At 52.8% G+C, this 118,371-nt stretch overlaps 1 protein-coding gene across 2 annotated transcripts; it reads left to right on the forward strand.

Annotated features, from left to right (window-relative positions):
* Positions 1-21,943: 21,943 nt before the first annotated feature.
* Positions 21,944-109,589, forward strand: LOC105466060 (unc-5 netrin receptor B). 2 transcript variants are annotated; one of them, XM_024788001.2, is made up of 17 exons: positions 21,944-22,099; positions 89,664-89,888; positions 94,280-94,423; positions 94,885-94,988; positions 96,241-96,421; positions 97,162-97,329; positions 98,140-98,304; positions 98,530-98,562; positions 100,498-100,692; positions 101,005-101,394; positions 102,022-102,109; positions 102,973-103,141; positions 103,268-103,501; positions 105,325-105,474; positions 106,086-106,250; positions 107,371-107,552; positions 108,546-109,589. In XM_024788001.2, the coding sequence occupies exons 1-17, from the start codon at positions 22,021-22,023 to the stop codon at positions 108,709-108,711; spliced, it is 2,838 nt and encodes a 945-aa protein (XP_024643769.1). In that variant the 5' UTR covers positions 21,944-22,020; the 3' UTR covers positions 108,712-109,589. The 2 variants fall into 2 exon arrangements, with proteins under 2 accessions (XP_024643769.1, XP_070925811.1); XM_071069710.1 differs by lacking the exon at positions 98,530-98,562.
* The last annotated feature ends 8,782 nt before the right edge of the window (positions 109,590-118,371 follow it).

Below are 118,371 nucleotides of genomic sequence, written 5' to 3' on the forward strand. Positions count from 1 at the left end.
TTCTTTTGTGGCGAATTGGCAGGAGAGGAGCAGGTGGTGATGTGGGGTCTTTATGAGGCTGGGACACCACAGAGCCCTGCTGGATGGAACTCAGCATCTAGAACACGTGCCAGGGCGTGGTCAGCAAGTGTTCCGGGGGTTAACAGAGGCAGCCCAGGGGTGTGTTAAATATGGCAAGCTCACCCTGCTGTCCTCTCAAAGGTCACCATCTTTAAAGAATGAGGAGATCTCATTGGGCAGATGGGAAAACTGAGACTCAGAGTGCTTGGGAGGCTCAGGGTTTGAGTCGAGGCGGGGTCTCTCCTGGAGCAGTTACCGTTCCTACTCTGGGCAAGCTCTGGTGGACTTGACCCATCCTCCTGTGACTCCCTGGCAGCTCCTTTTCTGCTCCTGAGTTCAGCTCTCTGAAGAGGAGGAACAAGGCTGTGGGCCCGTCCCCCTCCCATGGCAAAGCCTGAAAAGTCCCAGAGAAGGGAGTCAGGAAGGGCAATGGCGTCAGTGCTCAGAGCATCATGACTGTATCTGCCTCCCTGAATGCCTTGGCATAGCGCCAGGAGGGTGAGGGGCAGAGTGGCATGGGAAGAGATCTGGGAAAGGGAAGGGAGGGTCTTGCCCCTGCTCTGCTGCCAACTTCCCATGCGGCAACAGACTGTCCTCACAGGCTATAGGGTCAGGAAGTGACAGAGGCCCAGTGAGAGGCAGGGACTGTCAGGGTGGGGATGCCCAGCTACTCCAGCCCCCTCCTGTATGGATGAAAAGCTGGCTCAGAGATGGGAGTGGGGGTGTTAAGAGAAGGATTCCTGCAAGAGGTGGGATCTGAGAAGGGGCGGGGCCTAGAGGTGCAGATGAGGACAGGGCATCCTGGGGAATGGTCTGTTAAGAGACAGGAAGGTGGTGACCAGGGAGCTTCAGAGAGGCAGGAGGAAAGGGCACCAGTGAGCGTGCAGCTGGAGGCAAAGTTAAGATCCTGGTGATGTCTGCACTGTCCAGTGCAGTAGCTGGGGCCATAGTGGCTGTTGAGCCCTTGCCGTGCGGCTAGTCACTGAGGGCCTGAAATTTTACCTTTAATTAATTTTAATTAATTAAAGTTTTAAAACCGATAACTGAGTCAGTTACTAGAAAACTTTTGAATATGTTTAGAACGATGTGCATGCTATTTTTTGCTATAAATTTTATGAAATCTAAACACTCATCAAGCATTTCTCATGAAAACTTAGCATCCAGCCAGACATGGTGGCTCATGCCTGTGATTCTAGCACTTTGGGAGGCCAAAGCAGGAGGCTTATTTGAGTCTAGGAGTTTGAGACCAGCCTGGGCAGCATAGCGAGATCTGTCTCTACAAAAATTTTTTTTAAAATTAGCTGGGCGTGGTGGTGTGTGCCTGTGGTCCCAGCTACTCTAGGGGGCTGAGGTGGGAGGATCTCTTGAGCACAGGAGTTTGAGGCTGCAGTGAGCCATGATCACACCACTGCACTCCAGCCTCAGCAACAGAGAGAGATCTTAAAAAAAAAAAAAAGAAGTTAAGAAAATTTAGCCTCCAAATTGAGATGTGCCCTAAGTGTAAAAATATACATGCAATTTCGAAGACTTAGTATAAAAAGAACATTATAATGATGAATAATGTTTATATCGATTACATGTTGAAATATTAATATGTGGACCATATTGAGTTAAATATACCAAAATTATTTCCACCTTAACTCTTTTTGCTTTTTTGATGTAGCCACTAGAAAATTTAATGTTATATGTCTGATAATACCTCTTTAAATTCTAACTTTGGTGGTGTGTGTTCTCTTTTTTGCTGAGTATAGTTATGTGTTTATTCAATTGATATTTTCCTTTTGACTTTGGGAATTTTCTGTTTTGTTTGCCTGGTTCTGATTTTGTTTGGTTCTACCCTTTATTATTTTACACCTTCTTTTTAACTCAGGTTTACTTTGTTCATCTTTTCCTAAGGTTTCACATGTATGCTTATAATTAAGATTCATCCATGAATTTTCTTTCTCCTATTGTCCTTGACAGATTTTGTGGTCAATCTCCCGCTGGCCTGATAAAATGTGTGCCGAGCGCTCGTGTCTTCTTTATGCTTCAGAAGATTTGTCACGTACTGAAACTATTTCCTCATTAAAGTATGTATTAATACCTTCAGATTAAAAACATCACATATGTGACTTGCATTATGTTCCTACTGACAGTGAGGAAGGTCTTGAATGCTGGCCTGAATTTAGCATTAGAATCTGTACAAGCCCCTAAGTGACTCAGATGTAAGTGCCCTGGGAGGTCTTCCTGCTCCCCAAGAGTAAATAGGACTCCTTCTGTGTGCTCCCAGAGTACCCTAGGTTCACCTCAACGTTAGAAAAAAAGGTGCTATGATTCTAAGGCTTTAAGTCTATTTTATTCAAGATGCCTAGAGTCTGTGACTAAGATGTGTGAGCTGGAGTTCTGTTTCTAGGCTGCGGTATCCCCCACCCCTACCCTATGGTGCCCAGAGAAGTCCTGGTCCAGCCAGGCATGAAAAGCAGACATTGCCCACCCTTCCCACATCCCTTCCCCTGGCCTAATCTTAGCTCAGGCAGGCCCAGGGCAGGCGTCATGGGCCCAGGCCTCTATAAGCTTCCTGTGGCTGGTGCTGGCAGGGGGCGCCCAGGGGAGCACAAAGCTGGGGATAGCTCCTCAAAGGTGACACCCATCAGACCTGTCAGGTCTGATGCCACAGAAGGAAGACACAAGCCAGTAAAATACGACCCTAGTTCCTGTCTAAAAATGTCTGGACTTGGCTACCTGCACATAGAGCCCACCTCAGGCTCCCAGCTTTGCTCAAAACTCCCCAGCCCAACACAGATTTGCCCGAGGGAAGAGGAAGCTAGGGCCACATCCCCCTTCCCCAGGTCTAGGGAGGAACCAGATCAGCTTCCCTGGCCTGTTACATTTCTCTCTGTCCCCAGTTTCTGTGGATCCTTTCCATGGCACAGGATTTTAATCAGTCCTTGAAATCATCTTTGACCTGGTCCTTCCTTGTCACAAGGAGAGAATCTAAAGGGTGAAATTCTAAGCAAGGTAGTTTCTAGGGGCTGGAGAGCTGGACTGGAATTGCTGGGTGGCCTTGGGAGAGTCACTTGGCTTCTCCGTGCCTGCTTTACCAAGTAGGAAAACTCTCCTGGAATCTGCTCTTATGTCCCACACCTTTACAGAGGGAAAGCAAGCTGGGGGGGCGGCGGGGGGAAGTCCTGAGTGTGCAAGCATGCAGAGGTAGGAGCTCTCAGCACCTGGCAGCTGGATCCCAGACCCAGTAAGAAAATGGCTGTCCTGGCCAGGCAAGGTGGCTCATGCCTGTAATGCCAGCACTTTGGGAAGCCAAGGTGGGTAGATCACCTGAGGTCAGGAGTTTGAGACCAGCCTGTCCAACATGGTGAAACCCCATCTCCACTAAAAATACAAAAGTTAGCCAGGCATGGTGGTGCACATCTGTAGTCCCAGCTACTCAGGAGGCTGAGGCAGGAGAATTGCTTGAACCCGGGAGGTGGAGGTTGCAGTGAGCCAAGATCGTGCCACTGCACTCCAGCCTGGGAAACAGAGCAAAACTCTGTCTCAAAAAAAAAAAAAAAAGAAAAGAAAAGAAAAGAAAAGAAAATGGCTGTCCTGTGGCAAGCTGGGTTTGCAAATCAAGATGGTAAGGGAACGTTGCTAACAATCTGCTTCCCATTTCTCTTCAAAGACTCCATTCTCTTTGAACACTTGGGGCACCTTATCTGTCTCTCTATAGGAATAGACCTATCTTGCTAATATATTCAGTCAAAAACATCTATGATGAAAAATGCAATTTTTCAAAGTTTTACAATTCCTAAAGCACATTCTCATTTTTTCTCTACACCAGATTCTGAGCATACTCTTCCTCTATAGACCAAGGTCTTCCCTGAGATGTCACCCACTAAATATTCCCTCTCTGGACCAAACCATCTCAGGGATGCTACAGCCTCACAAAGAGACCAGCCTCCTGCAACTTTCCAAAGTCCCCACCCATGCACTCCCCTTACCCAGGCTCACTGTAGTTTCCAAACATTTAGTAATGGAACCCTTTCTTTAAACGGATCCCAATGTATAAACCAGCTCTCTGAAGGAGGAAGGTGGGGTGTCTAGAATCCTCCTACTCAATACCCCTCCCCCTAGCCCTCTCTGGGCAGCACAGATTGAAAAACAACTGAGGCGCAGAAATGACTGGGAGCCAGAAGGATTGGGCCAAATAGCATAGGCCATTGTCTTGCCATTGACTTCAGGCAAGTCACTCCCCTCTCTGGGATTTAGGACCATTTTGGTCAAATGAGAAGGTCGGGATGGGTGGGTCTGAACGTCAGGTAGCTGTCCCCGTCTGGAGTGAGTCACTGCACACCTGGAGGGCTTTGAGAACCTGCTTACACACTAATTGCCCCAAAATATGTTTCCCGTCGTGTTTCACAATGTCTGAAATCCCATTAGCACTTCCCTTTGGATCCTCAGTATTTTATGTTCCCTTTGGATCTTGTTAAACTACAGATGTGTATCTGTAAGAGGCAGAGAAAGTTAATCAGATAAGACCTTAGTGAGCAGGAGCTGCCATCTGGCAGATATGGTATTGGGATGCCACCCTAGAGAGTCAACAGCCTAAGAATCAAAGACCAACTTTACCAACTTCAAAACTTTCTGCAACTGACACGGACAAGATTCACCCAGTGCAGCCAAGCTTCCCCTATAAACTCATCTCCCACCCCTGCCCCATTCCTGCCTCCTAACCCAGCCAGCATGCTGTTCCAATTCAACTCTAACAACAATGACTGACCAAGCACCTACTGTGTGTGGGTGCTATTCTCTGGGCTGGGGATTCAACCATGAGAGGACAGACAAAGCCTCCACCCCCAGACAAAGACACACCATCAACAAGGAGACAACTGGGGGAGACAATTCAACCCCTTCTGGTGCTCCTCATCATACTTTTATATAAGCTTGAGAAAAAAATGCCAGTTGTCCATATCAAGCAGTATTATTTTGGGTGATGGCTTTGGTGAAGGGCAGGTAATTATGGGGGAATTAAAGCCCCATACAGGGCCCCCTTTTGGTGTTGCCACTGGCAAGAGATGGGCCTAAGGCAGCCCCTCCATAATAGAGGAGTACTCTGACCTCAGAGGACTGGATTACCCACCATTTAATGGGAGGCTACTGTGTGTCAGTGCTGTGGTGAACCCCTGTTAGCCTCAACAGGGAAGGTACAAGGTTTGAAAGTTGGAAGAAGAGACGTGGAGCCAGCAAAGGAGGCATGGGACTTTATTAGGGGCCTACATACAGAGAGGCCAGAGGTGGTGGACTGGACAGGGGAACCACCTTACATAAACAGTTCAGCAGCGGCAGGCTGGAAAAGAGATCCACCTTCCCACAGCCCAGTGGCAGCAGGCTGGGACAACGTAGCTGCACAGCCCAGCGGCAGCTGGATAGGAAAACTGCAACAGCTTGCACACAGCGTGCAATTTACATCACATTTTCACTTAACACCTTCCCCTTAACAGCCTCCACCTGGTAACCTTCATTTAACCCAAAACTCAGGGCCTCAATCTCCCGTGTGGCCACGGGACAGGCCAGGGGCTCAGATGTTCCTCATAGACAAGGAACCAATCTCCTGGTTGGCCACGTTGGGATACCCTAGCTCAGAACACACATTCAGGTGCATCTGCCATACAGGGTCATTCTAAGGGTATGCTTGTTATTGCTGTCAGGGGTGTTTACCCTACAGCCAGGTGCTGTGCTAGTCACATCACAGTGCTTGGCTCATTTCCTCCTCACAGCAACCCCACTAGGCAGGCATCACCCTCATTTCCCACATGGGAAACTGAGGCTGGGACAAACTGTGTCTTGTTGAAAGTCACACAGCTGTCAAAGAGAGGAGTTTGGATCCCAGTCCAAGCAGTCTGACTCCACAGCCTCTTAGTTTCACCACCCTGCTTTTGAGAGAGAGACAGAGAGAATGAATGAATAAATCACAGGGTGCTAGGCATGCTTCTAGGACTTGAATTCAAAGGGAAGCCAAAAGATCATCGGAAACTGCAGCCAAACCCTTCCCCAGTTGACATAACAAGATCAAAAAGCTGCTCATGGCCCTTGAGGTTGGTTAAGCATAGGTGAACTCAGTCTAATTAAAACTGAAGCCCAAAACAAATCAACTCAACCCAAGAAGAATCTGGTTGATCTGCCCCTCACCCTAACCACCTGATATAGTTAGGCTCTGTGTCTCCACCCAAATCTCATCTTGAATTATAATCCCCATAAATCCTCACATGTCAAGGGAGAGACCAGGTGGAGATCATTTAATCATGGGGGCGGTTCCCCCATGCTGCTCTCGTGATAGTGAGTTTGCACAAGAGCTGATGGTTTTACAAGGGGCTCTTCCTTCCCCCTTCACTTGGCATTTCTCCTTCCTGCCTGCCTTGTGAGGAAGGTGTCTGTCTTCCCCTTTGCCTTCTGCCATGATTGTAAGTTTTCTGAAGCCTCCCCAGCCATGCTGAACTGTGAGTCAGTTAAACCTCTTTCCTTTATAAATACCCAGTCTCAGGCAGTTCTTTATAGCAGTATGAAAACAGACTAAAATACCACCTAACAGAGAAAAATGCTTATGTGCTATGAAAGAAACAAGCAAATAAAGGAAAAATTACTTTTTTATAGACTACATTCAAATAAAGTTTTTAAAAGTATTCGTATATATGAGGAAGTAGGAAAATACGTAGTGGTGTGCTGGAGCCAGTTCTGTTCACAAAAGCCAATTGTGCATATCTTTCTTAATTGCCTGTTCTGTCATGCTATATTGTGCTGGCAGCCTGAATTCAGCTATACTGAGAATATTTATACAATGATAATTGGCAAATGCTACAAATCAGGGCTGCTGCATTGTTGCCTTGCTGCTGCTGCCTCTTCAGAGAGCCGACTGTTAAACATTTATAACATACCAATGACAATGTGACCTATAATCAAGAGAAAAAACAGCCACTAGAAGCAGATCAATAGATAGCCTAGTTATTTAAGCAGAAAGGGACTTTAAAGTAGCCATTATAAATATTTTAGGGAATATACAGAAAAAGATGGGCACAAAGGGTGAAGAGATGGAGTTTTTCAGAAGAGAAGTAGTAACTCTAAAGTGAACTAAGTGGATATAATAGAAAAAAAATTTTTATCTGAAATAAAGAATTCATTTATGGTCTTAGACACTACAGAAGAAAGGATGAGTGAAACTTGAAGCTAGATCAATGCCAATTATGCAAACAAAAGCAGATAAAGAAAAATAATTGAAAAATAATAGAGCATCAGTAACCTGTGGATTAATACTAAACTATCCAATGTGTACAGTATTTGGAGTCCCAGAAGGAAAGGATAATGTGGCAGAAAAAAACATATTTGAAGAAATAATGTTGCATGAAGAGAAATTAACTTATAGATCTAAGATGTTCAGTGAACCCTAAGCAGGATAAGTCAAAAACAGACAAAACATCCTAGGCATATCATAGTCAACTTGATAAAAAAAAAAAAAAATGAAGAGCATGGTGGTTTTATAACATATCTACAAATTATTTGATACCTGTCCTTTCAAGAGGTGATGCCTAATTCGTCCCCCATGAGTGTAGGTCTAACTTAGTGACTTCCTTCTGTTAAAGTGGGTAGCAAAAGAGACAGTGTGTAAGTTAAGACAAGGTCACAAAAGGTGCTGTGGCTGCCTCTGTGTTCACCCTTAGATTACTCACTCTAGGGGAAGTCAGATGTCATATAGTGAGGAGACTCAAGCAGACCCATGGAGAGGTCCACATAGTAAAAGAAAATGAGGGTTCTTGCCAACAATTAGCAAAGAACTAATGCCGCCTCCTGCCAATGGTGTTTTGAGTGAGCCATCTAGAGGTGGATCCTCCAATCTCAATTCAACCTTTAGATGATGGTAGTTCCAGCCAATATCTTGATTACAGTCTCATGAAAGATCCCAAGCAAGTACCATGAAACTAAGCTGCTCCTAAATTCCCTAACCCACAGATACTATAAAATAGTTGTTTAATTTGTAAATCACTAAGTTTGGGGGATAATTTGTTACATAGCAATAGATACCTAATGCAAAGAGAAAACCTGAAAGCAAATAGGGGAAAATGACACATTATATTCAGAGGAACAACAGTAAGAAATAACACTACTTCCAAAAAGAAACAATGCAAACTAGAAGATAATGAAATAAGATTTTTACCATGGTTTTAAAAAAACAAAAAACCTGTCAACTTACAATTCTATATGCAGCAAAGGTAGGCTTTAAAAATAACATCAAAATGAAGCATTTTTCTGATAAGTAGAATATGAAAGAATTTATTGCCATTATAGTCACATTAAAAGACATGATAGAGGATGCTCTTCAGACTAATGGGAAATTATGGCTGAAGGAAACTCACATCTATGGAAAGGAATGAAGATAGCTATAACTATAAAATACTCTTCTTTTTAAATAAATTGAGAAATTTGTAAATTCTGTACATTTGTAATTTTTTTTTTTTTTTTTTTTTTTTAGACAGAGTCTTGCACTATAGCCCAGGCTGGAGTGCAGTGGTGCGATCTCGCTCACTGCTACCTCTGCCTCCTGGGTCCCGGTTCAAGCAATTCTCCTGCCTCAGCCTCCGGAGTAGCTGGAATTACAGGCACGTGTCACTATGCCCAGCTAATTTTTGTATTTTTAGTAGAGATGGGGTTTCACCATGTTGGCCAGGCAGGTCTTGAACTCCTGACCTCGTGATCCACCCACCATGGCTTCCCAAAATGCTGGGATTACAGGCGTGAGCCACTGCGCCTGGCCTTGTAAATTTGTAAATTTCTAATAAGAGAAAACAAATTCTGCTTTTTAGACAAGATGCAGTAACAGGGGCTGCATATACCCTCCCACGTGAAACAGTAACAAAAAATGACAAAATATATGAAATATGCTTTTCAAGACACTGGGCATCAAAAAGTGAAGAACAGTGATTCCTGAGATATGGGAACAAATGAGGGAGACCTCTGATTGCCCCAGCATACTGTTTGAGTTTCCAGGGTACTGGGGTAAGGGGGGTTTCAGGTAGACCCTGGTAGACACCCTGAGTTGAGGAGATAGAGATGAGAGTCCAGGGAGACTGAGGCATCTGGAGTTTGCCAGACAGAGCACTAGAGAGGAGAAGATGGCACAGAGGAGAGACTCGAGAGATCTGCAGAGATCACCCATAGACTACCCAGGAGGGTACTGATCAGCAAGGAACAACTCAATATAATTCAAGGGAACAGTGTCTAAAGCCCACACAGGGCTGGGAACAGTGCCTGCTCCCACCAGCCAGACTGGAAAATCTCACAGTTATAGGACATTGGGTAAAGATCTGAGAAGGGTCTTACCCTAGTGACAGGAAATAACTAGCTCTCAACTAAACACTGCTGGTTCTGTCTAAAAACATCTTAAAAGCAAGACCTGAGTAACTTTCCAAGTAACTTAATTGTGTCCCAAAACAAAGTTCAAGAATATTTATAGAAATGCAAAAATTTTCAGCACCCTAAAAGGATAATTCATAATGTCTGCTAGACAATCAAATTACCATGCTGAAGAGAAGTGGGAAATATGATTTATGGAGTAATCAGTTAATAAAAAATTTACCATTTCTTTTATTGTTAAACAGTTCTTATAAATGTATTCTGTTTGTTAAAAAGTCAGAGACATTAAAGACATTAAAAAGACCCAAATTGAACTTGGAAAGATGAAGACGAAAAGTACACAGTAGCCCCCACTTCTTCACAGTTTTAATGTCCACAGTTTCAGTTACCTGGAGTCCAAAAATATTAAATGAAAAATTCCAGGCCGGGCACGATGGCTCACGCCTGTAATCCCAGCACTTTGGGAGGCCCAGACGGGTGGATCACGAGGTCAGGAGATAGACACCATGGTGAAAACCCGTCTCTACTGAAAATACAAAAAATTAGCTGGATGTGGTGGTGGGTGCCTGTAATCCCAGTAATCCCAGCCACTCAGGAGGCTGAGGCAGGAGAATGGCATGAACCCAGGAGGCAGAGTTTGCAGTGAGCTGAGATCGCGCCACTGCACTCCAGCCTAGGAGACAGAGCAAGACTCTGTCTCAAGAAAGAAAAAAAAATTCCAGAAATAAACAACCAGCAAGTTTTAAATTGCATGCATGCCTTTCCAAGTAGTGTAATGAAATCTCAGTCGTCCACTTGTCCAGCATACCCATCCTATATATGTGACAAACCCATTACTAACTTCATAGCCATATTGGTTATCAGATCCACTGTACTGCATTGAAGTGCCTAGGTTCAAGCAGCCCTTCTCTAACTTAATGGTCCCAAGACACAGGAGCAGTGATGCTGGCATGTTATCATTGTTCCGTCTTATTATTTGTTGTTGTTAATGTCTTACTGTCCCTAGTTTATAAATTAAACTATCGTAGATATGTATCTTTAGGAAAAAACATAGTACAGTCGTCTCTTGGTATTCTCAGAGGATTGGTTCCAGGACACCCCCCTCCCCAGCCCCCATGGATACCAAAATCTATGGTTGCTCAAGTCCCTTACATAAAATGGCATAGTATTTGCATACATAGACTAAAAATAAAATCCTGAATCCCCTACCAACTGAATGGACTCCCTCTTGCCCAAGGGGACCCCAGAAAAGCCTTAAAAACAGTTCCTGGAAATGACAGGAGGTCAGACACTCCTCACTATATCTCCTCCCTTTTAGAGTTTAGACACAACAACAGACCACCATTGATATTAAAACAGACTGTAAGACTGACAGAACAGACTCTTTGTGGCAATAAGATAACAAATTATAAACAGGACCTCAGGCCATGCCAAGCAGAGTTAAGTTGCATACCCCCTACACTTAAAGGAGAAGCTATGTTCTAACTGCCACAAGGCTTTTCTTTCTAGCAGCTAAACAAGCACTGGCCTGGAGATAAGCAGGATTAACACAACTTGTAGCTCCATCAGAGGCTGGGTAGCTGACCCCAGCCCCTGTTCCACCATAGCTTATAGCTTTGATTGGGCAAGAGGCGATTCCAATAACCTTCTCCTGATTATGGAGACCACTCACCGTGGACTGGTTCTGGCCGAGTTACAGAGGCCGTGTGTTGAGTGCCTTTGTGTCCCTGCCTCCCTTTTGATTTATAGGGCCTTATTGTAATACATTTAAATATGAAGGTGCCACCCTAAGGTGAACATGGGTTGTATGTTATATGCATGTTTGCATTCAGGACTACCTTCATGAATATTTATAATTTCCCCTGTAACCTGTTGAATATGTATATTTAGCCAATCCTTTCTGCACAAAGTTGCTACCCCAACCCCTCCTCCTTCGAAGGGCCTGGCTCTGGTCTTTGCCTGAGGCTATGCGGTCCAGCCTGCAGGATGGCCACCTTGCAGGCTGTAACTTTTACAGGAAAAAAAGTCGCCTTTTCTACATTTATAGATCTCATGATTTTTAAAGTTAACACATACAACCTATGCACATCCTCCCATATACTTTAAACATCTCTATATTATTTATAATACCTAATACAATGTACATGCTATGTAGTTAGACTGTAGTTTTAAAATTTGCAGTTTTTGATTGTAATTTTCTATTACTTTTTAAAAGAAAATGCTTTTGATCTGCAGATGGTTGAATCCATGGATTAGGAACCTGCAGATACAGGGGGTCAACTATACATAAAGGGCTTGATACTATCCAATTTCAGGTATCCACTGGGGGCCATGGAATACATCTCCAGTAGATAAGGTAGGACTACTGTACGTATTATCTGTTTCCATTTATGTGATGTTTTGGAATTAGCAAAACTCATCTATGATGTTAGAAATCAGAAAAGTGGCTGCCTCTGCAGGATGATGATTACCTGGGATGGAGCTCAAGGGAATTTTCTGAGATGATGGAAATGATCCTATCTTGGTTAGGATTGTGGTTACTAGATGTCTTTACTTGTCAAATTTCATAGAATTTTACACTTTAGGCCGGGCATGGTGGCTCACACCTGTAATCCCAGCACTTTGGGAGGCCGAGGCAGGTGGATCACAAGGTCAGGAGATCGAGACCATCCTGGCTAACATGGTGAAACCCCATCTCTACTAAAAATACAAAAAAATTAGCCGGGCGTGGTGGCAGGCACCTGTAGTCCCAGCTACTCAGGAGGCTAAGACAGGAGAATGGCATGAACCTGGGAGGCGGAGCTTGCAGTGAACCGAGATCGCGCCACTGCACTCCAGCCTGGGTGACAGAGCAGAAAAAAAAAAAAAAAAAAAAAATTTTACACTTTAGACCTGTGTATTTCATTGTATATAGATCACACCTCACTCAACTTTTTAAAAAGAGAAGAGGAAGCACAGAGCAGGAACATGGGTATGCTGGTTCTTTAACTTTCCTGTCCTTGACCTTCTCTACCACTGGGTTCCCCTCATTCCAACAGTCAACACTCCCCAGCCAGCATCAGCCTAGGTCCTGTTTCCTACATGTCCTTGGGTGACAATGTTCTGAGCAACAATCGTAGAATTTTTCACAGCTTTCTCAATTTGGAGCAGAAGTTGTCACTTGTTTAAAAATAACTCAACATACAACTTACAAAATTAATTTAAAGAAAATAAAAAATTCTTGAAAAGTTTTGCCATATTAAGAGAGAACTCATATCTCTGCAAACACACATGGTAGTCCTCCGACTTAACCTGGAGTCTACATTCCTAGGCCCTAGTGGATGCCTGAAACCTTGGATAGTCCCGAACCCTATTATATACTGTTGTTTCCTATACATACACACCTATGATGAAGTTTAGTTTATAAATTAGGCACAGTAAGAGATGAATAATAATGAATAATAGAGCAATTATACCAATTAGCCAGCATTGCTACTCTTGTATTTTGGGGCTATAATTATGTCAAATAACAGTTACTTGAACACAAGCATTAAGATACCACCACAGTGGATCTGATGACAGAGATGGCTACAAGTTACTAACAGGCAGGTAAGGTAGGCAGTGTCCATATACTAGGCAAATGGATGATTCATGTCCCAGGTGGGACAGAGTGGGATGGCGTGAAATTTCACTCTACTCAGAAAGTCGTAGTTTAAGACTTTGAAAGCCAGGTGCGGTGGCTCATGCCTGTAATCCCAGCACTGTGGGAGGTTGAGGCAGGAGCATTGCTTGAGTCTAGGAGCTCCAGACCAGCTTGGGCAACATGGTGAAACCATGTCACTACAAAAAAATGTGAAAATTGCCAGGTGTGGTGGCATATGCCTTGGTCTCAGCTACTCAGGAGGCTTGGCTGAGATGGGAGGATCACTTGAGCCCAGGAGGTCGAAGCTGCAGTAAGCCTTGTTCACGCAACTGCATTCCAGCCTGGGTGACAGAGCGAGACCCTATCTCAAAAACAAAATACACGAATTGTTTGTTTCTGGAATTTTCCATTTAATATTTTTGGACTTCAGCTGACTGTGGGTATGTGAAACCTTGGATAAGGGGGGACTTCTGTCCACAGTGACAGCTTTGAGTCCTGCTTACACGATGCCAGCAATGATGAAGAGTCATCAGGAACAGAAGATCTAGAAGAAACTAATAAAAAGCTAACCAGATCCAACTTTTAGTTCAGAAGAAATCGATTTGATAACAAAAGAGTTGAACAAAGAGAAATCTAAATATTCCAAACCAGAGGTTGGGTGCTGAAATTTCAAGAAGGATGGGATATCTGACAAGCGGCACTCCCCATACGGTCATTCATCAAGGAGTCAGAAGTCAACAGAAAAGAGTTTTTCACCTATCTCTCCTCCCACACAGGCACACACTCCACTTTGCTATAGGGTTTCTTTCCTCTGCCTCTTCCTTCAATAAAGATCTTTATAGCCAGTGTATTCAGGAGGGCAGTTCACAGCACAAGGACCTCCTCTTCCTCCTGGTCTTTCAGAAAGCATCTGTGAATCACCTTCAGGATACTTGCCACTGGAAGATCTCTTTGGCATTTATCCTGAAAATACTAGTGAATTATCTTCAGTGCTGACTCAGCTTTCAAAAGAGCCTGCTACCGAAAATCCAGAACCACAACAAGAAATGTCGGAATTTTGTCTGTCTTCCAAATTTATTTTTAATTATCTCTCATTTTTAGTTTAAGGAAGTGCTGTACCTTCAGTGATTACACTTCTGCCTAAATGAAAGCTTCACAGTATTATAATTCTTGAGCTAGTGTTTTGTAAATAAAGCTGATTTACATATTAATCCCATTGAGTGAATTATTTACTTTATCTTGTACTCTCTGGATAGTATAAATATTGTGTTTAATTTGATTAATGGTCCATGACACATGAACAATACTGGAAGCATCACATGCACAGTGCTGAAATTGAACATATTTGAAATGGCAAAGACATTTTTATACGTCAAAAGGTATATCACTGTAGTTTTAAGACAAATGTGAAGTGGCCTGATGTTTTTATTAGACAAAATAACTTGATGTTTACCTGAATACATTTAAATTGGAATGTTTAAAACAATAGAGAGTGAGAAAGTTTAATAGGACTATCTCATTATTTTAAGCCCTGTTAGACTATATGTAGCCTCTCCCCTTCTTTATCCCCCTACACAGATAACTCCCTATCCATAAGTCCAGGCAGAACCTAGAGAAGGTTGGTAATGTGGACTAATCATAAGAATGTGCGTTTAAAAGCTCAGGGCCAGTACTTAGCAGCTGACCTTAGACAAGTCATTTTCCCTTTTGGAGTTGTGGTTTCCTTTGTCATGGGCCATGATTAACACCAACCTCTAGGAACAATTGAGATAATCAGTGGGAAATCACATCATTAAAAGAACTACACACAGGATTTAGAGAGGCAGCGTCTTGTGTTTAACATACAGGCTTAGAAGCCACTGCCTAGGTTTGACTCTAGCCTCAGTTTCTAGCTAAGCAGGGAAACCAAGTCTATTTTCACATTTTTTAAAGGGATGGACAAAGGGATGATTTCATCACTCAAAGTCACAGAATTTAAGACTTATGAATTGTTTTGTTTTTGGAATTTTTCATTTAACATTTTTGGACTTCAGTTGACTGCGGATAACTGAAACCATGGAAAGCGAAACCACAGATAAGGGTGGGGAACTTCTGTACATACTGACGGCTTCAAGTCCTACCTAAAAGATACCAGCAATAATAACTTTTTTAAAGGAGACAATCATAACATCTCCTCATAGGTAATCATGGAGGACGAAGGAGCTAACTCAGATGGAGCTCTTGGCGGGTATCTGACTTGCTACAGTTGCCCAGTGTGATGGTTAATATTAGGTGCCAACTTGATTGGATTGAGGGATGCCTAGAAGACTGACATAGCATTGTTTCTGGGGGTGTCTGTGAGGGTGCTGCCAGAGGAGATTAACATTTAATACAGTGGACTGGGAGAGGAAGACCCACTCTCGATGTGGGTGAGCACCATCCAATCAGCTGCCAGTGCGGCCAAAACAAAGCAGGAGGAAGGGGAGGTGGGTTAACCTTGTTCGCTGGGTCTTCTAGCTTCCTTCTTTTTCCCCTGTGCCGGATGCTTACCTCTGCTCCTGGTGCCCTTGGACATCAGACTCCAGATTCTTCAGTCTTTGGACTGTGAGACTTGTACCAGTGGCTTGCCGGGGCCTCTCAGGCCTTTGACCACAGACTGAAGGCTGCACCATCTGCTTCCCTGGTTTTGAGGCTTTCGGACTCAGACTGAGCCACTACCAGCTTCTCCCTTCCCCAGCTTGCAGACAGCGTATCGTGGGACTTCGTCTTGTGAGCATGTGAGCCTATTCTCCCTATATACATACATATATCCTACAGGTTCCGTCCATCCGGAGAACCCTGACTAATATACCCAGCATAAATTAGCATGCTTATTTCTTGAGATACTGACCACTCCTGTAGCATCAGTCAGTCCTGTGTTCACTGCTATGTGCTGGGAAGTCCACAGGGAACTTTAACTCACCAAGTGCAAACCCAAATCCACCATCCTCTCCCCAGCCCAGCCATTCTCCTCCTTTCGTCACATCTCCCCTTGCAACCTCTGCCACTCTACCCAGCACCCCTCCCTTCCTCCATCCCTAAGTCCCCACCCTCCCTCAGACACCAAATCTGGGGAACTCTTTCTCCCTCTGCAGAGTCCACAGTTTCTGCCACCTGAATCCCTGGGCCAAGGCCCCATTGTTCCAGGACCATGCAGTGGCCACCTTGCTGACACCTGCTCAGTCTGCCCTGACACCCAGCCGCAAGGAGGCTCCCATGGCACAGCTCCAGTGTGGCCTCTCTCCAGCTCAGTCAGCACCCATGACTCCTGTTTCTTACAGAACAAATCTCATCTCTAGCACAGCAGGTCTTGCCCTTGTGGAGAGATTTTTTCCCTTCTTGGCCGTGTGGTGTGCTGTTTGAGGGGCAGGATGAGGATGTGGCCACCTCCTGACCATACCATCACATACCTGACTCTAGGCCTTTGCTCACGTGGTTTGCTCTCCCATGTTTAAGGTCTCCTCCTCACTCCTAGGTCTAGCTTCCAGCATCCCCCATTCAGGGCACTGAGCTCCCCCCAACCCCCATTGCCACCCTACCGCCCGGCAATGCCAGGGCATGCTAGCCACAGCCTGCTGCATGTGCCAGCTCTGGCTCAGCCTGCTTTTTCTCTGCCCCATAAAGCATAAGCAGGACTGGATACATAATCTCCAGGGCCCAGTGTAAAGTGGAAATCAGGGTCCCTTGTTCCAAATTATTAAGAATTATGAAATGCATAAATCCTAATTGAGGGACATTCTACAAAAGACCCAACGAATAATCCTCAAAAATGTCAAGGTCATCAAAAACAAGGAAAGACTGAGAAACTGTCACAGCCAAGAGGAGCCTGAGGAGTCACAATGACTGTATGCCATGTGGGATCCTGAATGGGATCCAGGAACAGAAAACAGAAGGACATTAGGTAAAAACTAAGGAGATCTGAATGAACTTTAGCACATAATAATGTATCAATGGTTCATTAATTGTAGTAAAGGTACCATGCTAATATAAGATGTTAATAATTAAGGAGACTGGTTGAGGGGCATATGGGAACTTTCTCTACTATATTTGCAATTTTTCTGTAAAACTAAAACTTCTAAAATGAAAAGATGGCCTTTTAAAAATTCACAATAAAAGAATTTTGAGACGGTGACAGCAGAGGCAATAAATATAACTTATTTATTCATTAATGTCCAAAACAGAATTGAGATTTGAATCCGGATCTACCTGAGCCCAGGGCTTTTGTGGCTAACTGCTTACACTGCCTGAAGAGTGGTGAGAAGACCTAGGAGGGGTTGGCGGAGAAGACTGGGGAAGCTGGATGGAAGAAGAAGGTTGTTACAGTACTTAGCAGAGGTTAAGAGTCCAAGTTTAAAGACCCAGGCCACGTACAGTATGATTCCATTTATATGAAATGTCCAGAAAAGGCAAATTCATACAGAAAGTAGATTAGTGGGTGCCAGGGGCTGGGGAGGGAAGAATAGGGTTAATGGTATGGGGTTTCTTTTGGAGGTGATAAAAATGTTCTCCAATTAGGTAGGGGTGATGGCTGCAAAGCATTGGGAATATACTAAAAACCACTGGATTGTGCACTTTAAAATGTTTAAAATGGTACTTTTTATTTATTTTTTTGAGACAGCATCACTCTGTCGCCCAGGCTGGAGTGCAGTGGCACAATCTCGGCTCACTGCAACCTCCGCCTTCTGGGTTCAAGTGATTCTCGTGCCTCAGCCTCCCGAGTAGCTGGGATTACAGAGTGCGACACCATGCCCGGTTAATTATTGTATTGCTAGTAGAGATGGGGTTTCCCCGTGTTGGCCAGGTTGGTCTTGAACTCCTGACCTCAAGTGAGCCGCCCGCCTCCGCCTCCCAAAATTCTGGGATTACAGGCGTGAGCCACCGCGCCCAGCCTAAGAGATTTAGAATCCTACCTGGCACATAGCAAGCACTCAACCTTAGCTCTGATAATATTATTACAAAGAGATGGTAAAGCATTAAGGACTTCAGGCTTAGGCGCTTCCCTTCTCCAGGGTCCAGGTTTTTGGGGTCCGTTCTGGACCGAACGACTCAAGGAAGACATCGTGAACTCATTCCCAAGCCTTCCCACTCAAGATCCTGCAAACGGAGTCGTCTGAGAGCCCTCTACCCTGACGACCCGGGGCAAGGACCCTGTCGGGGCGGCTCCAGGTGGGATGGGGCCAAGGCAATTCTCCCACTGCCGGAGGAGGAAGACTGGCGGCCACCGGGAAGCGTAAGCGGCAGCGCGCCGCCTGGTGGCACCTTCGCGCACACGGTCCCGGAGGAGCGGGAGGCGTCAACCCCAAGTCGCCAGCTACTCCTGCCAGGAGCCCCTACAGCTGCTTTTAAATCGTAATTGTTATCAAATAGTGAGTTTTTATACAGTCAGATTATTGGCCTTATTATTCTTAATCCTGTGAGGTAGTCATTATTCCTGTTTTACAATTGAGGAAACTGATGCTTGGAAAGTTTCAGTAACTGGCTTAAGATCCCCCAGCAGGTAAGAACAGCCCCCAGGTCTAGGGCCACAGCTGTCCAGATCCAGAACTCTTTCCTACACACTCCTGTGGTTTGAGAGAAGTGAGGGTAGCCGGTGGAAGCATCTGCAGTCCCCACTAAGGGTCAGAACTGGCTCGGGGACTGATTTCAAAGCAGATCTATGCCACAAAGCCTGCTCCACTTCCAGCCTCAGAACCCCCAGACCCGGGGAAAGTGGGTCTCACATAGCAACTCTGTAGGCCCTTTGACCATCAACCCCTTTCTCCCCAGCCTTATTAATGTACCCACTCAACCAACGTTGCTTGCCTCCCTGCTATGCCAGAAACTGTCTTCAGTGCTAGACATATCATGGGGAACAGGGAACACAGGGCCCCTGACTTCAAGCAACTCACTACCTCATCCTCATGCTTAACCCTAGCAGGACGCCTTTGCTGTGAGGCCCATGGCACTGGGTTTGGGAACACCCTAGCAAATCTTAATCCTGCTATCTTAATGTGTCATCCCATGGGCAGGGACCCTGCACATTCTTCACCCATCCCAGGGAAAGTTATGGCTCAGGGGGAGTCTGACTCCCTCTGAAGCCCCCACCCTGGCCTCAGCTGAGAGCCTGCATTCTCGAGATGCCAGGGCTGGAGAGGAACCACATCTGCAACCGCTCAGCTGCAGGTGGCTGGAGAAGGGTCAGAGACTTGGTACAGGAGCAGGGGCACAGAGCAGTTACAGAGAGATTCCCAACATGCAAAGTCCCCTGCCCTGATGCTGGAGTCCTGGAGGGAGAGCAGGGCCCAGGACCTCCCATGAGTGTATTTCAAGAATTGAGAGAGTGGTTAGGCTGAGAAGGGAAGTGGGGCAGGGACTGGCAGGAGAGGGGGTAATGCCCTCCTTTTGCTTGCCCCCTATCCTCAGTCTCCCTTCTCTGCAGCCAGGAATTAAACAAAGACATGAAACCTGATACTTGGACTAGAAAGGCCTGCTGGGTACACTTTACCACCTAAACAGCAAAGTTCCAAAGACTGGAACTTTTTAGAAAAATCTCCAATACCCCACAGGCCTGAAGGAGAGAGAGAGAGAACATGCTGTGGTCTCTGCATGCCGCCCCTCTCTGCTGAGGTCCCTGCTGAGCTCTCCAGTATAGGCACAACCTTGACCATGTGCCTGCATCCAGGGGATGACAGATGTGGGTCTTGGTACAGGCATGCCTGTATGTGTTTCCTGGCAGTAGTTAAGTATCTAAATATCTATTTGTCTTGGCAGTCATCTGCCTATTCATGTTTTTAGCTGTGTGCGCCTGTGTGTTTGCTTTTTTTAGGCATACATCTTTGGTATGTGGGTGTCTTTGGAGTGAGGTGCCTATTTGTAGGTGTGATGTTTCTGGAAGGTGAAACATCGCACCTGTGTCTTTGTCGTATGTTTTCATGTGTGTACCTTTGCAGGTGTGTATGGGTGGGTAGGTGTGTTTGTGCATGTGTATTTGCAAGGTGGAGTTGTTTGGCTGTGCTGAGCTGTTGACTGTCATCCACTGCCCTTGCCTGGGCTGTCAGAGGCCAAGCTAAGCAACCTACCTTTGCCCCACAGCAGCCTTTCTCAATGACGGAAGTCCTTCCGCCAGGGAGTCCAGGTCCACCCGTTGCCACCCTCCTGATGCTGGGTGCCCAGTTAGGGAGATGTGCTGATGGCATGCACGACCTCCCCCAGATACTCCAGACCACCCGGACTTGTGAGGGGAGTGTGTGTGGAGAGGGTACTGGGTAGCCCTGCCTTCCCCTCACCTCTGGGGAAACAGCTAGGACAGTCCCCTTCGCACAGCCCAATCCATCCCCAGGGAAGGTGTTCGAGGGAGGCTCCCCCGTTTAAAGGGTTTCTTTCCAATCCCATCTCCCCTGTCCCCTTTGCTCAGTCACTCATTCGCTCCAAGCAGTGTGATCTCTGGCAGGTGGCTTTACACCTCTGTGCAAAGTCCTCATCTGTAAAATGGTATGTAAATGGTGCTTACTTCAGAGGATTGTGAGAATTAACTGACATGATGCATACAGAGTGCTTAGCCCTGTGCCTGGCACAGGGAAGGTCTTTGCCTATGTTAGCTGATCCCCTTATTCTGACCTCTCTGGGTTTCAATCCCAAGACACTGCCCATCCTTCAAACCTCACCTGTCCCCACGTGCTCCTCGGACCACCCTTGGCTGGTTAGGACTTTCCCCCTGGAATCAGACTGGCTGGGAGGGGAGAATCTTGGAAAGAGATTATTGATATTGCACTGCAATTTCCACACAATTTTAAACATTTAATTATATACCCCCTTATGAAATAGTTATCCTTTTCCTCCATTTTACAGATGATGATGAAGGCAGCATCCGAATTGTTAAGTAACTTGTTCAAGGTCACACAGCAAGTAAGGGGCAGAGTCCAAGTTTACACTGAGGCAAAAATGGCTGTCCCACTGTCACGTAGGATGCTGGTTTACAGCAACCCAGGATCAGAGTGCTGGAGGGTTTCCAGGGGTCTGGTTAACAGTTCTGCCGAAGATCATACAGACAAGCAGAGCCAGCCAGGACGATCCTAATCTATACCCAGCTTCACATTGCTGTAAGCCCCAGCGTAACCAGGACTTGGGTGTTCTCATTTTGGGAGCTTTTTTTGGAAAGATCCCCACATGTGGAAGGCAGAGCGCATACTACAGACAGGAGAGTCAAAAGTGAGAGTCCTACATTCAATCAGAGGAGAAAGCTGACATGGCCAAGCCAAATGAAGGCTCAAAGCCAGATTTCCTTAATTTGGGCAAGCGAAAATTGGGCCGCCTCCACGTCCAGTCATTCTCCAGCGGCCGGGTTTTTCAAAGCTCTGCGCCCGCCCAGTGTCTCGAGAGGAACCTCCCCCAGGGTACCCCAGCTCTGTCGCGGCCGCGCCCAGATGGCCGTCGGGTTCCCCCTCAAGGCCCCCCTGCCGACTCCGCCCTCTGCCGGCCAGGCCCCGCCCGGTCGCTCGCGGTCCCCTCGGCTGACGAACTCACTCCTGCGAGCGAGCGGCGGCGCTCAGCATTGTGGCAGGCGGCTGGGGCCGGCTGGGGCGCCGGAGCCGCAGGCAGCCGCGGGGCTCCGAGAGGCGCGCACAAGGGCTGGGACTGCGCGGCGCCGCCGCTGCGAGCGCCACTGAGCGGTCGCGCAACTTCGGAGCCACAGCGCCGGAGCTAGGCGAGCGCTCGGAGACCCGGAGCCAGAGGGGCGCGCCGGAGCCTGGTTCGAGAGCCGGCGCCAGGCACCCACCGCGCTCCGAGTGCCAGGGGGCCCTCCGCGCAGCGTGGCTGCCGCTGCCCCCACGGAAGGCACGGGCTGGCGCGGCCGGGCGCCGGGGAGGACGGCGAGGAGGCGGCGGCGGCGGCGAAGACGGCGGCGGCGAGGCTGGGGCCAGGGAGACAGCCCCGGGGGAGAGGCGCCCGAACCGGGCCGCGGGAGCATGTGGACCCGGAGCGGAGCTCGGGACGCGCTGCTGCTGGCACTGCTGCTCTGCTGGGACCCGAGGCTGAGCCAAGCAGGTAGGAAGCGATCGGGCCTGGGGGCACGGGGCTAGGGGACCCTTGCGCCTCACTCTACCCTGAAGTTGAGGTGGTCTTTCGTCGAATCGATGCGCGCAGGGAAAGCGGCAAGGGCGCCCAAGTTAGAATGTAGATTTTACTGCCTCCCAAAGTGGGCAATGGCGCATCCACATAGCGGGAGGGGGGCGCAGGGAAGGGGGTTCACAGTAAACTGAAAGCTCCCTGCTCGCTCCTGAAAGGGATCCCTTCTTCTCCCTGGAAGGGGTGTCGGAGTCAGGGTCTGAGTCTCCGGGAGGATCCGCCTCTTGGGGACCCCCGGCTCTCCGCGCGCCTGGCGTCTGCCCCGAAAAAAATCTGTGGCTACATAAGCAAGGTGTGCGCTCGCTGCCTTACGCCGGTAACTTACTAGTCTGGTCCCGGCTCGCCTAGGCTCTTACACGCTATAGGGACACGAATCCGCAGACCAGAGGGAGAGAGCGAAAGACCTGCTGAACACGGGAAGGGCTCCGGCAGCCGGGGGAGGCTGGCTTGCAGGGCTCCTGACGCGGGGAGGGCTAAGTCCTGCACACATAGCTTTCCCCGAGATCGCTGGGCCCGCAGGTCTGGATTTTTTTTTTTTTTTTCTGAATGTTGGGGGGGGTGTGTGTGTGTGTGTGTGCGCGCGCGCGCGCGTGTGTGTGAGTTGGATGCGGGCGGGGGTTCCTAGGGATCCTGCGGAGTTTCCTTTTAAATGGGTCACTGACATTCTCGCTGTCCAGGGAACAGACTAGGTGCGCTCTCCTTGGTACAGCGCCCGCTCTGGACCCACAAAGATGACTTCAGCGGACTGGTGGGCTCCTGAAATAAAGTCCCTAATCCGCCTCTCTCGCCGTGGATGAATACGTTTCTCGCTCGTCCTGTAACTGAACCCGGCGTCGCTGGCTGGGCTGCGTTTTCCCGGGGAGGCTGTGGACTGACTGGAGCCAGCCTCTCTCTGGTACCTGAACCCAAGCAAGTGGGCTAGCCACGGCCGCCGGGCGCCTCGGCTCTGGAGCCGGGTGGGGACGGGGACTCCTGCACGGAGTCCTCTCTGAGTTGAGGCTGAGAATGGAGCAGGAAAACTGGAGCAGAAAGTGGACGAGATGACGCAGCCCTCCCCACCTCCTACCTCCTGCTGCGATGTTGACATCCGCCCTTCCCCCCTCCATAGCCAAAGATTCCTCATTCTGGAATTAGTGATTCCCACGGCCAGGAGTGAGAGCTTGGCTTTAGCACATTCCCCACTTTTTTTTTTTTCCTGGTGCAAGTCCTGTGCAGTAGAGTTACAACACTCAACCATTTGATCCAACTTAATTATGATTTGGGCAGACTCTGGTATTTAAAGCAGTGTTTTGAAGTTGGAAGGTAATGATGGGGATGGGGGAAGGCAGGCTGCTGAATGTCCAACCTTGTTTTAGAGGGTGCAGTTAGACGTGGGAGGTGCTTGGTTGGGGTGCTGGTTTCTGGTTGAAGTGGGGTTGAGCAGATGATTGAAGGGTAGGGTGAAGTCTTTGTAAATGGCACATGGGCAGGGTTGTGTCTTGGGAAGCTGCTTTTGTACCAGCAGGACAGTGGGATCAGGAATAAATACTTAGGTTACCAGGAATGAGAGGCTGCAGTAGGAGAAAGACAAGACTGGTTGGCCTATAGTTCTCTGGGTGGGTGGGCTTAGCCAGGAAGGCTGGGGGTGGCCTGCATTTCCTGCTTAACAAAGCATCCAGCCCCCACCTTCCCCAGAAGAAACCCCAGGCCCAGGGCTTTGATGGATTTGGGCACGAATGGTGCCCAGTCAGAAATGGCCTCTAATACCCGGCTTTGATTTCTCACCAGCGAGCAGAAGCAGTGTTGGAATTGTGCTCATTACTTAGCGCGGCAGGAGCTGCCTGCCCACCAGCCTGGAGAGGGGCCAACTGGTGGGGTCTGCCTGCAGCCTTCTCATTGCCCAGAATGTGTGGCCCTTAGAAACCTGCCTTCAGGAGGGAGAACATGTCCCTTCCTCCCACACAATCTTTTTTCTCTAATGCCACAGGCACAGAGCATCATTCTTTCAGAATGTTCTTTGGGTTTTTCCAGTGGATCTTTCACAAGCCCCATTTCACTGATGGGGAAAATCAAGGCCAGAGTGTTGGCTTTCTCCAAATCTTGCCTTCACTTGGCCACAGATTGAAGACTTGTGTAAAGGGCTCTTGTCCAATAGCCAGGCTGATTCAAGCCCAGCAGACCCTCCCTCCCATTCTTATCCACCCACCCCTCTGCCATGAGCCTCATAACAAACTGAGGCAGGTGAGGCTCTCCCTGCAGAGATGGATCTTTACTAGGGGTGTCCAAGCTCCCCTCAAGTGGCAGGCACCTCTCTCTCCTTTTCCCCACCCTGACTCCATCCCTGGTGAATATGGGAATGAGCTCCCTTTACAGCACTGAGAATTTTTTTAAGCTGTAAAGTCTGATGGTGGAGAAATCAAAACTGGAACCATAAAGCCCAGACCCTTAGAAGGTGATTCAGCAAGTGACTAGCCAGAAAAAAGGCCACTTCAAAAGCTCTGGTTGGCCCTGGAAATCTCCTCTCACCCCACCTTTCAGTCCTTCCTGGAGCTTTTAATGAGCCTTTCCATGGCCTCTGGCTGGGATGGTTGAGAAGGAGTTGAGGTGTCAAGATAATACTTCTTTTTAAGGTGCAATTAAAATCAGAGTTTTTGTAGTGTCTGCTTGGTGTGTGTGTGTGCATGTGTGTGCTCGTGTGCACGCACTTGAGCACACACAATGGTAGCCTGTCCTCGTCTCCCTCTGCACTCACTGTAGCAAACACCCATCTCACTTAAACAAATGGAAAATCAAGTGTCTTAATGGGTTTTCTCATTAAAGTGAAAGTACCACTGCAGGGGAGCAATTTCTCCTGTAATCTCTCTCCTCCACCTCTCTCCCCTCCCCCGCAAACAGGGAATTCTGTAGGATAAAACAGTTCCCCTCTTTTCCAATCCACTTATTTAACTGTTGACACTTTGGTACAGGCCAACTTGCCCAAGGTCACATTGGGACTCACCGGTAGCACCAGGACTTGAACTGAGGCCTCACAACCTCAGTTTAGTGCTTCTAGCTCCTTCATCCCACCTGGACTGGAGACCCACCATCATGGGTGTGGGCTTGAGACTCTGAAATTGAGGCACCACTTAAGGCAGGCAGCTAAAGATAATATTGCTTCGATGGCTGCTTTAGACTGGAACTCATGGCAGGATGGAGGAAAGAGGTTGAGAGTTGGGAGGGTGGAGAGGTGTTCCAGGAGAGGGGAACAGGGCAGAGCCGAAGGTCTGCCACCAGGCAAGTGCCCAGAGGTGGCTGTCCCGACCCCCAGCATTGGCCTCCTGAGCAACTGCCCTGACCTGGGGAAGGGAGACAGGTCCCAAGTCAAGCTCCCTTGGGCTGCATGGCCAAATAAACATTAGCATTTTAGAGCTCTGCACCCATTTGTACAGTTGGGGACAGAATATGTTTTTACCTTTTACTTATATTCAAAGCTTTGGGAGCCAGTGTCCTGTCCTCCCCCACCTCTCTTTGTTGTTGAGTTTCTCCTGGACCAAAGGTCTTGTGACCCTTTTCCTGGGTGTCAGGCTTAAGATGAGGCCTGCCTCCTCCTCCTGATTCCCTGAGCCACGGAGGTTTTCTAAGGAGGTTTGTGGACTGCCTAAGACTTTGGGGATGGGCTGGGGGGAGGTGGATCCTTTCCATTCCAAGAGCTCTCAGACAAGGTGAGTGATTCTGAATAGACAGTGCTGGGAACCTCCCTCCCCCAGGGCCCACAGGCAGGAGGTCTTTTGACCCTCAGAGTTGGGGTTGGGTGGAAAGCAGACAGCTTGGAGGCCACTGCCGCCTTCAGGAAAGGGCAGAGGAGGCTGGGTCATAGGCTGGGACTTGGGGGTGGGAGCCTGGGCCCATGGAAACTGCTGCCTGGGCAGATGGCCCCCAGAGGGTAGGGAAGAGAAAGCCGGCGCTCAGGCCAGAGCTGGCGCTTCTCTGGCGTCCTCCTCCTTCTCCTCCTCACCAGTTTCCTAAACAGCTTCCACAAATAGAGTCATTAAAGCTGTGAAGGCAAAATGAAACCAAACAAGTGCGTTCTGTGCTTTTCTGTTTCTTATTTTTTTTAAGGAAATTAAAAATACCGTAATTAGAACAATACAAGGAGAGAGCACTTTCCGGAAGGCCTGGGGTATGGGCACTTCCCACCCACTGGGTTGGCTACAGAGGTTGGGGCTGGGGCGCCACCTCCCGCCCCGTTAGGGTCTGTGATCCGCCGGGGGCGCCGCGGGCTTTTCCCCCGGCTCCATGCATCCCGGCGCTGGCCTCGGCCCCCGACTGGGAGTTGGGTGGCGCTGGATTGTAACTCCGGCCCGGAACCGCCGCAGCCGCTGCGCCCCCGCGGGCAGACAAGCCCGGGCGGAGCGCGCTAAGCCACAGGTCCCCGTGGCGTTCCTCCTGGTCTTCGGGGATGCTAATGGCAGCGAAAATATTTGCTGAAGTGCCGGCATAAATCAGCCGTCTCCCCGCTTCCCCACCCCCACCCCTTTTGTTTCCTCTTCCTTCTCTCCAAAAAGCGCTGGGCTGCTGCGAGCGCCCGAATTTACCTTTTCCAACTAAGCGGCCTGATTAGCATCTCCGCCGCTTGGGGGGCTGGATTCTACCTTCTCCTGCGCCCCCCACCCCCAGTCCCCATCTCCACCTCCCTCCCCAGCCGAGCTAAATCGGTCCGCTGGAGCCCCGGGAGCTCTAACACCACCGCCTAGCGAGTGAGTGCGCGGAGCCGCCCTCCTTCTCACCTCCCAGAACAGGCTGCCCCCAGCGCTTGCAACTTACCCCTTCGCGGCGCCGCACGGCTTGGCTCGCTTCTCCAAGAAGGCAGGCTTGTGGGTGTGAGAGTATGTATTAAGGAGTGTGTGGGGGGGTGAGAACGTGTATTAAGCAGGTGGGCGGAGGTGGGAGTTTGCAGTTGGAGGGGAGGGTGGGTGTGGTGTTGCATTGGGGTGTCAGGTGTGTGTGGGGGCGAGCCATGCACTGGGTGTGTGCTACAGGATGGATGCGTGTTTGAGGAGGGCTGTGCCTTTTGTAACTCAGGATGTGTGGTGTATAGACTGTGTGTGTGTTTGGGTATGTGGGGGGTGGGCAATGTCACATGGGCACACTTGTGGTGTGTTTGTGTATAAATAGGTATGTGTAATGTGGAGACAGTGAGTCACCGCCAGGCATGGGAAGCTCCATCCATTGTATTCTATTGGGGATTCCACTTCGGGATGGGACACAGGCCATTTGCCCGTCAGCACTTAAGAGACCTCATTTTGCCCCGCACCTGCACTGTGAGCAGGGTTTGGCCTGGCTCTGCTGTTGGAAGGGCAGAGGACAGCTTCCCCTGCTGAGTGTGGATGGGACAGGCCTGCATGAAGGTGGGTCCTAGTGCTCCAGGGGGAGGAAAGTTGGCAGAGATGGACCCTAAGCCAGCCCAGCAGCTTGGGCTACTGCCCCCCGGAAGACCAGGGTCCCAGACCTGGAGTCTCCTGCAGTTGACTCCCAGCTTCCCCAGAGCATGGGAGCAGCTGCGGTTTGGAGATCTGCTCTCTGACCTGGGTCAGCTTATGCTTCAGCCTGTCTCCCCCAAGGGGAGTGAGTTCGCCTCTAGAGTTTGCTGGAGAAGGGGCCAGCAGAGCTTGAGTGGGTGGGATCCCCAGTGGAGGACCCCATCTCAGGCTGACGTGGCTGGGGCCTGGAACTCTCAGTGGTGGCAATTGAAAGAGGACAGACACACCCACACACATGCTGGACTCCACCGTCCTTACCACTTTCTTGGTCACAGAAGCGCTTCCCTGCTTTCCCAGGGCTGTCCACAGGAAGGACTTCCATCACTTCAACTCTAGGATAAGATGGACTGTTCCGGAGCAGGGAAGCCTACAGGAAAATCACAGTCCCTCCCCCGACCCTGGTGTGCATGTTGCTTTACAGTTTACAAAACTCTTTTATATGTGCAATCTCACTTTGTCCTTATAAGAACCCACCGAGGAGGTGGAGGCTTTCACTTAGGAGGCTGAAGAGGCAGGACTGGGACCCAGGTTTGTATTAGTCAGGGTTCTCTAGAGGGACAGAACTAATATATATATAAAGGAGAGTTTGTTAAGTATTAACTCACAAGATCACAACATCCCACAATAGGCCGTCTGCTGGCTGAGGAGCAAGGAGAGCCAGACTGAGTTCCAAAACCGAAGAACTTCGAGTCTGATGTTCGAGGGCAGGAAGCATCCAGCACGGGAGAAAGATGTAGGCTAGGAGGCTAAGCCAGTCTCTCTTTTCACATTTTTCTGCCTGCTTATATTCTAGCCCTGCTGGCAGCGGATTAGATGGTGCCCACCCAGATTAAGGGTGGGTCTGCCTTCCCCAGCCCACTGACTCAAATGCTAATCTCCTTTGGCATCACCCTCACAGACACACCCAGGATCAATATTCTATATCCTTCCATCCAGTCAAGTTGACACTCAGTATGAACCATCACAAGGTCAGAACTCCTAAGCAGCCCTGGTCACAGCCCTCGAGGAGGTGCTGTCTGTAAGGGATGCTGATGTCCACTCTAGAAATGTTAAGTGGCATTCAGAGCATTGCGGATGCCATGTGAGAGTGACAGATGATATGCAAGGGAGAGCATAGCAGAGCCAAAGTTGTAAGGCATGGGGCTTCCTGGGGCGAGTGATGAGTGCCAGACCTTTACTCTGTCCTTTTCCGGTCCTTCTGAGAGCATGTCCTGAAGAGAGGATGGGATGGGGGGCTAGCCAGCTGGGCATGTGGGCAGGGGTGCCAGCCGACCTCTCCCTACTCTTGGGAAATTTGCCCCTGTTAGCATCTGCGGTGTTTACCATCCTGGGGTGAACACCAGTCTTGGGGAACAGACCCTCTAGCCCATTCCACCTCCCAGCATCCCAGGTTCAACTGAACGTGTGTGCCTGGGTCACGAGTCCTCTCAGCTGCTTCTGACTCTGTGGGCTAGGACTGTGGCAGGGCCTGGAGGCAAAAGGCTGCCTTCTTCTTGGATCTCTCTGTGTGGCTCCCAAAGGTGAAACGAGCCCAGAAAATACTTTCTAAGCACTGGCAGGGATCATATTGGGGGTGGAGACTTGGGGAGGTATTTCTCTACCTTTGCCCTTCCCCCACCAGAGAACACAAAGTGGGTAAGAAGGGGAACGGTGGAATCCTCTGCCTAGCACTTCTGTGAGCCATTTGCCAGGGGTAGGGGTGGGGAGATCCTTTGTCATCACCACCTCTGGGAACCCCCAGCTGCTCTGTTTCCACACACACCTCTCACCGGGGCCTTAGCTGCAGGTGCAGAAGAGTGCATGGCATTGCCAATTGGAATTCTGAGGGGTTAACATGGCCTCCCAGCATTGTCATTGACTACGTGGTGACGTTGGGCAGCTCACCTAACTGGACTGTACCTCCATTTTCTCATCTGTAAAATGGGGGTAATAACATCATCCTCAGAATTGCCTTGAGAGTCTCATGAGCTGATGTATGGAAAAGCCCTTAGCACAGTGCCCGGCACACAGCAAGCACTTAGGGCCTGTTGGCACGCAGCCTGCCCCAGAGAGAGCCCAGCGATGCATCATCATCTTCCTCAACGGGAGTGAAAGCTGGGAGGTCAGGGCCAGGAGTCTCAGCCACTCCTGGCCGAGGAGTTAGGAGACTCTGGCTCTTGATCTTCATTTGCTGTGAGACCTTGGGCAAATGCCTTTCCCTCTCTGCGTTCTGATTGTTTGGTTTCCCTTCCTATCTGTAAGGAGTGGGGCAGAGGTGGAAGGATGATCCATACAGGATGTGGGGTTTTCATCTGGTTCTATCTGAAGAGGCCCCAGCAGTCAGAAAGAAACAGAGGTAGCCGAGGCCCAGAACCACTTGTGTTTACAGAGGCCTCTCCAGAAAGTCAATATATTGACTGGAATGCCCTTGCACGCATTATGCGGCCCTGGGTGTCTCTCTCACCGAAGCCGTAAATCACCCTCTGGGAACTTGGTCCCTTTTTCCTGCTCCATAAGCGTCTCCTGCCTCAGAGACTGAGAACCCCAGATGCCAAGCAGGGCCCAGGAGGTAGAGAAGGGCCCCACTGGCAGAGGCAGCCTGGGCATGTGCGAGTAAGGGCCCGTGGTCCCCCACCCTTGTCATCCACTCCAAAGCTCAAGTACACCCTGCTGAGGGTGTGTTAGGGACAGACTTTGCAGACGTGGCCCCCGTGTCATGCATGGCTTCATTTCTCAGAGGCCGGGGGAAGCCAATCTTGAGGGTTGGGGAATGAGGACTCCTGTCTCCACGTAGGATATCGGAACACCAGCCCACCCTAAAACCTGATGCACATGCCCATTCATTCAGCCTGGGCAAGTGCTGAGCTCTGTGGTCAGAAGCTAAAAAACCATGGGCCTGACTCTTGAAGAACTGATGGGCTTTGTGCTGCTGCTTGAAGCATGGGCCAAGTGCCTGGCCTGTGATGCTGGGGTACAAGGGGGGTTAGGGTGATGCAAGAGAGCAACCATTCAAGATGAGCCAAGATGTATGTGTCTTGGGAGGGGTCTTGCGTGATGTTTAGAGGGCAGGCTGTGCAGTCACATTACTTGGGTTCAAATCCTGGCAGTGCCACCATCTGGCTGTGTGTCTTAGAGCAAGTTGCCTACCCTCTCTGAGCTTAGTTCTGAGCTTAGTTCCTTCATTTGTAAAATGGGAGTAGTAACACCAATCTCATTAGATTTGGGGATAGATGAGATCATGCATAAAAGTGCTCTGCATATTCTGAAGTGCTCAGTGACATTCACTGTTATCATCATCATCATCGTCATCATTATCATCATCATGTGGGCACCGTGTATTGGGTGGAATGAAGGGAAATGTCTCAATGTTGAGAGGAAGAAGCTCTTGTGGCCTGGGTGGTCAGAAAAGGCTTCCTGGAAGAGGGAAGGTTTGCACTTAACTGGCGCTTGAGAGATGAGAGACTTTGGGTAAATGGAGAGTGTGACCCTGGTAGGGGATGTGTACGTGAAGGTATGGGTGGGACTGTCTGGCACATCTACCTAGGAGACAAATTCTACATTCAGGTTCTGACTCGTGTCTGATCATCTAGCAACTCAAGACTTCCAGGGCCAGAGGTCTGTTAGTACAGTGGGAAAAGGCCCAGGCTTTAGGATTTGAATCTTCCAGAGGTGGCTTACCCTCTGTGCCTCAGCTTCCCAATTCATGAGATAGGCATGATTCTACCTTCATCAGGTGCTGATGTGACGTGAACTAACACATATGCAGTCTTGGCAGAGTGGGTGCTCTGTGCATTTCCATTGCCTTCCCTTCTCTTCCTGCCCCTCGTCCACTCCCCCCACCCCCAATCTGGCTGACCCCTGGATAGGACTAGGGCTGGGCCTGGGCCCTGATTCTCTCCCTATGCATCTCTGGGCAGAACAGGGGGACAGAGGGTCCCAAAGTGGCAGTTTCCAGGTTGGCCAGAAAGCCAGGGAGAGGGGCAGGAAGAGAGAGGCTGCTTTTTCTGGTCCCTGGTACTCACCTGGGCCTGCCCTGACCCAGGAGGCATCCCCAGGGGGTCTTCTGCTGAGATCACCCAGGAGCCTGCAACCCCCAGAGGCCACAAGCGGTGTCAGGAGGCATTACTGCCTTCAGGAGACAACACCCAAGGAAAGCAGTTCTGTAATGCGATCAGAGGCGTCCGCCTGCCTGGCTGGGGACCTAGACACCCATGCAGGATGCAGAGCTTACAAGAAATTGAGTCAGGAATTCCAGGAAAGTTGTCCGTGGCCCCCTCCCCCATCCCTGTCCCACCTTTGGTCATTCTGTGACACAGCAGGGCAGAGTGAGATTGGGAGTGAGCAGTGACCTCTGGTGGGTGGGAGTCTGTCGGATGGGACAGCCTGCATTCTTTCCTTGTCACCAAGCCAGGGCTCCAGGGTTGGGGAGACAGGTTCAGCAGGGGCAGGCAAGATGGATTGAAACTACTAGGTGATGGCAGAGCAGTCATGGCACTAGGTGACTAGGGAGGCTGGGTCTGATTTTGCTTACTCGTGTGTGTTCCTGGCACCCGGAAGGTACTGGGTAAATCTCTGTAGAACGGATGAATGACAACTCATGGTCAGACCTCACTCACCCAAGAGGTAGCTGTGATTTTGTCCCAGCTGTTCATGGACCTGCTGCTGTGGATGAGTAACCAAAGAATTAGAAGATTTTTCATTCCCTTGCTTCCAGCCTTCCCCTCCTGCCTGCCTGCCTCCCTCCCTTCATTATCTGCTGCTTGCTTTCTTTGAACACTTACTGTGTACCCGGCACGGTGGAAGCCAGAGCCAAGTCTTCAGTGATCAGAGCCCCTAGGTTGGAAGGAATTTATTCACTAAATTCAGTGGAGCCACGGAGAATTAACCAAGTTTTGCAGTCAAGTGCCCTTGGCCCCTTTACATAGAGAAAGCAGACTGGCACAACACCTGCTGGGCTGGTAAACTTTGTGCTTATGTGCAAGGTGGCCCTTGTAAGGCACAGCCGGTCCAGGCCACTTTAAATGTTTGTTTCCTACTTGTAGCCACAAGCCCATTATCACTTCTCTCCACCTTGCCTTCCTGTGGCTCAAGAGAATGCCCACCACATGGACAACAGACTCTGAGGCCTGAGAGCAAGTGTGGGCTGAGCAGGTATATCTAAAGGCCATGGCCAGATCTGACTCCAGGCCTCAGCCCTCTATAGTGACTGCTACCAGCTTCTTATCAGGATCTGGGCTTGGTGCAGGAGAGCAGTTCTGGCCATGGGGTCTGGCTGATCCAGACTCTCGGTGGCACCATGTCCCGTACTGACATCTTTGGGAGTAAACATCCCCAGGCAGCAGCAAGCCTGGCCCAGTGACCATCCTCAGCTGGTGGCTCACTGGTCCTTGTCAGGGGCCTCTGCCAGAGGCTGATTTGGAATTCCTCCCGGGCAGCCCAGGAAAGCCAGGGCTGCTGGGCACAGTGACCCCTGCTGCAAATTTGATCCAGCCCCACATTTTCCTCCCGGTCCATCCCACTTCTGACTTCTGTATAGGCACACACACACACACACACATACACAATGACAGCAGAAAAAGCCCCAAGTTGAGAATTGGGAAAACTGGATTCTTTTTTTTCTTTGGAAATAAAATACTAGATTCTAATCCTAGCCATGTAGCTAGCTAATTTGCTTTGTGACATTGGACTAGTCCTTTCCCTTCCTCTGTCCAAATGAAGAGGTTCTGCACTGGAATCAGAAAACCTGAGTTCAAGTCCTGGCTCCATCACGAACTACAATTTCATGAGCCACACTATAAAGTGTGCCCCCTGACTGGTTGTGGGGACATTAGAGGAAATGGGCATGGTCAGTAAAGGTCACTTTTCTTTCCTTTCCACCCAGAGGGAAATCCACAAATTGCTGGATCCTGCCTTCTAGCAGGATTTTGCATTGCTGGATCCCAAATCCACAGAACCCGCCTTCTTTCTTTCTGGTATTCCCTTCTTGACATGGCATATTAGACATAAGGTAGAGTGGGGTTATCCTAGGGACTTCTGAGATGCCTTCCAGCCGTCAAAGCCCATCGCTGTAAAGGACCGTGGGTACAGTTCAGGAAGGCCTGTGGAGTGACTTGGTAATCATCTGGGGGTCATCAGCAAGGGGAGAGCCTGCCTTGTTGTACACATTTGGAAAGAGCACTGGACTAGGAGTCTGGAATCTTCAGCTCTAAGGCCAAATCTGTCTCTGTGCGATAGGCAAATCTCACCCACCTTCTTAGAGCCTCAGTTTACCCATCACCAAAAGGAACAAAAGAAGCTGAATGCCAGGTAGGGCCAAGTGAGAAAACACCCAGAGAGGTGCTTCAGAAACTGTTCTCCAAACCCCCAGGGGTCGCTGATCTGAGGCAGCAGGAGGCCTACAGAACAGCCCCTGGACTATGTGGTGCATCCTGGGAACTGCTGCCTGTGTGGCAGGGATGGGAGGGCCCACACGCCCATTTCGCTGGCTTCTCCCATGCGGGGCTGACCACAGCTATTGAGCTAAGTGACAAGAGTTTTGGCCACTTCTCATCCATCTTTGTGTCCCCATACCCTGACCCCATCGCACACCCCACATCCCAGAGCAGAGGAGGCCCGGGTGCCACGTCAGAGATGGTTAGTGTCAGTGCCGGGTTTGATGCTGTCTGAGCCAGCACACCATCTGCCATGCCCACCAGAAGTTACATAATCCCTCGGCCGGCTGCCCATTCTTAGAAAACGGGGCAGGCAGGACCAGCAGGGAGTAGAGAGTTAGAGTTTTCTTGTCTGCATTTTGTTCCCTCCCAGCCCACCACATCCCTGGACCAGTCTTTGCTCTCTGAGTTGCTCCCACACTGTTTAGAGCCTGAGACGTAAATGCCAAGGCAGAGAGAGGCTCACGTTGGAAGGGGACATGGGTCGTGAGGACTGCTTGCCACCATGCCACACAGACTCCAGGACACCCTGCAGATATGCCTGCTGGCAGCACACCTGGCTGGCCACGCCTTGCCAGTTCCTCACACCGCTCCTCTGCTGAGCCTGTGGTAGGTTGAGGAGGACCACTCAAGCTTCTAGGACAAACAGAGTCTCCCCTCCACCCCCTAGTTCCTGCAGAGATATTCCCTTTCCAAAATCTTATCAGATCATAAGCATTTTTATTTATTTTTATTTTATTTTATTTTATCTTTTATTTTTGAGACTGAGTCTCGCTCTGTCACCCAGGCTGAAGTGCAGTGGCACCATATCGGCTCACTGCAATCTCTGCCTCCCAGGTTCAAGCAATTCTCATGCCTCAGCCTCCCAAGTAGCTGGGATTACAGGTGCCCACCACCACTAGACCTGGCTAATTTTTGTATTTTTAGTAGAGATGGGGTTTCACCAAGTTGGCCGGGCTGATCTCAAACTCCTGACCTCAAGTCATCCGCCTGCCTCGGCCTCCTAAAAGTGCTGGGATTACGGGCATGAGACACCTCGCCCAGCCCATAAGCATTTTTAATAACTGAATAACAGCCAGATAACACCACCCATGTATCATTAGGGTCTTTGGAATCCCCGAGACCCAAGATCCCTTCCTGTCTCCTTCATTTGCTGGCTGCATGATGTTTGCCAGGCAACTTTACTCTTGTTTGGGTCAGTTTCCTCATCAGTGAAATGGAAATTATGAAGCCTGCTTCCCAGAGCTGCCTTAAGGATGGAATCAGATAATACTTGGAGAGGACAGAGAAAGTATTTAGTGATGGTAGCTCTGATCAGCGGCATCCAATTCCATTCTCTCTATTTTTTTTTTGAGACGGAGTCTCGCTCTGTCGCCCAGGCTGGAGTGCAGTGGCACAATCTCAGCTCACTGCAAGCTCCGCCTCCCGGGTTCACACCATTCTCCTGCTTCAGCCTCCTGAGTGGCTGGGATTACAGGCGCCCGCCACCACACCCAGCTAACTTTTTGTATTTTTAGTAGAGACGGGGTTTCACCGTGTTAGCCAGAATGGTCTCGATCTCCTGACTTCGTGATCCATCCGCCTCGGCCTCCCAAAGTGCTGGGATTACAGGTGTGAGCCACTGTGCCCAGCCTTCCATTCTCTCTTTTTAACATCATGACCAGATCTGATTTATTGCAGGAATGCAAGAGTGGTTCCAAATGATATTTGATAACATGCCAAATTAATATCATGTTCCATATTAATGAATCTGAGGAAACAAAATCATATTATTATCTTCATAGATGCTGAACAAAGCTTGGATAAAATACTACACTAAAAGAAATAGGAATTAAGGGATACTTTTTAAATGAGACAGAGAGAGAGAGAGAGAGAGAGACCATGGAATACTATTCAGTCATAAAAAGGAATGAAATAATGGCATTCACAGCAACCTGGATGCAGTTGGAGACCATTATTCTTTTTTTTCTTTTTTTTTTTGAGAAGGAGTCTTGCTCTGTTGCCCAGGCTGGAGTGCAATGGCACAATATCAGCTCACTACAACCTCTGCCTCTCGGGTTCAAGCAATTCTCCTGCCTCAGCCTCCTGAGTAGCTGGAATTACAGGTGTGTGCCACCATGCCTGGCTAATTTTTGTATTTTTAGTAGAGACGGGGTTTCACCATGTTCGCCAGGCTGGTCTCGAACTCCTGACCTCAGGTGATCTGCCCGCCTCAGCCTGCTGGGATTCCAGGTGTGAGCCATCACGCCTGGCCAGAGACCATTATTCTAAGTGAAGTAACTCAGGAATGGAAAACCAAAAATCATATGTTCTCACTTATAAGTGGGAGCTAAGCTATGGGGATGCAAAAGCATAAGAATGATATAATGGACTTTAGGGAGATGGGGGAAGTGTGGGAGGGGGTGAGGGATAAAAGACTACACATTGGGTACAGTGTGCACTGCTTACATGATGGGTGCATCAAAATCTCAGAAATCACCACTGAAGAACTTATTATCCATGTAACCAAATACCACCTGTTCCCCAAAAACTATTGAAATAAAATAAAAATAAAAATAAATAAAAATATATTTATATACACACATACCCTAGTCCTAAAGCTAGTATCTTAATTAATGGGGAAACACTAAAGGTACTTTCAGTAAGATCAGTAATAGATACCCTGCAAGTATTCACCTCTGCTAGTATTCACCTCTGCTAGTATTCACCTCTGCTAGTATTCACCTCTGCTAGTATTCACCTCTGCTAGTATTCACCGCTAGAGGCATTAGCGAATGTGATTAAATGAGAGAAGTCTATTAGAAGCATTAGAAAGGGATAAAGAAGAAGTAAAACTATTCCTACCAGATAGCAAAACATACTGTAAAGCCTCTGTAATTAAAACAGTGTGCTTACTGGTGTGTGAATTAGCAAATAGACCAAAGAGAATAGTAAGTTCAGAATTAGACCCAAATGTCTATGGAAATACAGTATATAACAAAGGTGGTATCACAGGTCACTGCGGTTAAGACAGACTTTTTAATAGATGGTGCTCGGACTACTGGGTAGCTATGTGGGGAAAGGTGAAATTTGATTCAAGTCTCACACCATACAGAGAGATGAGCTCCAAGTGGATTTGGGATCTAGATGTAAACAACGATACAACTAGTAAATGAAAACATGGGCAAATTCCTTTTTAAACTTGGGGGTGGGAAAGGCTTTCTAACTATGACTTAAGATCTAGAGGCAATAAAAAAACTGATCAGTTTTATTACATGAACATTTTTAAATTTTTGACCAAAAAAAAAAAAAATCAAACACCTTAAACAAAGTCAAAAGACAAAGTACTTGACAAACTGAGAGAAATATTCAAAACATATGCCACAGACGAAGGGCTGATATTTATAGTATATAAAGGGCTCTTAAATAGCAAGGAACAAAGGATCAAGCCCTAACAGAAATGTGGAAAAAAAGACATGAGCAGACAATTCACAAAATAGGATAGAACAATGACCCTGAAACACTCACTCGGAATTACAGAAACACATACTGTAAAACTCCGAGATACCATTTCTCACTTACCAGATGGGAAAGCATTAAACACTGTGGCCTCGCATTCAGTTGTGGAGGGGGGCTTGAGCCCACGAGGGCGCCCACGGGGCCTGCTCTGTGCCCACCTTGGCCATTGTGTATGCATTGTCTCATTCAGTCCTTGCGATGACTCTGGGAGGAAGGTCTTAGCAGAAGAGCAAAATGGGGCTCGGGGAAGTGAAGTGACCAACCCTAATCTAGCTTTTAGTGTCAGGGCCTCATCTGGATTCAGCCCTAGCCTTTGGACTCCAGATTCAGTGCTCCTTCCGTGAGCCTACCCTACACCCACTTCCCGAGGCAGGGACTGGGCCTTATCCCCTGCGCACCTCCCTCAATGCCCAGGGAGTGCTGGATGCTCTGGAGTTACTTGTGGAGTGACTGGGTGGTGAGGGAATCGCACTTGGAGCTGCTTTATAAAATGCAGACTCCTCCACTGACGTGATTGTTGTCTCCCTCAAGAGCTGTTGATTGATGGACGGAACTGGGCTTTTCCCACAGGCCAGTCAGCCAGCCCCAGTCAGCCCCTTTGCCATTTTAAGGATTGGTCAGGAAGAGTGGGTGTTTGTGGGTGCATGGGGAGCAACAAGCCCCAGGGGCAGATCAGCTGGTCTGCTGGAAAAGAGGCTGAGCCAGACCTCAGCTCCTACAGAGAGTGGAGGAGACCCTGGGAGGATGGTGGGGGCATGATTGCCGGAAGGTCCTGCTCCAAGCCTGAGAATTCTGCTTACCAGTCAGTAAGTTTTTTATTACACCCTTGACAGTGTCCTCCTCCCACCCTGCCCCCGGATCCTGAGGAGCCTGCAGAGGGCGGGGCAGGGCCCACTGAGGGTCCGACCCCTCCAGGGAAAGGGGCCGCCGGAAGTGTGGATCAAGCCATCCACCCTCCTTCCCATCACAGCCCACTGGACCAGAGCGCTTGCCCGAACCCCCAGAGGCCCTGATCTCTGCTGGAAGAGCAGGCTAAACAGAAATTCCCTGGGACCCTGGGGCATCTCCCTCTCACCTCCCTGGACTTCCTTTCCAAGGCTCCTTCTAGGCAGTTGTTGTGCTTCTGGGCAGGGCATGTAGTTCTCAGAGCTTCTTAGGAACGGCAGTCTGGTAGACCCTATAAAAGGGTGCATGAGGGCCCCATGTCCCCTTGGCTTGAGTAAGAGCTGGTGGTGAGAATCAGCCCCATGCCATCTCTGGCTGTCCCACCATTGCTGGTCAAGGTGATTCCTGTTGCTCCCAGGCACAGAGCACTCATGCAAAAACACCTTCTTATTGACTCTGAGCTTCTCAAGAGCCCCACAAAGTCATCAGGGGGCGTGTTTCCACTGCCCTTTTATGGCTGGGGAAACTGAGACAGAGCTACCTCCTAACCTACACTGTTACCATCTGACTTTTCACTCTACTGCCTCCTCTCTGCTCTTGTCTTGGTTTGGTGGCTCAGAAAGATGAAGAAAAGAAGCATTGTAGACCATTCTAGATTGTCCTTCAAGGACACCCTGTCTTACCTCCGTGCTTTCCCTAGGGGAACTCAGTTGTGATTAGGAGGAACCTGAGGGCCCTTACTCTGATTGGTCAGAGCGAGGAGGGGTGCAGGCCTGTTCAGGAGCCAGGATCTTACTTCCACTCCATGGCTCAGCGAGGGAAGCTGTTGAGCCCTGAACACACAGCAAAGCCAAGGCCAAGCAGGTTGAAGACTGGCAGCCCTTAGCCTCTAGCCCTCCTGGCTACACCACAAAGGTGGACATCAGACTGAGCAGAGCAGGCCCGTGGCCAAGGTCGAAATTGCTTTCAATGGCCTGTCCACCAAGTGACCTGGGGACCTAGCCTGCCTCTCTGGGGAGGGGCTTTCCAAAGACAACCAGCCACCTTCTTTTATGCCCTCCCCACCTCATCAGGCCTCCGGCCCTGGGTAGGTGGGCCTCCCCCCACATCCCTGGAGCCTGGCACAGCCTCCCTTTGGATGCTCACCATGGGTGGACAGCTGGGACCAGCCTTCCCCATAAGGGAAATTCCAGATCCCACCAAATTCCAAATTCCATAGCCTTATCTGGCACCATTCTGTCTGACCTTTCATGGGCTTCCTTGTGTGGGACGAAGGACCTCCTGCCCACAGAAAGATTACGGGGCAGGGAAGCAGGGAAGTGGGGGTTCCCCACCTTCCTACCACTCAAGCTCCCTGGGTGTGTCACAGACTTGTACCATGGCTGGAACACACAGGTTGTTTATATGGAGAGCAGCCGGGAACAGGGATTTGGGGTGTGGCTGGGGGTGAAGACAATGGGCTTGACAGTAGCAAGCGACCTCCATGGTGAAGTCTTTGTCCCATTTAACCCTGTCAGAGCAGAGATGATACATCAAGGCAAATCACTTCCTCTCTCTGAGCCTCAGTTTCCCTGTCTGTTAAATGAGGGGTTTGGACTAATGAACCATAGGATTCCTTATAGCTTTCAGCTGTGCATTGTAAAGTCCCCTTAGCCCAGCAGCCTATAGAATTTCCTAAGGCCGGGCGCGGTGGCTCACGCCTGTAATCCCAGCACTTTGGGAGACCGAGGCAGGTGGATCACGAGGTCAGGAGATCGAGACCACAGTGAAACCCCATCTCTACTAAAAATACAAAGAATTAGCCGGGCGAGGTGGCGGGCACCTGTAGTCCCAGCTACTCGGGAGGCTGAGGCAGGAGAATGGCATGAACCCGGGAGGCAGAGCTTGCAGTGAGCTGAGATCGCACCACTGCACTCTAGCCTGGGCAACAGAGCTAGACTCCGTCTCAAAAAAAAAAAAAGAATTTCCTAAGGGGCAGGAGGTGCCATTGTGACACCCACTGGCCTCTTCCAAGCATTTCCTGCCCGGCACCCTAAAAACACAGTGGGGGTGAGGTGGGGGTTGGCGAGAGTGTGGGCTCGGCCGCTGATAGAGTCATCATTTCACACACCGGCAAACGTGCCTCTGGACGGAGTGCTCTCACACTGAGCCTGGCGTGGCTGGCTCCTTGTCGTCCAGGTCTTGGTGCCAATGGCCCCTCCCCAGAGAGTCCTTTCCTGGTCCCCTGCCTCTTTTACTCTTCTTCCAGCACTTCTTGCCATCTGGAATGGTTGTTTGAATACAGACTTATGCATTGACTCCCCAGCCTGGGAGCACAGGGCTGTGTACACTCAGCAATGTACCCTCGATTCTCAGAACAGTCCCCAGCACACAGTGGGTCCTTGTGAACAGGTTCTCAGCAAACGAAAAACCACAATTGTACATAAAAATCTTACGAGTTTTTTTTTTAAATGCACATGCCTGGCCTCTACCCTAAAGGTTCTGGTTTAGGGACTGTGGGCCAGGTTTGGGCATACGAATTTTCACAAAACACCCCCGGTGATTCTGCTGCACACTTATGTTAAAAGAGACTAGCTTGGTCATTCTCAACCTTAGCTGGACAGTGGGATCACCTGGCACCTAGGTCCCACCCAGAGATCCTGACTTAATTGATCTTGGGTTCTGGCCTGGGCATCAGGATCTTTAAAAGTCCCCCAGGTGGTCCTCTTGTGCGGCTAAGGTAGAGGACCCTGGGACCTGAGGATCTCCAAGACCTCTCTGATCCAAAATTCTGCATTCTTGGAAATGCATTCTTGGAAAGCCCTGCGAGGTTAAGCCACTCTGTTCCACACAGCAAACTGAATTCTCTAATGGGAGAACCTCCTTGTTGAACCCTCCTGCAAAGATGAAGAAAGGGATACCCCTTTTGACCCTCGTAGATGAGTTTAAAGCATTGCCAGGAGCCTTGTGGCCCATCTCCGACGACTGCTCAGGAACTCCCAGGAATGGCCTGTGGCTCTGTGCACAGCCCCCTAGCACCTCCTTTCCCTGGCAAGTCAGCTGAGCTGTGTCGAAACCTGTCTTATCTCCTCCTCTGATAGCACACAGTTTTAAATAAGATCTTCATTTACCAGAAGTTCACACCACCACGTATGTGTTATATGAGAAGCAGCAATCTTGTGTTCATGAGGGAAATGCAGTCAGGGAGGGTGGAGGAGAGCCGATTGCAGAGGGAATGCGCAAGGAGGGAGGCACTTGTGGAACCCGAGCTGGTGGCCCGGCCCCGGCCCCGGCCCCAGCCCTGGCAGTGCCATGCTCCTCTTGGCTCAGCACGGGGCTGGAGGGGGAGGGGCCCCTGCTCTGCAAGCTGACCTCAGCTACTGGAAGGCTTGGAGCGAATGGGCATGTGATGTCACTGTGAGCTCCGCCAGTTGGCAGCCCTGGCCTTGCTTTGGGTCATTTACATGTCTTCAGTTGGCTAAGAAGGAACTCTTACTGCCAGTTTATTAGTTGCCTCCTGCCTAGCCTTGGAAGCTGTGATAAGGAAGGGGTTCGGGGGCCATGGATGGATACCAGTCCCCCATGGCCATCCTGCCTCACTTCCCAGCACAGCCTGCCATGCAGCATGTCAGTGAATAAACCAATTCCGGTGGGATGGGACTTGACAGTTTCCAGGGTGTCCTCATGCAGTCCTCCCAACCACTCTGTGAGATGGGCATGATTACCTTGCTCGTGGAGAGGGAGAAAGTGAGGCTGAGGGAGCTTGAGTGCCTTGTACACAAAGCTGCGACCTTACTCCAAGATTTCTGTCAGCTGTGTCTGCACCTGATGGGGGACTGGTGGGCAGGTCACTGTCCCTCTGAATGTGATCTGGGGTATTTCTACTTCCACAGCATTTGTCCATTCTGATGGCCTAAATGCCAAGAGAGCAGGGATCAAGGACCAGTGTGCCCTGTGACCTTGAGCAAGGCTGTTTCTGCATCAGACCTCAGTTTCCCCAAAGGTAAAGTGAGAGTTGGACTGGGTGGTCTTTCAGGAAGGTAGGACCCCTTGGCTCTTCCTTGCAGGTTTTCAAGTGTGTCCTGGCACCGAAGAGATGAGGAAGAGGGTCCTGAGGCGGCCCCATCACGGGGTCCACAGTACAAGGTCAATGCATTTGTAATAAATATTGAGCCAACCAATGCTGAGCCGCATCCCTAGCCTCTGAATAAATAAATCGTTGCCCAGAATAACAGTCCGGAAGATGCTGGTGGCTCCAGCCAGCTCTCACCTTTGCCTCTCCCACTGGCCAAGCCTGTCACCCGTCTCTATACTCCCTTGTCTCCCCCTTCCCTCCCCCTCCCCACTCCATAGTCCATTACTCTAGCTCCAGAGGTAGCCACCGTCACAGCCTGGCTTTAGTTGCTAGCTCTGCAGCCTGCGTCTCCCTCTCCCAGCCCCTCAGCTGCCACAGCAGCTAATGAGGACCAGCCCCTACAGATGGCAGCTGCGAGACAGGCCAGCCAGGTTCTGGTGGGGCTGGGGTGGGGCACAGGGACCTGGAGGTGGGGCACAGGGGGTATGCCTTTAATCCCCAGCCCCAGACAGAAGTCTTTCCTTCTGTGTCAGGACCCTTGCTGGCATTTCGTCCTGTAGCCCATCCCTGGGAGATGAACTGGTCCAACTCCTGCAGGAGGCCAGCCCACTCCAACTGCTCTTGGCTGAGGCCACCAGGAGATTAGAAACAGGGTCCACAAAGGAACCTGGCCCCAGGGTGCTCCGGGCCACACGGGCACACTTGGTTTGATGCTTCTCTGCCTGATGGGTGTGCGAGTACAGTTTTATGTGTTACATGGCTCCCTTCTTTTTACGGTTCGAGTTTCTCCGGGGCAGAGCCTGTTAGGTCAAGTGTGAAGTTACAAAATGTTAGCACTGAAGAGACATCGTCCTCATTTTATAGATGAGGAGATTAACCCCGGGGGTGGGGGGCGGAGATAAGGCCACTTGCCCAGGGTCACACAGCCAGGAAGCGGCAAAAGAGCCTGGACTTGGAGCCTGATTAGGGCCTTGGCCGGCACTTGACACCGCCTCCTCCAGGGGCTTTTGCTGGGGCCCTCATGGAAATGAGGCTTCATTCTTGGGATTCAGGCCTGGCCCAGAGAAGTCCAAGCCAGGGAGTCAAAGCTTCTTGGTCCCAAAGTTTATGGACTGCCCTGGGGAAACAGTGCCCCATCAGAAAACCTGCTCTCCACTCTATGAAAAGGACCTTCACCATGTCGAGGGGTTTCACTGAAAGTGTCCTGGGGGCCAGCGTAAGAAGCAAAGCCCCTTGTATGACCTTCCTTTGGTCTCTCAAGCTGTGTGAGAACCAGCAGGGAGCCCCTGGGGTGAGAGGCCCAAAGCCCCAGGCAGAACACACCTTCCCTTTGCAAGGCACTTTCTAGATGGAATCTCTAGGGAGAAGACTCATAGCCCAGTGCAAGAGGCCTGTGGGGTTTCATCCCCATTCTGCAGGTGAGAGCACCTAGATGCAGCTAGAGTCTTGTGGCCAGAGTCTTGTGACTAAGACACTCCCCCAGCCAGTTCCAGGCTGCTGGGTCTGGGGGCCCGGCTGCCTTGTTAGGAACTTGGGAGACTTGGAAACCTGGGCCTCTCTTTCTCTGTTCTGTTTGCAGAGGTCCCAGGGTCATTCTGAACACATCAGGGAGACCTATCCTAAGAGCTGGATTGAGGGGACAGGATTTGGCATCCAGATCCCCTCCCCAGCAGGCCAGATAGATTCCCACTGGTCTGGCCCAAAAGGAGAGACCAGCCCTCCCCACCACCAGCGCCCGGGGTGGCCCCTCCTCCCCCAGCCTGGCTGCAAGTGCCGGGCCTCTATTGCAGGACTCCCTACCCTGCTGCCGCTGCCTCTGACAGATATCCCGCCCCAGAAGATAAGGATCCTGTCTGGCGCCGGAGTGCTTTTTTTCTTCCTTCTTTCCAAATCTGTTCCCTGATTATCTGCAGACAGCCCCTCGCTAGGGGAGCCCCCAGGGAAGGGGTCCAGACCACAGAGAAAGACAGGAGGGGTGGGACTAAGAGGCCTGCAGCCACCAGACCTCCCTCTAGCACCAGCCCCTCCGAACCCCTCCTGGGGCTTGATGGTCATTTGCTGAGCCCCCACCGTAGCCAGAACCCTGAACTCAGCAGAGAGCTGAGGACTGGTTTCCCTGGGTGGGACTGACCCACTTCAGCGGGAAGAAGAGGGTATATGGACTGCAGGCTGTGCCAGCGTGGGCTGGGATGGGGACAGAGGGTGGGGTTCCTTCCGTGGTCAGCGTTCCTCAGCCTTGGGCCTGGAGAGCACCCAGAGGGGATGTGGTAGAGGCTTCAGCCAGCCAGACGGCCACATCCTGTGGGAGACGCTGGCCCTTCCCAGGCCAGACAGTGGGAGGACACTTAGGGATGGGTAGGGGGGTCCTAGGGGGCTCCCAGAGCCCAGCCTCCAGCTCTGAGGACTGAGCTTAGAGAATGGCCAGGGCTGGTGTGGCCTCTTGGCCTCAGCCTGAAAAGGAAGGGCAGCTCCCCACCAATTGGGCCTCAGACCAGGCACCATTGTGGAATTCCAGCCTTAGAGTGCCCGAGCTGTTGAGAGCCCTAGGGAGCACCTGGTGGCATGTGGGCTGTCTATAGACAGAGGGACTCATGTGGAAGGCAAAGGGATCATCCTCATCTTGCCCACTGGCATGTCAGGAGCCTGCATCATGGGTCTACTGCCCTGGGAGCTGGGAGCCCCAGTTCAGGTCCATACTCTGCCACTAATATGCTGTGTGACTTTAGGCAAGTTCCTTTCCCTCTCTGGGTCTCATTCTTCAACTGTAAACTGAAGAGGCCTTCTGGTGGGGCAGGAGGGAACAGTAGAGATCTGAGTCCAAAAACCTTTCCAAACCTTGTCAAACTCCTCAGGGTTTTTGTAAGATTCAATGAGATATTGAAGGTGACACCTTGGTTTGGAGTAGGTGCCCCATAAGTATGAGTATGTCCAGCCCTTGACAGCTCAGACTAGGGACCCCCAGGACTGGGCAAAGCCTGCTGCCCAGAGCCTGGGCAGTTGAGTTCCCCTCTGTGAGAATGTGCTTGTGTAGCCTTAAAGACCCTACACCTTCCCTGCCCCCAGCATCCGTTGCCATGCCCGCCCCGCCCCACCTAAAACACCATGGGGGAAGGGAAGCAATGCAAGATCATTTTTTATGGCTTCCTGGCCCCGGAGCCAGAGGGCTGAGGATCGGGTGGTGTGGGCCGGATTCCTGAGCCCCCCTTCAGAGCCAGCTCGTAAATATGAAGCTGGGGCAGGGAGGAGCTGGCTGTTAAGCTGTCAGCAGAGGTCCACTTAGAAAGTCGTAAAGCGTTTCTCAGAGCTCCTCAGAGCTGGGACCCAGGGCCCTCCCACCCCACCCTGACTGGCAGTGGCCTCCTCACTCGTGGGTGCTGGGCTTCCCTGCCTGAGCCCCCAGTGGAGACTCCTTGGCTCTTGCCATTAACTGTGCCTTGGTTTCCTCTCTGTGCAAAGGAAGTCTGCTCTGCTTCTCTTCTGGGAGAATGGATGGGGAGGCCCAGTGAAGGCCCCAAGAGGCCAGAGGGACCCTGGTCCTGAGAGCAGTGAACCCCCATATTTATCATTCCCTTCTCTGTGCCTCGCTTCAAGGGGACCCAGAACCTACCCGCAAGGAGCTCACCAAATTGCACTTAGGAATGAGAGGAGATGCATGCCCCTGAAGAGAACACCACATTTTCTCCAGCTCAGAGGAGTGAGCTCCACAGCGGGGATGTGGAAGGCTTCCTGGAGGAGGTGGGGGTGTAGATGGGGCTCCAGGGGATTCAGAGGTTTGGAGAAGAGGCAGGAAGTGCAGGTGGGTGGGCAAACAGGCCTGCCTGGGCGGAGGGTAGCTAGGATCCCAGGCTGGGTGTGGAGTAGCAGAGGCCACGGAGCCTGTGAGCAGAGGCCCAGTCTGGGGACCAAGTAAGTGCACGTTCCCTAATGATCCCTGTTTGCCTGGTCACCAAGACTCCTGCTTATGTAGAAAAGCTCTGGCAACAGCATGGGTTCAAACACTACCCTCCCTACTTCCAAACCATGTGTTCCTGAACAGTTTAGCCCGTCTGAGCCTCATCTTCAACCACAAAATGGAATTAATAGCAATCTCCCCTTTAACATCTCCATGAGGTTTAAATGAGATTTTTGAGATAGAGCAGTCTCACTCAGTGCTTGGGCATTTTTGGAGTTGGATAGCCTGGTCTGAAACTCGGTTCCGCCTCTTACTGACCATGTGTCCTGGGGGTCTCCTCTTAAGACCTCAGTTCTCTCATCTGTAAAGTGGGGGTAAGAGCAGTGAGACTTCAATGAGTAAATACACTGAAAGTCCTCAGCACGAAGCTGGCAATCCTGAGTGCATTAACTATTATTATGCGAGGTGTTCCTGCAGCACCTGGTGCGAAGGAGGTGCGGTGAAGTTATTGGAAGCCTCCTGCCTCCATCTTCAGCCTGTGGCTCCTATAGGGTCGGGAAGGGGGTGGCTTTCCTGGGAGCAGGAGTGGTCTTTACTAGGACTTCGTAAGTCCTTTATTCTGTCTTAAGAAATATTTGATGTTCACCTTAAGGCAAGTAGAAACAACAGTAAAACCTCGGCCAGTCCATCTCCCTCACTGGTGATGAGCCAGGTGAGCCTGGGGGCAGAGGTGTGGTACCTGGAGCTGGGGAAGATGAGGAAGGTGGGGAAAGGCTCCTGTCAGGCAGGTCATTGGGGATCAAGGGGCTTCCTGTGTCTTCCCACGGAAGCGGGCGGAAGACAAGGCAGCTTCCACTGAGTTGCCTCATTAACTTCACCACAAATAGCCCAGCAGCCTGTAACTCCCTCAGGCAGAAATCTGGGGCTGTTCAGAAACTAAATAAATAGGAGTGTGATCATTAAAAACTAGAGGTGCTGGGGGTCCCCGCCCTGGGTGGAAATCCTGTTTCCTGTTGGAAACACCAGCCTCCTTACCATTTGGAGCCACAGGAAGGGGTTGCTCAAAGACCTCAGGGGTAAACTGTTCTGGAGGGTGCCAAGGGTCATGAAAGTCGGGCCAACTCCCCACAGCGCCCACCCTGCCCATGGCTCGCTTCTCCAGAGTGGTTCTTTTCTTCCCAGAGTTTCCAGTGACCCCAAGCTTTGCTGCTTACACTCACTCCTGTCCTCGATCCCTTCACTCAGAATGTCTTGTGGTTCTGATTGGCGATAGGTCCTGCTGGAAGTCTGAGGCGTCCACTCCATGCTTGCATTTGCATTTATTTATTTATTTTTGCATCTCACTCTGTAACCCAGGCTGGAGTGCAGAGTCGTGATCTCAGCTCATTGCCACCTCCACCTCCTGGGTTCAGCTTCCCAAGTAGCTGGGATTACAGGCATGAGCCACCAGGCCCAACTACTTTTTGTATTTTTAGTAGAGATGGGGTTTCACCATGTTGGCCAGGCTGGTCTGGAACTCCCGACCTCAGGTGATCTGTCTGCCTCAGGCCTCCCAAAGTGCTGGGATTACACACCTGGACAGCATTTTCACTCTCTTGTACATATCCTCAGAAGATTAATTATTATTACTATTTTAAGACAGGGTCTTGTTCTGTTATCCAGGCTTGAGTGCAGTGGTGCAATCATAGCTCACTGCAGCCTCAACCTCCTAGGCTCAAATGATCTCCCACCCCACCCTCCCTAGTAGCTAGGACTACAGGAGTGCACCACCAGGCCTGGCTAATCCCTAGAGGCTTTAGATGAGGGAGTTTAGGCTTCTGCCTGCTCAGACTTAGAAATGGAGGCCTGGTAACACCCTGTTCATTCCCCTGCCCTTGAGCTGTCCTGGGACGGTGGAAGAAAGGGTGGGTTCAGGTTTGAGTGGCCTGTCCCCCAGCCACCCTAAGCCAACCTCTGCCCCACGGTGCCTGTGACCGAGGAAAGACTGACTTATCATCTCCCTCAATGTGCCAGAAAACATCTCAGCTAGTAGCTACTTCAGTGCCCGGGGCTTACTGGCGCTGGGATGGCATTGGGGGTCGTGGATTACTGGCGCTGGGATGGCATTGGGGGTCGTGGATTACTGGCGCTGGGATGGCATTGGGGGTCGTGGATTACTGGCGTTGGGATGGCATTGGGGTCGTGGGTTACTGGCGCTGGGATGGCATTGGGGGTCGTGGGGTGGGTTTTGGCAGCGGCCCTGGGAAGGGGAAACGTTTTCTATAAAGGAACACCAACAAAGGTGACGCCCCGCCCCCAGGAGAACCTCGTTATGAAGAGGGGGTGCCTGAGGCGGCCAGAGGCCCCGGGCACAGGGAGGGAATGGGCCTGAGGGTGGCCATCGAGTTCGGGTGGGTGGGATGAGGGTCGCCCGTCCTGACCGAGCAGTTAGGGGCTCCTCATGTGCGTCACTGGCAGATCACTTAACTGCTTGGGCCCTGTTTCCTCATCACTAATAGTCCCAGCCTTATGGGAGGCTGTGCGTGTCAGTCAGAAGGTCCATGCCAGGCCCTGCCCAGCGCTGAGGTTAGCTTCTGGGGCTTAGCTGCAGTGGCTCAGTCTGGAGAGCCCAGTCCTCTGTTCAGCAGTGCAAGAGCAGGGCGTCCGTGGGGGCGGGCAGTGGGCACACACCCCTGCTGGATGGGTGGGAGCCCCAGAGATTACAAGCCGAGCATATGGTGGCTGGTGCCGGAGGGCCCCTGGGTGACCCTGAAGCCCAGATTTCTCCGGTCAGCTTCACAGGGTTCCCTCCTGTTTTCCTGTTGTCTGCATGTGAGCACACAGACATCTGGATTTGGCGGACCCTGTATATATACTAAACCACTGGGCCTGCCCTCAGGGAGCTGCTCATTCTGTGAGAGGACTGGCCCTGGGCTCATGGAGAAATAAACAGGCCCCCAAATAAGGCGAAATAAACAGGAGAGATAAGCAGGAAAGACTGGGCTGGGGATCCAGGCAGGTGAGAGAGGGTGACATGTTAGCTGCTGTTCCTGCTGAGCCTTCCTTCCCTCCCCACCTACCCCACCTACCCTCACGGTCTCTCCGTTCTCCACCTCAGAAGCCCTGCTGCAGGAGGGAGCCCCAGAGGTTATGAGTCAGGCTTCTCATGTGCCAACCTGTGCCCCCTCCCCCGTGGGCATGCTCGCTCTCCTGCCATGCGGCCTGCTGCATGTGTTTGGATGACTTGGGCAGCTATTGGTGTCCGGCCCAAATCTGCATCCTCTGGCCCACTGGCCCAGGCCAGCCACTCACCACCAAGGATACTTCAGTTCCTCTTCTCATGTAACCTCCAGAGCCTGATTGCCCTTCTCCAAGTAGGGGAGACCCCAGTAACCCCAAGAAGGAAGGAAGGCTCTCAGGGTGGACTAGCCATGGTGGTGATGCCTGTGGCCTGCCTCTGATAGGCGCAGGCCATGGGCACGGGGCCAGCAGGGTGGACACGGGTGGTGAGGCCTGGAAGGTCCAAACCCCATCCCTCGCCCTGTCTTCAGATTCCAGCCTCCCAAGGGGCCCTCACGATCGTTTCCTGTTAGGGTCACGGCTGAGCAGAGGCTACCAGCAATGATTTCCTCCCGGCCCAGCAGCTGCCTGCCGCCTGCTCCTCCTCCCCTACTGTCGCTCCACTACTCAGGCTCATTTCTAAAAGACCTGAGGGGAGGATGGGGGCAGGAACAGCAGAGGCATAGCTGATATTTCTGGCTGTCCATCTGTCTAGCCTGAGAATGCCTGTGGCTGAGAAGCCAGAAGATTCCTTTGACGACCCTTAGAAGAAGATGGGGCAGGCTTCTTGGTACCAGTCCCCAAGGGCCAAGAAGAAGACTTTAATAGGAATTCCTGCCTGAAGGGCGAGTTTAGGATGGCCTGCTGAGCTTCTTGTAATTAACAGCCTGGGAATCCAAGATTCTATAATTTTATTGTTGTTGTTGGACTTGATGTGCCTGAGAGTCCATCATCATGGTAGCCTACATGTATGCCAGGAACTGGTCAGATTACTCTACTTGTATTGATCCCATTCATCTTCAAAGCCTCTTTAGGCAAGAACTAGGCCCCCATTTTACAGAGGAGAAAACTGAGGCTTAGAGAAGTCAAGCAACCAGCTGGGTTTCATATCCTGGCTCCAGACGTCTCAAGGCTCCTGTCTTGAGACTCAGCTGTGATTCACTTTAGCTAGAGGAGAGGTTGCCTAAGCAGCCCTGAGAAGCTTGGTGGGTTGCCAGTGCCAAAGCCCCCCTGCCCCAGAGAGCCTGTAACTGAGCAGCTTCAGCAAGAGCCCTGCAGAAACGTCTTCCAGGCACCTGGCTTGTAAAGACACATAAAGACCTCCTCAAATGCCCCATATCCCCACTGCCACGCAACCCTCTCCAGTCAGAGGACTAGCTTGTGTCCTGGGTTTGTGCTGTCTCCATGGCTCTGGTCTGCTCCGGGAGTGAGCCAGAGGCCGTGGTGAACACAGGTATTATCTGAGCAGGGGGAGGCTGCAGAGAGAGGGGAAATGTGCTTATCGGGCACATCTAGCTCTGTCCCTGGGAGGATGGGCCGGACTTGAACAATAACAGTAGTAACTGGCACCACAACAGAAGGCCTGTCTTCTACTTGGCCTGGCACCTCCCCAGGAGATCTCTATCTTTAAATCACAGGCTGTCGGAACTGGAAAGAGCCTCCCATTACCATTGCCCAAGTGGAGGCCCAGTGCTTCCAAGTGCCGCCCAAGGACGCATGATCATCATGGTGCGCCTGGGCCATTAGAGTGGGTAAAGGCCAGGCTAATAGTAATAATAAACTTCTAACAATAGAGATAATAGCAGTTAGTTATCTTGTATATCACCTCCTATGTGATTCCAGCCTGGAGGGAATGTGGGGCTGGCCTAGAGTCACCGCAGGAGGAGGTGAGACTTGCCCAGCAGTCCCTGGCTGCTAATGAGATGCTCACACATGGCCTGGTGCTCAGAGAGGCTGCACAGAGGCCCAGCTTGCTGGTCAGCTTTGTGGAGGCCTGAGGCCGTTCTTCCTAGGCCAACCCCAGCCCCCTGGAGTGGAGTGGGGAGGGGACATGGGGGGGCGTGGCATTCCCTCGCAGTCTGTCTCAGGCCCTCCCTGTGACTCCCTTCCTGCGTGGCGTGCTTTGTGGCGTGCTTCGGCGTGTCCAAACCCTGTGTCTGTTACTATGACATGTGACCTCGCCCCACCTCCCCCTGGGCGAGATGATCTCCTTTGTAGGGATGAGGAAGCTGAGGCCCACAGTGCCCAAAACGACATGGCCCGAAAGTGGTAGTACTCATTGTGAGGTACTTTGAGGTCCCCCGAGCTAGTTCAGCAGAGAGGAAAGACCACTGAGGGAGAGGAGAGTCTGGCATGGGCTTCTTTCCAGCAGCTGAGTGGGCAGCTTCCTCTTCATCTGGGCCCTGCACCAATACAGTCAGGTCTGCCCCCCTTCCTGGGCGGGGCCTATCCACCCTCTAGAGACATCAACACAGTCTGTGGACACCAAGATTCCAGGGGGATCCACTTTGTAGCTGGAATGTGGTCACCCTACAGTTCAGGCCCTTGTATAGCCATTGTCCCTGTGAGACCCTGGCTGTCCCTGCAGAGGGTTGGCGCTCTGGCGTGGCAGGCCAGGAGTGCCCAGTGCCCTCTCCTGCCACATCCGTTCCTGCAGACCATTGGGTCTGGACTTTTGGTCAGTGGCCCACAGAATCTCACACACACGTGTTGGAGGTGTCTTTATGGTGCCTGGGTGAGGGAGACTGGGCCATGGTGTCACTCTTCTGTCCTGGGCTTGGCCCTGCCAGCAGCAGAGCACTGGGTGTGTCCCAGCCTTCCAGCAGGTGAGACTATGGAACACCCAATGAGGACCTCAGCCCACCCACTCAACAGTCTGGGGAGCCAGGCACGGTGGCTCACGCCTGTAATCCCAGCACTTTGGGAGGCTGAAGCGGGTGGATCACCTGAGGTCAGGAGTTCAAGACCAGCCTGGGCACCATGATGAAACCCCGTCTCTATTAAAAATACAAAAATTGGCCAGGCGCGGTGGCTCAAGCCTGTAATCCCAGCACTTTGGGAGGCCAAGACGGGCAGATCACGAGGTCAGGAAATCGAGACCATCCTGGCTAACATGGTGAAACCCCGTCTCTACTAAAAAATACAAAAAAAAAAACTAGCCAGGCGAAGTGGCGAGCACCTGTAGTCCCAGCTACTCGGGAGACTGAGGCAGGAGAATGGCGTAAACCGGGGAGGCAAAGCTTGCAGCGAGCTGAGATCCAGCCACTGCACTCCAGCCTGGGCGACAGAGCGAGACTCCATCTCAAAAAAAAAAAAAAAAAAAAAAAAATTAGCTGGGTGTGGTGGCACATGCCTATAATCCCAGTTACTTCGGAGGCTGAGGCAGGAGAATTGCTTGAACCCAGGAAGCGGAGGCTGCAGTGAGCTCAGATTACACCACTGCACTCCAGCCTGGGCGAGAGAGGGAGACTCAGTCTCAGGAAAAAAAAAAAAAAAGAAAGAAAAAGAGTCTGGGGGCTGCTTTAGGGCCGAGCAGAAAGAGAGCCTGGGCTTCAGGATCAGTTTCCCCATCTGTGCAGTGGAGGCTGTCACACCTTCCCTGAGAGCAGCACTGTGCAGTGGAACTTCTCGCAGGGCTGGGGACGTCTGCTGCCGGCACTGCCCAGTCTGGTAGCCACTAGCCACACATGGCTATTGAGCACTGGAAATATGGCCAGGGTGATGAAGGAACTGAACTTTTCATTTTAATTAAAGTTTAAACAGCCACATATGGCTAGTGGCCACCGCGTTGGATGGCACAGCTCTGAAGGCTTCTGGGAAGATGCCATCCATCAAGTGCCCAACACCAAGGTTCTCAACCAGGGTGATTTCCCTTCCCTGTTCCCCCGGGGCCTTGGGAAGCCTTCGCCATCCCCTCCTCAGAGGCCACCCCACCTGAATGGCCAAGGTTCGAGGGACTAGACAGTCCAGGGTGGGCTGGAAGGAACATGGAGGAAAATCAGAGCCACAGCTACAGGATCACCTAAGGTCACTGGTGAATACTACCTTTTTTTTTTTTTTTTTTTTTTTTTTTTGAGACAGAGTCTCACTCTGTCACCCAGGCTGGAGTGCGGTGGCACAATCTCGGCTCACTGCAAGCTCCGCCTCCCGGGTTCACGCCATTCTCCTGCCTCAGCCTCCCGAGTAGCTGGGACTACAGGCGCCCGCCACCACGCCTGGCTAAGTTTTTGCATTTTTTAGTAGAGACGGGATTTCACTGTGTTAGCCAGAATGGTCTCAATCTCCTGACCTTGTGATCTGCCTACCTCGGCCTCCCAAAGTGCTGGGATTAGGTGAATACTACTTTTAAAATCTCTTCTGTGCCTTGTAATAATAACATTGCTTGAGTTTTAACCAAATACCACACACTGTGTGAAGGACCTTACGTATCAGGCTGCTTAACCCTTGGGGCTAACCATTGTTCTCCATACTTTATAATTGAGTGCACCGAGACCCAGAGAGGTGAAGCAACTTGCCCAAGGTCACACAGCTGGTGTGTGGTAGTGCCAGGATCTGCACCTGGGTGTGTCTGTCTCCAGAGACTGTGCCCTTTGTATAAGCCCAGGTCTCTCCATTTATTTAGCCACCACCTATTCTGCTGTATCTAGTACTGGGCCAGGCATCTTCAGGGACAGAGAATTGTGCAACACAAGGTTCCTGCTCTCTTAGAGTCCTTGGAGGAACTCCCTGCACAACACGCCCACAACAGAAATGATGCAGGGTGCCCCCAGGCCTAATCAGTGTGAGACTCTGACCTCTGGCCTTCATAGGGTGGTGGCAGCTTCGTCCCTACATCCTGGGCCAGTGCCTGTTGGGTAAGGGTGGCCCCCCACCCCGGGGCCACTCAGAGATTATGACGACACCCTAAACTTGGGTGTCAAGGTTTGGTTATAATCTCCTAAGATGCCATCCAGCCCCTGGGATGTTGCCTGGCACTGCAGAAGGTTTACAGTAAATATCAGTTGGGTGAATGGCCTCTAATGTTGCAGTGAGCCAGGCAGAAGAGTCATATCCTACTTACAGAGGGCACAGATCTGGAGGAGCCTGGACACTTGCCCTAAGTTTGCCCCTACTCAGGCCCCTGCTCCTTTCCGAGGCTAGCCGGGGAGCAGGTGGAAGGAAAACACTCAGCTTCCATACGTAGAGGCAAGTCATAAATATCACAACCTCCAAGAGGAGAAGAGGGAGGAGGGAAGGCGGATCCTGAGAGCAAGGATGTCCGCTTCCGAGAACCCGCGATCTGCCGCCGCCACCAGCGAGGTCCTGCGGGTCCCGGGGACACCCTGTGTGCATGTATGCATGCCTGCGTGCTCCCAGCTGGCTGGCGGCGGGGGCGTGCTGGCGTGCTTGTGTGACTGTGGGCCACCACGGCACGCAGACAGTCTCCAGCTCCCGCTGGCCCTCCCCAACCCACTTTTCAGTTCTCCAGCAGCCAGATGTCTCCCAGATGTTCCTCACTTCCTGCCTGGCTCCGTGCAGTGCATGTGTGTGTTTATTTTGGACAGGCCACTAAATAATAACCATTTTAAGAAAAGCTTTTCATAACCTCATTCCCACGAGGAGTCAGAGTTCAGGAAATAATCCCAACTCTATTCACTATTGTCCCCGGGCTCCCTTCTCTGACCTCCTCTCCCCCAACCCTGGGGACCACTTTTGAAAAGATTTCTTTTTATCCTACATGATGTGTGTGCTCTCCATAACACTGTCTCTCTGGGAGCTGGGGCTTAGAGCCGGGAGCCCCTTAGAGCTCTGCCACCAGCATCACCTGGAAGCTTGTTAGGAATTTGAGGCCTTAGCACTGTCCCAGACCACAATCAGTCTGCGTTTTGACAAGATCCCAGGGTATTTGCACCTACATTCGCAATTACCATGAGCCCAGCTCTGTCTTGTTGATGGGGTAGTAAGGGCTGAGTCTGGCAGGGGGGAGCCTTCTGTCAGGTCTTCCTTAGCAGAATCCCGGTAGGGCCTGGTAGTACAGATTGAGAGGCCCCGAGCCCTCGGAGCTTGGGGTCTGAACTGTCCTTCTGGGTGGGCTGGCAGAGAGAGGTGGCCCAGCTAGTCTCTGATGTAGGGAGGCAAAGGGGTGGATTCATCCAGAGAATATACCACCTCATCCCTGGTAGCCAGCAGGGCCACAGACTGGGTGCCATGCCAGCCTCGCCGTGCCACGTGGCCACTAGGTTTGGGCCCGTCCTGGATCTGCTCTGTGGGCTCCTGTGAGTCCCTGCTCCACCCGCAGCTGCCCTTGGAAATGGGTCTGGCCCTCCCTGTCTATTCTGTAGGCACTCTGGGTGCCCAGGTGGGGTGCCAAAGCTGGTGTCCTCCCGTTCCTATGTGACCCGGCTTGTCATCCTGCCTCCTGTGAAAATAAAGCAAATCGTGTCAGCTCTGTTGGTCTCAGGGCAGTCCCAAGGAGCTTGGGGCTGCAACTGCTCCATACACCGCCAGCACCCTCCTCATGTCTGGGCTTCATGGCTCCTTCCTCTCTGTGTCTCAGTGAGGGTGTGCAGAAGGCCTGGCATACCTGACTGGAGGTGGAGGTGGGGGCGGCCCCAGAGGACTGAGGCTCAGGCTGTCCTCAGGCAGCTGGTAGCTTAGCTGGGAAATAAGACTCCCGCCTGTGGAAGCCTAAGGAGAAACCAGCCCCCAGTTCAGGAGCCCTGCAGCTGGTGAAGGCTGCCCTCAGTAAGGGAGACCTGGTAGGAAATCATTCATCAACAAGACTGGCGTGGCCTGGGGGGCTGTATACTGTAGGCTGGGAGAGGTGTGACACTGAGGGGGCATGGAGGTCCCAGCAAGGTGGAGGACCCCAGGGGGAGAGGATCTGAGAGCTTCCTTCCAGAAGGATGGCTTTGTGGCTCTCCACGCCCAGGGGCAGGTGAGATCACGGTTGGGTGGGGGGCCAGGATGGTAGGGGAGCCCACCTGAGGGAGATAGGGCCGAATCAGGGAAGCACCTTGTGGGCTCTCTGAGCTCCCTCTCTGCACAGGGACCAAGCTGTGGGTCAGAGTCCTACATATTCAATATCCATTCACCAATAATCATTGGGGACAGCATTGGTGAGTGACTGGGTTGAGGGAAGGGAGGGAGGGAGGGAGGGACAAACTGACAGTTGGATGGGTGGCTGGATAAGTAGATGGAAGGAAAGGAGGAAGGATCAACAATGAATATAATCACCCCAGCGCCCCACATCTGTCAAAACCCTTTCAGAGCCAGCCACATTCTTTTGATCCCACACCCATCCTTTGAAGGAGATAAAGCTGAGACTATATCCATAGTGTCAATAAGACTTAGACCCCAGGCCAGAGAGGGGAGCAGAGGGCGGCTGACCAGCCGGCAGGCTCCCTCTGGGGCGATCGCTTCTTTAAACACTCTGGGTTCACGGTGCTCCCTGAAGCAGGGAGGGCTTGGCACTGAGTCATTCACACTCCCTTGCTCACTCCCTGTGTGACCAGAGCCCCACCCTGCAGCCGTCCAGGACCTGTCTGATCACGCCCCTGCTACCTGGAGAATGTCAGCGCCAGGAGCTCTCTGCCTCCAGCCTTTGCCCAGATTCCAATGCAAGCCAAATGAGGAAGTGCATGGCCCGGGTTTTTCACTGGGGCCGTGTTCAGGTCCAGCAGCATTGTCCAGGAAGCTTGGTCACTGAGCAATAATAGACCACCAGCTTATTCACAGAGGTTCCTTGAGACAATAGGTAGTAAAGGCCTATCCCTGCCCTGAACGTGCCTACAGAGTCAGAACAGAGAGGTCACTCAGAGGTGACAGCGTCTTGGGCTGCAGAGTGAACATCCAGAATATCAGGGAAGGCTCCCTGGAGCAGGTGCCATTGGCACTGAGTGTACAGAGAGGGCCATGGCTATCGGGAAGGCACTGTTTCATCTACCCAGCCTTCCAGCAGTCCCCTCCACCCTTGCCCCTACCTGGCTAACATGCGGAAAGGAGAGGTGAATCAGCAGGCCTGGCTTGTTTCTTTCTTGCCCACTGAGGCCTCGCAGTTGGACAGGCTCCCAGATGTTGCAGTCAGCTGGAGGCCTCACCTTCTGAGCTCCCAGACCTGACCCTCTGCACTTTAACCTGGCATCCTGGTCCCAGCTGAGTTGGGCTGTTTCGGGAACCTGAGTCTGGGCCTTCCTCAGCTGTGCACCCCCAGTCCCCAGGCCCCAGCATGGATGTGAGCGAGCCACAGCACCCACACTGGGACCTCTGCATGGTTGGGAGTTCTGTGCCATAGAACAAAGAGAAACCAGGCAGCAAGTTCTATAGAAATCAGACCGGGGGCTAAAGAAAGACATGCTTCCTTATTTGCTTTGCCCTGGGATGTAGGACCCAGGTGAAGTAAGGCTTCCTAGTGATTTGGGGGTCTTACTTGTGTCCTTGAGACCTGGAAAACCCCTCTCGAGGCCACAGGGAAGAGGAGAAAGGATGGGAACACCCCATCTGCCTTTGGCAAGCTGCTGATTCACCTCCTCCTATGTGGCCTTTACTTTCCTACTCTGTATAATGGGGAGGGGTGGACTCAGTTGCCCCCTTCTCTCTCCCCTCTGCCAAAGCCTCTCTTCTAGCACTGCCTTTCCAGGCTTGTGGTATCTCAGGGAAGGAGATGCTGCACCCAGGTCCCTGGTAGCAGCTCTCAGCTCTTGATAGCAGTCTTGGGGACTCCCTGGGTCCTGGCTCTGAGGAGCAGAAGAGGAGTTGAACTCCCCCCACTTGCCCCCACCTCTCAGGTAGTCAGCCTTGCCTCTGGCCTTGGCAGCACTTTCCCAAGCAGGGACGCCCTGGGAGCCTATACGGCCAGGAGGGAGGCAATACACACAGCGCCCTGGAGAAAAACCCCCCGCACCTCCAGAAGGGGATGAGCTAGCGAGCTAGCGGGAGGCAGGGAGAAGGGGGGCCCACTTTCCCCTTCTTCCCTTGAGTTGGCACTTTTCTCTTTGGGTGTTAAACTCAGCTCTTCCTTTTTCTCCTATTCCTGACTGCCTGTTAAATAATTTAAATATTTGGGCCTAAAGGGCTTCAATTATCCTTTAATTTACATTAGTAATTTATGTATTAGGCAGAATGGACACACGGTTAGTGTAACAACCCCCAGTAGACCGGCTAATATCTGCCACACTCACTGTTCTTAAGAATGTCATCATTTTTCTTTGCAGCCCAAGGTCTTTGTTTTCAAAGTGGCTCCTAGGCATGCACTTTTACACAGACCTGTGTACATGCTCAGGGGTACACACCAGAGGATGCCTGAACTCATAGAGAACATTGACATGCACCCACTTACAGGCAGGCACACTGAAACAGTGGGTACAGGCTCCTCTCTCTCTCTCTCTCTCTCTCTCTCTCTCACACACACACACACACACACACACACACACACACACACACACACACAGAGATGTAAAACACACACCCTGTCGGACCCGCCATCTCCACTGCCACCTGACCCCACTCCTTCCTGTGGGCTGTATGTATGCATATGCTTGTATTTGCATCTGTTGGCCAGGTGATCCCAAACATAGCTCTCTCTGGCAAAGAGGCTACTGGGCCCCAGCATGGCATTCATATGTCACATTCTGTGTCCAAGCTTTCAGTCCCTTTTTGCACAGCCCCACACAGGCACCTGACCCCAGGGTTGAACGCACTCATGAGAACGTGACCATGGCCACAGCTCCAGCGTGCTCACATGCCGCGGGCTGGCACCAGCTACAAAGTCCTTCTGGGCTTCTCAGAGCCTGCAGCCTGGGCACTAGTAACCTGGCATGGCCTAAGCTCTTGCCCTGACATAGCTAGGCTGCCAAAGGGAACCCATTTGGGATTGCCAGTTCCTGGCTGCCCCTTGAAACTTGGCCCAGCTGCCCCAGCACCAGCTTGCAAGGGCTGAGGGCTCCCCAGGGGGTGGGGACAAAAGTGACAGAGAGTGATACCCCTATGTGTGAGTGTATTTTCCAAGCTTGTTAAACTGGGATGGGCCCCTGGCCCTGTGGAATGCACCTTGCACCTCTGTGCTGAGACCATGCTATACGGGCAAGGCCCTTGGGATCCAGAGCCATCTCTGAGCATGTGGCTTTCCAGCTGTCATTTCTAACTCCAGGAGAGTACCCTGGCATGGTCTCTGGCTCCTCCTACCACACTCATCTCTCTCCCACAGCCACAAAGCACAGAGCAAGTAGAAGGCAGGTAACACAGTGGGCAGTGCAGATATCTGATTGGTGGGGTAGTCCATTATACAGAAGGAAAAACCAAGGCTGCAGGAGGTTAGGGCATGGAACAGATAGATTACTTATAGAATCTTCTGGAAAGGTCCCTCTTAGGGGCACTGGCCATGTATCCCAGTGCCATGAGGGCTTTTGGAGCCCAGATTTCCCTCTTCCCACTCCGGTGCTCAGGCTGTGGTTCTGGCTGGGATGGGGTGGGGACGTGTTTCCTCTCCCCAAGCATATGTTTAGGCTCAGGAGAATAGCCCAGAGTTGCTGAGTGGAAAGTGCGTGGCCACAGGTGCCCATCTCTGTGCCTCTTCAGGAGACTGCCATGACACCAGCCATCTCACCACTCTTGAGCCAGGCAGGGGTGCTGGGAGCCCATGGCAAACCCCGCTGGGCCTGAGCCACCTGCCTGTTCTTGGCCTTTTACCATGTGGTGCCCCAGGCCCTGCTCCCCAGGATGCCTTGAATGAAGGGGCAGTGCCGGTCGGGGAGACATCAGAACCCCTTTCCCCCAGCCTAGGGATGACCCCGACCCCCCGGCCATTCTGCTGGGTCCAAATGGGATACTCCCTACTGGGTTGCATGAGCTAGGCCCCTCCTGGAAGTCCCCATCATTGCCCTTCTCCCAGCCTGGACCTCTCCTCCTCTTCATCTGTCTGGCCTGGCTTGGGTGTGTGGATGCTTCCTCAAGTCCCAGCTTAATTCCTGACTTTCCCAGGAATCCTTTCCTGATAGTCCCAAACTCCCCAGACCTGTATAGCCTGTACCTCAAAATCTAGGGCAGCAGTGCAAACAGTTTGTCTCAGGTGGCTATTTTGAAAGTTTGAGGGTGACTGCCCAGGGTGTCATGTTGAGAAATCTAGGGCCACATCTGGACTCATTTGCAGAGGTCAGCATTAATTAGTGATGTCTGCTGTGGTATGGGATGGGGAGGTGGTGGCTCTCAGGCTGGGCACATGCCAAAACAAATCCAGGGCTAAATTCTGAAGTGCTGTTGCTGCGCTGCAGTGATTTCCTGAAGGGTTATCACCCTCCTAGCTCCCAGCACCCCAAAATAGATTATAACTTTTCTAATTTGTAATCTATGGGAGTATACTTCTGTCTCCTATAGATTCTAATATAGATCTAGATACATAGTAGACGCTGAAGAGGGGAATACTTACAGCATGCTAGAGATGGAAGGATTTCTAGAGATCACTGAGTTCAGGTATGGCAAATAGGTTTCCTCTTGCTACCAACCCTGAACAGACAATAATGACTTTCAGGAGCTGTGCTGATTCAGAGACTCAGATCAGGCTCAGTTGGGTCGATTAGTGATGTCTGTCATGGGCTCAGCCATGGCAGTAGTTGTACCAAGGTATTGCTATCCCTGTTTTATTTCAGTCTTCCAAATATATTCTTATGGAAACTAGGACTCAGAGTGGGTAATCTGTCAGAGGTTACCCCACTGCTTGCTTGGATGATTAGAGAATCCTCACTCCTGCCAAAGGAGTTTCCCTGTCAGAGGTCAAGGTAAGGAAGGTAGAATCCTCACAGCCTGGGTAGACAAACTGATGATGTGTCTTTCTGAGACTGGTTCCTACAGCTGTAGTCTTCATATGTCTTCATGCAGTTTTTAAACTTTTAAACTTTCACCTTTTGATATAGTAGGTGGTAGGTACAATGGAAACACTGTACATGACATTTAAAGGCAAATTGGATTTTCTTCTGGCAGCCACCCTGGACTTCAGACTTGCAGGCCCCAGAGCATGGTTTATCTCCCCATCTGCTAGAGCGATTTTCCATTTGCTCCGCAATGGGAAATAAGAATCCATCATGTGCCATTGTGTCAGGAAGGTGGTGTCTACTTTAATAAATTTGCTTTTAAATGCTGGCTGTCTCTGGAGATTGTTTCACTCATGCCTGCAGACAAAGTGATTAAAGTTGCAGAGTGTACACGGTTCCTGCAAAGACCCTGAGCGCCGTTCATATCTGAAACCCTTGCCACATAGGGGAATGAATGAACCGAGATAATTCCTCTCCTGTGAGAGTCTCGGTGCCACAGGCTGAAGCACACGCAGGGAAGAATTGAGGATATTTATTTTTCTTTAAGTTGTTTTCCCTCAGGGAAAAAACCCACAGGCTGGGGATGTATACCTCAAGCCGTTCATTTTCTTTCCTCTCAAATTGACGTTGCTTTTCTAGGACTTTGCCTCTTTAAGTGTACCAGATGTGACAGCTTTGTAAGTAAATGAAGTACTATGTAATGTTCCACTTCACGTCCTCCAACAAAAAAGTGATTTGAAATATCGGTTAAAAATAAGTGTCACATATATATTACAATATTTTTCCAAATGCCCATGCTTTAAAGGGGGGTGAAGGGACAGTTAACACACTCTTCAGTGGTATCTGAATCTTAAGTTTTATCTTTCCAGGTCTATTCCCTACATAGCTGATCATTCATGGTGACTGTAGGCTGATCTCTTGCCCTCTCTGGGCCTGTTTTGCCGTCTATCAAATGGGCTGACTTTGGGCCTGAGCAGCAGGAAGTGTGATAGAGCACCAGGCTGTGAGGGTGGCTCCCTTTTGTGTCTTTGTATTGGGCGGGATAGAGTTTGACCTGCTGCCTACCAAGTGTCCTGCCATGAGTCCCAGAGCCCTGCAGATAATAGCAGCCACGCCCTCCGCCTCAGTGCCCACTTCTGTGAGAGCGCCTTCAAATCTCTCATTCCTCTCATCTCACAATTACCCTGCGAAGGCGGGACTGGTATTGCATTGTACAAAAGAGGAAAGAAACCTGAGCTTGGAGAGGTTGCTAATAATGACAGCCACTAGCAGTTTTTCAGGTTTTATTATGTGCCAGGCACTGCGCGAGCTTGTCGTATGCATTGCCTCATTTATTCTTCAGAACGACCCTAGCCCTATGAGGTAGGCATCATTTCTCCCATCTTATTGTGAAGGAAACAGACTCAGAGAGGTGAAGTGATTTGCCCAAGGCCAGACCCCTTCATGGGGATCTGCCTTGCAAGAGGGCACCTGCAAGAAGAGGGAAGGTATTGGTAGCAGTGAAGTCCATTCCAGAGAGCAGGCAGGAAGTGACAGCAGGATCCCCAGAGACCCCCAGGACCTGACTCAGCCTGGCAGTCTGTTCAGGTCTCCCCAGGAGAGTAGACGGTGGATGGGGAGGTGAGGCTTGGGGGTTAGGGCAGAGAAGAGGGGGTTTTCCTAGAGAACTCAAGGGACAGGAGGAGAGAAGATACAGCACAAGCCCCAGGACCCATGTCCAGGACACTGGGCATCTCCCAGGACCCCAGGCATTTCCCCCCGTCCCTCTTAGCTCTTCGCTTCCTTGCAGCTCAGACCTCTAAAATCCTCCCCTCATTTCCACACTTCACCTCCTCACCTGTGGACTCTGGGTCTGCACCTTCTGCTTCTCACACTTCCTTGCTGCAGACTCCAACCTCAGGGGGAACCCCAAAGGCCCAGCCCTCCCCAGCACTGAGTATCAGAAGTGCCACAGCCCTGCCGTTAACAGGGCCCACCACCTCCTTTCCCCACAGCTTGGTCTTAGTGATGCTGGCCACCCTACTGCAAGGCCCAGGCCCAGGGGTAGACAGTAACTGAGTTTGGATGTCCTTCCCTTCACCCGACACCATGCCCAAGGAGAAGCAGCAGCAGTGCAGCTTCCTGGGAATGAGGCTTTCTTTCCACCTTCTCGTCCATTGCCCTGGAAATACCTGTAGCAGGTGGGCAGGCTGGCAGGGAAGGCCAAGGGCATCTGATGTCACTGCTCCCCAGCATTGTTTTGGTTCCGGCCACAGTGGGGGTGGGGTGTATGTCTGTGTGCTGAGTCCACTCAGTCCCAGGGCAACCTGGAGCTTTGTCTCCCTGTCCCCTGCCAAGCTCCCTGGTTCCTGGCTGAAAGCATTTCCAGGGTGTCAGAAGCTGCTGGCTTCCCCAGGGCTGCCAAGGGGAGAAGGGGCAGGAGAGCTGGGTGGGGGTGTGAGGGTCCCCCTCCCCAGTGATCCCCATAGCCTGGGAGTGAGAGGTGGACACTGTACCCGTGGTCAGTAGGGGAGTAGGTGTCCCCAGGACACTAGGAAAGCTGGTTCACGCATGTCTCCCAGGAAGTATTCAGGGAGCATTTGCTAAGGTGGGGATCGCTGCAAGGTGGAGGGTCCCAGGGTCCCCCTTCTGGTTCTAGGTGTGTCCTTCCTGCTCACTATATCATGTCAACTCCATCAACCTTCAGCCAGGTCCGCGCTCGCCAACCAGCAGTCCAGTTTCCCAACTCAGCACAGAGGGAAACTGATGCCTAGTAGAGAGGATAAAAATGAGCTCAAGGTCACATCCAGTCAGCAGTATTGTTGGGACTGGACTCCGAGGTCTGACTCTTGGTTCAGTGCTCTTTCCCCTATAGCCGGTGGTTATGTAAAGTCATGTAAAGTCATGTAAAGTATATGCAAATGTCTGTGGCTTCCTACCGACACCTAGCAGAGGGGGTTGTGTGTCCCACTGGGGCTGGCGGGAGTCTTCTCCCATCACAGACCGTCAGTTCTGAAAGGGCTCGTGGTCATTGTTTTACCCACTTTCTGACTCAGGGCCTGGGCCCCAGCCTTCTGTGGAGATCAGGAGGAGCACAAATGGCTCTGGGACCATGGGTACCTGGCATCCTGCTGGCGTGGGGGGCATAGGCCTGACAATGCCAGGAAATGGCCAGAGGAAGCCTCCGGATAGGCCCCTAGAGTCCACAAGACAGTGTGGGCCTGGCGCGGGGAGGTTTTCTCACGAGTCCTGGGAAGTCGGCTCACTGTCTCCGGGCCCCCTGGGTCCCCATCAATAAGCTGGCCTGAATGGAGAGGCTGGGTTGGGGGAAGGAGATTTATTTCCTGGCTTAGGAACCAGCCATTCTCCCTGCCTCCCATCTTCCTCCTGGCCGGAGAACAATGAGACGTCCCCAGAGAGGCCTTCCTGTGGCAACAGGTGCACTGAGCAGGGTGGACAACCACCACCCAGGCCCCCATAGGCTCCAGCTGTGCACGTGGCGAGCCTCCACCATTGGCCCTCCTTCCAGAACAGCAGCCTGGCGCCCTTAGAAACAACACCAGGCACTGACCCTTTCCCCACTATTTCTGGGTCCAGGAAGTGGCTTGTTTGTTTATACAGTTCAGATAATGTTGCCATATTTCCCCAAACGGTGGGAATTAAGGTCTGAAAAATAATCACCCTTAATCCCACCCAGATGTAACCACTACTTGCATATTAGTGAGTTTCCTTTCAGGCTCATGCCCAGGTTTGTTTTATGATGTCATCATGTACTTACATGTTTCATTTCATGCTCAGGCCTCTACACTTAACATTATTCCATGAACCTTTCTTGTATAATTACATAGACTTCATAATTAGCCATTAATACCTGAGAAGAACCCACACTGGGGATATGCTTTAATTTATTCAACCAGTTATCCCTTTGTTGGGTGTCTTACTGTGGTAAATAGCACTGCATTGAACGTCTCCATGCTCATAGCTTGGTTGGGTTCCTTGGGAGAGATTCCCAAAAGTAGAATTCTAGGTAAAAAGACGCGCCCTCATTCGTACACACTGCTAGATTGCTTTGTGGGTTTGATGCAAGTGTCATCACCAAGTTGTCATTCTCAGAAGTCCTAGCAGTTGTTCATGGACCCACAGGGTGGTAAGACGTATTTCCTAGACAGCCCAGACGTCCAAGTGTCACCAGGCCCACTGATGATGGGGGAAGGGAATGTGAATTGACACAAAAGGAGCTTGGGGCTCTCACTTCCAGGGTCCCTAACTTAGAAACACCCCGGGGCTTTAGGGACAGGATTCACTGAGAGGCCACTCCTCGTTCATAATTAGCACCATCCATCCCCAGTCAGATCTGGAACGAGCGGAAGCCCTTTAAAGTAATTTGCTCTTTTAATATCACCCCTGTGATCTCATTTAATTTTCTCAACCAAACTTCATTCACGGAGGAAGCCAAAAGCACTCCACCAGCCCGGACTGAATTCTCACTCTTTCCAAACAGTGGCTCTGGACTTCTGCAAGCTCTGCTGAGATTTGTCTGGCCTCCAGCAGCTTGCATCCAAAGCCAAAAGGGCTGTCTCTGTCCAAAAACAAAAGGCACAAGCATAGTGTAAAAGCTGTGGCTTTAAACATAGGCAAGCAGCTCCCACTGCCTGCCTGAGTCCCCACGGTGGGAAGGAAATCGACTATATATTGAGTCATACTCCCTGGCAGGCTCCGTGCTGGACATTTTTTTGGTTGGGCGGGGGCATGGTCTCAGTGATCCTTCTGTGAACCCTGCGAGATTGGTAGGATCACCCATTTTACAGATAAGGAAATTATCTGTAAGCTCTGAGTCGCAATGACTTGTCAAGGTCCCTACCATAGCCCCTTCTTTGGGAGACCTCCAGGTGACACTGCACATGGAGCTGGGGCACTGCTGTCACAATGTCATACCCTAGAGGTGACCAGGTGAGTGGCCGAGTACCCGCCACACCCCTACGCTGCTCCCACTCACACAGCCACTCCCAGCCCTGGCCCCAGCTCCTCCAGGAAGGGAGCCTCCCTCCGCTGAGCCAGCAGAGCTCTCAGGCCATTGGCAACTGGGCTCAGGAGAGCCATGGTGATTTATGGCTGCCGCGTCTCCCCAGTGCCCCGCCTAGGCCCAGTGTACTTACCGACTAATGGAAGCTCGAATGGAGGGAGATAATTCTGCCAGGAGCTGGTTCCAGTGACAGGGGCAACCACCATTGCCTCAGGGCAAGGATAGGTTCAGAAACAGAGAGGACTTGGGCAGAGGCCAGAGACAGAGGCGCTGAAGGCTCTTGAGAGCAGATGGAGCCCAGGTGGGGACTCGGGCATGCAGAGGGTGGCACTTCCTGGCAGCCCAGTCCCCAGACCCGCTTCTCCAGGCCCCCCAGAAAGAGCCAAGAGGTGAGCCAGGAGCCCAAGGCCGCAGGTGCCCAGCAGCACACCCGCCTGTGCATTTGGTGTGTGGGTTTTGATATTCTGAGAACATCCAAGCTTCTCACCTAACCCCTCAATGACAGATGGGGAAGTAGGGGCCCAGAGAGGGTCAGGGACTTGTCCAGGGTCACACAGCATGTTGGTTACTGAGCTGAGAGAAGAGCCCTGGGATGTTACAAGAACACAGCAGCCGGTGTGGAGTGAAGAGGAAGACCTTGGACAGGGCGGGCGGGAGAGTGAGCACAGAGCAGGGAAGGTGCAGGGGGACGACAGTCAGGGTCAGGGATTAAGGAGGAGGCTTGGGACAGCCCCAATAGCAGGGCCCAGAGGAAGGGGTGCAGCAGCTGGCATCGACCCTCCTGGCAAGGGAGGGTTAAGGGGGACCTGGAAACCCACAGCCCCATCGGGTTCCCTCTGTGAGCCAGCAGGTGCTTCCTGGGGCTCTGCCGGGCACTGAGGGGTGAGCACCCCTGGATCCCACCTTGCTCCTTTCCACTGATGTCCTCCAGCCAGCATGGCCCACCACTCAGCTCTCCTGAGCCTCTCTCTGTGCCCTCTTAAATGGGACTATTATGCCTTCTTCAAAGGGTAAGTGGGAGGCACCAAAAAGACAGTGAATAGGGAAGTTCAGATTGAGAGAAAGCCAAAGTGAAGAAGAGACGCCCACCTCAGTTCAGATGTCTCAGCACCCCTGGCACCTCTCTTGCCCCCTTCCCCTCCAGGCTCACACAGACTAGTCACATAGGTTGCTAGTGCCTCAGTGTATCCCATCTGTGAAATGGGCTCCCCTCACAGCCCCTGGCAAGAAGGCATATCCCTGGCTGGGTGGTGAGCTCCCTCCTGCATGCCAAGCCCACACAGCATCTCCGAGGAGCGCCTCAGTGGTGAGCTGCCCCAGCCGGGAGTGAATTCTCACCATGGAGAGACGTACATACCAGGTGTTCCTTGGAGGTGCTGTGTGGGCTTGGAAGATGTTGTCCATGGCTGGGGGCCCAGCAGCCATCTGGGGCCTGACAACAAGGAGTGAGGAAACAACTGCGCCTGTTGTAGGGCAAAGAGGAGCCTCTGTCCCCTCCTGGAACCAGTGCAGGCTGTGGCCAGGTGTGCAGGGAACTCTTCCAGGTCATCTGGCTCAGCGGCTTCCACAAACACCTAAAATCCATGCTATGCATAGGCACCTGCCTGTGCTAAAGTCCTTTGATATATGTGAGCTCTTGGAGGTAGGTGATGTTCTGATACCCTCTTTATAGATGGGAAAAGAGGCCAGTGGCTTCAAGTGCCGTGTCCAAGAAACACGTGCTTTCAATGGGAACTGTTTTTGAGAGTTTACCTGATGCCAGGTGCACAGGAGCTAAGGCATTACTTATCCTCTTATCTTCTAGGCTAGGGACTGTTAGCCCATTTTACAGGTGGACATACCAAGGCCAGGGAGACAAAATCGCCTGCCTGAAGCCCCCACAGTTATTGATGCTGAGACTCTATCCTGCGGATGTTGGGCTCTTTCCACTGAGTAAGGTTCCCTCACTCTCTAGTGACACATGGGGTGCGCTCAGCCTGAGCCAGGGCAGGACAGATGCAGAGACCCCCACTTCCCTCCTAGGATAGAGGAATCTGTATTGCTTCATGCTTGTCTCTGCCCACCTGCTGGCCAAGCCCAGGACAGGAAGAGAGGGCTCACAAATTGGGAGACTCTGGGCTGAAGACCCAGTGGTCTCAGCCATTTTTGTTTCTTGTGGGTCCCAAAACCACCCATTCCTCCTCCAAGGCCAGCCCTGTAGCTCCTCCAGGAAGCCTGGCCCCTTCCTGAGCGGTGTGGCCAACTCTCTGTGCTTCTCCTGGAACCCCCACTCCAGAGCACCTGAGAGCAGCCGGACAAGCCATGGCCTTGGGCAGCATCCTTTCAGAGAAGGAAGGGCCAGAGAGGGGAAGGGACTTGCCCAAGGTCACACAGCTAGCGACATCCCAAGCAACCCTGCTGAAGCTGGCACCCGCTTGCCCCCAGAGTCACCAAGGTCCCCACCCTGCCCCAACATTGCCTTTTCCCGAGGAGTTGATTCCCAGCCTAGCAGAGGAGCCGGCAGATGGGTAAAGACCCTCCCGCTGAAGAACTGAGCATCCCAAGACCCTCTCGTCCTCCCCACTCAGTGGCCGGCCAGGTACTGCCCTGTCCAGGAGGCAGCTGACAGGCAACAAGGGAAGAGCCGAGCCTCGGGGCAGGCAGCCCATGTAGGGCCACGTGAGCCCAATGTCACCAGAGTCCCATGGGGTGAACTGGGATAGAATGGCCCAGCCTTTCCTCATGGGCAGGGTGGAGGGAGGTGAAGTATGGCCATTCATTAGAAAAATAATGACTGGGCCGGGTGCTGTGGCTCACACCTATAATCCCAGCACTTTGGGAGGCCAAGGCAGTAGGATCGCCTGAGGTCAGGAGTTCAAGACCAGCCTCGCCAACATGGCAAAACCCCGTCTCTACTAAAAATACAAAAACTAGCTGGGCATGGTGGTGCGTGCCTGTAATCCCAGCTACTCGGGGTGCTGAGGCAGGAGAATCGTTTGAACCCAGGAGGCAGAGGTTGTAGTGAGCCGAGATGGTGCCACTGCACACTCCAGCCTGGGTGATACAGCAAGACTCCATCTCAAAAAAAAAAAAAAAAAAAGGAAAGACAAAAAGAATAATGACTAATCTTGGACTTGGGCAGCCCCTCATAGTTTTTGAAGCACTTCTGCATCCATCAGAGAATGTGTTCTGTTCATTCAAAGACTGAGAAATCAAGGCTCAGAGAGGCGAAGCGGCTAGCCCAGTCACACAGCCAGGCAGACTGTGGGGAGGACTTCATCCTACACAAGGTGCATGTGAGTTTACTGAACGCTGCAGTCAGGCCCTGTGCTTGGTACCTTCACATACGTGACTCTGTTTGCCATAACGACAGGCCTGGGAGATTCCTGTGGATTGTCCCATTTTATAGAGGAGGAAATATAGACCCGTGACTTGCCCAGGCCCCACAGGGACAGAGGGTGGAGCTCGGTAGCTCAGCCATAGCTAGGCTCAGCCCGGTCAGTGGGCGTGGGTCCCTGCCCAACTTGCTGAGGGTCTCCAGGGTACGTTCTGCCCACCTCCTGAGTCTGGGGTAGATAGCCAGGGGGGCTGGATAGGGGCAGCTCCGAGTGCCAGTAACAGCACAGTTTGGGTTTGAGCTGGAGCCTTTAAGGGACAAACAAGCCAGCTGCCAGGCAGGAGCTTCATCTCGGTAGCTCCTGATGGAGAGAGGCGGGGGGCATGAAGCATCAGGAGCAGAGGCACCGATGCCCTCTCCTTCCTGTGGCCCAGCATGGGGGTGGCCACTGCTCCGGCCCCTGCCCAGGGGCTGGCTTCTCTGCTTTTGCCAGCTGCCTCCAGCGCCCCTGTTTCCATGCCTGACATCCAAAACTCAGCTGGAGAAACCACACCTGAGAAATCCGGCATTCCATTCCTTGCCAGGGGCCTCCGGATAGGGGAGGCAAGCAGGAGTGCTCAGGACCGCCTTTCCCCGCAACCCCAGGGAGGAGGTGGAGTGGGTGGAGGCGAGAGAGGCAGGCTGGGCCCGGGAGCACAGAGGCCTCTAATGGCACTGGGTGTGGCCCATGGTCCCTCTGGCTGGCTGCCTTGTTTCCTAATTAAAGTGCCCTTCTGAAAATGCCCTCCAGTCCAGGCCCAGCACTGCTGGGTGAGGCAGGCACCTCCCAAAAAATCTCAGCAGCTTTCCTGCCTTCCCTGCAGGGCCTCTGGGCTCAGGACCTTTAGTCATCTGGGGGAGGCTGGGGGGCGTCAGGGTTGTGTTCACCCTGTTATCATCACTGGGCTCCCAGAAGCTGCTCTCTGCCATCCCTTTGCTGAGGGCAGCAGGCCGTCCTCATTAAAGAGCCTCGGCAGCCAGGATCAAAGGCGCTATTGAAGAGGCTCCTAAGAGCTGGGGGACGCCAGGGCCAGAAGACGGGAGGAGGAGGTAGCAAGGAGACTGAGTCACTGCAGGCCAATTGTGGTGAGTGGGCAGTGGGTGGCTGGAGCCAGGTTTTCGGGCTGGGAGGGAAGCCCAGCCAAGAGGCCCAGGAAGGGGCGGGCAGGCAGCTGGGAGCCGTGCAGAGAGGTTGCTGCTGTTGCGCTGGGACACCTCCGCCGCTGAGCAAACCTGCACCCCCGCAGCCCTTACGAAAACCACCTTCTGGTGAGGGCAGCAGAGCAGCCGGCTGGTTCGCTACTAGGGGCCAGCGTGGGAATAGGGAGAGGATGGGACCTTGAGTCCAAATCTTTCCATTCGGGAAGCCCATAATTGACAGGGCTGCACCGAGGGTGGCACGCTGGCAGTACCTAGAGGCTATCATTATGGAATAAGGGCCCCTCAGTTCTTTAGGCAAGTCACCCCAACTCTCTGGACCCTGTTTTTCCCTTGGGTTAAGTGAGGGTGAATAGAATAGGGATTAATCAGATGGGGAGAGGGTGGAATATCTTTATCACTTGATTGGTTGTGGCTGAGTATAGTCCTGTGCTGAGAAGGAAGCCTTGTCCAGATGTACCACACTTGATTAGTGATGCCTGCCAAAGCCTCAGGATTGGCCAGGTGGCCGTGCATTTGCCCCTAGACTAGATTTACTCTATAGCCCTTGCACACTCTAATATCCTGAGATTCTGAGGCTGACAAGGCCCGGGCTGGCATGGAAAAGACCTCTCAAATGCTGGCCCTGACTTCCCCAAAGGACATCCTTCCCTGAGACGTCAGTGGAAATCTGAGCCTCAATTTCTTCATCTTTCAAAGGGAGAGAAGGACTCAGCTGGACCTCTGACCTGCTTCAACCTGCAAACCACATCATTCTTAGTATTAACCGAGTCCTTCCTTGTGCCCCTCCTTGTGCACAGTGCAGTGAGGGGTGCAAGATGGAGTGTACCTACACTCTGGAGTCTTGCCCTGTGCAGGCCTGGCTGGAGCCCTGCATCTGCCTCTTACTGGCTGTGTGACTGGGGACAAGTTACTTTAAGCACTGAACCTTGGTTAGTAAAATAGGGGTAATGGTACCTGTCCACAGGGTTGCTGTGCCCATTGAATACAACTACGTAAAGCCTGTGACCCCAGGCCTGGCACAGAACACCCAGCCCTTAGATTGGAGAAGGGTTAGAAGAGAGACCTCAGTTGACTTCTTTGCCTATTCTGACCGTGGCTTTGGATGGGAATTTGGATGGGGGTGGGGCGGGGTAGGGGGGAGGTGGGAAGATAGTTTCAAAGCAACACAGGCCCAGACTGTTTGCTCTCAACTCTCCAGAGACCACAGCCCCCGCCTGAGCTGGCTTCTCCATAAACTCCCAGTCCCTTCCTTTAACCAGCCCCATAAAAAGGGAGTGGGGCAGGAGGGAGTCCGGCTGTAGACTTTGTAATTTGGCTTGGAGGTGGCTCCTGTTCGTTTTAACCAGGCTGTAATTACGGCTGGCACCCGACACCCCCTCATTACCGGAGCCTGGAAGGAGGACTCTAATTATAGCATACTGGGTCCCTGCTGGAGTGGGCTGGGAGAGGGAGACCACAGTGGAGGCCTGTGTAGGCAGAGAGGGACTCTGAGCTGGCTGGGGGGATGGGGCAGGGCCAGGGTTGGGCGGGGGGCTGTCCTGGGTTCCTCGTTTCTCTTGCTTTCAGTCATCGTTGGGAGAGATGGGGCATAGATCCAATCCAGGCCATTTCCTTGGGGAGAACAGGACCTAGAGGAGCCCGCCAAGGAGATTCATTCATCCATGCACGAAGGATTTATTAAGCATCTACTGTGTGCCAGGCTGGCACTGGGTTACAGCAGTGGGTAAACACGTGCCATCCAGCCAGAAATGGTGTTCAGGAAGAAAGCACAGTAAAGCCGTCTTGCTGCTGGGAATGTCTGAAGAAGTCCACATTGATGGCAAATGGCCACCGCTGTGAGCCTTGATTACCCTCTAGTCACCCCAGTCACTCCCCTGAACCCCCCGGGCCTCACTTGGCACAGCAGGGCTCCAGGACCCTCCCCCAGAACCCTGTCAGATTGTTGGCTGCCCACGCAGGTTAAATGTTGTGTGGCTGTCACTGAGCCTCTTCCCTGGGACCACAGAGTCGATGGGGGCACAAACCTTAAAGGAAATACACAAATAAGTATATAACTTGAAAAGGTAATGAGGGCAATAAGGAAAAGAGATGCCAGAAGAAGAGCCAGGGCGCTGGTTTAGGTGGGAGGGGTGCAGTCAGGGCTCTCTGGGGAAGTGACCTTTAAGGTGAGACCTGGAGAAGGAACAGGGTTTAGCCAGGTAGGAGTGGGAAGGCAGTATTCCAGGTGTCTCCACGGAGGCTTGCAGCCTGGGCATCCTACGTTCTGAGGTGTCCCCACACTGGGGTGGAGGCAGTGGGGTTTCTCCTGCTTGTCATACAAAGAGCACAGGACTAAGTCTGTAGACTTGGTGCTCAGGCCCAGCTCTGCCAGAGAACTGTGTGGCCTCAGGCTAGTCACACCCTTTGTGGGCCTCAGTTTTCCCATCTGTCCAAAGGGAGGCCCCTTCAGGCCACTGGCCCTCCCTCTCCAAGCCTGAGGATTTGAGGAGTCCAGCAAGTCCTGTTCAAATGCCACTTTTCCGGATGCCCCTGATGACTGAAAGGCAGCCAGGGCACTGGGGAGGGGGCCAGAGAGCTCGAACTGAGAGCTCCAGACATCCCATCCCCTTCTCTGAGTTATTAAGAGCCACCCGGAAGCAGACACAAAGGGAATTGTCCTGAGCTAGAGTCAGCCCCCAGCCCCCAGCCGAGAACAATCAGAGAGGAAAACCAAGGCCATTTGTCCAACACGGAGTGCGGCAGTGACGGCGGCTGGGAAAATGCCGAGTATTTCTCAGCTAAAATTAGCCACCTACTAAACCTTTACATCAAGGTCAACCTGAAGCCTCTATTGTTTTGAACTTGGAATCCCAGAGGACTTGGGGGCAGGGCTTCTCAGGAGAAGCAAATGACCATCCCCTCTCCCAGGGGCTGGGCCAGCCAACACCAAGCCAACCCTTGAGCCACAGGGGTGCCCAGTAGGGTACCAGGGGACAAACGGACAGACAGACAGGGAGGGAGTCTAGCTGCCCAAGGTTACTAAGCGTTGGTGGCTGACACAGCTTCTGGTTGCCCCATTTGAGACATTCTTCCTTCACCAGTGATACTGATATACTCTGAGCTAAATGGGTGGCAGGGAATGGGGAATGTGGAACTAGAAGGAATTGCTGGAAATATAAGAAAATAATTCTTTATCCTTTCCAGAGGAAGCAGTCAGTGTGGGCATCCCTATTTGCTAATGGTGGACAGTTCCTGCCATTGGGGTGGCAAACCTGCCTTAGAATCTTTCCTCTGCCACTTAGTAACTGTCTGACTTTGCACAACTTTGGATAAACAATAGAGATGGCTATTGATACCAACCTCATAGGATTGCTGCAACAATTAAATGAGATAATATAGAAGATATAGGTATTAGCAATGGTAATTATAAAACAAGAATGCCGCTTTTATTCATTAAGTCTTTTTAACATGCCCAGCACTCCTCTAAGCTCATTGTGCATATTAACGTGTCTAATCCATGCTAGAAATATTATGACCCCATTCTGCAGAGAAGGAAATGGAGGCCCGGAGAGGCAATTTTGCAGGAACACAGGTGATGGCCATCATTTATTGTTATTGCCACACAGCAGGTCCTGATTCAGGCTCAGATAGCTAAAGCCTGGCACCATGCTGCTGTGTAATTCCTTCAGCTCCTTTTGAAAAGTCTCCAGCTGAATCATAGAAGTGTTAAGGAAAAGGAAGCTGACATATGTTAAGCACCATTATGTGCACTAAGCGTTTGATGTTTCTGTCGGGAGGCAAGAGAGCATAGAACCGTGTGTGGACTGGCAGCAGCACCTAGACATTTCTTAGAAATGCACATTCTCAAGGCGCACCGCACACCGACTGAATCAGAACCTCGGGGCAGGAGCCTGGGTTCTACCAAGCACTCCAGGTGGTCCTCGTGCAGGCCATGGTTTGAGTACCACTGGCGCCAAGGTTAAAGAGGATGGGCTTGGCCGGCCGCCGTGGCTCATACCTGTAATCCTAGCACTTTGGGAAACCGAAATGGGAGGATTGCTGGAACCCAGGAGTTTGAGACCAGCCTGGGCAACATAGTGAGACCCCTGTCTCTCTAAAAAAAATAAATAAATAAAGAGTATGGGACTTAGAGTCAAGGAGACCCAGATTCAAATGCTGACAACCCTGCTCTGTGACATTAGGCAAGTAACTTAACCTCCCTGTGCCTGCAAACTGGGGCTAATGGTAAGAATACCTACCAGAAAGAGTTGTTGGGAGGATTCAGTTAGATAATTATGCCAAGTACTTGGCACAGTACCTGAGAGCTAGTTAGCACTGTAAATGGTAGCTGTTAACTCATTACCTGAATTACCTGCTAGCACTGAAGAGGTACTAAAGGGAAAGGTGGATCTTTGTGGCCAGGGAAGCCATTTAATCCCAGCTGGAGTGAAGCTTCCTCTCTAAGGCAACCCGGCGGGAGTGGAGGCCCGGGTAACAAAAGTAACCCTTGCAGACTGAGGACATCAGGGGTGGCTGGGATGGACACTTCCTCCCCACCTGGGCTGCCCTGTCTAGCAGGGGCTCTCCCTGTCTTCCCTGAGCTTATGATGCCAACCAAAGAGATGCATGAACTAAGAACTTTTCTCCCCCACTGTCTCAGGGAAACCAGCTCTGAGAATGACAGTGTGGTGATGCGGCGATCCCCAGACCCTGGGCTCATGGGGGCCTCGGCTGCATGCTGTGACCTGGCGGCTTCTGGGAGCATGTCTTTGCTCTCTTCCCCTCCACCCATGTGTTTTCAACGGCTGCTTGGAGGCCTCAGGGGAGCCGTGCGCTCCTCTTCCATGCCTTCCTCCCTAAGGAGAGGCTCCTGGGCCAGCTGGGCATCGAGCACAGCGGACGGGCCCCACCTTCCCTGTGCTTCCACTGCTTGGTGAGGGCCTGCCCAGCCTCTGGGAGCCCCAGGCTCTTGGTGAGGCACCCCACCTCGACTGCTGGCTGTTCCCAGGTCCCCTATGCTGACCACACGGCTTAGTGTGATGCCACACTTTCTTTCACACCTCTCGCCTCTAACTGTCTCTGTGAGGTGGGAACGGTGATGGTGCACCCATTCTACAGAGAAACGAACCAAGGCCCCAGGAGCTAAGGCTAGGGCCCAGAGTCACCCACTGAACGGGTGGCCCAAAAGTGTTCTGGTATTTCCTGTCACTGGGTCGTGCTTCTGTCCTTTCTTTTTTTACCCCTACCTCATACTTTCTTATCCTCCTCAAGAAATCCCTAGAAAGGAACTGACAAACGGAGTGCCTGTCATGTACCAGGCTCATTTCATGAGATCCTGCAGCTGTGAGGGGAACCAGGCTCAGAGACAGGGGGTGGCTCCCCCAGCGAATGGCGGCAGGATGGGATTGAAGCAGGTCCCACACACTCCAGAGCGCCTTCTCCTTGGCTAACCTCCTGCAGGTTTTGGGCTTTTTGCTCCGCTTCATCCTCCCGGTATCCTGGTGCCCCTCCCAGAGGAGCCCTCTCATGGTGTCCTCGGCTGGATGCCTGCCCTCTGACCCTTGCACCCTTCCTCTGCTGCTCACTGAGAGGACATGGGGAGCAGGCCGAGCCCTGAGCCAAGGCGGCCCGGCGATTACATCAGCAGGTGCAAACAAGCAGGCAGGAGCAGGGACGGCTGTCCCTCAGGGCTGGAGATGGTGCTCCATCCGCCCCACGCGAGTCTGTTTCATTCCCTCCTTCTAGCTTGCATCAGCCTTTTGCAGCTCTGTGTCATCACAGAGTGGGCCAAGGCGGCGGCTGGGAGGCTGGGGCAGGGGTGGAGGCGAGATGTGGGGCTCGCCAGGGCCCCGGCAGCCTGGAAGGTCCACTCACTGTTTCTTCCCGAGAATGGAGTACAATAGTCCCCACTTACTCAAGGTCTCCCTGTCCACAGTTCAGTTACCCATGGCCAACTACAACACCAATATATTAAACAGAACATTCCAGAAATCAGCAGTTCACACATTTTAAATTGTGTGCGATTCTGAGTAGCATGATGGAATCTCCCACCGCCAGGATGGGAACCATCCCTTTGTCCAGGGTGTCCACACTGTATACACCACCCGCCCCTTACTTACTTACAGTGGCTATCTCTGTTATCAGATCGAAAAAAAAAAAAAAAAGTCTATCTACAGCTTGGTACTATTCAAGTTTTCAGGCATCCATGGGGGGTCTTGGAATGTATCCCCCACAGATACGGGGACTCCTGTAATAGAAGTTGGCTAGTGCCCAGGGCTTCCCAGTGGCAAAATATTTTTGTAGTTCTGACTTTGGTGTTTCCAACAGCCCTGTCAGTCAAAGCAAGTAGAAGTAGTCCCATTTCTCACAAAGGAAAATTGAGGCCCAGAGGGAAGTGGCTGCCCGGGGCTGTCTCGTGAGTCACTGACAGCACCAACTCATTTCACCTTAAGAAACGCATGGGATTATAAAAGCCTGGAGATTGAAAAATCCGTATAGTCGTCAAGGTGGAAGTAGTTAAAGCCTGCTTCCTAGAGGGAGTGAGCTGGTTCCTTGGCTGAGGAGGAGAGAGCTACTGAAAGAGCTTTGGATTGATTTTTGCACTGATGCTGGGTGGGCAGGCAAAGGGACCATTACATGGCTATGGGGGTAGGCTGGAGGCAGACTGGGCACTGGTCTAGGAGTCTCGATGTCTGGATTCTTAACCTTAAAACTTTGCTGTGAGCTTTCCACTGGTGGAACTGAAGCTTGATCATTGCTCTCTGAGCCTCACCACAGGAATGGTCAAGAGGAGGCCCCCAGGAAGTATTTGATGAATGAGTGAATGAATGAATGAATGAATGGGAGTGAGTGCTTTCTCACCATCTGCCTCCCTCGAAGTGCACCTGCGCAGCCACACAGGCCTTCCCCTTGGCCAGTGCCACCTGTCTCCCCACATCTCACCCGCTGACAACTCAGCTGCTTACCCAAACCCAGGGCCGGGGTCTTTCCCAGAACTGGGACCAGAGAGGCAAACACAGGAACCATGGCCTACATGCCAGGATGCCCACATTCCAGTCCTGGCTCGGCCTCCTAGCTGCTGTGTGACCTCAGGCAAGTTGCTACCCCTCTGAGGTCCCCAGGATATTCCCGGGACTCTGAGTCTACAAGGCCTGCCCTCCCCACGGCCCATGGAACCTGAGCCCCAGTCCTGCCTTGAGAATAGAGGCCAGAGATGGCTGCCTTCCTCCCTCACCCCTGGGGACTGAGCAGGAATCCAGGTGGCTTCCAGATTCAGAAAACTCCAAGGGGAAGCCCCTACCCAGTTCCAAGGACCCCTTCTACTCACCCCCCACTGCCAGGCACTCTCAGGGGCTAGTTCTCCCTCTCCCCATGGCACCATCTCTACCTCTGTTTCTCTCTCCCATTTGCCCTCCCCTTCTCATGCCCATTTCACAGATCGGCAAAGGCCAGAGTCTGGCCACCCCTTGTTCTGTGTCCCTTCTGTGACTTCCTTTATGCCAGTGTGATGCCGAGATAGGAGTGACGCTGCAGCCACAGACTGGTTGTTTGCCCTTGCACAAGTCATTGCCCCTCTCTGGCCTCAGGGTCCCCGACTGGAGGTGAAGGACTTGGATGCAGTATTGAGGGCCCCATAGCCCAGGGTCTGAACTGCCTCCTGGTGGTGGTGCTGACAGCAGGCAGCAGGCAAGGACTGCAGCAGTTTTTCCCCTTGGAAATGTGTTTGGCCATTGCCTCCCCTTTGCAAGGAAGGGTTGTTCGGTTCTAGAGTGTGGCGCTGAGGGAGGCAGGGGAAATTTGTGTGCCCTGGGTGCTCTAAGAACAGCCTTAACCGTGGACTTTCAGGGCAGCATGGGGGTGTAGGCACCCTGTCTGGCCTAGTCCGGGCAGCCCCCAGACCCAAGACTGTACCAAGGCATTTTGGGCTTTTCTGGGAGAAAGTGACAGGACACTGGGCATCTTCCTGCCCAGAACCCAAACACACAGCCAACTTGACGGCATTGCCAGGCTCACTCCCCATGCCAGCTCTGCGTCCTTCAGCTCCTCCAGCAACCTGAAACGCGTGGCAGGAGCAGGCAGCCCAGCTGGCCCTCGCCCGTCTGACACGTGTGACCGTGCGGGGGTGGAGGTGGGGAGACGGAGAGAGATGCCCAGCATGCTCTGCTTATGATTCAAAAGTCCTCAGTCAACAGCCTTTAAGGGAAAGCGCAGGATATGCAACTTACATGGTGAGACCAGATTTAGGTAACTAAATATTCATGCATCTAAAAAAGTCAGAGAGGATCAACATCCAGTGTAACTCAGCTGGGGTGGGAATGGGGTGGCTTTTATTTTCATCTTTTTTTTTTTTTCTAGATTGTTTACAATGAGGCTACTTACCTTTGTAATCAGAATAAACCCAAAAATCTGTTTTCACTTAAAAAAAAAAAAAGGAGTTTAGAAAAATGAAGTCCCCCCTGCCCCTTTCCTGGGAGTCTGCTGCACAGTTTCTCTTTCTGGCTCTGCTGCTCAGGTGCTGTGTGATCTGAAGCCAGACCACACCCTCTCTGGTCTCCATCCTCGAGGGCAGCGATTAGATGGTCTCTGAAGTTCCATCAGTTAGTGGAGTCCCGCAGCATGGAATTTCCCAAGGGATGGGCTTCTGTAGCCCAGGTCAGCCCTCTTACCCGCCCTCCACTGCCCAAACCCCCTCTGACTGCTCTCTCCCCACTCCACCTGCCACCCCAGTGCTTGTCCTGTGTCCCCAGTGGACCCATCTACACCACAAACAAGATTCCCAGGCCCTCGAGGAACTTGCCTTCCAGAAAGCAGACTTGTCCAGAAACAGACAGCAAGCTAACAAATGCATACACAAAGGTCATTCCAGAGGGAGGTGAGCCTGCCAAGGGGAAAAAAGGCATTGAGATAGCACGGGGAGGGTGGAGGATAGTGCATTTTCACTGGGTGGTCAGGGAAGGCCTCGATGGAGAGGAAGCATTTAAGTTGGGATCTCAATGACAAAGAGCCAGCCAAGAGAATATGTGTGTGTGGGCAGGGTTGGGGGAGGCGCTCCAAAAGAAGAGACCAGCAGAGGCGCTGAGGCTGGAACAAGCAAGGCATGTCCCAGGGAAACACGCCTGGTGGGGCTTGGAGCACAGTGAAAGATAGGTGAGTTGGCCAGGCGCAAAGGCTCACTCCTGTAATCCCAGCACTTTGGGAGGCCAAGGCAGGTGGATCACCTGAGGTCAGGAGTTCGAGACCAGCCTGGGCAACATGGTGAAACCCCCTCTCTACTAAAAACACAAAAATTAGGTAGGCGTGGTGGCATGTGCCTGTAATCTCAGATACTTGGGAGGCTGAGGCAGGAGAACCCAGGTGGTTGCAGTGAGCTGAGATCATACCACTGCACTCCAGCCTGGGTGACAGAGTGAGACGGAAGGCAGGAAGGCAGGCAGGCAGGAAGGCAGGCAGGCAGGAAGGCAGGCAGGCAGGAAAGAAGGAAGGGAGGAAGGGAGGGAGGGAAGGATGGAGGGAGGGAGGGAGGAAGATTGATTGGTGAGTCCATGAGGTTGGAGGGTTCTGGGTAGCTTAGGACTTCTCCAGGGGCACAGAGAAGCCGAAGGAGGCTGTACACCACTAGAGGGCGGGGTTTCTCTCTTGTGAGATCACTCTGGTGTTAAGAGGAAAGTGGGTTTTAGGAGCAAAGGAAAGATAGGGAGCCCAGGGAGAGGAAGGGTCCAGGCGGGAAGACCTGGGCTTGGAGACCTCAGCAGGTGGTGGGGGCGGTCGTGCAGTGTGAGGCATATCTTCCAGGTTCATCTGGCAGCACCAGGTCCCTCCAGCAGCACGAACTGGAAGTGAGGTGAAGGAAAGGGAGCCACTAGGCACCCTCCCCAGATGGGACCTGAACAACTGGGCACTTGGTAGAGTCTAAGATTGCAGCTCAAACTCACCCCATGCCAACCCTGGGTCAGGGAGAGGTGACCTTTAAAATAGCAGGTCTGAGTCACAGGTGGGGAGCCTGCCATTGCCTTAGGGGGACAGCAGCATTGACACAGGCCCACCCTGAGAAAGGCGCCACGGTCCCAGCCTGGGCGGGGCTCTCAGGGTGTCCCTGCAGATAGCTGTGGATGTAACCTGGCTGGGCATGTGTGGGCCTGTTGGTGTGAGCGTGTGTGTCTGAGGGGGCTTGCCACCTGTCACTGAGTGGGGGGCCAGGCTGGCCCCAGGCCTTACCCCTGGATCTCGGTTTAGGAGGGGCAGGTCCACAGAGCAAGGGAAGCCAAGTGCTGGAGTCAGGAAACTGAGACCCCGTCCCCTCCAGCAAACTAGTGAGCTCCTGAGAGGACAGAACAATAGCTGCCCCTGCTGGGCCCTCAGGGCCATTGTGGGTTTTGGTGGCTGTGACCTTGAACACGTCCTTTCACTCCTCTGCCTCAGTTTCGCATCTGTAAAATGGAACAGCTTTGCAGGGTCATTGTGTTGATGATGATGTGCACTGTCTCGTTGGAACACACAGGATTTTAAGTGTCAGGTGCAGGAATATGCTTATTACCCGCAGAAGCGTGGATGAGAGGGCTTTGAGCTCCTTGTCTGGGAAAAGAAGGGGAAACAGAATATCCCCGTCTCAGGGCCCAGGCCTCTATCACAGTGACCCCATCAGACCTGAAACTTGGAAAAGGAACCAAAAATTAGCCCCAAGCCTGAGCCAAAGGAACCCAAAGCCAGAGGAAGGGTCTGGAGGGAGGGTGGGGGTGGGAGTCGGGGTGGCCAGTGACCCAGTGACCGTAGTGCCCTTTCCAGCTCTGTAAGCAGTGTGGTCCCCACAGCCGGGTCCGGGCTCATCCCAGCACTGCACCTGCCCTGGGGCCTCGACCCCAGCCTCCCATCCACTCCTTCACCTGCCCCACAGTCCTTCGAGGGAGACGTTTCAGAGGAGCAGCTGGACACACTCTTCAGGATGCAGGCCCCTGCCCCAGCTGGCCACCTTGGCGAAGCTGCTTCCTGTGGCAGCAGAGGAAGTGATGTCAGGGCACAGATGGGTGCAGAGGGTGTGGGAAAAGGGCTGCGTGAGGAGCCGCCTTTGTTAGGAATGACTCGGCATCCCTCGAGCCCGCCAGCCCCCATTTGTCATCGGTAACGGCCATTGTGACGGCCTCCGAGGGGGCCCCAGCCTGAACCCCACAGCCGCAAGGAGCCAGGGCCAGATGGAGGAAGGGCTTTGTGTCCAGGGAGGGGTCCTTCCATGTGGGGTTGTGTGTTTTTAAAACATAATAATAAATGGGCTTCTCTCCCCCAACTCTCCCCGCTCCCCACTGAGCACATCAGCCACACAGTGAATGGGAGAGATTTTCCATGCAGTGGGAGGTCAAGTCTGGGGAGAATCAGCCAGTGTCCAGGGGCTAGAGAAAGACTGTGATTACTGATGATAAATGTGCCCAGCGTGGGGCATTTCTCTGTCCTCACCTCCCGCCTGACTCCTTCTGCCCTCCCTGTCCTAAGCCAGTCAGCCCTGGAGACACACAACCCTGCATGGCTACAGATGCCCACCCCTGGTGGTAAGCCTGGGGGTCCCAGGCCTGCAGACAAAAGCCAGCGGTGGGGGTTTCAAGGCCTTCCCTACCAGACCACAGCAGCTTCCCTCTGAAGTCTCCACCCTGGGCAACAGGTCTGACCGGAAGTGGACCCAGCTGAGATGGATGGCAGGAATTTCCATCCCAGGCATGGGAATCACAGAGCCCAAGCCTTCACCCACAACCCTGCCATGGCTGTACTGTCTTTCTGGGCCCGCTCTCCTGCCTCAGTCCTGAATCAGCAATTGGGCTCTGGTCCAGCTTGGCTGTTAATTTGCTGTGTGGTGTTGCATTAGTCACTTCCCCTCTCTGAGCCGGTAGAACGCAGGACTCCAGGGGCTCCAGGCTCTCTGAACATTGACTTTCTATGTGTCTCATCTACTCGGGCTCAGGTGGTGCTAGGCCAAGGAAACGGCCTGTGGGGTGTCTGACCTCCCACACACAGTTCAGCTAGAGAACAGCTCCTGCCTGCTGCCGCTCCCGGGCACTTGCATTGCCTGTTTGTTTGTTTGGAGATGGAGTCTTTCTCCATCACCCAGGCTGCAGTGCAGTGGTGAGATCTCGCAACTTCTGCCCCCCAGGTTTAAGCAATTCTTGTGCCTCAGCCCCCCGTGTAGCTGGGATTACAGGCACCGGCCACCACACCCAGCTAATTTTTGTATTTTTAGTAGAAACAGGGTTTCGCCATGTTGTCCAGGCTTGTCTCGAACTCCTGACCTCAGGTGATCCGCCGGCCTTGGCCTTCCAAAGTGCTGGGATTATAGGCGTGAGCCACCACGCCCAGCCCACAGTGCTTGTTAAGAAAGATATTTGCATCTGTTTTCTCAGTTGACCTTTCACAGCAATACCCCAAAATTGACAGAGCAGGAACTGCTAGTCACTTCTTTACAGATGGGGAAACTGAGGCCTTGAGAGGTCAAACAACCTCCCAAGGTCTCAGTGCAGGGTGAGGCTTGGAACCAGGACTGCTGGCTCTTGGGTCAGCCTGGGCCCAGGCTCAGAGGCGTGGTAGGGGCCATAGCACTCCCCGGCTTCCCCTGGGAATAGTGACAATCTCTCGCTTAGGAATGTTGGAGCCGCCCCCTCCTCTCAGAAGACCCTCTGAGCAGTATAGTGTCTTTACATTTGTCCTGAACTCACCCCTTCGCCTCCTGGGCCCTCACTCCTCATCCAGATGGGTCAGAGTCTGACACCTCTTCCACAAGCCTGTGTCTCCACAGCAGGCGCTGCACAGGCCCAACCCCTGGGAAGAAGCCTACAGATGGGCACAGGGCCTGCTGTCCAACCAGCTCCACTCCACTCCCAGAAGGTGCCCTGTTGCCCATGGGGGACACCAGGAAGAGCACAGTGTGTTCCCTGCCCTCCAGGAGCAGCCACCAAAACTGCGAAGGAGCCTTTGAGCTGTCTGACTCCAAACAGACTTTGCAGAAGCAGGAAGGTGCCCGCTAGACCCTAGCCTGGTCACCTCACCCTCCTGCATTTTAAATGGGTGGTGACATGAGGAACTTGTCCATAAGGAAGCCAGCATGGAGGTGAGGGGTGCAAAAATGTGTCTTCTAGAGAATATTTGGATAAGATCGCCTGGGAGACCAGGCTGTAAGCTCCAGACTGGGAAGTGCACTGTTTAGTTGGAAGTGTGCTGTTTAGTTAGTTTAGAAGTTAGAATTCTAGGCCGAGTGCGGTGGCTCATGCCTGTAATCCCAGCACTTTGGGAGGCCAAGGCAGCTGGATCACGAGATCAGGAGTTCAAGACCAGCCTGGCCAAGATGGTGAAACCCCGTCTCTACTAAAAATACAAAAATTATCTGGGTGTGGTGGCAGTGACTGTAATCCCAGCTACTCGGGAGGCTGAGGCAGAGAACTGCTTGAACCCGGGAGGCAGAGGTTGTAGTGAGCCGAGGTTGTGCCACTGCACTCCAGCCTGGGCCACAGAGCAAGACTCTGTCTCAAAAAAAAAAAAAAAAAAAAGTTAGAATTCTAGCAATGGCTGGAATCTCAAATTGCAGCTGAGAGTAAGGAAGGCTTTTCTAACTATTAGGTCTGTCCAAAGAAGAACCTTGCTGAGAAAAGCAGTGATGAGTTCCCCGTCCCCACAGGTATGTGAGTCAAGGTTGGCTGAGGAGTTGATGGGAGACATTGGATGAGATGGCCCTTTAAGTAACTTCCATAGAGACCTCATATGTGCAGGTAAAGGCAAATTAGAGGTGAGAGTTTGAATGGCGCCCCTCGGAGGTCCCATCCACAGGTGCTGGTGGTCATTTTGATCTAAGGCCTGGGATGGGTAGGCTGGAGCATGGTTAGGAGAGCCCAAGGGTAAATGTTTTCTCCTCCTCCTTCCCCGGGTTCTACCCACGCTCTGCTTTAAGACCACCCTATAGCAAAGGCAAGGAAAGGGACCCTAACTTAAGCAAATGTGCTTTCTGAAGAAAAACATTTACTCAACTGGACATTTTCACACATGAACAGATTCCCCTTAAGGGATCTTTAAACCTCCAAGTGTTAGAAGCAGAGGAGGGCTTAAGAGACTGACTTGGCCAACCTCCTCATTTGACAGACGGAAACTCCAGGGCCTGGGAGAGAACAGACACACAGCAGTGCCAGTCCCCAGCTGGGATGCAAACCCAGGGCCTCTGCCTCCAGCGATTTTTCCTGTCCTTCATTTGACTGTCTTGTTGTTACATCTGTGCAGGGATGTGTCCTCTTTCATAGCTTCTTGGCGGGATATCTGGACCATTCTTGGATGCAGCTTTAAAGGCAGGCTGCACTTTTGCAACTTAGGCCCAAATGAGTTCTACTATTAGGAAAAAACACTTTCTGTGGGAATTTTCCTGCCAGCAGGAAACCCAGACCCGGCCTGGCTGAGGCAAAGACTTCTAGGGGAGCCTATCTTAGATGCGGTTCCTCTGTAGAGACAGAGCGGCAGGAAGTCCTGCAGAGAGGCCAGGGAGGCGGGGCTGAGAGACGCGGCTCAAGCCTTGCTTCCTGCCATCGACCAGGTGACCCTTCATGTCCCTTGTTGCCCCACGTTTTCATCTGTAAAATGGGAAGAGTTGTGAGGAGTAGCACATAGTAGACTTAAATGCCCATTTCCAGTTCAGCAGAGCTCAGAAGACAGATTCTGGTATCAGATTCCCTGAATTTGCCCCCTAGCGATGCCACTTACTAGCTTTATAGCTCTATACCAGTCACTTAAACACTTTTGGTCTCAGTTTCCTCATCTGCACTGTGGGGATAATAATCATATGCAACTCATAGGCCTGTGGTTCCCAAACTGTGTGCCAAATTATCCCAGGGTTCCTCAGCACCCTCACAGGGGAGCCGTGGGATATTTTCAATGTGGGAAACACAGTAATGCTAGATAGCTGTCAGACACTGCACCAACAAGTAGCTCACAGTTTCAATGTCCTATCACTCTGCTTTCCTTTATTTGGCACCATATCTTTGCACAGCTGGGATTGTGGCATTTGGGAGTAGCCCACGACAAAAAATAAGAGTAGTGGTGTCCACTCGGATTCCAAAGTTTGAGAAGTTGTACAGCGCCCGACGGGTGCACACATCCCCATTCATAATTCTTTGTGGCTATTTAGGAATGGGATAAAAATATATGTTTTCTTTCAATTTATCCTAAGATTTCAGAATATAAATATTTACAAAGCTGTTGCAATCTAATACATTCCTGTTAGGGACTTCTTTTTGGCCTTGGGATAGCCTAAAAAAATTACTGATATGCTAAAAATCAAAACATTTCTGCATCTCTGCCTAGGGTTATTGTGGAGCTCATTGAGTTTATATGAACCACCCTCTGAGCAGCGCCTGGCAGGGTAAGCATCCAGGAACCCCAAGACCCCATTATTCTCCCACCCAGCTGGCACCTATGCAGCCTGGCCATGGGTTGCTCTCATCTAGCCCACCTTTCAAGCCTTCCTCAGTCACTGGGGCCCAAGCCAGGGCCAGGGAGAAGTGAGGGCTCTGCACAGGCCCTGGCATGCCCCACACTTACTCCCTTACTGTTTTTTGTCGTTGTCATTTTGGAAACAGAGTCTCACTCTGTCACCCAGGCTGGAGTACAGTGGTGCAATATCCACTCACTGCAACCTCTGCGTCCCGGGTTCAAGCAGTTCTCTCACCTCAGCCTCCCGTGTAGCTAGGATTACAGGTGCACACCACCATGCCCGGCTAATTTTTGTATTTTTAGTAGAGATGGGGTTCCGCCACGTTGGCCTGGCTGGTCTCGAGCTCCTGAGCTCAGGCAGTCCACCCACCTCAGCCTCCCAAAATGCTGGGATTACAGGCATGAACCACCACGCCCGGCCTACTCCCTTACTCAAGTTGCATTCACTGCGTGCTGGCCAGCAGAGTCCACTCGTGGTCCCTCCAGGCAGGAACCTCAGGTGGGCCTTTCATTCTTTCGTATCTCCTGGCAGTCTCTGCCTCCAGGACACCTAGGGTATAGGGACACAGCAAGAGGGCAACAGCTACATCAAGAGCCATCCAGTGCTGCTGCAACAGAGAGGCACAGAGGGGACACTTGGCCTGCGTTCCTGCCAAGGCCAGAGCTGAATCTTTGCACCAGGCTGAGAGGAGGGGCAGGGTGGGAAGAGTGGGGCGGTAGGGCTGCCAGACGCAGGGCCTGCTGCACTAATGGATGTCTAATGTTTTGCTTTCCTCAGTCCTGTCTGTACCCACTTTATAAATGGTCTGCATTAGAGTTATAAAACAAAGTCATAATACAGCCTGCAGTGCTGCAAAGCACAGAGGCAGCTGTCACCCCGGGGCTGGGGGCGGTACTGTTAGAGATGGGTGTAGGCACGTGACATGCACCCATGGGCCCCCATGCCCCTTCTCCTGTGGCTGTGACCCACCCCCAGAGGGAGGCTCAATCCTTGTCTTTCAAAGACAAGCTGCCTGAGGCCAGCAAGGGGCTGGTTCAGACCCAGGGGCCTCTGAGTCTGAAGGCAGAGCTCTGTCCCACAGCCCTCAGGGCTGAGATGGAGACAAGATGCTGGTGGTCAGTGGTGGGCATGGAGTCTGGCAGGTTCTCTGCTGCCCAGATGCCCTCCTGGCTCCATTCTGCTCTCCCAGAGCTGCCTGGCCTGGCAGGGAAGCCTCAGTGGCCATCTCAGGGTGTGCACAGCAACCAGCTCTCAGGCCACTGGAAGCCAGTGTTCAGCTCCCTGGGCTGTGATCAAGTCACTGTGTCATCTCATCAAATCCCCAAGCAGCCCTAGGGGGCTGCCAGTTTGCCTACAGTGAACGTGTCCCTGTACCTGGAAGTGGGAAGCAGGTGTCAGAGAGCCCTGGCCTGGCCTCAGGAATCTGCCTTGCTGTTCCCACATTAGCTGCCCGCTCACTGGGTGGCCTCAGGCAAGTCATGCGAACCATTTGAATGGTCTTCAGTTTCCTCTGCTTTGAAATGAGGACAGTTCCAGCCTTGCTGGCCCCTTGATGAGAGAGCCCTGTGGACTATGGAGTTCTGGTCACTGTCAGGGTGCTATTAGGATTCCCGGGTGTGGAGACACCCACACCGTTACAGAGCTACATCAATGATAGGTGGTGTGGAGTCTGAGACAACAGCCCAAACTGTGAAATCTTTTCTCAGGTTCAAACTTTTGATCTGCCTCTTGTTAGCTGTGTGAACTTGGACAAGTTGCTTAACCTCCCTGAGCCTCCATTTACCCATCTCTAAACTGGGGACTAATAGAACATACCTTACAGGGTTGGTGCCAGAATTCAATAAGTTAACAATTTAAATTCCTGCAAACATAGCACCTGATGCTGGGTAAGCATTAGTTGTTCTTTCAATGCAGCAACATGTACCTACTGTGCGCCAGGCCCCACCTAGGCATTCATGCATGTTTATCTCATGCGATCCTCAGAGCAGCCCAGAGACAGGGGAAGGGTGTCCACCTCTTGTGCTCATCAGCCATAACGAGGTAGGAGTTAAGGTTCTCTCCCTGGGCCCTACAGAACATGCTGGATGGAGCTGGAGTCATGTGTCATCTTGTTAGCTCCCCCACCCCCACTCCCCACACACACTGGCCAGGGCCTAGGCCCCAAGCTGGTGATAGTTTATGCATTTTCTCCCAAGTTCCCCAGTCTCAGCAGGCTCTCCTGGTCCACAAAGAGAAAGCATAGTCAGACTTTCTGTTCTTGGGAAACCAGGTGTCCCCTTGGCCCCTCTGCCTATAGGGGGATTCCCTAGGGCCAAATATGGCCTGCTAGACCAGAGAACAAGTGCATGATCCCAGTGGCCACACAGACCTCCCTGGACACCACCCTCCCCACTCCCTCGGCTGTAGGTGGGGCCTCTGGCTGGAGGGGCTGGGCAGCCATGCGCCACCCCACAGCTTCATTCACTGTGTCCTCTGGGCAGTCAGCAGAGGAGGACAGGCCCCCGACAGCTTGTGCCCAGCCACCTGATGATTTGGCATTTGGCGCTGGAAAATTCGTTTTCGGAGGTGGATTGTAAACCAGCAGCTCAGCGGCCTGGTTTCCCGACTTCTGGGCACTGGCGGTGGCCACACCCCTCTTCCTGTTTGTCTCACCTCCTGAGGTGCAGTTCTTTCCAGGGAGACCGGGTGGGCCAGGATTTCCATTTGGCCCCCTTCGTGGGAGGAGATTGCCACAGGCACAGCCTCGTCTGCTCTGAAGTCTCTTCATCCATTGTGCTAAGGGCTGGGGTGGGGGTTGGGAAGAAGAGGCCAAGGGTTGGGTGAGAGCCACAGACCATGGGAGGTGAGCTCTGTGGGGAGGCTTCTGGGAAGGAGGGCTTCCCCTGGGGTAGGAGACCTGCAAGGGGCCTAGCACCATGGAGTCCAGGCCTGGTTCAGCCGGCTCACCCCACCCCTGCCCCGCAGCCCTGACTCCTGTCCTGCTTGCCAGCCTGGCCGGGGCTGCAAAGGGCAGCTGTGACTCCAGGGCAGAGCTGGCCTGGTTTGAGCTCCAGCCCCAGCCCCGTTTCCAGCCCATTGCATCTGGTGGCGTCACCATGAGGAACTGGATAGAGGCCGGGCAGGGACAATGGAGCAGACGCTGGGGGGTGCCCAAGGGGTATCCTCACCCAGACAGATTGCCTCCCCTCCCGGGACCTCCCTGGCCTCTCCATCTGTAATGAAGTACAATCACACAGCATCTCAGAGCGGGAACTGGCTCTTTATAAAGCCTAGCCTCTTAAAAGCAGGGCAAGATGGGAAACTGAGGCCGCAGGAGTGCCAGACTTGACCCTGGTTGTAGATTGCGTCCCCAGCAGGGCTCTGGTTGCCCCACCTCTGCCTCCCCTGCCCTCTGCATCTGCGGTGGGTCCCCGGGGTGGGCGAGGGGTGCCACAGGGCTCTCCCAGCACACAGCCTCATGGAGGTCTCCACTCACTCTGCAGGCACTGATTCCGGCCGCGAGGTGCTCCCTGACTCCTTCCCGTCGGCGCCGGCAGAGCCGCTGCCCTACTTCCTGCAGGAGCCACAGGACGCCTACATTGTGAAGAACAAGCCTGTGGAGCTCCGCTGCCGCGCCTTCCCCGCCACGCAGATCTACTTCAAGTGCAACGGCGAGTGGGTCAGCCAGAACGACCATGTCACACAGGAAGGCCTGGATGAGGCCACTGGTAAGCCCACCCCAGTGCCTGGAACCCCCAGGACCCCCCAGGCCCAGAGGCACAGGCCTGGCTCCATGTGAGACTTCACACAGCCATGGTGCCCCCTGGTCCTCAGTTCCCCATCACCCACCCCGGGCTTCACCTTGGATTAGCATTTCCCCAAATGCTGGCCACGTGTCCCAGCCTGACTTTGGGACCATCCCCACTGCATTCGATAGCACGGAGCGCCCCGTGAGCCCTCACTCCCTTTCCATTTTCTCTCCATCCTTCTGCTTCTGTCAGGGAGTAAGTTCCCGTCAGGTGGGGGCTCTTGAGCCCTCCCAAACACCTGCCAATCTCCCTGTTTAACAAAGAGGGCAGGTTTCTGCCTCACGGCCCTGGCACCCCACGGCACCGACCCAGAATTCAATGCAATCGTTATTTTTACAGTTCCTTCTGTTTGTGGAAAGTGATACTGGTTTCCATTCACAATAATGATACGGCATTTCCTGCGTCGAAATAAATTGTTTTAGGTTAAAAAGAAAAAGTTGAGAGTATTAAGTAAATAACCGTTCAAGTGGTGCTGGGATGTAGCCCAAATCTGGAGGGAGAGAGGAGAGCAGCCAAAACTGGGAAATGCGAGGAAGTGTGGGGTCCCTTCCTTCACGGATGTGTGGGGGACCCTTGGTACTCCCAGGGGAGGAGGCAGAGCCCTGGGGTTCCCCATATCTCCCAGAACTGAGCCTGCCCCCAGGGTGCCCTCGAGTCTAAGTGAGGGGCTCTTGCTCACTGCCACCAGGTCCCTGTTGATAGTGCAGAGCCCTCAGGGTGAAAAGCCCTCCCTGGGGCTTAAGACAGGCAGGTGGGACCCCGCTTCAGTCACCGGACAGAGCCCACCCACCCCAGACTCGGGGCTCCCGTGCAGCCTTCCTGGCTTTTTGTTTTTCCCGTCTCTGTCTGGATCCTTTGCTTTCTCTTTCTTCGGCTCTCTTGATTTCGCTGCCTCTCCCTGCTCATTTCTCCCTCTCTCTTTTCCTTACGTGCCTGCTTTCCTTGTTTCTTTTTCTCTCCCTCCCCCTCTCTCTGTCTCACTGTCTCCCTGACGTGCTGTGTCACTGTCCTTCTTTCCCCCTTCTTTAGTTTCTGTTTTGTCATGTAAAGCTCACAGATTTCAGAACCAGTCAGGCTTAAAACCATACTCCAGAATGTACTCAAGGTCACTGAACCGTATTTTACAAATGGTTAAAATGCTAAGTTTTATAGAATGTGTATTTTACCACAATTTAAACATAATTTTAAACAATAGAGTTGGAGTCCCATGCTCACCCAAAATATAAAAATGGAAAAGGAAATTTTTTTTTTTTTTGAGACAGAGTCTCGCTCTGTCACCTAGGCTTGAGTACAGTGGCATGATCTCGGCTCACTGCAACCTCCACCCCCCAGGTTCAAGCAATTCTCCTGCCTCAGCCTCCCGAGTAACTGGGACTACAGGCGCCCACCACCACACCTGGTTAATTTTTTGTATTTTTAGTAGACACGGGATTTCACCACGTTAGCCAGGATAGTCTCGATCTCCTGACCTCATGATCCTCCTGCCTCGGCCTCCCAAAGTGCTGGGATTACAGGTGTGAGTCACTGCACCCAGCCAGAAAAAGGAATTTTTAAGGGGAAACTAAACAGCACATATTTGCCAGCTGCCCCCACTCTTTGACTGAGTGACCCTGGGGAAGTCACTCGACCTCTCTGAGCCCCAGTTCTTCTCTTTGTAAACTGGGAAGTTGACTGAAGGTCCTGGTGAGGGTAGAGCCAGGTGGCACACATAGCACAGAGCAGCATGCCAGGGCCCAGCAGGCAGTCAATAAACACCTGCTTCCTCTGTCCTCTTTCTGGGCTTTCCTTGGCCTCTTTCTCTCAAACGGTCCTTACCTCTCTGCCCACTGAGCTCCTCTGGCCTGTATCAGAGGTCAGCCATCGAGGTCTGGACAAGGCAAGGGAACAGTGTGCCTGCTGGGGCCCCTCACGGGCCGTTAGTATAGTAATAATACCCCTGTGATTATTACTAATAATAACAGCATGGCTCTTACTTCCCTGCCACCAGGCACACAGGCCCTGCCAGCCCTAGAAATTGGGGCACTGTTGTCCCCATTAGCTGCAAATAATGGGCAGAGCTTCCTTGGCAGTGGTGGGGCCTGATTCCACTTCAGCCTCCTACTCTCTAGCCCTGGCTTTCCCTAGCACTCTCTGAGGCCTGAAAACAGAAGAGGATGACTGGAGGCCAGGAGAGGCAGAACAGCCCCCCACCAACTTGTGCCAGATCGGGGCAGGCGGCCCAACCCTGGGTGTCCTGGTCCAGACATTGCTATGCTTGGGAGGGCAGTCTGGTGCTAGGCCTCAAGCCTGGGACACCGGAGATCCCCGTCCTATGCTCCCTGCATCTCTGCTTGCTGGTGATCATGGACGAGGTGTCGCGCCTCCTCCCTGGTGGTGGTTTCCTTCTGTCCAGCTATTGGTGCTGCTGAAACCTTGCATGGATGACCCCCTTAAAAGGGCCCAGTCTTCCAGGTTCACAGTCTGGTAAGCAAGGGGCAGGGCTCTGCTCCCTGGGCCATGCAGCATTGACTGTGGAGCCAGCCCCCGGGCAGCTATGGCAGGCAGGCACTGCCACCCACCCCTGAAGCAGTCTCTTCCCTGGATGGCAAACCCCTAGCCACCTCCCATTTAGATCCTTGGCCATCAGGACGGGGCTGTCCCCCCTGTCTGGACTCCCTGCACAAGGACCCAATCCTCCTCAACAATAGGAGAGTTACAGCAGTGACTTCATCAGGAGAGGTCCAGAGAGGAGTTGTGGGTGAGGGGACGAAGCTCTAACCTGGGAAAGATGCCAGGGAGCTGACCGCTCTGCAGCAGCTTGCTGGGGGACTTGGTGCCTGCCACCTACCCTCTCTGGGCCTCAGTTTCTTCAAAGGTAACAGAAGAAGCTGGTTGAGATCCAGATGACCTGCCAGAGTATATTTGTGTCTGGCCCGGGCTGGGCGCTGTGGCGGAGTAGTCACCATAACTTGTTTAGAGTTTACCTTGAGAGTTTACTATGATGAGGGAACCGAGGCTCAGAGAGACTGAGTAACTTCGCAAAGGTCACCCAGCTGGGGTTTGAGGGTGGGGCCAGGACGCAAACCTGTCCAGCCATCCAACCCTGTCCTTACCCACCATGCCACCGGCTGTGCGTACCTTAACAATCCATGGTGCAATGAGAGGATGAGATAGGACACATTGTGGCAGGGAAGAGCAGCTTTAGCAATTCTGAGACACAAGGCAGTCAGGGAGGCTTCCTGGAGGAGGAAGAAGCCTCTATAACCTTTGGGGAGGAACTTCAGATGAATGTCCCCATTCCTGGCAGGTTCCCTGCTTTCTTGAGCATGGAGGGCTTCGTTGAGGGATGGTTGACTGAAATCCTACTGACCCCCTTGTATAGGCTGGTAGGTCCTGTTATGTAGGAAGTTTCCCAGGCCCTGACCAGGGAGCCATTGAGAGATCAGGGGCTCCCTGGAAGAGGGACCTCCTCAGCTCCACGCCCACGTGGCCTGAGTAGTGATCAGGGAGAGCAGGTGTCTCACCTCTGCACGTGCTGAGCCCCCTTTCTGTGCCAAGCCCTGGGCCACAGCAGTGAGCAGAACAAAGCCCCATCTTGTTCTCCTGCAGGAGACAGACATTTAACACATGAATGCGTCCATAAATAATCTGAGTCCAGCTAATGGTGGGTGCTGGGAGGAGACGAGGCTGGGTAGGGGAGTGATTGCTGCATAGACAAAGTTCGGGTGCAGTGGGGGGAGTGCCGAGCAGTGCTGGGAGAGCTGTGGGGGAGGCGCAGGGTGGAGGGGGCTTTCCTCGGGAAGTGAGGCTGATCCGAAATCTGGCAGGGACTGAGAGGCCACTGGGCCCAGAGGAGACAGAAGAGTTCCAGGCAGGGGACTGATGTGCAAGGGCCCCGTGGCTCTGTAGCCACAGAGCCAGGGAACATGAGAGCCTAGAAGACACCGGGTGAGGCTGCAGTGGGGTGGGGACGGTGAATGCACAGTGCAGCTCAGAGCCGCTCCTGGGGATGACCCTACAGGCCTGCAGGCCACTGAGAGCCCGCATGAAGGGTCTCATATCAGGGAGGAATGACACACCACTTGTGCATTTTGGAGATGACACTAGCTGCCAGGTAGAAGATGCATTGGAAGGGCAGAGGGCTTGTGTTAGCCACTGCAATGTGCAGGTGAGTGGCCATGAAGCTTGGGCCAGGGTGGAGACAGGAGGAATGGATGGAAAGGGGCACTTGGGTGAGAGAGCCAGCAGGACCCGAGGTGGAAGGCCTGGGTGTCCTGTGCCTCACATTCTTGCTTTGCCCCGCCCCTGACAGCACTCTCTTCTCCTCCCAGGCCTGCGGGTGCGCGAGGTGCAGATTGAGGTGTCGCGGCAGCAGGTGGAGGAGCTCTTTGGGCTGGAGGATTACTGGTGCCAGTGCGTGGCCTGGAGCTCTGCGGGCACCACCAAGAGTCGCCGAGCCTACGTCCGCATCGCCTGTACGCCACCCTGACCCCCACCCCGTCCCTGCAGGACCCTTCCCCATCCCCGAGGATGCTGGAGAGGGAACTTCACATCTGTGGGGCCTCCTCCAGCATCCCTGGCTGAGGATGCCTGTGGCAGAGACATCCCAGCACATGGATGCCAGCTCAGAGAGGGCTCCTAGACCCAGAACCTGGGCCTCTTTTCATCTACTTCTGTATAAAAGAAGCTGGCAGCTTCCTCCCCCATCCTGAGCCACTATGTGCTTAGGATCCCAGAGTCATGGAGGGAACCCTGTTCCCCTAAGTCTGCCTGGTGAGCCCCTCCTTTGGAGTAGAGGAAATTTCCCAGGCAAAGGACAGGTGGGCCCATGAACAGTTCCCTGTGTCTGCACTGCCACCCAGTGGCCACAGTGTAGCACATCAGGTTCCAGTTCTCCCCACACCTGACTGCCTTGGGACCCTCTCGCTTCTCCCAGACCTGCGCAAGAACTTCGATCAGGAGCCTCTGGGCAAGGAGGTGCCCCTGGACCATGAGGTTCTCCTGCAGTGCCGCCCGCCGGAGGGGGTGCCCGTGGCCGAGGTGAGCGGGGATGTAGAGACCACTGAGCACAGCCCTGTGGCCATGCCTGCGGAGGCCAGGCAGGCACCGTATTTACCATCAGCCATGGTGCTGGTCTCCCAGAGCCCTACCCCTTTCACAGATGAGATCGAGGCTTGGCAAAGAGAAGAGAACTGCCACCTCTGCAGAACACAGCAATGCCAGATCCCAGCTGGGTCTGCCACAGGCATAACCCCACAGGATGGGGTGGCTAGGGCAGAAATCCCTAGAACTCAGGAGCTCCTTAGGTGGACCTCCAGCTCGGTCTCGATCTTCTGCCCCACCCGGAACCCAAGGCCCCAGCTTTCTGGATGCCAAAGGGTCCTATCCTGCATGTGTATGAGTGTGTTCTCCCCCACGAGCTGGTCACCCCTTCCTGAAACCACACAGTCTTTGGATTGCCTGTCCTCTCTCACTATCCTTACCTCTGTTCCAGACATACTCCCTGCACTGGTGGTCCAGGGAGTAGAGCTGCATCTCAGCTTTGCCCAGTGGAGTGGACGGTTGGGGTAGTCAGGAGCCTGACTTCCAGCCTGGGATCAGCCCTGTCTGATCCCAAAACCGTGCACTCATTGCTCAGCCTCTCCCAGCCCAAACCCTCCTCTGCACAGTGGGCTCAGACAAACATCCCTAGCCATATATGCTAGGCACTTGGCATGCTGGTCTCTGCAACAGCCCTGCAAACTGATGTTACCATTCTATCCTACAGCAGGGAAGCAGGGCTGGGAGGGGCCCAGTGGCCACCTAGGGTGAGGTAGCTGGTGAGTGGCAGAGCTGGGGTTTGTACCCAGGTCTGCCAGACCCGGGGACGTTCTTCCTATCACCTTCCAGGCTTTTTATCCTGGCTAGTAGAGCCGGGAGGAGTCAATGATAAAGACAGATACTCCTGGCTAGCGCTTATTTAGTTAGCTTAACTCAACTTACTCTGAGTACTATTCTCGGCACCTTACACATTCTAACTCGTGTAATCCTCACGATGGATCCCTGTGGGGTAGGTGCTATTCAGTTCCATCTTGCAGTCGATGAAATTGAGGCCCTGAGTGGTAAGTCCCCTCCCAAGACCACCCAGCTGGCAAATGGCGCTCTTAACCCTGGAGCTGTACAGTGTCCAGTCCCACCGAGGCCCTGCCTCACTGCCATGACCGTAGTGTGGACCCAGGTAGAACTGCCCTTCTTCTGTTTATGGTCAGACCTGCCCTGGGCCCTCACTGCCCCCTCACTCCCACTCTTGCAGGTGGAATGGCTCAAGAATGAGGATGTCATCGACCCTACCCAGGACACCAACTTCCTGCTCACCATTGACCACAACCTCATCATCCGCCAGGCCCGGTTGTCAGACACTGCCAACTATACCTGCGTGGCCAAGAACATCGTGGCCAAACGCCGGAGCACCACTGCCACCGTCATCGTCTACGGTGCGGGCCTCTCAGAGTGGGAGGGGCAGACACGGTCAAGGGAGGGAGGAGAGCCTGGGGCTAGGTGGGACCCCTGGCTTGGTAGGGAGGATGCAGCCCAGAGAGGGGAAGTGAATTGACCAAGGTCACAACACAGCAAAATTCATGGCCAAGTTGGGCATTCCTGGGTTCCCAGCCAGGAGCACTCCCCAGTTCTCAGGATGCCTTGCCTAACTCTGAAGGAGAAAAACCAACTCTCTCCAAGTCTGGGGGCTGAGGCAGGACCCAGTCAGTACGCCCAGAGGCCTGTTGTCCTTGTAGAGTTAGGGACCAATGCCCAGGCTTGTGAGCTGTTCTCTGCTTCTCCCTTGGGCCCTGTGGGTGGGAGGAGTGGAGCCACAGCTGAGGTGACTTTACAGAGTTCTAGAAAGAGCCCTGTACTAGGTTCCAGCTCCAGGCACAGTCCCAGGCCCCCATTACTCCCGGGATGACCCTAGGCAACTGGCAGCCCTTTCTGGACCTTCCTTGCCATCTTACAACAAGGTGGGGCATAGACAGTGACTTCCCGGGTCCCCTCTGGTGCTGATGGTTGCAGCCCAGCTCTGCCTGCCACTTCTGAGTCTCTCACACTGTAGGCAGATGGGGTCTCACCAGAGAGGCCAGGCTTCGGCAGAGGGGCCTTGTCAGGGTGAGGGATGGGTTTGGGGGAGGGCAGAGGGTTCCAGAGCCAGGCCAACCAGGTGACAGCTGCCGCCTTGCAGTGAATGGTGGCTGGTCCAGCTGGGCAGAGTGGTCGCCCTGCTCCAACCGCTGTGGCCGAGGCTGGCAGAAGCGCACCCGGACCTGCACCAACCCCACCCCACTCAACGGAGGGGCCTTCTGCGAGGGCCAGGCCTTCCAGAAGACCGCCTGCACCACCATCTGCCCAGGTAAGGTGCCTTGTCCGTGCCCAGCCCCACCCTGAACCCTGTCCCACTTCTGTATTGTGTGCCAGAGCCAGGACAGCCGTTCTGTCCCTAGCATGGAGAGCAGAAGGTGCTTGTCCCAAGCCCACAGCTGGCTGCCCAGGCTGACGAGATGCTCTGATCTCTGACTTATGCTGCCCTGGGCTGCTGGTGAGATAGAGGCAGAGGGTCTGAGTGGTGGCCCCTTCTCCCTGACCCTCTAGCCTGGGCCTTCTGTCCTCCAAGCTGAGGGTTCTCAGTGTCAGTGTGTCAGCCCCAGGCCAAGGTTTCAGAGGGTCAGCCTCAGGGACAGCCTCTTGCCCCTAACTGTTAAGACACACCGTGGCCACAGACCCTATTCACACTGACAGCCATCCTCCTATTCCTCTCTCTGTGCAGCCCCTCTGCTCCCCTACCCCCACACATGTGCTGTGTTCTCTCCCTTGGGTTGTATGTTTGTGCCTACACTGTTTTTCTTTACCCTGGGTTTGTGTCTTTGTGTGTAAATTGTGCACTGGGCTGTATCGTGTTGATGACCTTATGCATCTATCTGTACCCTCTTTGTCCACCTGCCAGGTGCATCTGGCTGTTCATTGGCATGGGGCTATGTGGATATCATGTGGATTTCTCTGTGTGGCACACATGTGTCCTGGGTTCCTCATTTCCTTCCACAGTGTGTACGCATGCATGTGTGTTGGCGCATTGCTGTGTTCTGCACACGTAATTATGTGTGCACATGTCCCTGCGTGCACATGTCTGTGCGTGCACATACTCCTGTATGCCCTGCTCTTACAGTCGATGGGGCGTGGACGGAGTGGAGCAAGTGGTCAGCCTGCAGCACTGAGTGTGCCCACTGGCGTAGCCGCGAGTGCATGGCGCCCCCACCCCAGAACGGAGGCCGTGACTGCAGCGGGACGCTGCTCGACTCTAAGAACTGCACAGATGGCCTGTGTATGCAAAGTGAGTCACAGGGAAGGTGGGGCCCTGGGGGTGGGGACTCTGGAGCCATGTAAGGGTCCCCCAAACCCGGCCCCATGCCTCAGTGCCCAGCCTGCAGCATGGCAGTCCTCAGGGCCTCTGTCCCCCCACCACATCCATCATCTCATCTCATCCTTCCCATTGCCTTCTCTGCCACTATTTCCCTGTCACCTATGTCATTGTCTTTCCCTTTATTTCCCTTGACAGATAAGAAAACTCTAAGCGACCCCAACAGCCACCGTAAGTCCCCTTTCATGGCTGTCCTCTTTCCTCTGGGGGATCCCTGGTTCTCTTTGGCTGGCTTTTCCCGGGATCAGGGTGCAGGGCAGGGAGAGCTGAAGGTGCCGCCCTACCCACCCTCCATGGGACCATCTACACCTGACACTGCATGTGTCTGCATCTCCATCACCGGCAGACAGGCAAACCCTTGGCTGACAGAAAACAAAGGCCCTAGGACACCCTACTGAGCTTCCTCTCATAGGAGGGGAAACTGAGTCTCAGAGAGAAGAAGGGACTTGGCCAGAGACACAGGCAAGAAGTAGCAGAGTAAAGATTTGAACCCAAATATTTTTATAGCCAAAGCTGGTGTTCTTAACCATATGCCCTTGGCCCTCCTTTCTGGACCAGGGCCGGGGCATCACCACTGCAGTTCCCCCTCACGCCCCTTGCTGTACCTCCGCCCCAGCAGCTGGGCCAAGCCTCCCAAATGGTCTGTGATGCCCGCTGCCCTGCGTCAGCTCCGGGGGGCGTGCTCTCCAGCCCCAGAGGCTGCACCGCCACTGCAGTCATACCAGAGCAGCAAAGCCACTTGAGCAGATTGGCCCATGGTAATTAAACCACAATTTCCAGATAGTTCTGGAATCATAAAATCAGTGAGGCCCTTGGCCGAGCTCACTGGGGCTCGGGCTGGGGATGATTCGAGTGTAAATCACCAGGCAAGTGGCCCCAGTGTTAGTGAGGGCAACAGGAGGCAGAGCCAAGCTGGGGGAGCCATTTCTTTGCTGAGCCAGGAGCCCAGCCCTGAGGGGGAGCCCAAGAGTGAGGGCTGCTGAGGAGAGATACTGGGGGACAGAAGTTGGAAGTGGGCAGACATCCGGGGCTGGGAGCCATGCCCTGCCTTGCTGAAAGCCTCAGGCTGACCCCAAGTGCAGGGTGTGGAGGACTCCAGGCAGAGGAAGCAGGCCTACTTCTCTGAGGGCCCCCCAGGGAGGGAGTGCGTGGACAGGTGCCTCCTGGAGCTCCCGAAGGAAGCAAGGGGAAGAGCAGCCATCTTGGCCGCCAATTTTGCTCTCCCTGAACTGTCCAGTGTGGAAGCCACCAGCCACGTTTGGCCGTTTAAACTTTTATTTAGCTTAATTAAAATTAAATAATTTTTTAAAATGCAGTTCCTCAGTGGTACTGGCCACATTTGAGTTATTCAAGAGCCATACGTGACTAGTGGCTGCATACCGGATACTGCAGACATAGGATATTCCACCACTGTAGAAAGCCCCACCAGAGAGCCCTACTTCAGACCCTGCCACTTTGACCTTGAGGCTTCCTGCCTGGCCATGTTTGCCTGGGGGAGGAAAGTGTGGCCATGGGTTACCTCCCTGGGCCCATCCTTCTCCCCACATGCCCACCTCTTCTTCACCGCATTGCTGTGCATCTCATTCCACTCCTTCAGCTCCCCATCCCTCTACCTCCCACCCTCAGAGCATGGAATGGAAGAAGAGTTCAGAACAGCTACTTACAAAGATAACAGAGCCAGAAGAGCTTATCCACGTACCAAGCTAACAGAGCCAGGGCCTTTGGTCCTATGGAAATTGCTGCAGACTCAGAGGTTTCAACCCCAGCGCTCACAGGGCAAATTATGTTGCCGCATGGCCCCGAGCCACAGACCCTGTCTCCTCAGCAGCGAGCAACAAGTTAACACATGGCGTGAACATGTTTGTTCTTTTCTTCTCATGCCACAACTAGAAGGGCAGTAAGGCAGGGACTTCGAGCCCATTTTACTGATAGAGAGGTTCAAGGCTAGCCTGAGGTTGCCGGCCTGTGTAGGCGGGGCTCAGACTGGAACTCAGCACCGTGCTGGTTGGCCCTGGGCCCTGCCCTTTCCAGGGACCCAGGGCCTCCCTGACTCCCCCAGGGCCTGGTGTCTGTGCTGCCCCTTATGTGGTCTTCCTGTCCCCGCAGTGCTGGAGGCCTCAGGGGACGCGGCGCTGTACGCGGGGCTCGTGGTGGCTGTCTTCGTGGTCGTGGCAATCCTCATGGCGGTGGGGGTGGTGGTGTACCGCCGCAACTGCCGTGACTTCGACACAGACATCACTGACTCATCTGCCGCCCTGACTGGTGGTTTCCACCCTGTCAACTTCAAGACGGCCAGGCCCAGTAAGAACCTGAGGATGTCTGGGGTGGTTGGCAGAGGCAGGATACCCAGAGGGCTCTGGTGGTACCCAGACCAGAGCCAGGCTCCTGACTCCCTCCCGGGGTTTTTCCATAGAGATAACTATGTGGATGGGTATGGATTAGAGAACTACAGAGAAGGAAGGGAGTGACCCAGGCTGCGGGATTCCCAAAGCTTCCTGCAGCTGGCAGCAATTGAGCCTTTCACAGCTGGACATTTGGGTGGGATTTTGCAGTGGGAGCTGGGCCAGTGAGATGGGGCACAGCTGGGTCTGACTATAGCCCCCACTCCTGCAGACAACCCGCAGCTCCTACACCCCTCTGTGCCTCCTGACCTGACAGCCAGTGCCGGCATCTACCGTGGACCCGTGTATGCCCTGCAGGACTCCACCGACAAGATCCCCATGACCAACTCTCCTCTGCTGGACCCCTTACCCAGCCTTAAGGTCAAGGTCTACAGCTCCAGCACCACGGGCTCTGGGCCAGGCCTGGCAGACGGGGCTGACCTGCTGGGGGTCCTGCCGCCGGGCACATACCCTAGTGATTTCGCCCGGGACACCCACCTCCTGCACCTGCGCAGCGCCAGCCTTGGTTCCCAGCAGCTCTTGGGCCTGCCCCGAGACCCGGGGAGCAGCGTCAGCGGCACCTTTGGCTGCCTGGGTGGGAGGCTCAGCATCCCTGGCACAGGTGAGCCCCTGCTCTGCTTGTGTGTCGGCCTGGCCTCAGCACCTCCTCTGCAGACTGCCCCCACACCCATCCAGCAGAAGACAGGGCTGCCCTAATCCCATATCAGATGGGGAAAGGGAGGCCTGGTGGCAGGAAGTGAGTATAAAATAGAGAGGTCTGACTAGAAAAGCTAGGCTTCAGGCCTGCCCTCACTAGGGCAGAGGAACCTTGGGCCAGCCACCTTCAGTGTCTCTGTTGTGTGAGAGAGAATAGTACTATGTAGTTCAGCAGACCTACAAAGCACTGTCCTAGAACTAGCAGCAGAGGGGCAGGGGCGCCCATCTTAGTTTGCAAAGCCAGCAATTAACAGCTTCCCAGCACCGTACACTAAGCTAGGAGTAGGGCTGGCACTTGGACCTCCAGACCCCATAGCAATGTCAGAGACCCCTGTCTTCCTAGACAAGCCAGCACTGGTCAGTGGCCTGGCCTCTGCTTGCATCCAGTCCCCAGACCCCCTCCCACCCCTGGCTGGTGACCACCTGGAGCTCAGGAGATATCTTTCTCTCCCAGCCCCAAACTGGGGCCGATTTCCCAAACCCTTGTTCTCCTGAGCTCCTGGACTCCCTGCTGACCTCCCTCTCTCCCTAGGGGTCAGCCTACTGGTGCCCAATGGAGCCATTCCCCAGGGCAAGTTCTACGAGATGTATCTACTCATCAACAAGGCAGAAAGCACCCTGTGAGTAGAGCCCCAGCCCCTGCTCCTTTTTCTTCCTCCCATCCCTTGCTGCGTGCCCACACCTGGCGCCCCTTCTAAACCTGGTGCTAAGACCAAACAGTCTTCCAAGGAAAGCATTAATCTTACTGGGTCCATATTTAAAACTTGCAGAACCAATACCATAAATCATAAAACTCAAAGGCAATTGACAAGCTGGCTACAAGTATGACAAAGGGCTGAATATCCTTACTATGTAAAGAGACTTTGTAGATCAATAAGAAAAAGTAAACATCTCACTGTGAAAATGGGCAAAGGATATGAACAAGTGATTCACACACACACTCTCACACAAACACACTGGCCAGTAGGTTATGAGAAAATGTTCAGTCTAATTTGCGGTCAGAGAAAACTAATGAAAAAAAACATGAAGTATATTGGGATTTTATTATTATTGTTATTATTATTATTAAGGAATTTGCAAGGACCTTTTTCCAAATGATAATACCCTCTTGCTGGCAAGAGGGTGGGTACATGGCCTTCTGTGGCACGTGGGCGGGAGTAGAGATTGGAACCAGCTCTCTGGAGGGCACTTTAGCGTAACCTATTGAATACCTTCCAAGATTACACAACCTTGGAAAATGTAAGCAAGGAATTCTGAGCTATGATAATGTTGCAGTGAAACAGCAAAAATCTGGAAACAACCTCAAGATTCATGCCATTTTCTTTGCCTCCTTTGCCCCCATGACCTCTGGGAATGCAGAGTCCTGAGTGGCAAAGAGCTGCCCTCCACCTCCCGGGCCCTGGGCAGGCTTGGGAGCCCAGCAGGAGCCTGCACCTTTGCCGAGCTCTTCACTGCCTCCCTCCTACCCTGTGTCCTCCCCCAGCCCGCTTTCAGAAGGGACCCAGACAGTATTGAGCCCCTCGGTGACCTGCGGACCCACAGGCCTCCTGCTGTGCCGCCCCGTCATCCTCACCGTGCCCCACTGTGCCAAAGTCAGTGTCGGTGACTGGATCTTTCAGCTCAAGACCCAGGCCCACCAGGGCCACTGGGAGGTGAGGAGCCAGGGTGAAGGTTGGCCCAGCTCTCCCAACCTTCCCAGGGAGGCAAAAGAAAGCACTTTTCCTCTGGCCCAGCCTCAATAACTGTGACCACTACCCCACCCTTGCTGTCCCCTACAGGAGGTGGTGACCCTGGATGAGGAGACCCTGAACACACCCTGCTACTGCCAGCTGGAGCCCAGGGCCTGCCATATCCTGCTGGACCAGCTGGGCACCTATGTGTTCACGGGCGAGTCCTATTCCCGCTCAGCAGTCAAGCGGCTCCAGCTGGCCGTCTTCGCCCCCGCCCTCTGCACCTCCCTGGAGTACAGCCTCCGGGTCTACTGCCTGGAGGACACACCTGTAGCACTGAAGGTAGGGCCAGCTGCAGGTGCCCACACAGCCCTGGCCGGCCAGCTGCATGATCCCTGCCAGCATCCCCCTCCCCAGGCTCATGGGCCCTCCCAGGAACCCTTCCCCACCACCAGCCTTATTAGGTCACGCATGTGGCCCTCACACACTGAAACAGCCTTGGGCACAGGGCCTGTCTCACCAAGATCCAGGTTAGAGGTGGGAGGCAGACCAGGGATCCCTGAAGGCTCTGATGGGGTCTGCCCCAGGACCGAGGGAGCATGAGACCAGGAGGGGCTTGGGCTGGTGGGGAGGGTCTCTGGGAAGGCTGACATGTAGGAGTTTCAGCAGAGAGGAGTGAAGGGCATTCCAGACTGACAGAAATGACTGCGTTTCATATGAGTTTCAGCTGAAAGGCATAGGGCATGTGTGAATGTGAGGGCAGGAGAGATGGGCAGGGCTCAGCCTCCCAGGAGCCTGTGCCAAGGAATTTGGAATCCACGCGGCAGGAAGGGGAATGGACCTGGTAGACACCTGTTCACAGGTGCTCTTTAGAAAGCCCCTGTGGCTATACTTGGGGTGGGTAGATGAGAGGGGCTGGACCCTGGGCCACAGGGAGTGACAGCAGCCAGGAGAGGCGGGGCTGGATGCTGTGTGTGCTCAGTGGATTGGACAGACTGATGGGATGGGCAGTGGGAGGGGAAGTTAAGGCTGACAGCCAGGCTCCTAGCATGTGTAGAAGGATGGAGAGCCATGCCCCAGGTGAAGGAAGGGTCATGCAGATGAGGGGTGGTCGGGACAGGAGGGAGGGAAGCAGAGGGGAGGGTCTTATAGTACTGAGAGCCTGATGATGGCAGGTATGGAGCCCTGTGTTAGCACCACTATTCCCTGCCAGCCTTAGAGCCCTTGTGCATTCCCCCATTCTCAGGAGCTCAGGCTCATCCTGATGTAACCCTGGAAGCATACAGATACTTGGCTGTGTGTGAGCCCGTTCCCCTCCCACCTCCCATCTGCCCTCCTCAGTGCCTCATGGTCCTTTCCCATGGCTCCATGCACCTCCCATTTCTGCTCCCTGGCCCCATCCAGCTCCTTCATCTCCCAGACTCATGGGACTTGTCCCAAAGCCCACACTGCAGACAGCATAGGTGAAAGAGGCCCATGGGAGAAGGAGTGTCCCTTGCTGGGAGGACACTGGCTTGAGATGCCAGTGGTCCTGCGATGGGTGGGAGGTGCCTGGGAAGTGCTCCTGCAGCTGGATCTCTTGGTCCTGGGGCATTGGCTAATGGCCAGCTTTGGCCAGAGAGTGCTATAGAAATCAAGAGGGAAGTTACCAGGTTTTGGCCTGATGGCATTCTTTGTTTATTCAACCCTCCATCCATTATCCATCCATCTGTCCATCTGTTCATCCATCCATCCATCTTTCTGTTCATCTGACCATATACCCATTCAGTCAGCAGCCCATCTGTTTACCTATTCATTACTCTTCTATCTATTCATTTATCTTTTCTTCCATCTTTCTATTCATACACCCATCCTTGTACATCCATCTGTATATTCATCTGTCTATCTTTCTAGCCATCGATCTGTTTATCCATCCATCTGTCCATTTATTAGTCCCTCTAGCCATACGATCATCTGTGGATTCATTCATCTAGTCATCTTTCCCGCTGTCTGTCCATCCATCTATCATCCATTCATCTTCTCACACCATAAGCCCTCTGTGAGCTCTTGCAAATGCCCAGCCACGCACTCAGATGGGCCCCTGCCTCCTGCCCTGCAGAGTGCAGCAGAAGAGGCCCATTGGCCAAGTGTGATGGGTTCCCCTTCCCCATGCCCCTGGCCCACAGGAGGTGCTGGACCTGGAGCGGACTCTGGGTGGCTACTTGGTGGAGGAGCCGAAACCCTTGATGTTCAAAGACAGTTACCACAACCTGCGCCTCTCCCTCCATGACCTCCCCCACGCCCATTGGAGGAGCAAGCTGCTGGCCAAATACCAGGTGAGGGCTGGGCTGATGGGTGGGGAGGGGCAACACTTAAGGGCTGCCTGGGAAGACCAGCTCCCTCCCGGGCTCTGCCTCCTGGCTCTGCCCTGCAGCCTCCCTGGGTCTCTCACTGTCTCTGTCTTCTCCCAGCCCAGTCTCCAGGCTCCCAGCCATCCCCAAGCACATCCCCAAATTCAGGGCAGTGGGTCCACATGTACACTTCTGCCCTGTCACATCCCTACACGCACAGACGCCTGTGCCCTTCATCCTCACAGAGGCTCCCCACCCTTCAGGGCATGCCCTCCTGGCAGACTGTCCATCTCATCTGTGACAGCCACAGCCTGCTGCTGCCCACGCAGCAGCACCTGAGACCATGAGGCCCCCCAGCCCCCAACACACACACCTGTGCCTTTCCTTCCCTCACGTACCCCGCCTCAGCTCCCTTCTGGAACTGAGGGTCTGACACCAACTCAGCTGGCTAGCTTAGGGCACTTGACCTCTCCCCATCTGGGTGGAGAGACCTGAACTGCCCACCAAAGCTCCCTGAGCTCTCCCTGCGTCTCCATTTCCATGAGGACAGGGCAGGCTGGCCTTGCCTGCCTGGTCCTGACCCCCTCCTCCTGCAGGAGATCCCCTTCTATCACATCTGGAGCGGCAGCCAGAAGGCCCTCCACTGCACTTTCACCCTGGAGAGGCACAGCTTGGCCTCCACAGAGCTCACCTGCAAGATCTGCGTTCGGCAAGTGGAAGGGGAGGGCCAGATATTCCAGCTGCACACCACTCTGGCGGAGGTGAGGGAAGGGGGGCCAGATATTTCAGCTGCACACCACACTGGCGGAGGTGAGGGAAGGGGGGCCAGATATTCCAGCTGCACACCACACTGGCAGAGGTGAGGGAAGGGGGTCAGATATTCCAGCTGCACACCACTCTGGCAGAGGTGAGGGAAGGGGGGCCAGATATTCCAGCTGCACACCACACTGGCAGAGGTGAGGGAAGGATGGCCAGATATTCCAGCTGCACACCACACTGGCGGAGGTGAGGGAAGGGGGGCCAGATATTCCAGCTGCACACCATGCTGATGGAGGTGAGGGCCAGAGGACACCTCTAGGGTTTGGGGCTGGGCTGCAGCACGCAGACCCCTGCAGTTCCTTCTCACCTCCCAAGTCTGAGCAGACATTTGGTCATGTTTTGCTAACAAGCATCATGTATTGATTGAGTGTCATTCACATGCTTGGCATATACCAGAAAACTTACATGATCTCACTAAATCTTCACGAGCACCAGGAGATGCATGACAGATATGATCCCCACCTGGGAGGTGAGAACGTAGGTTTTAGGAAGGGCAAGGATTTGCACACTATGCACCAATGGCAAGACTGGATTTGAACCCAGGTTGATGCAAGGACCAGGCCTATGGTTCTCAACCGTTATAAACCTGGATTGAGATTAAATCCCAGGCCACCCAGGGTGACAGCACTAGATCCTCCTCGTGGGGCATTGTGAAGAGCACTGGATACAGGTCTGGACCCAGGTCTGCCACTAACTTGGCATGTGGCCATGAGCAGGCCACTCCCCTTTTCTAGACTTCACTTTCCACCTGTACAAATGGGTGCATGTGGATTAGACTGTGGCTGGGGCTCCTTGGGGCTTCCTAACTATGAGGCTGCATCTGCATTTGCCTGGGGCCTTAGGTAAGCATGGTGCATCCCCTGAGGCCTGGAGGATGTCCATGCAGGCCTTGCCCTTGGGAACCGACCCTTCAAGGGAGAAGCCCCTGCCTGAACAGTGGGAGCCTGTCCAGAGGAGGTGGGAGTGACTCAAGGCTCAATGAGCTCACAGTCCAAGGGGAGGGAGGCTGGAGAGCAGTGCCCAGCACTGTGCCCCTCTCACTCTTGGTCCCCACCCTTGCAGACACCTGCTGGCTCCCTGGACACTCTCTGCTCTGCCCCTGGCAGTGCCGTCACCACCCAGCTGGGACCTTACGCCTTCAAGATCCCGCTGTCCATCCGCCAGAAGATATGCAACAGCCTAGATGCCCCCAACTCACGGGGCAATGACTGGCGAATGTTGGCGCAGAAGCTTTCTATGGACCGGTGAGTATCCCAAACCACAGCCCACCCCCATCTGCCTTCGTCCTCAAGGTCTCACAGGGGCAGGCAGGGCAGGCAGCCTGACAGCCAAGACCAGCTCCCAGAGCAGCCGCCCTTTTGCCACCATTTGTGGCAAATCAGGAACTTGGGATTGGATATGCAAAGTTCAAGAGTACTGCTCCCTCAAGGAGCATCATGCTCAGAGCACTGGTCCTCGAGCCGGGCAGACTCTCAGGCCCTGCTCTTTTCCCATTGTGAGGGGATAACGCTCCACCTGCCCATCTCACAGAACAGCAGGAGACTCAAAGCCAGGGCATCAGCTTGGTGCCATCATTGTCAGCACCTGGTGTCTAGGACAGAGAAGGTGCTCCGGAGATGCTTGCTGACTGGCTGAGATACACTTTGGTGTCAAAACTCTTTTGGAGAACTTCAAATGCTGGATAAATGAATATAAAGCCAATGATAATAAGTATTATATGTATTGAAAGATGTGTAATAAACTTGCGTTGAGCAGATGCTTTAGATAAGACATTTACTAGAAATGAGTAGGACTTACAAAGATGGCTAAGGCTTTGTTCCTCCTATCAGGGGAGTTCATGGGAGCAGGAGGGAACACAGGTGGGAGGAATGAGCACATGCGACACGTGGTCATTCTGTCTTGGGGCCAGTGTCTTTCAATGATAATAACGATGATGATGAACAAGATAGTTACATGCTAGAGACAATGCTAAACCCTTACTTTATATGATCTTGGATCTTGTTGAGAGGTAACTGGCATTGTTCTAATTTTAGAGACAAGGAGACTAAGATTCTGAGCTCTAGGTTCTGACTTGCCCAGAGCCACACGGACCGCAACACAGTAGCTGGAATTCAGACCCAGGACAGTAGGACACCAAAGCTCACAGCCTTCCCACTTCCCCTTGTGCCCCTTCACCCCCAGGCTCCAGGAAGGAGCTAAGTGCTTGGGGACCTCAGTGCCCTCCTTCTCTCTGCCAGGTACCTGAATTACTTTGCCACCAAAGCGAGCCCCACGGGTGTGATCCTGGACCTCTGGGAAGCTCTGCAGCAGGACGATGGGGACCTCAACAGCCTGGCGAGTGCCTTGGAAGAGATGGGCAAGAGTGAGATGCTGGTGGCTGTGGCCACTGACGGGGACTGCTGAGCCTCCTGGGACGGCAGGCTGGCAGGGACTGACAGGTGGCAGGTGCAGGGAGGCCTGCGGGAGCCTCCTGATGAGGATGTTTGGCCTCTGCTTCCTCCCAGTTCACAGCCAGAGTTGCCTCTCCTCCTCCTCTTCCCCAACCCCCAGACCACAACCAGCCTTAGAAAATCCATGTACTCTGTTGTTAGAGGGCCCAGAGTTCCTTCTCCATCCCCGTTCTCTGTCTGTTGGCCTGAGATCTCCGTGCGGGAACCAAGATGGGGCTGAAGCCTCTGGAGGAGGTTGGGGCAGGCAGGAGGCCGTCCCTCCACCCTCCTACCCTCAGCCTGGCAACTTCTGAGTTCCATGGGTTTTAGTTCCGTTCTTTGTTTTCTTCCTCCCTTATTGATTTATCCTTTCTCCCTAAGCCCCCTTCTGCTTCCACGCCCTTTTCCTCTTTGAAGAGTCAAGTACAATTCAGACAAACTGCTTTCTCCTGTCCAAAAGCAAAAAGGTAAAGGAAAGAAAGAAAGCTTCAGACCGCTAGTAAGGCTCAAAGAAGAAGAAAAACACCAAAACCACAAGGGAAAAGAAAAACCCAGTTTCTTAGGAAACGCTAATGATTTATTATCCAGATTATTTGGATAAGTCCTTTTTAAGAAAAAAAAAAAAAAAAGAAAATGAAAAACACAAAAAAATAGAAAACTCTTTTCTTGAGTGTGGATGAGAATGGGCACACTCACACTTCTGGCCAGGAGTGAATGTGCCTCTGTGTGTGTGTGTGTGTGTGTGTGTGTGTGTGTGTTTGTGTGTGTGTGTGTGTGTGTTTGTGTGTGTGTGTGTGTGTGTTTGTGTGTGTGTGTGTTTGTGTGTGTGTGTTTGTGTGTGTATGTGTGTGTTTGTGTGTGTTTGTGCGTGTGTGTGTGTGTTTGTGTGTGTGTGTGTTTGTGTGTGTGTGTTTGTGTGTGTGTGTGTGTGTGTGTGTTTGTGTGTGTGTGTGTGTGTGTGTGTGTTTGTGTGTGTGTGTGTTTGTGTGTGTTTGTGTGTGTGTGTTTGTGTGTGTGTGTGTACATGTACGCGTGTGCATTGGGGAGAGAGAGACTGAACAGAGAGTACTTTGCTGCTAACAAATCCATCTTGGACTGAATTCTGACAAGGCCTCAGTTTCCCCAGTTGGGCAGAGAGTAGATCAGACAGGGTTTTCACTGTCTAGATTTAGCTGGCTAGATTTCCCTCTAAAATCTTAAGCAGATGCTGAATCCGTAAAGCCAAGGAGTGCTAAGGGCTGGAGTGGGTGGGCCCTCCCTCCCACAGCCCCAGGGAGATACCTCTGGGCTCCTGGGAATCTGGATTAAGAAAGTTGGGATGAAAGAGGAGGCCGGCTGTGAGCCAGGGAGAATGTTCCAGTCTGGTTTTGGTCTGGTGGCTCCTAGAAAGGGATGTGGCTCAGAAGTGGGACTCAAACAGAGAGACGAAGTGGGGGAGGAAAGTCTTCTACAGACATCTCTCTCCTGGGGGCTGGATAGCTTTACCCTAAGGTGGGGCCAGCCCTGACACCCTCATCCCATCCTCAGCCCAGCAGCCTCTGGAGCAGGGTGACGCTCTCTTGATGGCTAGGAATCCAGAATCTGCCCTTCCCGAGCCTTGGTTTCTCCTTCTGTAAAGCAGAGTGATGGCTGAGAGGTCCTTTCTAGCTCCAGAAGCCGGAGCTTCCCAGTGTCAGTCAACCCTGCAGTGTGGGAGGCTGGGAGGCGGGTGCCCTGGCTGTGCTTTGCATGCCCAGGAGTGGAGGAGGAGGCTGAGAAGCTGGTTTCCCAGCTCTGATCTCCACTATAACCCTCCTCTTACCGACCCCGCCACGGTCTGGGAGATCTGAAATAACCTTTCCCAGTGGGTGGGGTTGCCAGGGTAGAGGGGACGGCACACACTTCCCCCACCCAACCTGTTCCAGGGGCCCTGCATGGTGCAGGATGAGTCTCTGCCCTGTGCAACTGCCTGGCAGTGGCTGGGACAAGGATCTTGCAGCCAGCACAGAGGCCTCATCAAAGGCCTCTCCCTCTTGGCACTCCAGGCAGGGCAAGTGCCAGCTTCCCCAACACTTCCGGGCAGTGACCCTAGGGCGTGCCCCAGCAGGCCTCTGAGCAGCCACTGGGACCCGTCTCAGCACATCCTGGCCTTTGAAAATCTGATATCCTGAGAGGAGGGCAGGTTTTAGGGCTGCAGTTCCAGCCAGCGTCCGCAGCTTGGCTTCTCTGCCATGGACTCGGCAGCTCGCGGGGCTTCTTACCACCCACCAGCCCCCTGGGGTGTGGCCTGGCTGTGGGCAGAGGAGGACTTGCCTGGAGATTTGAGAGAGGATTCCTTCTACCAGGGCTGCTGAGGGCCAGGTCTGCATCAGGGGCTGGACCCTGACTGGGTCTGGAGGCTGAGACTAAGGCTCTCAACCCTGGTGCCTCCAGGCACCAGGATGCTGCCTCGGATGAAGGAAAGTGCCAGATGACGGGCACTTTCCCTGCCGAAGTGCCCATCCCATGGGCTCAGCCTCACTGGTCACTGTTAGCCCATGCACACGTGTGGGCCTCGGTCACGTGGCTTTGAGGGCAGTCTGACCAGGCTAGACCACACGTGCCGTGACAGGGGGTGCCATTCCCCTTGCAGGCTCTGACATGTCCACATGTAGCCTGGCCATCCAAAGACCAGGAATCGAGTTGCAAATCTGCCATTAAACTGCTGTGCGACTTCCGGCATATCACTGCCTTCTCTGGGCTTCAGTGTCCTTTTCATACCTAGAATGCTGCAGTCTGAGGCTCTTTGGGTTCAGACACACCGTTGTAGGCTTCCGTAGGGGACCCTGTGATCTGCCGTGCCCCTCCTCCCTGTTCTTTTCTGTCCTCCCCGCCCCACCCTCAGAAGCTGCTTGCTCTGCCCCCAAGACAGGAGCTTGATGGATGAGGTGCAGCCAGCCACCCAGGTGCCGTTTCCAGTCTGACTTCTGGAAATGTGCACCATGTCCTAGAGCACAGACCCATTGACTGGAGCCTCCTGGGAGGGTTCAAACTGTCCAGCTCTACGAGAAATGCCCAGAAAGAATTTGCCGACTCCATCCATCTGTGGAGGCTGTCTGCCTCCGGGGTGGGATCGGTGGTTTCTCCTCCAATTCAGACCTGAGAGGTAGCCCCAGAGGGCGTGTACCTGGTGGGCAGCAGCTCAGGTACCATTGGGGGTTGCAGGGCCCTTACGCAGGTGTTTCTCTCTCTCTCCTCTCTGGGGTGCGCGTGTGCGTACGTGTGCGTGCGCGTGCGTGTGCCTGTGCTGTTCTCTGTGAGCACATCAGGGTGCCCCTCCGAGAACACGTGCACATGTCCCCACCTGAGCAAGCGTGTGTGTGTGCTCCTCTGCGTCCCAGGTTTGGACGTCTGGAGGTTGGTGTGCCTGTCTTCTGCCCTCCCTGAGCCCACAGGGTCAGTCAGTGTATCTTCTACGTGCCTCTCCCTCTGCCTTCTCTCACAGTGCCCCCGGCTCCAGAGCTCAGGGGTAGGGGTTCTCCTGAAGGTGCAGGGGACCCTCCTCATCTCCTGGACCCTCCAGGGCACTCTGGTCCCTATTCCCCAGCTCCCAGGCAGCTGAGCCGGGTCTCTTAGGGGAGGTGACCAGCAGCTTCGGTGCAGGGAGCTCTTGGTGGGGCAAAGGGCTGGACCCCTGCCAGGTCCGTGGACATGGTTATATGCCCGGGAGGGGCGGGTGCAGGGCCCCAGGGATGGCCCCCAACCCCACCTCTGTTTATTCTGTAAACTACAACCTATAAATAACCTTTAGCATTCCTATTGTAACAAAATTAATTTTTATGAAATAAATTATATTTCCTAGTCTAATAAAATCTGGGTTGCATTTGGCTGTCTTCCTGTTGGTAATTGGGAATGACTGTGTTGCTCTTCTCAAAATTCCATGGAAGGTGGAGGTGTCATTGTCAGTTCAGAGCTATCTGACCCCCAGGAGATGAGCAAGCCCAACTGCCTCATTTTATAGAAGGGAAAACTGACTCAGAGAGGTGTGAGGACTTCCCTAGAGTCACACAGCAAGGAGGAGCCTGTGGTGCATCTGGATCCCGGTCCCTGTGCGTCCAGATCTGTTCAGGAGTTCGTCGTGTGAGTCTGCCAGGGGCTAGGTAATGGGTGAGAGGGATGACACAGAGATGAAGCCCCAGCATTCCTGACCGTCTCTGAGGAGTTCAGAAGGGAGTATCCCCAAGGGTGCTGAGGCTGCGGGGTCAGTTCAGAAACCTCACCTAGGATATATGACTATTGTGCAGGCTGAAAGGAAGTGATGGGCAGGTTGGGATCATATGACTCCACCCCAGGCTGCCAGGCATGGTTGGGCAGGTAACGCACTGGGCAAGAGTACCATATCTAAAGGGGAGGGTGGCTCCATTCCCATGTATGTTGTAGATTTGTGTATTTGCTGAGATGTTTCCAGCAGATGGCAGTAAAGGGGTTTTGTGCTAATAAAAGGAGTACCTTGCTATCGAGGAGAGGTTGTTCTAATGTGCACAGAAGTGTTGTAAGAAGACTAGCAGCGGCCCCATTTCAAGCTGGTCCCCTCCGGCCTATGGACCTCAAGTCTTTCCTTTTGTGAGTTGAGTCTGGCCTGAGCATTTCCCAGCATGGATTGCCTGCTCCATGAGTAGGTTCTTTAAATCTGGGGTGACAGCACCCTCTGGCCCCATCTTGGACAGTCATGTTGCCCATCAGCATGTTAAAGGCTCTGAAAGGCGCTGCAAGAAGAAGCGGGTCTCCTCATATTAATGGAGATCCCAGATATATTTGACCTTGGAACTTGTTTTCACAACCTGAGTATGTGGTGCCTATAGGCCCTGCCAGCCCTGACTTTCTGGGACCTGTGGCTCTGGGTTCTATGTGGCTGTATCACCTAGCTGTCCCCCTGGAAATGGGGAACACCTGTGGGCTCGGTCTGAGACTGAAAGTTACCAAGACGAGAAAACCCACGTCTGTCCTCTGGCAGAGGAGGTGGGGCAGGCAGGGCACAGTGGCACCCACCTGCATGCAGACCCCCAGGCTCAGATCATCATCTTTCCCTGGGGACCCAGAGGACCTGGAACGGTCACATTCAGCATGCCCTTCCTAGCAGAGATGATTTGGGGGTAAGGATTTATAAGGGAGAAGAAGAGGAAAGGGACAGCTTCGTGAGGATGGGGGGTGAAGGGAGGGATACAGGGGGCGGGCAGCAGCCCAGCTAAGGAGTGGGCAGAGCCAGGCGTGAGGCAGCTATTTCATGCAAGTAGCCCCCACAAGCAGGCAGACAGTCTGGGGTCCCCCAGGAGTCAAGGGGACCCATTTAAATTCCTTCATTCTCTACCTGCCACTGTCCCTTAGAAGCTCACCTAAAATCAGGTTGGGCAGCAGGTGGAGTGCAAAGAGTTCTGGTCCTGAAGGTTGGGAACCTGGGTCCCAGCCCTGATGCTGTGGAGTCACTATCCTTCCCTGAGCCTCAGTTTCCGCATCTGTGAAATGTGGGGTATAAACCTGCTACCCTGTGAGAGCCCTCTGGCTGGTGTAATTCTGTAATTGGCGGGGCAGGGGTCAGGGTCCTGGCTCCAGGCAGGAGTGTGACAGCCACACCCCTTGAAACCTCCTTTCTGTGCCAAGCCCAGGGAATGGTTGAGGGACAACCAGGAGAAGGCAGCAAAGGGGCTGGTTGCAGCCTGGGGCTGTGTGGGTGCCCAGTGAGGGGCCAGAGCCAGTGGCACAAGAACCCTCCCAACCTGCCAGCCCGTCACAGCCAGCACACTGCAGGCCTGTCACTCGTGAAGGTGTGCCCCCTTCTCCACTAGGGACCCTAAGAAGAGGAAATCCACTCCAACTCCAGCTGACAGCTTGAGGTCAGACACAGGAAAACATCATCTAGTACTGCCCAGCAAAGTTGCAAAACCTTTGTCCATTTTAATTGAAAATGATACAGCCTACCATTTTAAAAAAAGAAATCAAGAGGTACAACAGAATCAGTGAAAAGTAGATTTCCCTCCTTCCTCTGTCTCCACTTTGTTTCCCTCTCCGCCCCGTCCCTAGTCCCCACCCCACTCCCAGAGAGGCAATTGCTACAATTCTTCTGTAGCCTCCTAGGAAGATCTGTGCATATACAAACACATATTTGTAGGTGTAATTATTTAAATATAATGGGTTTGATCCAGAAGCCTCAAACCCTTGAGGTATAAACATGAAACAGTTTTATTTTTCCAGTAACTGCTTGGAAATTCATTTTGTTGACGCCGTCCATCCCACTAGCTAGAAGGCTCCCTTAACGGCACATGGAGGTCCCTGGCTCTTCCCTTGCTTGCTGTTACTAAGACGGTCTCATTTTGTTGCTAAGGCTCAACCAGACTATCCTGGAACTCCATCATCACCTTTAACTAAAGCTCTCCGAGAGCCCCAGTGCAGGCCACTGAAGGCTGGGGCTGCCTGCCTCCCCCTCTCTCAACAGCGATGTCTCCCTCCTTCATCATTTGATAGGAAAAGCTGCCATCAAAACACTTCTGTCTCCTGCACCAGCACGGGCATCTCACACCAAGACCCCAGCCTCCCTAGAACTGGGCCTGGAGAATCCAGTGACTGTTTGTTATCAACAAGACGCTGTCTCTTTTCTTCTTTTTTTTTTTTTTTCTTCTTTTTTTTTTTTTTTTTTTTTTGTTGTTGTTGATACGGAGTCTTGCTCTGTTGCCCAGGCTAAAGTGCAGTGCCATGATCTCAGCTCACTGCAACCTCTGCCTCTCAGAGTTCAAGCGATTCTCCAGCCTCAGCCCCCTGAGTAGCTGGGATTACAGGTCCCCGCCACCACACCCAGCTAATTTTTGTATTTTTAGTAGAAACAGGGTTTCACCATGTTGGTCAGGCTGGTCTTGAACTCCTGACCTCAGATGATCCACCAGCCTTGGCTTCCCAAAGTGCTGGGATTACAGATGTGAGCCACCATGCCCGGCCAGCAAGATGCTATTTCTACCATAACACCTGCCCTGCATAGAACATTCCAGGGACAGGCGGACCTGGAGATGAGGACTTCCCAAGTCCTGATTTTTCTTTTCTCTTTCTTTTTTTTTTTTTTTTTTTTTCTGAGATGGAGTCTTGCCCTGTCGTCCAGGCTGGAGTGCAATAGTGCAATCTTGGCTCACTGCAACCTCCGCCTCCCAGGTTCAAACGATTCTCCTGCCTCAGCCTCCTGAGTAGCTGGGATTACAGGTGACTGCCCAGCTAATTTTTGTATTTTTAGTAGAGACAGCATTTCACCATGTTGGCCAGGCTGGTCTTGAACTCCTGACCTCGTGATCCACCTGCCTTGGCCTCTCAAAGTGCTGGGATTACAGGTGTGAGCCACTGCGCCCGGCCCAAGTCCTGATTTTTCAAAACACAAATAGTTTAGGGGACAACCATGCTCTGGTTCAACAACCCATTCAGCCAATTGCATTGGTCACCTCCAGGGTAAAGGACAAAAGTTGCACAAAATGCCCTTGGGAGGCTACAATCAAAAGAGGAGACATGTCAACAGGGTGAGGGGCTTTGGAAGCTCAGAGGGACTCCTGACCAAGCCTGGGGGTCCAGAAAGGCTTTCTGGAAGAGATGATATTTTCCAACACTGGGGTTGGTTTCCCTGAGGCACAGCTTCTCAGGTATGCATTTTGTGGGAGACACTTGTAGGCAAAAGTTTACAATAGCTTTCTTTCATGAAACTTCTTGGCTGGGTGTGGTGGCTTACACCTGTAATCCCAGCACTTTGAGAAGCCGAGGCAGGAGGCTTGCTTGAGGCCAGTAGTTGGAGACCAGCCTGGACAACACAGTGAGACTCCATCTCTATACAAAAAGTTTTAAAAAATTGCCAGGTGTCACACACCTGTAATCCCAGCTATTTGGGAGGCTGAGGCAACAAGATCCCTTGAGTCCAGGAGTTGAAGGCTGCAACTTCAACATGCAGTGACTCCTGAATGGGGTCACTGCATTCTAGCCTGGGTGACAGAGTGAGACCCTCTCTCTAAAAAAAACAACAAAAAACCCTTCTTACTAAGAAAAGATGCTGATGTCCCTTTAGCAGGCTAGACGTGAAGGCTGCTGTCTGCCAGAGGTGCTCAGATGGTCACAGGCCCTACTCGCGCCTGTTTATATGAATGTTAGTTGATGTCCTCTCAGTGACCCCAACCCAGGAGCTGGGGAATCTGGGGAGGGGCACCAGTGAGTTCCTGCTTTCCTGCAATCAGGAGGGGCTGGGCATCCAGGCCCACTGGGGCTGGCTCGAATCTGCACAGCCTAGTTCCTCAACTTAAAAGGCTTCCTCAACATGAGGGTCCTCAATACCTAGAAATTCAATAAATACTGCTCTAATCCCCAGATGGGCCCAGCACTGGGGGAAGGGGATACATCAGGCCTGGACTCAGCCCCCAAGCAGCTCACAGAATACAAAGTGAATTCACATAGCTGGTACCACACACCCTGAGATGGTACCAATAGAGTGTGTGGGGGCAGGAAGATGGGAAGGGTCCCTCTAGCTGCCCCGCCTCGAGAGATGGTGACGTGTATGCAGGTGGAGATTGGGGCTGGGATGCAGGGAACAGTACTATCCTGGGTGCAGCGTGGAAAAGTCCAGCATGGGGAGAGTGGCTGGGGGAATCCGAGAGAGGACAGGAGCAGCCTGGGTCTGGGAGGGACAGAGGGGTGTGGCTCCCTATTTGTCACCTGCTCTGGGTTCACATAGATGTGCTTCTGGGCACTGGAGTCAACTCACAGAAGCTGGGCCTCAGGAGTTTGTCCACAGACCACGGGTCAAAAACATGAATGTGTCCAGGCTGCTCAGTCATGTGAATGAGAGAAGCCGCCAAACCAGCAATTCACTTCACAAAGAAATGTGCCTGCTCGGCTATTTCTTGAAACATCAGGCTGTCTCAGCACATCATTCATTTCTCACTTTTCTTAGCAGCATGGGTCTCTACTTGAGTGAAATAGAGAACAGATAACCTATTCAGTGGCCTCTCACATTTGGCTGCAGTGCTATAGGGAAACAATAGGGAGAAGTGGGGACTACGGCCAACTGGTGACCACAGAGCCCACTGGAAGGGGTAGGCTCTCACTACCCATATCTGTGAGTGCCCAGGACTGCTCCACCCTCCTGCTTTTAGAAACCAGAAACCAGGATTCAGAAACATATGTGAAATCATTCTATTTGTAACTGTTGGCTCCAATTATTTGTAAACTGCAGGCCAAACAAGATCCATCCACTTTGTGATCCGCTGGGCAATGGGAAGCTATGGGAAGGTTTTGAAGCTGGGGAGAGTCAGGCTTAGGTTCAGGGATTTGCTGGCCAGGACACAGTCCTGAATCCCTGGCCCTCTGTAGAGACTGCCAGGGGCCCCTGCCCAGGTGTTGCCTTCCCGGGGTTGCATCAGGGGACCATGATGCCCACACTAGCTACCTCCCTCCTGCATTCCTCTGCAGGATGGAGGGTGAGGCTGGTCCTCTCCCCACGAGCCTCTTCGATGCCTGATGAAACTCAGGGCAGGGCTTGGCTACCAGGCCCTCAGGTTGCAACAATTCCCCTGCTACCAGGTTCCCAGGGACAGAGGCCCAGCACCCACTTCAGTAAATACTGCAATTACCCAAAGGGGGTGCACCGGGCAGAGGCTATGGC

This window comes from Macaca nemestrina, chromosome 9 (assembly GCF_043159975.1).
Source record: "Macaca nemestrina isolate mMacNem1 chromosome 9, mMacNem.hap1, whole genome shotgun sequence".
Taxonomy (NCBI): Eukaryota; Metazoa; Chordata; class Mammalia; order Primates; family Cercopithecidae; genus Macaca; species Macaca nemestrina.

Bases quoted from the DNA above. Each gene is read 5' to 3' on its own strand.
- LOC105466060 (XM_024788001.2), top strand. From the start codon at position 22,021: ATGTGGACCCGGAGCGGAGCTCGGGACGCGCTGCTGCTGGCACTGCTG. The intron at 22,100-89,663 runs GTAGGAAGCGAT...CTCACTCTGCAG, and splicing joins CCCGAGGCTGAGCCAAGCAG to GCACTGATTCCGGCCGCGAG. The intron at 102,110-102,972 runs GTGAGTAGAGCC...GTCCTCCCCCAG, and splicing joins AACAAGGCAGAAAGCACCCT to CCCGCTTTCAGAAGGGACCC.